Genomic DNA, 140,041 nt, shown 5'->3' with positions numbered 1-140,041 from the left:
CCGCCACCCCCGGCCCGCCCCCCTGGCTTCTGGGAGCCCCATCGCCGGGGGTGCAGGCACCCCCCGCGATCGGGCTCCCAGCCGCCACCCCCGGCCCGCCCCCCTGGCTTCTGGGAGCCCCATCGCCGGGGGTGCAGGCACCCCCCGCGATCGGGCTCCCAGCCGCCACCCCCGGCCCGCCCCCCTGGCTTCTGGGAGCCCCATCGCCGGGGGTGCAGGCACCCCCCGCGATCGGGCTCCCAGCCGCCACCCCCGGCCCGCCCCCCTGGCTTCTGGGAGCCCCATCGCCGGGGGTGCAGGCACCCCCCGCGATCGGGCTCCCAGCCGCCACCCCCGGCCCGCCCCCCTGGCTTCTGGGAGCCCCATCGCCGGGGGTGCAGGCACCCCCCGCGATCGGGCTCCCAGCCGCCACCCCCGGCCCGCCCCCCTGGCTTCTGGGAGCCCCATCGCCGGGGGTGCAGGCACCCCCCGCGATCGGGCTCCCAGCCGCCACCCCCGGCCCGCCCCCCTGGCTTCTGGGAGCCCCATCGCCGGGGGTGCAGGCACCCCCCGCGATCGGGCTCCCAGCCGCCACCCCCGGCCCGCCCCCCTGGCTTCTGGGAGCCCCATCGCCGGGGGTGCAGGCACCCCCCGCGATCGGGCTCCCAGCCGCCACCCCCGGCCCGCCCCCCTGGCTTCTGGGAGCCCCATCGCCGGGGGTGCAGGCACCCCCCGCGATCGGGCTCCCAGCCGCCACCCCCGGCCCGCCCCCCTGGCTTCTGGGAGCCCCATCGCCGGGGGTGCAGGCACCCCCCGCGATCGGGCTCCCAGCCGCCACCCCCGGCCCGCCCCCCTGGCTTCTGGGAGCCCCATCGCCGGGGGTGCAGGCACCCCCCGCGATCGGGCTCCCAGCCGCCACCCCCGGCCCGCCCCCCTGGCTTCTGGGAGCCTTGTGGACCCCCAGCCTCTTTCTCATATTCTGAGTAATATCATCTCCCCATCGGAAAATTTTCAACCCCTTCTCAGACGATTGTACACCCCCAGTGTGCACACCCTCAGAGGGAGTAACCCCCTCTTTATTAGGAGTCACATCAGCCTCTTCCTCCCTTAATATTCAGAACAGTATCCCACCGTTGTTTCTACTTCCAGTGAAACTGATTGTCATATCCTCCTCTCCCAAGCAGAAGTTGGAAACTCTGTCACGGGGGGTGTACACCGTTGTGATATAGAAATTAACATCGTCCTCTCCCGGGTTTACATCAGGAGCAAGTCTATTAATCATTAATATTAATAATTATATTAATATTAATAATAATTATTGATATTAATGATCACAATAAAGAGAGTAAAAATGAATACTGGTTTAAAAGGTTAACCATTTGTATTCATAATTATTAGTAATATCACTATTAATAATAATATGATATTAGCAATTAATGTGACTTAAATCAATACCCAGTGATGCTGGGAATACAATAATGATTAGTATTAGGAACTAATAATATTATTTGATGGCATTAATATTAATAATTAATTGAAAGCAGGCATAATCATGTATTGAAAATCATTATCCATAATTAATAATGGTATCTTATGAATTTTTAGTATCATTGATAATGATTAAAATCGATCATTGATGATTAATAATCATATTATTATTCCTCATTCCACAGGAAGTGTAAACCTACTTGTGATGCTGTTCTTAATAACCAGGGTCGGAAAGCAGGACTTTAGTTTTAATATCGCAGTAGGTGTACACTCAGCACGTGACACTGATCCTAATATGAACGGGGGTAGAGTATCACATGACTCCAATTATAGCAATGGATGGATAGCTACGTGGTAATATTGCTCCTAATATTCCCGGAAGAAGCCTTTGCTATTTGTCCGAATATGGCACTGAGGGGACAGTTTCTCTGAGATATAGTTCCTAGTATACGGAGTTGGAGAGGATGATAATAATTCACAGGATGTGTGCTCCCGCCCAGTGATATTGTAATTACTATCCTGGGAGGGAGAGGATGATATTGCACTCTGTACAGCAGGAGGCGTACACCCAGTCTGGGATATTGTTCTTAATATCCATGGAGGGGACAGGCTGATATTACTCGCAATGTGGCACAGGCTGGACATTCACCCTGTTTCATCCTGCTCAATATTCCAAGGCCGAGAGACAGATATTAATCTCAGTATCACAGACACTGGACAACCACTTGTGATACTCTTCCAAATATCCAGATCAGGTTGCCAGGAGTCACCCCCGGACGGCCCCCCTGACTTCTGGGAGCCCCATCGCGAGGGGGTCAGGCACCCCCCGCGATCGGGCTCCCAGCCGCCAACCCAGGCCGGCCCCCCTGGCTTCTGGGAGCCCCATCGCCGGGGGGTCAGGCACGCCCCCCGATCGGGCTCCCAGCCGCCACCCCCGGCCCGCCCCCCTGGCATCTGGGAGCCCCATCGCCGGGGGGTCAGGCACCCCCCGCGATCGGGCTCCCAGCCGCCACCCCCGGCCCGCCCCCCTGGCTTCTGGGAGCCCCATCGCCGGGGGGTCAGGCACGCCCCCCGATCGGGCTCCCAGCCGCCACCCCCGGCCCGCCCCCCTGGCTTCTGGGAGCCCCATCGCCGGGGGTGCAGGCACCCCCCGCGATCGGGCTCCCAGCCGCCACCCCCGGCCCGCCCCCCTGGCTTCTGGGAGCCCCATCGCCGGGGGTGCAGGCACCCCCCGCGATCGGGCTCCCAGCCGCCACCCCCGGCCCGCCCCCCTGGCTTCTGGGAGCCCCATCGCCGGGGGTGCAGGCACCCCCCGCGATCGGGCTCCCAGCCGCCACCCCCGGCCCGCCCCCCTGGCTTCTGGGAGCCCCATCGCCGGGGGTGCAGGCACCCCCCGCGATCGGGCTCCCAGCCGCCACCCCCGGCCCGCCCCCCTGGCTTCTGGGAGCCTTGTGGACCCCCAGCCTCTTTCTCATATTCTGAGTAATATCATCTCCCCATCGGAAAATTTTCAACCCCTTCTCAGACGATTGTACACCCCCAGTGTGCACACCCTCAGAGGGAGTAACCCCCTCTTTATTAGGAGTCACATCAGCCTCTTCCTCCCTTAATATTCAGAACAGTATCCCACCGTTGTTTCTACTTCCAGTGAAACTGATTGTCATATCCTCCTCTCCCAAGCAGAAGTTGGAAACTCTGTCACGGGGGGTGTACACCGTTGTGATATAGAAATTAACATCGTCCTCTCCCGGGTTTACATCAGGAGCAAGTCTATTAATCATTAATATTAATAATTATATTAATATTAATAATAATTATTGATATTAATGATCACAATAAAGAGAGTAAAAATGAATACTGGTTTAAAAGGTTAACCATTTGTATTCATAATTATTAGTAATATCACTATTAATAATAATATTATGATATTAGCAATTAATGTGACTTAAATCAATACCCAGTGATGCTGGGAATACAATAATGATTAGTATTAGGAACTAATAATATTATTTGATGGCATTAATATTAATAATTAATTGAAAGCAGGCATAATCATGTATTGAAAATCATTATCCATAATTAATAATGGTATCTTATGAATTTTTAGTATCATTGATAATGATTAAAATCGATCATTGATGATTAATAATCATATTATTATTCCTCATTCCACAGGAAGTGTAAACCTACTTGTGATGCTGTTCTTAATAACCAGGGTCGGAAAGCAGGACTTTAGTTTTAATATCGCAGTAGGTGTACACTCAGCACGTGACACTGATCCTAATATGAACGGGGGTAGAGTATCACATGACTCCAATTATAGCAATGGATGGATAGCTACGTGGTAATATTGCTCCTAATATTCCCGGAAGAAGCCTTTGCTATTTGTCCGAATATGGCACTGAGGGGACAGTTTCTCTGAGATATAGTTCCTAGTATACGGAGTTGGAGAGGATGATAATAATTCACAGGATGTGTGCTCCCGCCCAGTGATATTGTAATTACTATCCTGGGAGGGAGAGGATGATATTGCACTCTGTACAGCAGGAGGCGTACACCCAGTCTGGGATATTGTTCTTAATATCCATGGAGGGGACAGGCTGATATTACTCGCAATGTGGCACAGGCTGGACATTCACCCTGTTTCATCCTGCTCAATATTCCAAGGCCGAGAGACAGATATTAATCTCAGTATCACAGACACTGGACAACCACTTGTGATACTCTTCCAAATATCCAGATCAGGTTGCCAGGAGTCACCCCCGGACGGCCCCCCTGACTTCTGGGAGCCCCATCGCGAGGGGGTCAGGCACCCCCCGCGATCGGGCTCCCAGCCGCCAACCCAGGCCGGCCCCCCTGGCTTCTGGGAGCCCCATCGCCGGGGGGTCAGGCACGCCCCCCGATCGGGCTCCCAGCCGCCACCCCCGGCCCGCCCCCCTGGCATCTGGGAGCCCCATCGCCGGGGGGTCAGGCACCCCCCGCGATCGGGCTCCCAGCCGCCACCCCCGGCCCGCCCCCCTGGCTTCTGGGAGCCCCATCGCCGGGGGGTCAGGCACGCCCCCCGATCGGGCTCCCAGCCGCCACCCCCGGCCCGCCCCCCTGGCTTCTGGGAGCCCCATCGCCGGGGGTGCAGGCACCCCCCGCGATCGGGCTCCCAGCCGCCACCCCCGGCCCGCCCCCCTGGCTTCTGGGAGCCCCATCGCCGGGGGTGCAGGCACCCCCCGCGATCGGGCTCCCAGCCGCCACCCCCGGCCCGCCCCCCTGGCTTCTGGGAGCCCCATCGCCGGGGGTGCAGGCACCCCCCGCGATCGGGCTCCCAGCCGCCACCCCCGGCCCGCCCCCCTGGCTTCTGGGAGCCCCATCGCCGGGGGTGCAGGCACCCCCCGCGATCGGGCTCCCAGCCGCCACCCCCGGCCCGCCCCCCTGGCTTCTGGGAGCCCCATCGCCGGGGGTGCAGGCACCCCCCGCGATCGGGCTCCCAGCCGCCACCCCCGGCCCGCCCCCCTGGCTTCTGGGAGCCCCATCGCCGGGGGTGCAGGCACCCCCCGCGATCGGGCTCCCAGCCGCCACCCCCGGCCCGCCCCCCTGGCTTCTGGGAGCCCCATCGCCGGGGGTGCAGGCACCCCCCGCGATCGGGCTCCCAGCCGCCACCCCCGGCCCGCCCCCCTGGCTTCTGGGAGCCCCATCGCCGGGGGTGCAGGCACCCCCCGCGATCGGGCTCCCAGCCGCCACCCCCGGCCCGCCCCCCTGGCTTCTGGGAGCCCCATCGCCGGGGGTGCAGGCACCCCCCGCGATCGGGCTCCCAGCCGCCACCCCCGGCCCGCCCCCCTGGCTTCTGGGAGCCCCATCGCCGGGGGTGCAGGCACCCCCCGCGATCGGGCTCCCAGCCGCCACCCCCGGCCCGCCCCCCTGGCTTCTGGGAGCCCCATCGCCGGGGGTGCAGGCACCCCCCGCGATCGGGCTCCCAGCCGCCACCCCCGGCCCGCCCCCCTGGCTTCTGGGAGCCCCATCGCCGGGGGTGCAGGCACCCCCCGCGATCGGGCTCCCAGCCGCCACCCCCGGCCCGCCCCCCTGGCTTCTGGGAGCCCCATCGCCGGGGGTGCAGGCACCCCCCGCGATCGGGCTCCCAGCCGCCACCCCCGGCCCGCCCCCCTGGCTTCTGGGAGCCCCATCGCCGGGGGTGCAGGCACCCCCCGCGATCGGGCTCCCAGCCGCCACCCCCGGCCCGCCCCCCTGGCTTCTGGGAGCCCCATCGCCGGGGGTGCAGGCACCCCCCGCGATCGGGCTCCCAGCCGCCACCCCCGGCCCGCCCCCCTGGCTTCTGGGAGCCCCATCGCCGGGGGTGCAGGCACCCCCCGCGATCGGGCTCCCAGCCGCCACCCCCGGCCCGCCCCCCTGGCTTCTGGGAGCCCCATCGCCGGGGGTGCAGGCACCCCCCGCGATCGGGCTCCCAGCCGCCACCCCCGGCCCGCCCCCCTGGCTTCTGGGAGCCCCATCGCCGGGGGTGCAGGCACCCCCCGCGATCGGGCTCCCAGCCGCCACCCCCGGCCCGCCCCCCTGGCTTCTGGGAGCCCCATCGCCGGGGGTGCAGGCACCCCCCGCGATCGGGCTCCCAGCCGCCACCCCCGGCCCGCCCCCCTGGCTTCTGGGAGCCCCATCGCCGGGGGTGCAGGCACCCCCCGCGATCGGGCTCCCAGCCGCCACCCCCGGCCCGCCCCCCTGGCTTCTGGGAGCCCCATCGCCGGGGGTGCAGGCACCCCCCGCGATCGGGCTCCCAGCCGCCACCCCCGGCCCGCCCCCCTGGCTTCTGGGAGCCCCATCGCCGGGGGTGCAGGCACCCCCCGCGATCGGGCTCCCAGCCGCCACCCCCGGCCCGCCCCCCTGGCTTCTGGGAGCCCCATCGCCGGGGGTGCAGGCACCCCCCGCGATCGGGCTCCCAGCCGCCACCCCCGGCCCGCCCCCCTGGCTTCTGGGAGCCCCATCGCCGGGGGTGCAGGCACCCCCCGCGATCGGGCTCCCAGCCGCCACCCCCGGCCCGCCCCCCTGGCTTCTGGGAGCCCCATCGCCGGGGGTGCAGGCACCCCCCGCGATCGGGCTCCCAGCCGCCACCCCCGGCCCGCCCCCCTGGCTTCTGGGAGCCCCATCGCCGGGGGTGCAGGCACCCCCCGCGATCGGGCTCCCAGCCGCCACCCCCGGCCCGCCCCCCTGGCTTCTGGGAGCCCCATCGCCGGGGGTGCAGGCACCCCCCGCGATCGGGCTCCCAGCCGCCACCCCCGGCCCGCCCCCCTGGCTTCTGGGAGCCCCATCGCCGGGGGTGCAGGCACCCCCCGCGATCGGGCTCCCAGCCGCCACCCCCGGCCCGCCCCCCTGGCTTCTGGGAGCCCCATCGCCGGGGGTGCAGGCACCCCCCGCGATCGGGCTCCCAGCCGCCACCCCCGGCCCGCCCCCCTGGCTTCTGGGAGCCCCATCGCCGGGGGTGCAGGCACCCCCCGCGATCGGGCTCCCAGCCGCCACCCCCGGCCCGCCCCCCTGGCTTCTGGGAGCCCCATCGCCGGGGGTGCAGGCACCCCCCGCGATCGGGCTCCCAGCCGCCACCCCCGGCCCGCCCCCCTGGCTTCTGGGAGCCCCATCGCCGGGGGTGCAGGCACCCCCCGCGATCGGGCTCCCAGCCGCCACCCCCGGCCCGCCCCCCTGGCTTCTGGGAGCCCCATCGCCGGGGGTGCAGGCACCCCCCGCGATCGGGCTCCCAGCCGCCACCCCCGGCCCGCCCCCCTGGCTTCTGGGAGCCCCATCGCCGGGGGTGCAGGCACCCCCCGCGATCGGGCTCCCAGCCGCCACCCCCGGCCCGCCCCCCTGGCTTCTGGGAGCCCCATCGCCGGGGGTGCAGGCACCCCCCGCGATCGGGCTCCCAGCCGCCACCCCCGGCCCGCCCCCCTGGCTTCTGGGAGCCCCATCGCCGGGGGTGCAGGCACCCCCCGCGATCGGGCTCCCAGCCGCCACCCCCGGCCCGCCCCCCTGGCTTCTGGGAGCCCCATCGCCGGGGGTGCAGGCACCCCCCGCGATCGGGCTCCCAGCCGCCACCCCCGGCCCGCCCCCCTGGCTTCTGGGAGCCCCATCGCCGGGGGTGCAGGCACCCCCCGCGATCGGGCTCCCAGCCGCCACCCCCGGCCCGCCCCCCTGGCTTCTGGGAGCCCCATCGCCGGGGGTGCAGGCACCCCCCGCGATCGGGCTCCCAGCCGCCACCCCCGGCCCGCCCCCCTGGCTTCTGGGAGCCCCATCGCCGGGGGTGCAGGCACCCCCCGCGATCGGGCTCCCAGCCGCCACCCCCGGCCCGCCCCCCTGGCTTCTGGGAGCCCCATCGCCGGGGGTGCAGGCACCCCCCGCGATCGGGCTCCCAGCCGCCACCCCCGGCCCGCCCCCCTGGCTTCTGGGAGCCCCATCGCCGGGGGTGCAGGCACCCCCCGCGATCGGGCTCCCAGCCGCCACCCCCGGCCCGCCCCCCTGGCTTCTGGGAGCCCCATCGCCGGGGGTGCAGGCACCCCCCGCGATCGGGCTCCCAGCCGCCACCCCCGGCCCGCCCCCCTGGCTTCTGGGAGCCCCATCGCCGGGGGTGCAGGCACCCCCCGCGATCGGGCTCCCAGCCGCCACCCCCGGCCCGCCCCCCTGGCTTCTGGGAGCCCCATCGCCGGGGGTGCAGGCACCCCCCGCGATCGGGCTCCCAGCCGCCACCCCCGGCCCGCCCCCCTGGCTTCTGGGAGCCCCATCGCCGGGGGTGCAGGCACCCCCCGCGATCGGGCTCCCAGCCGCCACCCCCGGCCCGCCCCCCTGGCTTCTGGGAGCCCCATCGCCGGGGGTGCAGGCACCCCCCGCGATCGGGCTCCCAGCCGCCACCCCCGGCCCGCCCCCCTGGCTTCTGGGAGCCCCATCGCCGGGGGTGCAGGCACCCCCCGCGATCGGGCTCCCAGCCGCCACCCCCGGCCCGCCCCCCTGGCTTCTGGGAGCCCCATCGCCGGGGGTGCAGGCACCCCCCGCGATCGGGCTCCCAGCCGCCACCCCCGGCCCGCCCCCCTGGCTTCTGGGAGCCCCATCGCCGGGGGTGCAGGCACCCCCCGCGATCGGGCTCCCAGCCGCCACCCCCGGCCCGCCCCCCTGGCTTCTGGGAGCCCCATCGCCGGGGGTGCAGGCACCCCCCGCGATCGGGCTCCCAGCCGCCACCCCCGGCCCGCCCCCCTGGCTTCTGGGAGCCCCATCGCCGGGGGTGCAGGCACCCCCCGCGATCGGGCTCCCAGCCGCCACCCCCGGCCCGCCCCCCTGGCTTCTGGGAGCCCCATCGCCGGGGGTGCAGGCACCCCCCGCGATCGGGCTCCCAGCCGCCACCCCCGGCCCGCCCCCCTGGCTTCTGGGAGCCCCATCGCCGGGGGTGCAGGCACCCCCCGCGATCGGGCTCCCAGCCGCCACCCCCGGCCCGCCCCCCTGGCTTCTGGGAGCCCCATCGCCGGGGGTGCAGGCACCCCCCGCGATCGGGCTCCCAGCCGCCACCCCCGGCCCGCCCCCCTGGCTTCTGGGAGCCCCATCGCCGGGGGTGCAGGCACCCCCCGCGATCGGGCTCCCAGCCGCCACCCCCGGCCCGCCCCCCTGGCTTCTGGGAGCCCCATCGCCGGGGGTGCAGGCACCCCCCGCGATCGGGCTCCCAGCCGCCACCCCCGGCCCGCCCCCCTGGCTTCTGGGAGCCCCATCGCCGGGGGTGCAGGCACCCCCCGCGATCGGGCTCCCAGCCGCCACCCCCGGCCCGCCCCCCTGGCTTCTGGGAGCCCCATCGCCGGGGGTGCAGGCACCCCCCGCGATCGGGCTCCCAGCCGCCACCCCCGGCCCGCCCCCCTGGCTTCTGGGAGCCCCATCGCCGGGGGTGCAGGCACCCCCCGCGATCGGGCTCCCAGCCGCCACCCCCGGCCCGCCCCCCTGGCTTCTGGGAGCCCCATCGCCGGGGGTGCAGGCACCCCCCGCGATCGGGCTCCCAGCCGCCACCCCCGGCCCGCCCCCCTGGCTTCTGGGAGCCCCATCGCCGGGGGTGCAGGCACCCCCCGCGATCGGGCTCCCAGCCGCCACCCCCGGCCCGCCCCCCTGGCTTCTGGGAGCCCCATCGCCGGGGGTGCAGGCACCCCCCGCGATCGGGCTCCCAGCCGCCACCCCCGGCCCGCCCCCCTGGCTTCTGGGAGCCCCATCGCCGGGGGTGCAGGCACCCCCCGCGATCGGGCTCCCAGCCGCCACCCCCGGCCCGCCCCCCTGGCTTCTGGGAGCCCCATCGCCGGGGGTGCAGGCACCCCCCGCGATCGGGCTCCCAGCCGCCACCCCCGGCCCGCCCCCCTGGCTTCTGGGAGCCCCATCGCCGGGGGTGCAGGCACCCCCCGCGATCGGGCTCCCAGCCGCCACCCCCGGCCCGCCCCCCTGGCTTCTGGGAGCCCCATCGCCGGGGGTGCAGGCACCCCCCGCGATCGGGCTCCCAGCCGCCACCCCCGGCCCGCCCCCCTGGCTTCTGGGAGCCCCATCGCCGGGGGTGCAGGCACCCCCCGCGATCGGGCTCCCAGCCGCCACCCCCGGCCCGCCCCCCTGGCTTCTGGGAGCCCCATCGCCGGGGGTGCAGGCACCCCCCGCGATCGGGCTCCCAGCCGCCACCCCCGGCCCGCCCCCCTGGCTTCTGGGAGCCCCATCGCCGGGGGTGCAGGCACCCCCCGCGATCGGGCTCCCAGCCGCCACCCCCGGCCCGCCCCCCTGGCTTCTGGGAGCCCCATCGCCGGGGGTGCAGGCACCCCCCGCGATCGGGCTCCCAGCCGCCACCCCCGGCCCGCCCCCCTGGCTTCTGGGAGCCTTGTGGACCCCCAGCCTCTTTCTCATATTCTGAGTAATATCATCTCCCCATCGGAAAATTTTCAACCCCTTCTCAGACGATTGTACACCCCCAGTGTGCACACCCTCAGAGGGAGTAACCCCCTCTTTATTAGGAGTCACATCAGCCTCTTCCTCCCTTAATATTCAGAACAGTATCCCACCGTTGTTTCTACTTCCAGTGAAACTGATTGTCATATCCTCCTCTCCCAAGCAGAAGTTGGAAACTCTGTCACGGGGGGTGTACACCGTTGTGATATAGAAATTAACATCGTCCTCTCCCGGGTTTACATCAGGAGCAAGTCTATTAATCATTAATATTAATAATTATATTAATATTAATAATAATTATTGATATTAATGATCACAATAAAGAGAGTAAAAATGAATACTGGTTTAAAAGGTTAACCATTTGTATTCATAATTATTAGTAATATCACTATTAATAATAATATTATGATATTAGCAATTAATGTGACTTAAATCAATACCCAGTGATGCTGGGAATACAATAATGATTAGTATTAGGAACTAATAATATTATTTGATGGCATTAATATTAATAATTAATTGAAAGCAGGCATAATCATGTATTGAAAATCATTATCCATAATTAATAATGGTATCTTATGAATTTTTAGTATCATTGATAATTATTAAAATCGATCATTGATGATTAATAATCATATTATTATTCCTCATTCCACAGGAAGTGTAAACCTACTTGTGATGCTGTTCTTAATAACCAGGGTCGGAAAGCAGGACTTTAGTTTTAATATCGCAGTAGGTGTACACTCAGCACGTGACACTGATCCTAATATGAACGGGGGTAGAGTATCACATGACTCCAATTATAGCAATGGATGGATAGCTACGTGGTAATATTGCTCCTAATATTCCCGGAAGAAGCCTTTGCTATTTGTCCGAATATGGCACTGAGGGGACAGTTTCTCTGAGATATAGTTCCTAGTATACGGAGTTGGAGAGGATGATAATAATTCACAGGATGTGTGCTCCCGCCCAGTGATATTGTAATTACTATCCTGGGAGGGAGAGGATGATATTGCACTCTGTACAGCAGGAGGCGTACACCCAGTCTGGGATATTGTTCTTAATATCCATGGAGGGGACAGGCTGATATTACTCGCAATGTGGCACAGGCTGGACATTCACCCTGTTTCATCCTGCTCAATATTCCAAGGCCGAGAGACAGATATTAATCTCAGTATCACAGACACTGGACAACCACTTGTGATACTCTTCCAAATATCCAGATCAGGTTGCCAGGAGTCACCCCCGGACGGCCCCCCTGACTTCTGGGAGCCCCATCGCGAGGGGGTCAGGCACCCCCCGCGATCGGGCTCCCAGCCGCCAACCCAGGCCGGCCCCCCTGGCTTCTGGGAGCCCCATCGCCGGGGGGTCAGGCACGCCCCCCGATCGGGCTCCCAGCCGCCACCCCCGGCCCGCCCCCCTGGCATCTGGGAGCCCCATCGCCGGGGGGTCAGGCACCCCCCGCGATCGGGCTCCCAGCCGCCACCCCCGGCCCGCCCCCCTGGCTTCTGGGAGCCCCATCGCCGGGGGGTCAGGCACGCCCCCCGATCGGGCTCCCAGCCGCCACCCCCGGCCCGCCCCCCTGGCTTCTGGGAGCCCCATCGCCGGGGGTGCAGGCACGCCCCCCGATCGGGCTCCCAGCCGCCACCCCCGGCCCGCCCCCCTGGCTTCTGGGAGCCCCATCGCCGGGGGTGCAGGCACCCCCCGCGATCGGGCTCCCAGCCGCCACCCCCGGCCCGCCCCCCTGGCTTCTGGGAGCCCCATCGCCGGGGGTGCAGGCACCCCCCGCGATCGGGCTCCCAGCCGCCACCCCCGGCCCGCCCCCCTGGCTTCTGGGAGCCCCATCGCCGGGGGTGCAGGCACCCCCCGCGATCGGGCTCCCAGCCGCCACCCCCGGCCCGCCCCCCTGGCTTCTGGGAGCCCCATCGCCGGGGGTGCAGGCACCCCCCGCGATCGGGCTCCCAGCCGCCACCCCCGGCCCGCCCCCCTGGCTTCTGGGAGCCCCATCGCCGGGGGTGCAGGCACCCCCCGCGATCGGGCTCCCAGCCGCCACCCCCGGCCCGCCCCCCTGGCTTCTGGGAGCCCCATCGCCGGGGGTGCAGGCACCCCCCGCGATCGGGCTCCCAGCCGCCACCCCCGGCCCGCCCCCCTGGCTTCTGGGAGCCCCATCGCCGGGGGTGCAGGCACCCCCCGCGATCGGGCTCCCAGCCGCCACCCCCGGCCCGCCCCCCTGGCTTCTGGGAGCCCCATCGCCGGGGGTGCAGGCACCCCCCGCGATCGGGCTCCCAGCCGCCACCCCCGGCCCGCCCCCCTGGCTTCTGGGAGCCCCATCGCCGGGGGTGCAGGCACCCCCCGCGATCGGGCTCCCAGCCGCCACCCCCGGCCCGCCCCCCTGGCTTCTGGGAGCCCCATCGCCGGGGGTGCAGGCACCCCCCGCGATCGGGCTCCCAGCCGCCACCCCCGGCCCGCCCCCCTGGCTTCTGGGAGCCCCATCGCCGGGGGTGCAGGCACCCCCCGCGATCGGGCTCCCAGCCGCCACCCCCGGCCCGCCCCCCTGGCTTCTGGGAGCCCCATCGCCGGGGGTGCAGGCACCCCCCGCGATCGGGCTCCCAGCCGCCACCCCCGGCCCGCCCCCCTGGCTTCTGGGAGCCCCATCGCCGGGGGTGCAGGCACCCCCCGCGATCGGGCTCCCAGCCGCCACCCCCGGCCCGCCCCCCTGGCTTCTGGGAGCCCCATCGCCGGGGGTGCAGGCACCCCCCGCGATCGGGCTCCCAGCCGCCACCCCCGGCCCGCCCCCCTGGCTTCTGGGAGCCCCATCGCCGGGGGTGCAGGCACCCCCCGCGATCGGGCTCCCAGCCGCCACCCCCGGCCCGCCCCCCTGGCTTCTGGGAGCCCCATCGCCGGGGGTGCAGGCACCCCCCGCGATCGGGCTCCCAGCCGCCACCCCCGGCCCGCCCCCCTGGCTTCTGGGAGCCCCATCGCCGGGGGTGCAGGCACCCCCCGCGATCGGGCTCCCAGCCGCCACCCCCGGCCCGCCCCCCTGGCTTCTGGGAGCCCCATCGCCGGGGGTGCAGGCACCCCCCGCGATCGGGCTCCCAGCCGCCACCCCCGGCCCGCCCCCCTGGCTTCTGGGAGCCCCATCGCCGGGGGTGCAGGCACCCCCCGCGATCGGGCTCCCAGCCGCCACCCCCGGCCCGCCCCCCTGGCTTCTGGGAGCCCCATCGCCGGGGGTGCAGGCACCCCCCGCGATCGGGCTCCCAGCCGCCACCCCCGGCCCGCCCCCCTGGCTTCTGGGAGCCCCATCGCCGGGGGTGCAGGCACCCCCCGCGATCGGGCTCCCAGCCGCCACCCCCGGCCCGCCCCCCTGGCTTCTGGGAGCCCCATCGCCGGGGGTGCAGGCACCCCCCGCGATCGGGCTCCCAGCCGCCACCCCCGGCCCGCCCCCCTGGCTTCTGGGAGCCCCATCGCCGGGGGTGCAGGCACCCCCCGCGATCGGGCTCCCAGCCGCCACCCCCGGCCCGCCCCCCTGGCTTCTGGGAGCCCCATCGCCGGGGGTGCAGGCACCCCCCGCGATCGGGCTCCCAGCCGCCACCCCCGGCCCGCCCCCCTGGCTTCTGGGAGCCCCATCGCCGGGGGTGCAGGCACCCCCCGCGATCGGGCTCCCAGCCGCCACCCCCGGCCCGCCCCCCTGGCTTCTGGGAGCCCCATCGCCGGGGGTGCAGGCACCCCCCGCGATCGGGCTCCCAGCCGCCACCCCCGGCCCGCCCCCCTGGCTTCTGGGAGCCCCATCGCCGGGGGTGCAGGCACCCCCCGCGATCGGGCTCCCAGCCGCCACCCCCGGCCCGCCCCCCTGGCTTCTGGGAGCCCCATCGCCGGGGGTGCAGGCACCCCCCGCGATCGGGCTCCCAGCCGCCACCCCCGGCCCGCCCCCCTGGCTTCTGGGAGCCCCATCGCCGGGGGTGCAGGCACCCCCCGCGATCGGGCTCCCAGCCGCCACCCCCGGCCCGCCCCCCTGGCTTCTGGGAGCCCCATCGCCGGGGGTGCAGGCACCCCCCGCGATCGGGCTCCCAGCCGCCACCCCCGGCCCGCCCCCCTGGCTTCTGGGAGCCCCATCGCCGGGGGTGCAGGCACCCCCCGCGATCGGGCTCCCAGCCGCCACCCCCGGCCCGCCCCCCTGGCTTCTGGGAGCCCCATCGCCGGGGGTGCAGGCACCCCCCGCGATCGGGCTCCCAGCCGCCACCCCCGGCCCGCCCCCCTGGCTTCTGGGAGCCCCATCGCCGGGGGTGCAGGCACCCCCCGCGATCGGGCTCCCAGCCGCCACCCCCGGCCCGCCCCCCTGGCTTCTGGGAGCCCCATCGCCGGGGGTGCAGGCACCCCCCGCGATCGGGCTCCCAGCCGCCACCCCCGGCCCGCCCCCCTGGCTTCTGGGAGCCCCATCGCCGGGGGTGCAGGCACCCCCCGCGATCGGGCTCCCAGCCGCCACCCCCGGCCCGCCCCCCTGGCTTCTGGGAGCCCCATCGCCGGGGGTGCAGGCACCCCCCGCGATCGGGCTCCCAGCCGCCACCCCCGGCCCGCCCCCCTGGCTTCTGGGAGCCCCATCGCCGGGGGTGCAGGCACCCCCCGCGATCGGGCTCCCAGCCGCCACCCCCGGCCCGCCCCCCTGGCTTCTGGGAGCCCCATCGCCGGGGGTGCAGGCACCCCCCGCGATCGGGCTCCCAGCCGCCACCCCCGGCCCGCCCCCCTGGCTTCTGGGAGCCCCATCGCCGGGGGTGCAGGCACCCCCCGCGATCGGGCTCCCAGCCGCCACCCCCGGCCCGCCCCCCTGGCTTCTGGGAGCCCCATCGCCGGGGGTGCAGGCACCCCCCGCGATCGGGCTCCCAGCCGCCACCCCCGGCCCGCCCCCCTGGCTTCTGGGAGCCCCATCGCCGGGGGTGCAGGCACCCCCCGCGATCGGGCTCCCAGCCGCCACCCCCGGCCCGCCCCCCTGGCTTCTGGGAGCCCCATCGCCGGGGGTGCAGGCACCCCCCGCGATCGGGCTCCCAGCCGCCACCCCCGGCCCGCCCCCCTGGCTTCTGGGAGCCCCATCGCCGGGGGTGCAGGCACCCCCCGCGATCGGGCTCCCAGCCGCCACCCCCGGCCCGCCCCCCTGGCTTCTGGGAGCCCCATCGCCGGGGGTGCAGGCACCCCCCGCGATCGGGCTCCCAGCCGCCACCCCCGGCCCGCCCCCCTGGCTTCTGGGAGCCCCATCGCCGGGGGTGCAGGCACCCCCCGCGATCGGGCTCCCAGCCGCCACCCCCGGCCCGCCCCCCTGGCTTCTGGGAGCCCCATCGCCGGGGGTGCAGGCACCCCCCGCGATCGGGCTCCCAGCCGCCACCCCCGGCCCGCCCCCCTGGCTTCTGGGAGCCCCATCGCCGGGGGTGCAGGCACCCCCCGCGATCGGGCTCCCAGCCGCCACCCCCGGCCCGCCCCCCTGGCTTCTGGGAGCCCCATCGCCGGGGGTGCAGGCACCCCCCGCGATCGGGCTCCCAGCCGCCACCCCCGGCCCGCCCCCCTGGCTTCTGGGAGCCCCATCGCCGGGGGTGCAGGCACCCCCCGCGATCGGGCTCCCAGCCGCCACCCCCGGCCCGCCCCCCTGGCTTCTGGGAGCCCCATCGCCGGGGGTGCAGGCACCCCCCGCGATCGGGCTCCCAGCCGCCACCCCCGGCCCGCCCCCCTGGCTTCTGGGAGCCCCATCGCCGGGGGTGCAGGCACCCCCCGCGATCGGGCTCCCAGCCGCCACCCCCGGCCCGCCCCCCTGGCTTCTGGGAGCCCCATCGCCGGGGGTGCAGGCACCCCCCGCGATCGGGCTCCCAGCCGCCACCCCCGGCCCGCCCCCCTGGCTTCTGGGAGCCCCATCGCCGGGGGTGCAGGCACCCCCCGCGATCGGGCTCCCAGCCGCCACCCCCGGCCCGCCCCCCTGGCTTCTGGGAGCCCCATCGCCGGGGGTGCAGGCACCCCCCGCGATCGGGCTCCCAGCCGCCACCCCCGGCCCGCCCCCCTGGCTTCTGGGAGCCCCATCGCCGGGGGTGCAGGCACCCCCCGCGATCGGGCTCCCAGCCGCCACCCCCGGCCCGCCCCCCTGGCTTCTGGGAGCCCCATCGCCGGGGGTGCAGGCACCCCCCGCGATCGGGCTCCCAGCCGCCACCCCCGGCCCGCCCCCCTGGCTTCTGGGAGCCCCATCGCCGGGGGTGCAGGCACCCCCCGCGATCGGGCTCCCAGCCGCCACCCCCGGCCCGCCCCCCTGGCTTCTGGGAGCCCCATCGCCGGGGGTGCAGGCACCCCCCGCGATCGGGCTCCCAGCCGCCACCCCCGGCCCGCCCCCCTGGCTTCTGGGAGCCCCATCGCCGGGGGTGCAGGCACCCCCCGCGATCGGGCTCCCAGCCGCCACCCCCGGCCCGCCCCCCTGGCTTCTGGGAGCCCCATCGCCGGGGGTGCAGGCACCCCCCGCGATCGGGCTCCCAGCCGCCACCCCCGGCCCGCCCCCCTGGCTTCTGGGAGCCCCATCGCCGGGGGTGCAGGCACCCCCCGCGATCGGGCTCCCAGCCGCCACCCCCGGCCCGCCCCCCTGGCTTCTGGGAGCCCCATCGCCGGGGGTGCAGGCACCCCCCGCGATCGGGCTCCCAGCCGCCACCCCCGGCCCGCCCCCCTGGCTTCTGGGAGCCCCATCGCCGGGGGTGCAGGCACCCCCCGCGATCGGGCTCCCAGCCGCCACCCCCGGCCCGCCCCCCTGGCTTCTGGGAGCCCCATCGCCGGGGGTGCAGGCACCCCCCGCGATCGGGCTCCCAGCCGCCACCCCCGGCCCGCCCCCCTGGCTTCTGGGAGCCCCATCGCCGGGGGTGCAGGCACCCCCCGCGATCGGGCTCCCAGCCGCCACCCCCGGCCCGCCCCCCTGGCTTCTGGGAGCCCCATCGCCGGGGGTGCAGGCACCCCCCGCGATCGGGCTCCCAGCCGCCACCCCCGGCCCGCCCCCCTGGCTTCTGGGAGCCCCATCGCCGGGGGTGCAGGCACCCCCCGCGATCGGGCTCCCAGCCGCCACCCCCGGCCCGCCCCCCTGGCTTCTGGGAGCCCCATCGCCGGGGGTGCAGGCACCCCCCGCGATCGGGCTCCCAGCCGCCACCCCCGGCCCGCCCCCCTGGCTTCTGGGAGCCCCATCGCCGGGGGTGCAGGCACCCCCCGCGATCGGGCTCCCAGCCGCCACCCCCGGCCCGCCCCCCTGGCTTCTGGGAGCCCCATCGCCGGGGGTGCAGGCACCCCCCGCGATCGGGCTCCCAGCCGCCACCCCCGGCCCGCCCCCCTGGCTTCTGGGAGCCCCATCGCCGGGGGTGCAGGCACCCCCCGCGATCGGGCTCCCAGCCGCCACCCCCGGCCCGCCCCCCTGGCTTCTGGGAGCCCCATCGCCGGGGGTGCAGGCACCCCCCGCGATCGGGCTCCCAGCCGCCACCCCCGGCCCGCCCCCCTGGCTTCTGGGAGCCCCATCGCCGGGGGTGCAGGCACCCCCCGCGATCGGGCTCCCAGCCGCCACCCCCGGCCCGCCCCCCTGGCTTCTGGGAGCCCCATCGCCGGGGGTGCAGGCACCCCCCGCGATCGGGCTCCCAGCCGCCACCCCCGGCCCGCCCCCCTGGCTTCTGGGAGCCCCATCGCCGGGGGTGCAGGCACCCCCCGCGATCGGGCTCCCAGCCGCCACCCCCGGCCCGCCCCCCTGGCTTCTGGGAGCCCCATCGCCGGGGGTGCAGGCACCCCCCGCGATCGGGCTCCCAGCCGCCACCCCCGGCCCGCCCCCCTGGCTTCTGGGAGCCCCATCGCCGGGGGTGCAGGCACCCCCCGCGATCGGGCTCCCAGCCGCCACCCCCGGCCCGCCCCCCTGGCTTCTGGGAGCCCCATCGCCGGGGGTGCAGGCACCCCCCGCGATCGGGCTCCCAGCCGCCACCCCCGGCCCGCCCCCCTGGCTTCTGGGAGCCTTGTGGACCCCCAGCCTCTTTCTCATATTCTGAGTAATATCATCTCCCCATCGGAAAATTTTCAACCCCTTCTCAGACGATTGTACACCCCCAGTGTGCACACCCTCAGAGGGAGTAACCCCCTCTTTATTAGGAGTCACATCAGCCTCTTCCTCCCTTAATATTCAGAACAGTATCCCACCGTTGTTTCTACTTCCAGTGAAACTGATTGTCATATCCTCCTCTCCCAAGCAGAAGTTGGAAACTCTGTCACGGGGGGTGTACACCGTTGTGATATAGAAATTAACATCGTCCTCTCCCGGGTTTACATCAGGAGCAAGTCTATTAATCATTAATATTAATAATTATATTAATATTAATAATAATTATTGATATTAATGATCACAATAAAGAGAGTAAAAATGAATACTGGTTTAAAAGGTTAACCATTTGTATTCATAATTATTAGTAATATCACTATTAATAATAATATGATATTAGCAATTAATGTGACTTAAATCAATACCCAGTGATGCTGGGAATACAATAATGATTAGTATTAGGAACTAATAATATTATTTGATGGCATTAATATTAATAATTAATTGAAAGCAGGCATAATCATGTATTGAAAATCATTATCCATAATTAATAATGGTATCTTATGAATTTTTAGTATCATTGATAATGATTAAAATCGATCATTGATGATTAATAATCATATTATTATTCCTCATTCCACAGGAAGTGTAAACCTACTTGTGATGCTGTTCTTAATAACCAGGGTCGGAAAGCAGGACTTTAGTTTTAATATCGCAGTAGGTGTACACTCAGCACGTGACACTGATCCTAATATGAACGGGGGTAGAGTATCACATGACTCCAATTATAGCAATGGATGGATAGCTACGTGGTAATATTGCTCCTAATATTCCCGGAAGAAGCCTTTGCTATTTGTCCGAATATGGCACTGAGGGGACAGTTTCTCTGAGATATAGTTCCTAGTATACGGAGTTGGAGAGGATGATAATAATTCACAGGATGTGTGCTCCCGCCCAGTGATATTGTAATTACTATCCTGGGAGGGAGAGGATGATATTGCACTCTGTACAGCAGGAGGCGTACACCCAGTCTGGGATATTGTTCTTAATATCCATGGAGGGGACAGGCTGATATTACTCGCAATGTGGCACAGGCTGGACATTCACCCTGTTTCATCCTGCTCAATATTCCAAGGCCGAGAGACAGATATTAATCTCAGTATCACAGACACTGGACAACCACTTGTGATACTCTTCCAAATATCCAGATCAGGTTGCCAGGAGTCACCCCCGGACGGCCCCCCTGACTTCTGGGAGCCCCATCGCGAGGGGGTCAGGCACCCCCCGCGATCGGGCTCCCAGCCGCCAACCCAGGCCGGCCCCCCTGGCTTCTGGGAGCCCCATCGCCGGGGGGTCAGGCACGCCCCCCGATCGGGCTCCCAGCCGCCACCCCCGGCCCGCCCCCCTGGCATCTGGGAGCCCCATCGCCGGGGGGTCAGGCACCCCCCGCGATCGGGCTCCCAGCCGCCACCCCCGGCCCGCCCCCCTGGCTTCTGGGAGCCCCATCGCCGGGGGGTCAGGCACGCCCCCCGATCGGGCTCCCAGCCGCCACCCCCGGCCCGCCCCCCTGGCATCTGGGAGCCCCATCGCCGGGGGGTCAGGCGCCCCCCGATCGGGCTCCCAGCCGCCACCCCCGGCCCGCCCCCCTGGCTTCTGGGAGCCCCATCGCCGGGGGGTCAGGCACCCCCCGCGATCGGGCTCCCAGCCGCCACCCCCGGCCCGCCCCCCTGGCTTCTGGGAGCCCCATCGCCGGGGGTGCAGGCACGCCCCCCGATCGGGCTCCCAGCCGCCACCCCCGGCCCGCCCCCCTGGCTTCTGGGAGCCCCATCGCCGGGGGTGCAGGCACCCCCCGCGATCGGGCTCCCAGCCGCCACCCCCGGCCCGCCCCCCTGGCTTCTGGGAGCCCCATCGCCGGGGGTGCAGGCACCCCCCGCGATCGGGCTCCCAGCCGCCACCCCCGGCCCGCCCCCCTGGCTTCTGGGAGCCCCATCGCCGGGGGTGCAGGCACCCCCCGCGATCGGGCTCCCAGCCGCCACCCCCGGCCCGCCCCCCTGGCTTCTGGGAGCCCCATCGCCGGGGGTGCAGGCACCCCCCGCGATCGGGCTCCCAGCCGCCACCCCCGGCCCGCCCCCCTGGCTTCTGGGAGCCCCATCGCCGGGGGTGCAGGCACCCCCCGCGATCGGGCTCCCAGCCGCCACCCCCGGCCCGCCCCCCTGGCTTCTGGGAGCCCCATCGCCGGGGGTGCAGGCACCCCCCGCGATCGGGCTCCCAGCCGCCACCCCCGGCCCGCCCCCCTGGCTTCTGGGAGCCCCATCGCCGGGGGTGCAGGCACCCCCCGCGATCGGGCTCCCAGCCGCCACCCCCGGCCCGCCCCCCTGGCTTCTGGGAGCCCCATCGCCGGGGGTGCAGGCACCCCCCGCGATCGGGCTCCCAGCCGCCACCCCCGGCCCGCCCCCCTGGCTTCTGGGAGCCCCATCGCCGGGGGTGCAGGCACCCCCCGCGATCGGGCTCCCAGCCGCCACCCCCGGCCCGCCCCCCTGGCTTCTGGGAGCCCCATCGCCGGGGGTGCAGGCACCCCCCGCGATCGGGCTCCCAGCCGCCACCCCCGGCCCGCCCCCCTGGCTTCTGGGAGCCCCATCGCCGGGGGTGCAGGCACCCCCCGCGATCGGGCTCCCAGCCGCCACCCCCGGCCCGCCCCCCTGGCTTCTGGGAGCCCCATCGCCGGGGGTGCAGGCACCCCCCGCGATCGGGCTCCCAGCCGCCACCCCCGGCCCGCCCCCCTGGCTTCTGGGAGCCCCATCGCCGGGGGTGCAGGCACCCCCCGCGATCGGGCTCCCAGCCGCCACCCCCGGCCCGCCCCCCTGGCTTCTGGGAGCCCCATCGCCGGGGGTGCAGGCACCCCCCGCGATCGGGCTCCCAGCCGCCACCCCCGGCCCGCCCCCCTGGCTTCTGGGAGCCCCATCGCCGGGGGTGCAGGCACCCCCCGCGATCGGGCTCCCAGCCGCCACCCCCGGCCCGCCCCCCTGGCTTCTGGGAGCCCCATCGCCGGGGGTGCAGGCACCCCCCGCGATCGGGCTCCCAGCCGCCACCCCCGGCCCGCCCCCCTGGCTTCTGGGAGCCCCATCGCCGGGGGTGCAGGCACCCCCCGCGATCGGGCTCCCAGCCGCCACCCCCGGCCCGCCCCCCTGGCTTCTGGGAGCCCCATCGCCGGGGGTGCAGGCACCCCCCGCGATCGGGCTCCCAGCCGCCACCCCCGGCCCGCCCCCCTGGCTTCTGGGAGCCCCATCGCCGGGGGTGCAGGCACCCCCCGCGATCGGGCTCCCAGCCGCCACCCCCGGCCCGCCCCCCTGGCTTCTGGGAGCCCCATCGCCGGGGGTGCAGGCACCCCCCGCGATCGGGCTCCCAGCCGCCACCCCCGGCCCGCCCCCCTGGCTTCTGGGAGCCCCATCGCCGGGGGTGCAGGCACCCCCCGCGATCGGGCTCCCAGCCGCCACCCCCGGCCCGCCCCCCTGGCTTCTGGGAGCCCCATCGCCGGGGGTGCAGGCACCCCCCGCGATCGGGCTCCCAGCCGCCACCCCCGGCCCGCCCCCTGGCTTCTGGGAGCCCCATCGCCGGGGGTGCAGGCACCCCCCGCGATCGGGCTCCCAGCCGCCACCCCCGGCCCGCCCCCCTGGCTTCTGGGAGCCCCATCGCCGGGGGTGCAGGCACCCCCCGCGATCGGGCTCCCAGCCGCCACCCCCGGCCCGCCCCCCTGGCTTCTGGGAGCCCCATCGCCGGGGGTGCAGGCACCCCCCGCGATCGGGCTCCCAGCCGCCACCCCCGGCCCGCCCCCCTGGCTTCTGGGAGCCCCATCGCCGGGGGTGCAGGCACCCCCCGCGATCGGGCTCCCAGCCGCCACCCCCGGCCCGCCCCCCTGGCTTCTGGGAGCCCCATCGCCGGGGGTGCAGGCACCCCCCGCGATCGGGCTCCCAGCCGCCACCCCCGGCCCGCCCCCCTGGCTTCTGGGAGCCCCATCGCCGGGGGTGCAGGCACCCCCCGCGATCGGGCTCCCAGCCGCCACCCCCGGCCCGCCCCCCTGGCTTCTGGGAGCCCCATCGCCGGGGGTGCAGGCACCCCCCGCGATCGGGCTCCCAGCCGCCACCCCCGGCCCGCCCCCCTGGCTTCTGGGAGCCCCATCGCCGGGGGTGCAGGCACCCCCCGCGATCGGGCTCCCAGCCGCCACCCCCGGCCCGCCCCCCTGGCTTCTGGGAGCCCCATCGCCGGGGGTGCAGGCACCCCCCGCGATCGGGCTCCCAGCCGCCACCCCCGGCCCGCCCCCCTGGCTTCTGGGAGCCCCATCGCCGGGGGTGCAGGCACCCCCCGCGATCGGGCTCCCAGCCGCCACCCCCGGCCCGCCCCCCTGGCTTCTGGGAGCCCCATCGCCGGGGGTGCAGGCACCCCCCGCGATCGGGCTCCCAGCCGCCACCCCCGGCCCGCCCCCCTGGCTTCTGGGAGCCCCATCGCCGGGGGTGCAGGCACCCCCCGCGATCGGGCTCCCAGCCGCCACCCCCGGCCCGCCCCCCTGGCTTCTGGGAGCCCCATCGCCGGGGGTGCAGGCACCCCCCGCGATCGGGCTCCCAGCCGCCACCCCCGGCCCGCCCCCCTGGCTTCTGGGAGCCCCATCGCCGGGGGTGCAGGCACCCCCCGCGATCGGGCTCCCAGCCGCCACCCCCGGCCCGCCCCCCTGGCTTCTGGGAGCCCCATCGCCGGGGGTGCAGGCACCCCCCGCGATCGGGCTCCCAGCCGCCACCCCCGGCCCGCCCCCCTGGCTTCTGGGAGCCCCATCGCCGGGGGTGCAGGCACCCCCCGCGATCGGGCTCCCAGCCGCCACCCCCGGCCCGCCCCCCTGGCTTCTGGGAGCCCCATCGCCGGGGGTGCAGGCACCCCCCGCGATCGGGCTCCCAGCCGCCACCCCCGGCCCGCCCCCCTGGCTTCTGGGAGCCCCATCGCCGGGGGTGCAGGCACCCCCCGCGATCGGGCTCCCAGCCGCCACCCCCGGCCCGCCCCCCTGGCTTCTGGGAGCCCCATCGCCGGGGGTGCAGGCACCCCCCGCGATCGGGCTCCCAGCCGCCACCCCCGGCCCGCCCCCCTGGCTTCTGGGAGCCCCATCGCCGGGGGTGCAGGCACCCCCCGCGATCGGGCTCCCAGCCGCCACCCCCGGCCCGCCCCCCTGGCTTCTGGGAGCCCCATCGCCGGGGGTGCAGGCACCCCCCGCGATCGGGCTCCCAGCCGCCACCCCCGGCCCGCCCCCCTGGCTTCTGGGAGCCCCATCGCCGGGGGTGCAGGCACCCCCCGCGATCGGGCTCCCAGCCGCCACCCCCGGCCCGCCCCCCTGGCTTCTGGGAGCCCCATCGCCGGGGGTGCAGGCACCCCCCGCGATCGGGCTCCCAGCCGCCACCCCCGGCCCGCCCCCCTGGCTTCTGGGAGCCCCATCGCCGGGGGTGCAGGCACCCCCCGCGATCGGGCTCCCAGCCGCCACCCCCGGCCCGCCCCCCTGGCTTCTGGGAGCCCCATCGCCGGGGGTGCAGGCACCCCCCGCGATCGGGCTCCCAGCCGCCACCCCCGGCCCGCCCCCCTGGCTTCTGGGAGCCCCATCGCCGGGGGTGCAGGCACCCCCCGCGATCGGGCTCCCAGCCGCCACCCCCGGCCCGCCCCCCTGGCTTCTGGGAGCCTTGTGGACCCCCAGCCTCTTTCTCATATTCTGAGTAATATCATCTCCCCATCGGAAAATTTTCAACCCCTTCTCAGACGATTGTACACCCCCAGTGTGCACACCCTCAGAGGGAGTAACCCCCTCTTTATTAGGAGTCACATCAGCCTCTTCCTCCCTTAATATTCAGAACAGTATCCCACCGTTGTTTCTACTTCCAGTGAAACTGATTGTCATATCCTCCTCTCCCAAGCAGAAGTTGGAAACTCTGTCACGGGGGGTGTACACCGTTGTGATATAGAAATTAACATCGTCCTCTCCCGGGTTTACATCAGGAGCAAGTCTATTAATCATTAATATTAATAATTATATTAATATTAATAATAATTATTGATATTAATGATCACAATAAAGAGAGTAAAAATGAATACTGGTTTAAAAGGTTAACCATTTGTATTCATAATTATTAGTAATATCACTATTAATAATAATATTATGATATTAGCAATTAATGTGACTTAAATCAATACCCAGTGATGCTGGGAATACAATAATGATTAGTATTAGGAACTAATAATATTATTTGATGGCATTAATATTAATAATTAATTGAAAGCAGGCATAATCATGTATTGAAAATCATTATCCATAATTAATAATGGTATCTTATGAATTTTTAGTATCATTGATAATTATTAAAATCGATCATTGATGATTAATAATCATATTATTATTCCTCATTCCACAGGAAGTGTAAACCTACTTGTGATGCTGTTCTTAATAACCAGGGTCGGAAAGCAGGACTTTAGTTTTAATATCGCAGTAGGTGTACACTCAGCACGTGACACTGATCCTAATATGAACGGGGGTAGAGTATCACATGACTCCAATTATAGCAATGGATGGATAGCTACGTGGTAATATTGCTCCTAATATTCCCGGAAGAAGCCTTTGCTATTTGTCCGAATATGGCACTGAGGGGACAGTTTCTCTGAGATATAGTTCCTAGTATACGGAGTTGGAGAGGATGATAATAATTCACAGGATGTGTGCTCCCGCCCAGTGATATTGTAATTACTATCCTGGGAGGGAGAGGATGATATTGCACTCTGTACAGCAGGAGGCGTACACCCAGTCTGGGATATTGTTCTTAATATCCATGGAGGGGACAGGCTGATATTACTCGCAATGTGGCACAGGCTGGACATTCACCCTGTTTCATCCTGCTCAATATTCCAAGGCCGAGAGACAGATATTAATCTCAGTATCACAGACACTGGACAACCACTTGTGATACTCTTCCAAATATCCAGATCAGGTTGCCAGGAGTCACCCCCGGACGGCCCCCCTGACTTCTGGGAGCCCCATCGCGAGGGGGTCAGGCACCCCCCGCGATCGGGCTCCCAGCCGCCAACCCAGGCCGGCCCCCCTGGCTTCTGGGAGCCCCATCGCCGGGGGGTCAGGCACGCCCCCCGATCGGGCTCCCAGCCGCCACCCCCGGCCCGCCCCCCTGGCATCTGGGAGCCCCATCGCCGGGGGGTCAGGCACCCCCCGCGATCGGGCTCCCAGCCGCCACCCCCGGCCCGCCCCCCTGGCTTCTGGGAGCCCCATCGCCGGGGGGTCAGGCACGCCCCCCGATCGGGCTCCCAGCCGCCACCCCCGGCCCGCCCCCCTGGCTTCTGGGAGCCCCATCGCCGGGGGTGCAGGCACGCCCCCCGATCGGGCTCCCAGCCGCCACCCCCGGCCCGCCCCCCTGGCTTCTGGGAGCCCCATCGCCGGGGGTGCAGGCACCCCCCGCGATCGGGCTCCCAGCCGCCACCCCCGGCCCGCCCCCCTGGCTTCTGGGAGCCCCATCGCCGGGGGTGCAGGCACCCCCCGCGATCGGGCTCCCAGCCGCCACCCCCGGCCCGCCCCCCTGGCTTCTGGGAGCCCCATCGCCGGGGGTGCAGGCACCCCCCGCGATCGGGCTCCCAGCCGCCACCCCCGGCCCGCCCCCCTGGCTTCTGGGAGCCCCATCGCCGGGGGTGCAGGCACCCCCCGCGATCGGGCTCCCAGCCGCCACCCCCGGCCCGCCCCCCTGGCTTCTGGGAGCCCCATCGCCGGGGGTGCAGGCACCCCCCGCGATCGGGCTCCCAGCCGCCACCCCCGGCCCGCCCCCCTGGCTTCTGGGAGCCCCATCGCCGGGGGTGCAGGCACCCCCCGCGATCGGGCTCCCAGCCGCCACCCCCGGCCCGCCCCCCTGGCTTCTGGGAGCCCCATCGCCGGGGGTGCAGGCACCCCCCGCGATCGGGCTCCCAGCCGCCACCCCCGGCCCGCCCCCCTGGCTTCTGGGAGCCCCATCGCCGGGGGTGCAGGCACCCCCCGCGATCGGGCTCCCAGCCGCCACCCCCGGCCCGCCCCCCTGGCTTCTGGGAGCCCCATCGCCGGGGGTGCAGGCACCCCCCGCGATCGGGCTCCCAGCCGCCACCCCCGGCCCGCCCCCCTGGCTTCTGGGAGCCCCATCGCCGGGGGTGCAGGCACCCCCCGCGATCGGGCTCCCAGCCGCCACCCCCGGCCCGCCCCCCTGGCTTCTGGGAGCCCCATCGCCGGGGGTGCAGGCACCCCCCGCGATCGGGCTCCCAGCCGCCACCCCCGGCCCGCCCCCCTGGCTTCTGGGAGCCCCATCGCCGGGGGTGCAGGCACCCCCCGCGATCGGGCTCCCAGCCGCCACCCCCGGCCCGCCCCCCTGGCTTCTGGGAGCCCCATCGCCGGGGGTGCAGGCACCCCCCGCGATCGGGCTCCCAGCCGCCACCCCCGGCCCGCCCCCCTGGCTTCTGGGAGCCCCATCGCCGGGGGTGCAGGCACCCCCCGCGATCGGGCTCCCAGCCGCCACCCCCGGCCCGCCCCCCTGGCTTCTGGGAGCCCCATCGCCGGGGGTGCAGGCACCCCCCGCGATCGGGCTCCCAGCCGCCACCCCCGGCCCGCCCCCCTGGCTTCTGGGAGCCCCATCGCCGGGGGTGCAGGCACCCCCCGCGATCGGGCTCCCAGCCGCCACCCCCGGCCCGCCCCCCTGGCTTCTGGGAGCCCCATCGCCGGGGGTGCAGGCACCCCCCGCGATCGGGCTCCCAGCCGCCACCCCCGGCCCGCCCCCCTGGCTTCTGGGAGCCCCATCGCCGGGGGTGCAGGCACCCCCCGCGATCGGGCTCCCAGCCGCCACCCCCGGCCCGCCCCCCTGGCTTCTGGGAGCCCCATCGCCGGGGGTGCAGGCACCCCCCGCGATCGGGCTCCCAGCCGCCACCCCCGGCCCGCCCCCCTGGCTTCTGGGAGCCCCATCGCCGGGGGTGCAGGCACCCCCCGCGATCGGGCTCCCAGCCGCCACCCCCGGCCCGCCCCCCTGGCTTCTGGGAGCCCCATCGCCGGGGGTGCAGGCACCCCCCGCGATCGGGCTCCCAGCCGCCACCCCCGGCCCGCCCCCCTGGCTTCTGGGAGCCCCATCGCCGGGGGTGCAGGCACCCCCCGCGATCGGGCTCCCAGCCGCCACCCCCGGCCCGCCCCCCTGGCTTCTGGGAGCCCCATCGCCGGGGGTGCAGGCACCCCCCGCGATCGGGCTCCCAGCCGCCACCCCCGGCCCGCCCCCCTGGCTTCTGGGAGCCCCATCGCCGGGGGTGCAGGCACCCCCCGCGATCGGGCTCCCAGCCGCCACCCCCGGCCCGCCCCCCTGGCTTCTGGGAGCCCCATCGCCGGGGGTGCAGGCACCCCCCGCGATCGGGCTCCCAGCCGCCACCCCCGGCCCGCCCCCCTGGCTTCTGGGAGCCCCATCGCCGGGGGTGCAGGCACCCCCCGCGATCGGGCTCCCAGCCGCCACCCCCGGCCCGCCCCCCTGGCTTCTGGGAGCCCCATCGCCGGGGGTGCAGGCACCCCCCGCGATCGGGCTCCCAGCCGCCACCCCCGGCCCGCCCCCCTGGCTTCTGGGAGCCCCATCGCCGGGGGTGCAGGCACCCCCCGCGATCGGGCTCCCAGCCGCCACCCCCGGCCCGCCCCCCTGGCTTCTGGGAGCCCCATCGCCGGGGGTGCAGGCACCCCCCGCGATCGGGCTCCCAGCCGCCACCCCCGGCCCGCCCCCCTGGCTTCTGGGAGCCCCATCGCCGGGGGTGCAGGCACCCCCCGCGATCGGGCTCCCAGCCGCCACCCCCGGCCCGCCCCCCTGGCTTCTGGGAGCCCCATCGCCGGGGGTGCAGGCACCCCCCGCGATCGGGCTCCCAGCCGCCACCCCCGGCCCGCCCCCCTGGCTTCTGGGAGCCCCATCGCCGGGGGTGCAGGCACCCCCCGCGATCGGGCTCCCAGCCGCCACCCCCGGCCCGCCCCCCGGGCTTCTGGGAGCCCCATCGCCGGGGGTGCAGGCACCCCCCGCGATCGGGCTCCCAGCCGCCACCCCCGGCCCGCCCCCCGGGCTTCTGGGAGCCCCATCGCCGGGGGTGCAGGCACCCCCCGCGATCGGGCTCCCAGCCGCCACCCCCGGCCCGCCCCCCGGGCTTCTGGGAGCCCCATCGCCGGGGGTGCAGGCACCCCCCGCGATCGGGCTCCCAGCCGCCACCCCCGGCCCGCCCCCCGGGCTTCTGGGAGCCCCATCGCCGGGGGTGCAGGCACCCCCCGCGATCGGGCTCCCAGCCGCCACCCCCGGCCCGCCCCCCGGGCTTCTGGGAGCCCCATCGCCGGGGGTGCAGGCACCCCCCGCGATCGGGCTCCCAGCCGCCACCCCCGGCCCGCCCCCCGGGCTTCTGGGAGCCCCATCGCCGGGGGTGCAGGCACCCCCCGCGATCGGGCTCCCAGCCGCCACCCCCGGCCCGCCCCCCGGGCTTCTGGGAGCCCCATCGCCGGGGGTGCAGGCACCCCCCGCGATCGGGCTCCCAGCCGCCACCCCCGGCCCGCCCCCCGGGCTTCTGGGAGCCCCATCGCCGGGGGTGCAGGCACCCCCCGCGATCGGGCTCCCAGCCGCCACCCCCGGCCCGCCCCCCGGGCTTCTGGGAGCCCCATCGCCGGGGGTGCAGGCACCCCCCGCGATCGGGCTCCCAGCCGCCACCCCCGGCCCGCCCCCCGGGCTTCTGGGAGCCCCATCGCCGGGGGTGCAGGCACCCCCCGCGATCGGGCTCCCAGCCGCCACCCCCGGCCCGCCCCCCGGGCTTCTGGGAGCCCCATCGCCGGGGGTGCAGGCACCCCCCGCGATCGGGCTCCCAGCCGCCACCCCCGGCCCGCCCCCCGGGCTTCTGGGAGCCCCATCGCCGGGGGTGCAGGCACCCCCCGCGATCGGGCTCCCAGCCGCCACCCCCGGCCCGCCCCCCGGGCTTCTGGGAGCCCCATCGCCGGGGGTGCAGGCACCCCCCGCGATCGGGCTCCCAGCCGCCACCCCCGGCCCGCCCCCCGGGCTTCTGGGAGCCCCATCGCCGGGGGTGCAGGCACCCCCCGCGATCGGGCTCCCAGCCGCCACCCCCGGCCCGCCCCCCGGGCTTCTGGGAGCCCCATCGCCGGGGGTGCAGGCACCCCCCGCGATCGGGCTCCCAGCCGCCACCCCCGGCCCGCCCCCCGGGCTTCTGGGAGCCCCATCGCCGGGGGTGCAGGCACCCCCCGCGATCGGGCTCCCAGCCGCCACCCCCGGCCCGCCCCCCGGGCTTCTGGGAGCCCCATCGCCGGGGGTGCAGGCACCCCCCGCGATCGGGCTCCCAGCCGCCACCCCCGGCCCGCCCCCCGGGCTTCTGGGAGCCCCATCGCCGGGGGTGCAGGCACCCCCCGCGATCGGGCTCCCAGCCGCCACCCCCGGCCCGCCCCCCGGGCTTCTGGGAGCCCCATCGCCGGGGGTGCAGGCACCCCCCGCGATCGGGCTCCCAGCCGCCACCCCCGGCCCGCCCCCCGGGCTTCTGGGAGCCCCATCGCCGGGGGTGCAGGCACCCCCCGCGATCGGGCTCCCAGCCGCCACCCCCGGCCCGCCCCCCGGGCTTCTGGGAGCCCCATCGCCGGGGGTGCAGGCACCCCCCGCGATCGGGCTCCCAGCCGCCACCCCCGGCCCGCCCCCCGGGCTTCTGGGAGCCCCATCGCCGGGGGTGCAGGCACCCCCCGCGATCGGGCTCCCAGCCGCCACCCCCGGCCCGCCCCCCGGGCTTCTGGGAGCCCCATCGCCGGGGGTGCAGGCACCCCCCGCGATCGGGCTCCCAGCCGCCACCCCCGGCCCGCCCCCCGGGCTTCTGGGAGCCCCATCGCCGGGGGTGCAGGCACCCCCCGCGATCGGGCTCCCAGCCGCCACCCCCGGCCCGCCCCCCGGGCTTCTGGGAGCCCCATCGCCGGGGGTGCAGGCACCCCCCGCGATCGGGCTCCCAGCCGCCACCCCCGGCCCGCCCCCCGGGCTTCTGGGAGCCCCATCGCCGGGGGTGCAGGCACCCCCCGCGATCGGGCTCCCAGCCGCCACCCCCGGCCCGCCCCCCGGGCTTCTGGGAGCCCCATCGCCGGGGGTGCAGGCACCCCCCGCGATCGGGCTCCCAGCCGCCACCCCCGGCCCGCCCCCCGGGCTTCTGGGAGCCCCATCGCCGGGGGTGCAGGCACCCCCCGCGATCGGGCTCCCAGCCGCCACCCCCGGCCCGCCCCCCGGGCTTCTGGGAGCCCCATCGCCGGGGGTGCAGGCACCCCCCGCGATCGGGCTCCCAGCCGCCACCCCCGGCCCGCCCCCCGGGCTTCTGGGAGCCCCATCGCCGGGGGTGCAGGCACCCCCCGCGATCGGGCTCCCAGCCGCCACCCCCGGCCCGCCCCCCGGGCTTCTGGGAGCCTTGTGGACCCCCAGCCTCTTTCTCATATTCTGAGTAATATCATCTCCCCATCGGAAAATTTTCAACCCCTTCTCAGACGATTGTACACCCCCAGTGTGCACACCCTCAGAGGGAGTAACCCCCTCTTTATTAGGAGTCACATCAGCCTCTTCCTCCCTTAATATTCAGAACAGTATCCCACCGTTGTTTCTACTTCCAGTGAAACTGATTGTCATATCCTCCTCTCCCAAGCAGAAGTTGGAAACTCTGTCACGGGGGGTGTACACCGTTGTGATATAGAAATTAACATCGTCCTCTCCCGGGTTTACATCAGGAGCAAGTCTATTAATCATTAATATTAATAATTATATTAATATTAATAATAATTATTGATATTAATGATCACAATAAAGAGAGTAAAAATGAATACTGGTTTAAAAGGTTAACCATTTGTATTCATAATTATTAGTAATATCACTATTAATAATAATATTATGATATTAGCAATTAATGTGACTTAAATCAATACCCAGTGATGCTGGGAATACAATAATGATTAGTATTAGGAACTAATAATATTATTTGATGGCATTAATATTAATAATTAATTGAAAGCAGGCATAATCATGTATTGAAAATCATTATCCATAATTAATAATGGTATCTTATGAATTTTTAGTATCATTGATAATTATTAAAATCGATCATTGATGATTAATAATCATATTATTATTCCTCATTCCACAGGAAGTGTAAACCTACTTGTGATGCTGTTCTTAATAACCAGGGTCGGAAAGCAGGACTTTAGTTTTAATATCGCAGTAGGTGTACACTCAGCACGTGACACTGATCCTAATATGAACGGGGGTAGAGTATCACATGACTCCAATTATAGCAATGGATGGATAGCTACGTGGTAATATTGCTCCTAATATTCCCGGAAGAAGCCTTTGCTATTTGTCCGAATATGGCACTGAGGGGACAGTTTCTCTGAGATATAGTTCCTAGTATACGGAGTTGGAGAGGATGATAATAATTCACAGGATGTGTGCTCCCGCCCAGTGATATTGTAATTACTATCCTGGGAGGGAGAGGATGATATTGCACTCTGTACAGCAGGAGGCGTACACCCAGTCTGGGATATTGTTCTTAATATCCATGGAGGGGACAGGCTGATATTACTCGCAATGTGGCACAGGGTGGACATTCACCCTGTTTCATCCTGCTCAATATTCCAAGGCCGAGAGACAGATATTAATCTCAGTATCACAGACACTGGACAACCACTTGTGATACTCTTCCAAATATCCAGATCAGGTTGCCAGGAGTCACCCCCGGACGGCCCCCCTGACTTCTGGGAGCCCCATCGCGAGGGGGTCAGGCACCCCCCGCGATCGGGCTCCCAGCCACCAACCCAGGCCGGCCCCCCTGGCTTCTGGGAGCCCCATCGCCGGGGGGTCAGGCACGCCCCCCGATCGGGCTCCCAGCCGCCATCCCCGGCCCGCCCCCCTGGCATCTGGGAGCCCCATCGCCGGGGGGTCAGGCACCCCCCGCGATCGGGCTCCCAGCCGCCACCCCCGGCCCGCCCCCCTGGCTTCTGGGAGCCCCATCGCCGGGGGGTCAGGCACGCCCCCCGATCGGGCTCCCAGCCGCCACCCCCGGCCCGCCCCCCTGGCTTCTGGGAGCCCCATCGCCGGGGGTGCAGGCACGCCCCCCGATCGGGCTCCCAGCCGCCACCCCCGGCCCGCCCCCTGGCTTCTGGGAGCCCCATCGCCGGGGGTGCAGGCACCCCCCGCGATCGGGCTCCCAGCCGCCACCCCCGGCCCGCCCCCCTGGCTTCTGGGAGCCCCATCGCCGGGGGTGCAGGCACCCCCCGCGATCGGGCTCCCAGCCGCCACCCCCGGCCCGCCCCCCTGGCTTCTGGGAGCCCCATCGCCGGGGGTGCAGGCACCCCCCGCGATCGGGCTCCCAGCCGCCACCCCCGGCCCGCCCCCCTGGCTTCTGGGAGCCCCATCGCCGGGGGTGCAGGCACCCCCCGCGATCGGGCTCCCAGCCGCCACCCCCGGCCCGCCCCCCTGGCTTCTGGGAGCCCCATCGCCGGGGGTGCAGGCACCCCCCGCGATCGGGCTCCCAGCCGCCACCCCCGGCCCGCCCCCCTGGCTTCTGGGAGCCCCATCGCCGGGGGTGCAGGCACCCCCCGCGATCGGGCTCCCAGCCGCCACCCCCGGCCCGCCCCCCTGGCTTCTGGGAGCCCCATCGCCGGGGGTGCAGGCACCCCCCGCGATCGGGCTCCCAGCCGCCACCCCCGGCCCGCCCCCCTGGCTTCTGGGAGCCCCATCGCCGGGGGTGCAGGCACCCCCCGCGATCGGGCTCCCAGCCGCCACCCCCGGCCCGCCCCCCTGGCTTCTGGGAGCCCCATCGCCGGGGGTGCAGGCACCCCCCGCGATCGGGCTCCCAGCCGCCACCCCCGGCCCGCCCCCCTGGCTTCTGGGAGCCCCATCGCCGGGGGTGCAGGCACCCCCCGCGATCGGGCTCCCAGCCGCCACCCCCGGCCCGCCCCCCTGGCTTCTGGGAGCCCCATCGCCGGGGGTGCAGGCACCCCCCGCGATCGGGCTCCCAGCCGCCACCCCCGGCCCGCCCCCCTGGCTTCTGGGAGCCCCATCGCCGGGGGTGCAGGCACCCCCCGCGATCGGGCTCCCAGCCGCCACCCCCGGCCCGCCCCCCTGGCTTCTGGGAGCCCCATCGCCGGGGGTGCAGGCACCCCCCGCGATCGGGCTCCCAGCCGCCACCCCCGGCCCGCCCCCCTGGCTTCTGGGAGCCCCATCGCCGGGGGTGCAGGCACCCCCCGCGATCGGGCTCCCAGCCGCCACCCCCGGCCCGCCCCCCTGGCTTCTGGGAGCCCCATCGCCGGGGGTGCAGGCACCCCCCGCGATCGGGCTCCCAGCCGCCACCCCCGGCCCGCCCCCCTGGCTTCTGGGAGCCCCATCGCCGGGGGTGCAGGCACCCCCCGCGATCGGGCTCCCAGCCGCCACCCCCGGCCCGCCCCCCTGGCTTCTGGGAGCCCCATCGCCGGGGGTGCAGGCACCCCCCGCGATCGGGCTCCCAGCCGCCACCCCCGGCCCGCCCCCCTGGCTTCTGGGAGCCCCATCGCCGGGGGTGCAGGCACCCCCCGCGATCGGGCTCCCAGCCGCCACCCCCGGCCCGCCCCCCTGGCTTCTGGGAGCCCCATCGCCGGGGGTGCAGGCACCCCCCGCGATCGGGCTCCCAGCCGCCACCCCCGGCCCGCCCCCCTGGCTTCTGGGAGCCCCATCGCCGGGGGTGCAGGCACCCCCCGCGATCGGGCTCCCAGCCGCCACCCCCGGCCCGCCCCCCTGGCTTCTGGGAGCCCCATCGCCGGGGGTGCAGGCACCCCCCGCGATCGGGCTCCCAGCCGCCACCCCCGGCCCGCCCCCCTGGCTTCTGGGAGCCCCATCGCCGGGGGTGCAGGCACCCCCCGCGATCGGGCTCCCAGCCGCCACCCCCGGCCCGCCCCCCTGGCTTCTGGGAGCCCCATCGCCGGGGGTGCAGGCACCCCCCGCGATCGGGCTCCCAGCCGCCACCCCCGGCCCGCCCCCCTGGCTTCTGGGAGCCCCATCGCCGGGGGTGCAGGCACCCCCCGCGATCGGGCTCCCAGCCGCCACCCCCGGCCCGCCCCCCTGGCTTCTGGGAGCCCCATCGCCGGGGGTGCAGGCACCCCCCGCGATCGGGCTCCCAGCCGCCACCCCCGGCCCGCCCCCTGGCTTCTGGGAGCCCCATCGCCGGGGGTGCAGGCACCCCCCGCGATCGGGCTCCCAGCCGCCACCCCCGGCCCGCCCCCCTGGCTTCTGGGAGCCCCATCGCCGGGGGTGCAGGCACCCCCCGCGATCGGGCTCCCAGCCGCCACCCCCGGCCCGCCCCCCTGGCTTCTGGGAGCCCCATCGCCGGGGGTGCAGGCACCCCCCGCGATCGGGCTCCCAGCCGCCACCCCCGGCCCGCCCCCCTGGCTTCTGGGAGCCCCATCGCCGGGGGTGCAGGCACCCCCCGCGATCGGGCTCCCAGCCGCCACCCCCGGCCCGCCCCCCTGGCTTCTGGGAGCCCCATCGCCGGGGGTGCAGGCACCCCCCGCGATCGGGCTCCCAGCCGCCACCCCCGGCCCGCCCCCCTGGCTTCTGGGAGCCCCATCGCCGGGGGTGCAGGCACCCCCCGCGATCGGGCTCCCAGCCGCCACCCCCGGCCCGCCCCCCTGGCTTCTGGGAGCCCCATCGCCGGGGGTGCAGGCACCCCCCGCGATCGGGCTCCCAGCCGCCACCCCCGGCCCGCCCCCCTGGCTTCTGGGAGCCCCATCGCCGGGGGTGCAGGCACCCCCCGCGATCGGGCTCCCAGCCGCCACCCCCGGCCCGCCCCCCTGGCTTCTGGGAGCCCCATCGCCGGGGGTGCAGGCACCCCCCGCGATCGGGCTCCCAGCCGCCACCCCCGGCCCGCCCCCCTGGCTTCTGGGAGCCCCATCGCCGGGGGTGCAGGCACCCCCCGCGATCGGGCTCCCAGCCGCCACCCCCGGCCCGCCCCCCTGGCTTCTGGGAGCCCCATCGCCGGGGGTGCAGGCACCCCCCGCGATCGGGCTCCCAGCCGCCACCCCCGGCCCGCCCCCCTGGCTTCTGGGAGCCCCATCGCCGGGGGTGCAGGCACCCCCCGCGATCGGGCTCCCAGCCGCCACCCCCGGCCCGCCCCCCTGGCTTCTGGGAGCCCCATCGCCGGGGGTGCAGGCACCCCCCGCGATCGGGCTCCCAGCCGCCACCCCCGGCCCGCCCCCCTGGCTTCTGGGAGCCCCATCGCCGGGGGTGCAGGCACCCCCCGCGATCGGGCTCCCAGCCGCCACCCCCGGCCCGCCCCCCTGGCTTCTGGGAGCCCCATCGCCGGGGGTGCAGGCACCCCCCGCGATCGGGCTCCCAGCCGCCACCCCCGGCCCGCCCCCCTGGCTTCTGGGAGCCCCATCGCCGGGGGTGCAGGCACCCCCCGCGATCGGGCTCCCAGCCGCCACCCCCGGCCCGCCCCCCTGGCTTCTGGGAGCCCCATCGCCGGGGGTGCAGGCACCCCCCGCGATCGGGCTCCCAGCCGCCACCCCCGGCCCGCCCCCCTGGCTTCTGGGAGCCCCATCGCCGGGGGTGCAGGCACCCCCCGCGATCGGGCTCCCAGCCGCCACCCCCGGCCCGCCCCCCTGGCTTCTGGGAGCCCCATCGCCGGGGGTGCAGGCACCCCCCGCGATCGGGCTCCCAGCCGCCACCCCCGGCCCGCCCCCCTGGCTTCTGGGAGCCCCATCGCCGGGGGTGCAGGCACCCCCCGCGATCGGGCTCCCAGCCGCCACCCCCGGCCCGCCCCCCTGGCTTCTGGGAGCCCCATCGCCGGGGGTGCAGGCACCCCCCGCGATCGGGCTCCCAGCCGCCACCCCCGGCCCGCCCCCCTGGCTTCTGGGAGCCCCATCGCCGGGGGTGCAGGCACCCCCCGCGATCGGGCTCCCAGCCGCCACCCCCGGCCCGCCCCCCTGGCTTCTGGGAGCCCCATCGCCGGGGGTGCAGGCACCCCCCGCGATCGGGCTCCCAGCCGCCACCCCCGGCCCGCCCCCCTGGCTTCTGGGAGCCCCATCGCCGGGGGTGCAGGCACCCCCCGCGATCGGGCTCCCAGCCGCCACCCCCGGCCCGCCCCCCTGGCTTCTGGGAGCCCCATCGCCGGGGGTGCAGGCACCCCCCGCGATCGGGCTCCCAGCCGCCACCCCCGGCCCGCCCCCCTGGCTTCTGGGAGCCCCATCGCCGGGGGTGCAGGCACCCCCCGCGATCGGGCTCCCAGCCGCCACCCCCGGCCCGCCCCCCTGGCTTCTGGGAGCCCCATCGCCGGGGGTGCAGGCACCCCCCGCGATCGGGCTCCCAGCCGCCACCCCCGGCCCGCCCCCCTGGCTTCTGGGAGCCCCATCGCCGGGGGTGCAGGCACCCCCCGCGATCGGGCTCCCAGCCGCCACCCCCGGCCCGCCCCCCTGGCTTCTGGGAGCCCCATCGCCGGGGGTGCAGGCACCCCCCGCGATCGGGCTCCCAGCCGCCACCCCCGGCCCGCCCCCCTGGCTTCTGGGAGCCCCATCGCCGGGGGTGCAGGCACCCCCCGCGATCGGGCTCCCAGCCGCCACCCCCGGCCCGCCCCCCTGGCTTCTGGGAGCCCCATCGCCGGGGGTGCAGGCACCCCCCGCGATCGGGCTCCCAGCCGCCACCCCCGGCCCGCCCCCCTGGCTTCTGGGAGCCCCATCGCCGGGGGTGCAGGCACCCCCCGCGATCGGGCTCCCAGCCGCCACCCCCGGCCCGCCCCCCTGGCTTCTGGGAGCCCCATCGCCGGGGGTGCAGGCACCCCCCGCGATCGGGCTCCCAGCCGCCACCCCCGGCCCGCCCCCCTGGCTTCTGGGAGCCCCATCGCCGGGGGTGCAGGCACCCCCCGCGATCGGGCTCCCAGCCGCCACCCCCGGCCCGCCCCCCTGGCTTCTGGGAGCCCCATCGCCGGGGGTGCAGGCACCCCCCGCGATCGGGCTCCCAGCCGCCACCCCCGGCCCGCCCCCCTGGCTTCTGGGAGCCCCATCGCCGGGGGTGCAGGCACCCCCCGCGATCGGGCTCCCAGCCGCCACCCCCGGCCCGCCCCCCTGGCTTCTGGGAGCCCCATCGCCGGGGGTGCAGGCACCCCCCGCGATCGGGCTCCCAGCCGCCACCCCCGGCCCGCCCCCCTGGCTTCTGGGAGCCCCATCGCCGGGGGTGCAGGCACCCCCCGCGATCGGGCTCCCAGCCGCCACCCCCGGCCCGCCCCCCTGGCTTCTGGGAGCCCCATCGCCGGGGGTGCAGGCACCCCCCGCGATCGGGCTCCCAGCCGCCACCCCCGGCCCGCCCCCTGGCTTCTGGGAGCCCCATCGCCGGGGGTGCAGGCACCCCGCGATCGGGCTCCCAGCCGCCACCCCCGGCCCGCCCCCCTGGCTTCTGGGAGCCCCATCGCCGGGGGTGCAGGCACCCCCCGCGATCGGGCTCCCAGCCGCCACCCCCGGCCCGCCCCCCTGGCTTCTGGGAGCCCCATCGCCGGGGGTGCAGGCACCCCGCGCGATCGGGCTCCCAGCCGCCACCCCCGGCCCGCCCCCCTGGCTTCTGGGAGCCCCATCGCCGGGGGTGCAGGCACCCCCCGCGATCGGGCTCCCAGCCGCCACCCCCGGCCCGCCCCCCTGGCTTCTGGGAGCCCCATCGCCGGGGGTGCAGGCACCCCGCGCGATCGGGCTCCCAGCCGCCACCCCCGGCCCGCCCCCCTGGCTTCTGGGAGCCCCATCGCCGGGGGTGCAGGCACCCCCCGCGATCGGGCTCCCAGCCGCCACCCCCGGCCCGCCCCCTGGCTTCTGGGAGCCCCATCGCCGGGGGTGCAGGCACCCCCCGCGATCGGGCTCCCAGCCGCCACCCCCGGCCCGCCCCCCGGGCTTCTGGGAGCCCCATCGCCGGGGGTGCAGGCACCCCCCGCGATCGGGCTCCCAGCCGCCACCCCCGGCCCGCCCCCCTGGCTTCTGGGAGCCCCATCGCCGGGGGTGCAGGCACCCCGCGCGATCGGGCTCCCAGCCGCCACCCCCGGCCCGCCCCCGGGCTTCTGGGAGCCCCATCGCCGGGGGTGCAGGCACCCCCCGCGATCGGGCTCCCAGCCGCCACCCCCGGCCCGCCCCCTGGCTTCTGGGAGCCCCATCGCCGGGGGTGCAGGCACCCCGCGCGATCGGGCTCCCAGCCGCCACCCCCGGCCCGCCCCCCGGGCTTCTGGGAGCCCCATCGCCGGGGGTGCAGGCACCCCCCGCGATCGGGCTCCCAGCCGCCACCCCCGGCCCGCCCCCCTGGCTTCTGGGAGCCCCATCGCCGGGGGTGCAGGCACCCCGCGCGATCGGGCTCCCAGCCGCCACCCCCGGCCCGCCCCCCGGGCTTCTGGGAGCCCCATCGCCGGGGGTGCAGGCACCCCCCGCGATCGGGCTCCCAGCCGCCACCCCCGGCCCGCCCCCCTGGCTTCTGGGAGCCCCATCGCCGGGGGTGCAGGCACCCCGCGCGATCGGGCTCCCAGCCGCCACCCCCGGCCCGCCCCCCGGGCTTCTGGGAGCCCCATCGCCGGGGGTGCAGGCACCCCCCGCGATCGGGCTCCCAGCCGCCACCCCCGGCCCGCCCCCCTGGCTTCTGGGAGCCCCATCGCCGGGGGTGCAGGCACCCCGCGCGATCGGGCTCCCAGCCGCCACCCCCGGCCCGCCCCCCGGGCTTCTGGGAGCCCCATCGCCGGGGGTGCAGGCACCCCCCGCGATCGGGCTCCCAGCCGCCACCCCCGGCCCGCCCCCCTGGCTTCTGGGAGCCCCATCGCCGGGGGTGCAGGCACCCCGCGCGATCGGGCTCCCAGCCGCCACCCCCGGCCCGCCCCCCGGGCTTCTGGGAGCCCCATCGCCGGGGGTGCAGGCACCCCCCGCGATCGGGCTCCCAGCCGCCACCCCCGGCCCGCCCCCTGGCTTCTGGGAGCCCCATCGCCGGGGGTGCAGGCACCCCGCGCGATCGGGCTCCCAGCCGCCACCCCCGGCCCGCCCCCCTGGCTTCTGGGAGCCCCATCGCCGGGGGTGCAGGCACCCCCCGCGATCGGGCTCCCAGCCGCCACCCCCGGCCCGCCCCCCTGGCTTCTGGGAGCCCCATCGCCGGGGGTGCAGGCACCCCGCGCGATCGGGCTCCCAGCCGCCACCCCCGGCCCGCCCCCCTGGCTTCTGGGAGCCCCATCGCCGGGGGTGCAGGCACCCCCCGCGATCGGGCTCCCAGCCGCCACCCCCGGCCCGCCCCCCTGGCTTCTGGGAGCCCCATCGCCGGGGGTGCAGGCACCCCGCGCGATCGGGCTCCCAGCCGCCACCCCCGGCCCGCCCCCCTGGCTTCTGGGAGCCCCATCGCCGGGGGTGCAGGCACCCCCCGCGATCGGGCTCCCAGCCGCCACCCCCGGCCCGCCCCCCTGGCTTCTGGGAGCCCCATCGCCGGGGGTGCAGGCACCCCGCGCGATCGGGCTCCCAGCCGCCACCCCCGGCCCGCCCCCCTGGCTTCTGGGAGCCCCATCGCCGGGGGTGCAGGCACCCCCCGCGATCGGGCTCCCAGCCGCCACCCCCGGCCCGCCCCCCTGGCTTCTGGGAGCCCCATCGCCGGGGGTGCAGGCACCCCGCGCGATCGGGCTCCCAGCCGCCACCCCCGGCCCGCCCCCCTGGCTTCTGGGAGCCCCATCGCCGGGGGTGCAGGCACCCCCCGCGATCGGGCTCCCAGCCGCCACCCCCGGCCCGCCCCCCTGGCTTCTGGGAGCCCCATCGCCGGGGGTGCAGGCACCCCGCGCGATCGGGCTCCCAGCCGCCACCCCCGGCCCGCCCCCCTGGCTTCTGGGAGCCCCATCGCCGGGGGTGCAGGCACCCCCCGCGATCGGGCTCCCAGCCGCCACCCCCGGCCCGCCCCCCTGGCTTCTGGGAGCCCCATCGCCGGGGGTGCAGGCACCCCGCGCGATCGGGCTCCCAGCCGCCACCCCCGGCCCGCCCCCCTGGCTTCTGGGAGCCCCATCGCCGGGGGTGCAGGCACCCCCCGCGATCGGGCTCCCAGCCGCCACCCCCGGCCCGCCCCCCTGGCTTCTGGGAGCCCCATCGCCGGGGGTGCAGGCACCCCGCGCGATCGGGCTCCCAGCCGCCACCCCCGGCCCGCCCCCCTGGCTTCTGGGAGCCCCATCGCCGGGGGTGCAGGCACCCCGCGCGATCGGGCTCCCAGCCGCCACCCCCGGCCCGCCCCCCTGGCTTCTGGGAGCCCCATCGCCGGGGGTGCAGGCACCCCGCGCGATCGGGCTCCCAGCCGCCACCCCCGGCCCGCCCCCCTGGCTTCTGGGAGCCCCATCGCCGGGGGTGCAGGCACCCCGCGCGATCGGGCTCCCAGCCGCCACCCCCGGCCCGCCCCCCTGGCTTCTGGGAGCCCCATCGCCGGGGGTGCAGGCACCCCGCGCGATCGGGCTCCCAGCCGCCACCCCCGGCCCGCCCCCCTGGCTTCTGGGAGCCCCATCGCCGGGGGTGCAGGCACCCCGCGCGATCGGGCTCCCAGCCGCCACCCCCGGCCCGCCCCCCTGGCTTCTGGGAGCCCCATCGCCGGGGGTGCAGGCACCCCGCGCGATCGGGCTCCCAGCCGCCACCCCCGGCCCGCCCCCCTGGCTTCTGGGAGCCCCATCGCCGGGGGTGCAGGCACCCCGCGCGATCGGGCTCCCAGCCGCCACCCCCGGCCCGCCCCCCTGGCTTCTGGGAGCCCCATCGCCGGGGGTGCAGGCACCCCGCGCGATCGGGCTCCCAGCCGCCACCCCCGGCCCGCCCCCCTGGCTTCTGGGAGCCCCATCGCCGGGGGTGCAGGCACCCCGCGCGATCGGGCTCCCAGCCGCCACCCCCGGCCCGCCCCCCTGGCTTCTGGGAGCCCCATCGCCGGGGGTGCAGGCACCCCGCGCGATCGGGCTCCCAGCCGCCACCCCCGGCCCGCCCCCCTGGCTTCTGGGAGCCCCATCGCCGGGGGTGCAGGCACCCCGCGCGATCGGGCTCCCAGCCGCCACCCCCGGCCCGCCCCCCTGGCTTCTGGGAGCCCCATCGCCGGGGGTGCAGGCACCCCGCGCGATCGGGCTCCCAGCCGCCACCCCCGGCCCGCCCCCCTGGCTTCTGGGAGCCCCATCGCCGGGGGTGCAGGCACCCCCCGCGATCGGGCTCCCAGCCGCCACCCCCGGCCCGCCCCCCTGGCTTCTGGGAGCCCCATCGCCGGGGGTGCAGGCACCCCGCGCGATCGGGCTCCCAGCCGCCACCCCCGGCCCGCCCCCCTGGCTTCTGGGAGCCCCATCGCCGGGGGTGCAGGCACCCCGCGCGATCGGGCTCCCAGCCGCCACCCCCGGCCCGCCCCCCTGGCTTCTGGGAGCCCCATCGCCGGGGGTGCAGGCACCCCCCGCGATCGGGCTCCCAGCCGCCACCCCCGGCCCGCCCCCCTGGCTTCTGGGAGCCCCATCGCCGGGGGTGCAGGCACCCCCCGCGATCGGGCTCCCAGCCGCCACCCCCGGCCCGCCCCCCTGGCTTCTGGGAGCCCCATCGCCGGGGGTGCAGGCACCCCGCGCGATCGGGCTCCCAGCCGCCACCCCCGGCCCGCCCCCCTGGCTTCTGGGAGCCCCATCGCCGGGGGTGCAGGCACCCCCCGCGATCGGGCTCCCAGCCGCCACCCCCGGCCCGCCCCCCTGGCTTCTGGGAGCCCCATCGCCGGGGGTGCAGGCACCCCGCGCGATCGGGCTCCCAGCCGCCACCCCCGGCCCGCCCCCCTGGCTTCTGGGAGCCCCATCGCCGGGGGTGCAGGCACCCCGCGCGATCGGGCTCCCAGCCGCCACCCCCGGCCCGCCCCCCTGGCTTCTGGGAGCCCCATCGCCGGGGGTGCAGGCACCCCGCGCGATCGGGCTCCCAGCCGCCACCCCCGGCCCGCCCCCCTGGCTTCTGGGAGCCCCATCGCCGGGGGTGCAGGCACCCCGCGCGATCGGGCTCCCAGCCGCCACCCCCGGCCCGCCCCCCTGGCTTCTGGGAGCCCCATCGCCGGGGGTGCAGGCACCCCGCGCGATCGGGCTCCCAGCCGCCACCCCCGGCCCGCCCCCCTGGCTTCTGGGAGCCCCATCGCCGGGGGTGCAGGCACCCCGCGCGATCGGGCTCCCAGCCGCCACCCCCGGCCCGCCCCCCTGGCTTCTGGGAGCCCCATCGCCGGGGGTGCAGGCACCCCGCGCGATCGGGCTCCCAGCCGCCACCCCCGGCCCGCCCCCCTGGCTTCTGGGAGCCCCATCGCCGGGGGTGCAGGCACCCCGCGCGATCGGGCTCCCAGCCGCCACCCCCGGCCCGCCCCCCTGGCTTCTGGGAGCCCCATCGCCGGGGGTGCAGGCACCCCGCGCGATCGGGCTCCCAGCCGCCACCCCCGGCCCGCCCCCCTGGCTTCTGGGAGCCCCATCGCCGGGGGTGCAGGCACCCCGCGCGATCGGGCTCCCAGCCGCCACCCCCGGCCCGCCCCCCTGGCTTCTGGGAGCCCCATCGCCGGGGGTGCAGGCACCCCGCGCGATCGGGCTCCCAGCCGCCACCCCCGGCCCGCCCCCCTGGCTTCTGGGAGCCCCATCGCCGGGGGTGCAGGCACCCCGCGCGATCGGGCTCCCAGCCGCCACCCCCGGCCCGCCCCCCTGGCTTCTGGGAGCCCCATCGCCGGGGGTGCAGGCACCCCGCGCGATCGGGCTCCCAGCCGCCACCCCCGGCCCGCCCCCCTGGCTTCTGGGAGCCCCATCGCCGGGGGTGCAGGCACCCCCCGCGATCGGGCTCCCAGCCGCCACCCCCGGCCCGCCCCCCTGGCTTCTGGGAGCCCCATCGCCGGGGGTGCAGGCACCCCGCGCGATCGGGCTCCCAGCCGCCACCCCCGGCCCGCCCCCCTGGCTTCTGGGAGCCCCATCGCCGGGGGTGCAGGCACCCCCCGCGATCGGGCTCCCAGCCGCCACCCCCGGCCCGCCCCCCTGGCTTCTGGGAGCCCCATCGCCGGGGGTGCAGGCACCCCCCGCGATCGGGCTCCCAGCCGCCACCCCCGGCCCGCCCCCCTGGCTTCTGGGAGCCCCATCGCCGGGGGTGCAGGCACCCCGCGCGATCGGGCTCCCAGCCGCCACCCCCGGCCCGCCCCCTGGCTTCTGGGAGCCCCATCGCCGGGGGTGCAGGCACCCCCCGCGATCGGGCTCCCAGCCGCCACCCCCGGCCCGCCCCCCTGGCTTCTGGGAGCCCCATCGCCGGGGGTGCAGGCACCCCCCGCGATCGGGCTCCCAGCCGCCACCCCCGGCCCGCCCCCCTGGCTTCTGGGAGCCCCATCGCCGGGGGTGCAGGCACCCCGCGCGATCGGGCTCCCAGCCGCCACCCCCGGCCCGCCCCCCGGGCTTCTGGGAGCCCCATCGCCGGGGGTGCAGGCACCCCCCGCGATCGGGCTCCCAGCCGCCACCCCCGGCCCGCCCCCCTGGCTTCTGGGAGCCCCATCGCCGGGGGTGCAGGCACCCCGCGCGATCGGGCTCCCAGCCGCCACCCCCGGCCCGCCCCCCGGGCTTCTGGGAGCCCCATCGCCGGGGGTGCAGGCACCCCCCGCGATCGGGCTCCCAGCCGCCACCCCCGGCCCGCCCCCCTGGCTTCTGGGAGCCCCATCGCCGGGGGTGCAGGCACCCCGCGCGATCGGGCTCCCAGCCGCCACCCCCGGCCCGCCCCCCGGGCTTCTGGGAGCCCCATCGCCGGGGGTGCAGGCACCCCCCGCGATCGGGCTCCCAGCCGCCACCCCCGGCCCGCCCCCCTGGCTTCTGGGAGCCCCATCGCCGGGGGTGCAGGCACCCCGCGCGATCGGGCTCCCAGCCGCCACCCCCGGCCCGCCCCCCGGGCTTCTGGGAGCCCCATCGCCGGGGGTGCAGGCACCCCCCGCGATCGGGCTCCCAGCCGCCACCCCCGGCCCGCCCCCCTGGCTTCTGGGAGCCCCATCGCCGGGGGTGCAGGCACCCCGCGCGATCGGGCTCCCAGCCGCCACCCCCGGCCCGCCCCCCGGGCTTCTGGGAGCCCCATCGCCGGGGGTGCAGGCACCCCCCGCGATCGGGCTCCCAGCCGCCACCCCCGGCCCGCCCCCCTGGCTTCTGGGAGCCCCATCGCCGGGGGTGCAGGCACCCCGCGCGATCGGGCTCCCAGCCGCCACCCCCGGCCCGCCCCCCGGGCTTCTGGGAGCCCCATCGCCGGGGGTGCAGGCACCCCCCGCGATCGGGCTCCCAGCCGCCACCCCCGGCCCGCCCCCCTGGCTTCTGGGAGCCCCATCGCCGGGGGTGCAGGCACCCCGCGCGATCGGGCTCCCAGCCGCCACCCCCGGCCCGCCCCCCGGGCTTCTGGGAGCCCCATCGCCGGGGGTGCAGGCACCCCCCGCGATCGGGCTCCCAGCCGCCACCCCCGGCCCGCCCCCCTGGCTTCTGGGAGCCCCATCGCCGGGGGTGCAGGCACCCCGCGCGATCGGGCTCCCAGCCGCCACCCCCGGCCCGCCCCCCGGGCTTCTGGGAGCCCCATCGCCGGGGGTGCAGGCACCCCCCGCGATCGGGCTCCCAGCCGCCACCCCCGGCCCGCCCCCCTGGCTTCTGGGAGCCCCATCGCCGGGGGTGCAGGCACCCCGCGCGATCGGGCTCCCAGCCGCCACCCCCGGCCCGCCCCCCTGGCTTCTGGGAGCCCCATCGCCGGGGGTGCAGGCACCCCCCGCGATCGGGCTCCCAGCCGCCACCCCCGGCCCGCCCCCCTGGCTTCTGGGAGCCCCATCGCCGGGGGTGCAGGCACCCCGCGCGATCGGGCTCCCAGCCGCCACCCCCGGCCCGCCCCCCTGGCTTCTGGGAGCCCCATCGCCGGGGGTGCAGGCACCCCCCGCGATCGGGCTCCCAGCCGCCACCCCCGGCCCGCCCCCCTGGCTTCTGGGAGCCCCATCGCCGGGGGTGCAGGCACCCCGCGCGATCGGGCTCCCAGCCGCCACCCCCGGCCCGCCCCCCTGGCTTCTGGGAGCCCCATCGCCGGGGGTGCAGGCACCCCCCGCGATCGGGCTCCCAGCCGCCACCCCCGGCCCGCCCCCCTGGCTTCTGGGAGCCCCATCGCCGGGGGTGCAGGCACCCCGCGCGATCGGGCTCCCAGCCGCCACCCCCGGCCCGCCCCCCTGGCTTCTGGGAGCCCCATCGCCGGGGGTGCAGGCACCCCCCGCGATCGGGCTCCCAGCCGCCACCCCCGGCCCGCCCCCCTGGCTTCTGGGAGCCCCATCGCCGGGGGTGCAGGCACCCCGCGCGATCGGGCTCCCAGCCGCCACCCCCGGCCCGCCCCCCTGGCTTCTGGGAGCCCCATCGCCGGGGGTGCAGGCACCCCCCGCGATCGGGCTCCCAGCCGCCACCCCCGGCCCGCCCCCCTGGCTTCTGGGAGCCCCATCGCCGGGGGTGCAGGCACCCCGCGCGATCGGGCTCCCAGCCGCCACCCCCGGCCCGCCCCCCTGGCTTCTGGGAGCCCCATCGCCGGGGGTGCAGGCACCCCCCGCGATCGGGCTCCCAGCCGCCACCCCCGGCCCGCCCCCCTGGCTTCTGGGAGCCCCATCGCCGGGGGTGCAGGCACCCCGCGCGATCGGGCTCCCAGCCGCCACCCCCGGCCCGCCCCCCTGGCTTCTGGGAGCCCCATCGCCGGGGGTGCAGGCACCCCCCGCGATCGGGCTCCCAGCCGCCACCCCCGGCCCGCCCCCCTGGCTTCTGGGAGCCCCATCGCCGGGGGTGCAGGCACCCCGCGCGATCGGGCTCCCAGCCGCCACCCCCGGCCCGCCCCCCTGGCTTCTGGGAGCCCCATCGCCGGGGGTGCAGGCACCCCCCGCGATCGGGCTCCCAGCCGCCACCCCCGGCCCGCCCCCCTGGCTTCTGGGAGCCCCATCGCCGGGGGTGCAGGCACCCCGCGCGATCGGGCTCCCAGCCGCCACCCCCGGCCCGCCCCCCTGGCTTCTGGGAGCCCCATCGCCGGGGGTGCAGGCACCCCGCGCGATCGGGCTCCCAGCCGCCACCCCCGGCCCGCCCCCCTGGCTTCTGGGAGCCCCATCGCCGGGGGTGCAGGCACCCCGCGCGATCGGGCTCCCAGCCGCCACCCCCGGCCCGCCCCCCTGGCTTCTGGGAGCCCCATCGCCGGGGGTGCAGGCACCCCGCGCGATCGGGCTCCCAGCCGCCACCCCCGGCCCGCCCCCCTGGCTTCTGGGAGCCCCATCGCCGGGGGTGCAGGCACCCCGCGCGATCGGGCTCCCAGCCGCCACCCCCGGCCCGCCCCCCTGGCTTCTGGGAGCCCCATCGCCGGGGGTGCAGGCACCCCGCGCGATCGGGCTCCCAGCCGCCACCCCCGGCCCGCCCCCCTGGCTTCTGGGAGCCCCATCGCCGGGGGTGCAGGCACCCCGCGCGATCGGGCTCCCAGCCGCCACCCCCGGCCCGCCCCCCTGGCTTCTGGGAGCCCCATCGCCGGGGGTGCAGGCACCCCGCGCGATCGGGCTCCCAGCCGCCACCCCCGGCCCGCCCCCCTGGCTTCTGGGAGCCCCATCGCCGGGGGTGCAGGCACCCCGCGCGATCGGGCTCCCAGCCGCCACCCCCGGCCCGCCCCCCTGGCTTCTGGGAGCCCCATCGCCGGGGGTGCAGGCACCCCCCGCGATCGGGCTCCCAGCCGCCACCCCCGGCCCGCCCCCCTGGCTTCTGGGAGCCCCATCGCCGGGGGTGCAGGCACCCCGCGCGATCGGGCTCCCAGCCGCCACCCCCGGCCCGCCCCCCTGGCTTCTGGGAGCCCCATCGCCGGGGGTGCAGGCACCCCGCGCGATCGGGCTCCCAGCCGCCACCCCCGGCCCGCCCCCCTGGCTTCTGGGAGCCCCATCGCCGGGGGTGCAGGCACCCCCCGCGATCGGGCTCCCAGCCGCCACCCCCGGCCCGCCCCCCTGGCTTCTGGGAGCCCCATCGCCGGGGGTGCAGGCACCCCCCGCGATCGGGCTCCCAGCCGCCACCCCCGGCCCGCCCCCCTGGCTTCTGGGAGCCCCATCGCCGGGGGTGCAGGCACCCCGCGCGATCGGGCTCCCAGCCGCCACCCCCGGCCCGCCCCCCTGGCTTCTGGGAGCCCCATCGCCGGGGGTGCAGGCACCCCCCGCGATCGGGCTCCCAGCCGCCACCCCCGGCCCGCCCCCCTGGCTTCTGGGAGCCCCATCGCCGGGGGTGCAGGCACCCCGCGCGATCGGGCTCCCAGCCGCCACCCCCGGCCCGCCCCCCTGGCTTCTGGGAGCCCCATCGCCGGGGGTGCAGGCACCCCGCGCGATCGGGCTCCCAGCCGCCACCCCCGGCCCGCCCCCCTGGCTTCTGGGAGCCCCATCGCCGGGGGTGCAGGCACCCCGCGCGATCGGGCTCCCAGCCGCCACCCCCGGCCCGCCCCCCTGGCTTCTGGGAGCCCCATCGCCGGGGGTGCAGGCACCCCGCGCGATCGGGCTCCCAGCCGCCACCCCCGGCCCGCCCCCCTGGCTTCTGGGAGCCCCATCGCCGGGGGTGCAGGCACCCCGCGCGATCGGGCTCCCAGCCGCCACCCCCGGCCCGCCCCCCTGGCTTCTGGGAGCCCCATCGCCGGGGGTGCAGGCACCCCGCGCGATCGGGCTCCCAGCCGCCACCCCCGGCCCGCCCCCCTGGCTTCTGGGAGCCCCATCGCCGGGGGTGCAGGCACCCCGCGCGATCGGGCTCCCAGCCGCCACCCCCGGCCCGCCCCCCTGGCTTCTGGGAGCCCCATCGCCGGGGGTGCAGGCACCCCGCGCGATCGGGCTCCCAGCCGCCACCCCCGGCCCGCCCCCCTGGCTTCTGGGAGCCCCATCGCCGGGGGTGCAGGCACCCCGCGCGATCGGGCTCCCAGCCGCCACCCCCGGCCCGCCCCCCTGGCTTCTGGGAGCCCCATCGCCGGGGGTGCAGGCACCCCGCGCGATCGGGCTCCCAGCCGCCACCCCCGGCCCGCCCCCCTGGCTTCTGGGAGCCCCATCGCCGGGGGTGCAGGCACCCCGCGCGATCGGGCTCCCAGCCGCCACCCCCGGCCCGCCCCCCTGGCTTCTGGGAGCCCCATCGCCGGGGGTGCAGGCACCCCGCGCGATCGGGCTCCCAGCCGCCACCCCCGGCCCGCCCCCCTGGCTTCTGGGAGCCCCATCGCCGGGGGTGCAGGCACCCCGCGCGATCGGGCTCCCAGCCGCCACCCCCGGCCCGCCCCCCTGGCTTCTGGGAGCCCCATCGCCGGGGGTGCAGGCACCCCGCGCGATCGGGCTCCCAGCCGCCACCCCCGGCCCGCCCCCCTGGCTTCTGGGAGCCCCATCGCCGGGGGTGCAGGCACCCCGCGCGATCGGGCTCCCAGCCGCCACCCCCGGCCCGCCCCCCTGGCTTCTGGGAGCCCCATCGCCGGGGGTGCAGGCACCCCGCGCGATCGGGCTCCCAGCCGCCACCCCCGGCCCGCCCCCCTGGCTTCTGGGAGCCCCATCGCCGGGGGTGCAGGCACCCCGCGCGATCGGGCTCCCAGCCGCCACCCCCGGCCCGCCCCCCTGGCTTCTGGGAGCCCCATCGCCGGGGGTGCAGGCACCCCCCGCGATCGGGCTCCCAGCCGCCACCCCCGGCCCGCCCCCCTGGCTTCTGGGAGCCCCATCGCCGGGGGTGCAGGCACCCCGCGCGATCGGGCTCCCAGCCGCCACCCCCGGCCCGCCCCCCTGGCTTCTGGGAGCCCCATCGCCGGGGGTGCAGGCACCCCCCGCGATCGGGCTCCCAGCCGCCACCCCCGGCCCGCCCCCCTGGCTTCTGGGAGCCCCATCGCCGGGGGTGCAGGCACCCCGCGCGATCGGGCTCCCAGCCGCCACCCCCGGCCCGCCCCCCTGGCTTCTGGGAGCCCCATCGCCGGGGGTGCAGGCACCCCCCGCGATCGGGCTCCCAGCCGCCACCCCCGGCCCGCCCCCCTGGCTTCTGGGAGCCCCATCGCCGGGGGTGCAGGCACCCCCCGCGATCGGGCTCCCAGCCGCCACCCCCGGCCCGCCCCCCTGGCTTCTGGGAGCCCCATCGCCGGGGGTGCAGGCACCCCGCGCGATCGGGCTCCCAGCCGCCACCCCCGGCCCGCCCCCCTGGCTTCTGGGAGCCCCATCGCCGGGGGTGCAGGCACCCCCCGCGATCGGGCTCCCAGCCGCCACCCCCGGCCCGCCCCCCTGGCTTCTGGGAGCCCCATCGCCGGGGGTGCAGGCACCCCCCGCGATCGGGCTCCCAGCCGCCACCCCCGGCCCGCCCCCCTGGCTTCTGGGAGCCCCATCGCCGGGGGTGCAGGCACCCCGCGCGATCGGGCTCCCAGCCGCCACCCCCGGCCCGCCCCCCGGGCTTCTGGGAGCCCCATCGCCGGGGGTGCAGGCACCCCCCGCGATCGGGCTCCCAGCCGCCACCCCCGGCCCGCCCCCCTGGCTTCTGGGAGCCCCATCGCCGGGGGTGCAGGCACCCCGCGCGATCGGGCTCCCAGCCGCCACCCCCGGCCCGCCCCCCTGGCTTCTGGGAGCCCCATCGCCGGGGGTGCAGGCACCCCCCGCGATCGGGCTCCCAGCCGCCACCCCCGGCCTGCCCCCCTGGCTTCTGGGAGCCTTGTGGACCCCCAGCCTCTTTCTCATATTCTGAGTAATATCATCTCCCCATCGGAAAATTTTCAACCCCTTCTCAGACGATTGTACACCCCCAGTGTGCACACCCTCAGAGGGAGTAACCCCCTCTTTATTAGGAGTCACATCAGCCTCTTCCTCCCTTAATATTCAGAACAGTATCCCACCGTTGTTTCTACTTCCAGTGAAACTGATTGTCATATCCTCCTCTCCCAAGCAGAAGTTGGAAACTCTGTCACGGGGGGTGTACACCGTTGTGATATAGAAATTAACATCGTCCTCTCCCGGGTTTACATCAGGAGCAAGTCTATTAATCATTAATATTAATAATTATATTAATATTAATAATAATTATTGATATTAATGATCACAATAAAGAGAGTAAAAATGAATACTGGTTTAAAAGGTTAACCATTTGTATTCATAATTATTAGTAATATCACTATTAATAATAATATTATGATATTAGCAATTAATGTGACTTAAATCAATACCCAGTGATGCTGGGAATACAATAATGATTAGTATTAGGAACTAATAATATTATTTGATGGCATTAATATTAATAATTAATTGAAAGCAGGCATAATCATGTATTGAAAATCATTATCCATAATTAATAATGGTATCTTATGAATTTTTAGTATCATTGATAATTATTAAAATCGATCATTGATGATTAATAATCATATTATTATTCCTCATTCCACAGGAAGTGTAAACCTACTTGTGATGCTGTTCTTAATAACCAGGGTCGGAAAGCAGGACTTTAGTTTTAATATCGCAGTAGGTGTACACTCAGCACGTGACACTGATCCTAATATGAACGGGGGTAGAGTATCACATGACTCCAATTATAGCAATGGATGGATAGCTACGTGGTAATATTGCTCCTAATATTCCCGGAAGAAGCCTTTGCTATTTGTCCGAATATGGCACTGAGGGGACAGTTTCTCTGAGATATAGTTCCTAGTATACGGAGTTGGAGAGGATGATAATAATTCACAGGATGTGTGCTCCCGCCCAGTGATATTGTAATTACTATCCTGGGAGGGAGAGGATGATATTGCACTCTGTACAGCAGGAGGCGTACACCCAGTCTGGGATATTGTTCTTAATATCCATGGAGGGGACAGGCTGATATTACTCGCAATGTGGCACAGGGTGGACATTCACCCTGTTTCATCCTGCTCAATATTCCAAGGCCGAGAGACAGATATTAATCTCAGTATCACAGACACTGGACAACCACTTGTGATACTCTTCCAAATATCCAGATCAGGTTGCCAGGAGTCACCCCCGGACGGCCCCCCTGACTTCTGGGAGCCCCATCGCGAGGGGGTCAGGCACCCCCCGCGATCGGGCTCCCAGCCACCAACCCAGGCCGGCCCCCCTGGCTTCTGGGAGCCCCATCGCCGAGGGGTCAGGCACGCCCCCCGATCGGGCTCCCAGCCGCCACCCCCGGCCCGCCCCCCTGGCTTCTGGGAGCCCCATCGCCGGGGGTGCAGGCACCCCCCGCGATCGGGCTCCCAGCCGCCACCCCCGGCCCGCCCCCCTGGCTTCTGGGAGCCCCATCGCCGGGGGTGCAGGCACCCCCCGCGATCGGGCTCCCAGCCGCCACCCCCGGCCCGCCCCCCTGGCTCCCAGCCGCCACCCCCGGCCCGCCCCCCTGGCTTCTGGGAGCCCCATCGCCGGGGGTGCAGGCACCCCCCGCGATCGGGCTCCCAGCCGCCACCCCCGGCCCGCCCCCCTGGCTTCTGGGAGCCCCATCGCCGGGGGTGCAGGCACCCCCGGCGATCGGGCTCCCAGCCGCCACCCCCGGCCCGCCCCCCTGGCTTCTGGGAGCCCCATCGCCGGGGGTGCAGGCACCCCCCGCGATCGGGCTCCCAGCCGCCACCCCCGGCCCGCCCCCCTGGCTTCTGGGAGCCCCATCGCCGGGGGTGCAGGCACCCCCCGCGATCGGGCTCCCAGCCGCCACCCCCGGCCCGCCCCCCTGGCTTCTGGGAGCCCCATCGCCGGGGGTGCAGGCACCCCCCGCGATCGGGCTCCCAGCCGCCACCCCCGGCCCGCCCCCCTGGCTTCTGGGAGCCCCATCGCCGGGGGTGCAGGCACCCCCCGCGATCGGGCTCCCAGCCGCCACCCCCGGCCCGCCCCCCTGGCTTCTGGGAGCCCCATCGCCGGGGGTGCAGGCACCCCCCGCGATCGGGCTCCCAGCCGCCACCCCCGGCCCGCCCCCCTGGCTTCTGGGAGCCCCATCGCCGGGGGTGCAGGCACCCCCCGCGATCGGGCTCCCAGCCGCCACCCCCGGCCCGCCCCCCTGGCTTCTGGGAGCCCCATCGCCGGGGGTGCAGGCACCCCCCGCGATCGGGCTCCCAGCCGCCACCCCCGGCCCGCCCCCCTGGCTTCTGGGAGCCCCATCGCCGGGGGTGCAGGCACCCCCCGCGATCGGGCTCCCAGCCGCCACCCCCGGCCCGCCCCCCTGGCTTCTGGGAGCCCCATCGCCGGGGGTGCAGGCACCCCCCGCGATCGGGCTCCCAGCCGCCACCCCCGGCCCGCCCCCCTGGCTTCTGGGAGCCTTGTGGACCCCCAGCCTCTTTCTCATATTCTGAGTAATATCATCTCCCCATCGGAAAATTTTCAACCCCTTCTCAGACGATTGTACACCCCCAGTGTGCACACCCTCAGAGGGAGTAACCCCCTCTTTATTAGGAGTCACATCAGCCTCTTCCTCCCTTAATATTCAGAACAGTATCCCACCGTTGTTTCTACTTCCAGTGAAACTGATTGTCATATCCTCCTCTCCCAAGCAGAAGTTGGAAACTCTGTCACGGGGGGTGTACACCGTTGTGATATAGAAATTAACATCGTCCTCTCCCGGGTTTACATCAGGAGCAAGTCTATTAATCATTAATATTAATAATTATATTAATATTAATAATAATTATTGATATTAATGATCACAATAAAGAGAGTAAAAATGAATACTGGTTTAAAAGGTTAACCATTTGTATTCATAATTATTAGTAATATCACTATTAATAATAATATTATGATATTAGCAATTAATGTGACTTAAATCAATACCCAGTGATGCTGGGAATACAATAATGATTAGTATTAGGAACTAATAATATTATTTGATGGCATTAATATTAATAATTAATTGAAAGCAGGCATAATCATGTATTGAAAATCATTATCCATAATTAATAATGGTATCTTATGAATTTTTAGTATCATTGATAATTATTAAAATCGATCATTGATGATTAATAATCATATTATTATTCCTCATTCCACAGGAAGTGTAAACCTACTTGTGATGCTGTTCTTAATAACCAGGGTCGGAAAGCAGGACTTTAGTTTTAATATCGCAGTAGGTGTACACTCAGCACGTGACACTGATCCTAATATGAACGGGGGTAGAGTATCACATGACTCCAATTATAGCAATGGATGGATAGCTACGTGGTAATATTGCTCCTAATATTCCCGGAAGAAGCCTTTGCTATTTGTCCGAATATGGCACTGAGGGGACAGTTTCTCTGAGATATAGTTCCTAGTATACGGAGTTGGAGAGGATGATAATAATTCACAGGATGTGTGCTCCCGCCCAGTGATATTGTAATTACTATCCTGGGAGGGAGAGGATGATATTGCACTCTGTACAGCAGGAGGCGTACACCCAGTCTGGGATATTGTTCTTAATATCCATGGAGGGGACAGGCTGATATTACTCGCAATGTGGCACAGGGTGGACATTCACCCTGTTTCATCCTGCTCAATATTCCAAGGCCGAGAGACAGATATTAATCTCAGTATCACAGACACTGGACAACCACTTGTGATACTCTTCCAAATATCCAGATCAGGTTGCCAGGAGTCACCCCCGGACGGCCCCCCTGACTTCTGGGAGCCCCATCGCGAGGGGGTCAGGCACCCCCCGCGATCGGGCTCCCAGCCACCAACCCAGGCCGGCCCCCCTGGCTTCTGGGAGCCCCATCGCCGAGGGGTCAGGCACGCCCCCCGATCGGGCTCCCAGCCGCCACCCCCGGCCCGCCCCCCTGGCTTCTGGGAGCCCCATCGCCGGGGGTGCAGGCACCCCCCGCGATCGGGCTCCCAGCCGCCACCCCCGGCCCGCCCCCCTGGCTTCTGGGAGCCCCATCGCCGGGGGTGCAGGCACCCCCCGCGATCGGGCTCCCAGCCGCCACCCCCGGCCCGCCCCCCTGGCTCCCAGCCGCCACCCCCGGCCCGCCCCCCTGGCTTCTGGGAGCCCCATCGCCGGGGGTGCAGGCACCCCCCGCGATCGGGCTCCCAGCCGCCACCCCCGGCCCGCCCCCCTGGCTTCTGGGAGCCCCATCGCCGGGGGTGCAGGCACCCCCGGCGATCGGGCTCCCAGCCGCCACCCCCGGCCCGCCCCCCTGGCTTCTGGGAGCCCCATCGCCGGGGGTGCAGGCACCCCCCGCGATCGGGCTCCCAGCCGCCACCCCCGGCCCGCCCCCCTGGCTTCTGGGAGCCCCATCGCCGGGGGTGCAGGCACCCCCCGCGATCGGGCTCCCAGCCGCCACCCCCGGCCCGCCCCCCTGGCTTCTGGGAGCCCCATCGCCGGGGGTGCAGGCACCCCCCGCGATCGGGCTCCCAGCCGCCACCCCCGGCCCGCCCCCCTGGCTTCTGGGAGCCCCATCGCCGGGGGTGCAGGCACCCCCCGCGATCGGGCTCCCAGCCGCCACCCCCGGCCCGCCCCCCTGGCTTCTGGGAGCCCCATCGCCGGGGGTGCAGGCACCCCCCGCGATCGGGCTCCCAGCCGCCACCCCCGGCCCGCCCCCCTGGCTTCTGGGAGCCCCATCGCCGGGGGTGCAGGCACCCCCCGCGATCGGGCTCCCAGCCGCCACCCCCGGCCCGCCCCCCTGGCTTCTGGGAGCCCCATCGCCGGGGGTGCAGGCACCCCCCGCGATCGGGCTCCCAGCCGCCACCCCCGGCCCGCCCCCCTGGCTTCTGGGAGCCCCATCGCCGGGGGTGCAGGCACCCCCCGCGATCGGGCTCCCAGCCGCCACCCCCGGCCCGCCCCCCTGGCTTCTGGGAGCCCCATCGCCGGGGGTGCAGGCACCCCCCGCGATCGGGCTCCCAGCCGCCACCCCCGGCCCGCCCCCCTGGCTTCTGGGAGCCTTGTGGACCCCCAGCCTCTTTCTCATATTCTGAGTAATATCATCTCCCCATCGGAAAATTTTCAACCCCTTCTCAGACGATTGTACACCCCCAGTGTGCACACCCTCAGAGGGAGTAACCCCCTCTTTATTAGGAGTCACATCAGCCTCTTCCTCCCTTAATATTCAGAACAGTATCCCACCGTTGTTTCTACTTCCAGTGAAACTGATTGTCATATCCTCCTCTCCCAAGCAGAAGTTGGAAACTCTGTCACGGGGGGTGTACACCGTTGTGATATAGAAATTAACATCGTCCTCTCCCGGGTTTACATCAGGAGCAAGTCTATTAATCATTAATATTAATAATTATATTAATATTAATAATAATTATTGATATTAATGATCACAATAAAGAGAGTAAAAATGAATACTGGTTTAAAAGGTTAACCATTTGTATTCATAATTATTAGTAATATCACTATTAATAATAATATTATGATATTAGCAATTAATGTGACTTAAATCAATACCCAGTGATGCTGGGAATACAATAATGATTAGTATTAGGAACTAATAATATTATTTGATGGCATTAATATTAATAATTAATTGAAAGCAGGCATAATCATGTATTGAAAATCATTATCCATAATTAATAATGGTATCTTATGAATTTTTAGTATCATTGATAATTATTAAAATCGATCATTGATGATTAATAATCATATTATTATTCCTCATTCCACAGGAAGTGTAAACCTACTTGTGATGCTGTTCTTAATAACCAGGGTCGGAAAGCAGGACTTTAGTTTTAATATCGCAGTAGGTGTACACTCAGCACGTGACACTGATCCTAATATGAACGGGGGTAGAGTATCACATGACTCCAATTATAGCAATGGATGGATAGCTACGTGGTAATATTGCTCCTAATATTCCCGGAAGAAGCCTTTGCTATTTGTCCGAATATGGCACTGAGGGGACAGTTTCTCTGAGATATAGTTCCTAGTATACGGAGTTGGAGAGGATGATAATAATTCACAGGATGTGTGCTCCCGCCCAGTGATATTGTAATTACTATCCTGGGAGGGAGAGGATGATATTGCACTCTGTACAGCAGGAGGCGTACACCCAGTCTGGGATATTGTTCTTAATATCCATGGAGGGGACAGGCTGATATTACTCGCAATGTGGCACAGGCTGGACATTCACCCTGTTTCATCCTGCTCAATATTCCAAGGCCGAGAGACAGATATTAATCTCAGTATCACAGACACTGGACAACCACTTGTGATACTCTTCCAAATATCCAGATCAGGTTGCCAGGAGTCACCCCCGGACGGCCCCCCTGACTTCTGGGAGCCCCATCGCGAGGGGGTCAGGCACCCCCCGCGATCGGGCTCCCAGCCGCCAACCCAGGCCGGCCCCCCTGGCTTCTGGGAGCCCCATCGCCGGGGGGTCAGGCACGCCCCCCGATCGGGCTCCCAGCCGCCATCCCCGGCCCGCCCCCCTGGCATCTGGGAGCCCCATCGCCGGGGGGTCAGGCACCCCCCGCGATCGGGCTCCCAGCCGCCACCCCCGGCCCGCCCCCCTGGCTTCTGGGAGCCCCATCGCCGGGGGGTCAGGCACGCCCCCCGATCGGGCTCCCAGCCGCCACCCCCGGCCCGCCCCCCTGGCTTCTGGGAGCCCCATCGCCGGGGGTGCAGGCACGCCCCCCGATCGGGCTCCCAGCCGCCACCCCCGGCCCGCCCCCCGGGCTTCTGGGAGCCCCATCGCCGGGGGTGCAGGCACCCCCCGCGATCGGGCTCCCAGCCGCCACCCCCGGCCCGCCCCCCGGGCTTCTGGGAGCCCCATCGCCGGGGGTGCAGGCACCCCCCGCGATCGGGCTCCCAGCCGCCACCCCCGGCCCGCCCCCCGGGCTTCTGGGAGCCCCATCGCCGGGGGTGCAGGCACCCCCCGCGATCGGGCTCCCAGCCGCCACCCCCGGCCCGCCCCCCGGGCTTCTGGGAGCCCCATCGCCGGGGGTGCAGGCACCCCCCGCGATCGGGCTCCCAGCCGCCACCCCCGGCCCGCCCCCCGGGCTTCTGGGAGCCCCATCGCCGGGGGTGCAGGCACCCCCCGCGATCGGGCTCCCAGCCGCCACCCCCGGCCCGCCCCCCGGGCTTCTGGGAGCCCCATCGCCGGGGGTGCAGGCACCCCCCGCGATCGGGCTCCCAGCCGCCACCCCCGGCCCGCCCCCCGGGCTTCTGGGAGCCCCATCGCCGGGGGTGCAGGCACCCCCCGCGATCGGGCTCCCAGCCGCCACCCCCGGCCCGCCCCCCGGGCTTCTGGGAGCCCCATCGCCGGGGGTGCAGGCACCCCCCGCGATCGGGCTCCCAGCCGCCACCCCCGGCCCGCCCCCCGGGCTTCTGGGAGCCCCATCGCCGGGGGTGCAGGCACCCCCCGCGATCGGGCTCCCAGCCGCCACCCCCGGCCCGCCCCCCGGGCTTCTGGGAGCCCCATCGCCGGGGGTGCAGGCACCCCCCGCGATCGGGCTCCCAGCCGCCACCCCCGGCCCGCCCCCCGGGCTTCTGGGAGCCCCATCGCCGGGGGTGCAGGCACCCCCCGCGATCGGGCTCCCAGCCGCCACCCCCGGCCCGCCCCCCGGGCTTCTGGGAGCCCCATCGCCGGGGGTGCAGGCACCCCCCGCGATCGGGCTCCCAGCCGCCACCCCCGGCCCGCCCCCCGGGCTTCTGGGAGCCCCATCGCCGGGGGTGCAGGCACCCCCCGCGATCGGGCTCCCAGCCGCCACCCCCGGCCCGCCCCCCGGGCTTCTGGGAGCCCCATCGCCGGGGGTGCAGGCACCCCCCGCGATCGGGCTCCCAGCCGCCACCCCCGGCCCGCCCCCCGGGCTTCTGGGAGCCCCATCGCCGGGGGTGCAGGCACCCCCCGCGATCGGGCTCCCAGCCGCCACCCCCGGCCCGCCCCCCGGGCTTCTGGGAGCCCCATCGCCGGGGGTGCAGGCACCCCCCGCGATCGGGCTCCCAGCCGCCACCCCCGGCCCGCCCCCCGGGCTTCTGGGAGCCCCATCGCCGGGGGTGCAGGCACCCCCCGCGATCGGGCTCCCAGCCGCCACCCCCGGCCCGCCCCCCGGGCTTCTGGGAGCCCCATCGCCGGGGGTGCAGGCACCCCCCGCGATCGGGCTCCCAGCCGCCACCCCCGGCCCGCCCCCCGGGCTTCTGGGAGCCCCATCGCCGGGGGTGCAGGCACCCCCCGCGATCGGGCTCCCAGCCGCCACCCCCGGCCCGCCCCCCGGGCTTCTGGGAGCCCCATCGCCGGGGGTGCAGGCACCCCCCGCGATCGGGCTCCCAGCCGCCACCCCCGGCCCGCCCCCCGGGCTTCTGGGAGCCCCATCGCCGGGGGTGCAGGCACCCCCCGCGATCGGGCTCCCAGCCGCCACCCCCGGCCCGCCCCCCGGGCTTCTGGGAGCCCCATCGCCGGGGGTGCAGGCACCCCCCGCGATCGGGCTCCCAGCCGCCACCCCCGGCCCGCCCCCCGGGCTTCTGGGAGCCCCATCGCCGGGGGTGCAGGCACCCCCCGCGATCGGGCTCCCAGCCGCCACCCCCGGCCCGCCCCCCGGGCTTCTGGGAGCCCCATCGCCGGGGGTGCAGGCACCCCCCGCGATCGGGCTCCCAGCCGCCACCCCCGGCCCGCCCCCCGGGCTTCTGGGAGCCCCATCGCCGGGGGTGCAGGCACCCCCCGCGATCGGGCTCCCAGCCGCCACCCCCGGCCCGCCCCCCGGGCTTCTGGGAGCCCCATCGCCGGGGGTGCAGGCACCCCCCGCGATCGGGCTCCCAGCCGCCACCCCCGGCCCGCCCCCCGGGCTTCTGGGAGCCCCATCGCCGGGGGTGCAGGCACCCCCCGCGATCGGGCTCCCAGCCGCCACCCCCGGCCCGCCCCCCGGGCTTCTGGGAGCCCCATCGCCGGGGGTGCAGGCACCCCCCGCGATCGGGCTCCCAGCCGCCACCCCCGGCCCGCCCCCCGGGCTTCTGGGAGCCCCATCGCCGGGGGTGCAGGCACCCCCCGCGATCGGGCTCCCAGCCGCCACCCCCGGCCCGCCCCCCGGGCTTCTGGGAGCCCCATCGCCGGGGGTGCAGGCACCCCCCGCGATCGGGCTCCCAGCCGCCACCCCCGGCCCGCCCCCCGGGCTTCTGGGAGCCCCATCGCCGGGGGTGCAGGCACCCCCCGCGATCGGGCTCCCAGCCGCCACCCCCGGCCCGCCCCCCGGGCTTCTGGGAGCCCCATCGCCGGGGGTGCAGGCACCCCCCGCGATCGGGCTCCCAGCCGCCACCCCCGGCCCGCCCCCCGGGCTTCTGGGAGCCCCATCGCCGGGGGTGCAGGCACCCCCCGCGATCGGGCTCCCAGCCGCCACCCCCGGCCCGCCCCCCGGGCTTCTGGGAGCCCCATCGCCGGGGGTGCAGGCACCCCCCGCGATCGGGCTCCCAGCCGCCACCCCCGGCCCGCCCCCCGGGCTTCTGGGAGCCCCATCGCCGGGGGTGCAGGCACCCCCCGCGATCGGGCTCCCAGCCGCCACCCCCGGCCCGCCCCCCGGGCTTCTGGGAGCCCCATCGCCGGGGGTGCAGGCACCCCCCGCGATCGGGCTCCCAGCCGCCACCCCCGGCCCGCCCCCCGGGCTTCTGGGAGCCCCATCGCCGGGGGTGCAGGCACCCCCCGCGATCGGGCTCCCAGCCGCCACCCCCGGCCCGCCCCCCGGGCTTCTGGGAGCCCCATCGCCGGGGGTGCAGGCACCCCCCGCGATCGGGCTCCCAGCCGCCACCCCCGGCCCGCCCCCCGGGCTTCTGGGAGCCCCATCGCCGGGGGTGCAGGCACCCCCCGCGATCGGGCTCCCAGCCGCCACCCCCGGCCCGCCCCCCGGGCTTCTGGGAGCCCCATCGCCGGGGGTGCAGGCACCCCCCGCGATCGGGCTCCCAGCCGCCACCCCCGGCCCGCCCCCCGGGCTTCTGGGAGCCTTGTGGACCCCCAGCCTCTTTCTCATATTCTGAGTAATATCATCTCCCCATCGGAAAATTTTCAACCCCTTCTCAGACGATTGTACACCCCCAGTGTGCACACCCTCAGAGGGAGTAACCCCCTCTTTATTAGGAGTCACATCAGCCTCTTCCTCCCTTAATATTCAGAACAGTATCCCACCGTTGTTTCTACTTCCAGTGAAACTGATTGTCATATCCTCCTCTCCCAAGCAGAAGTTGGAAACTCTGTCACGGGGGGTGTACACCGTTGTGATATAGAAATTAACATCGTCCTCTCCCGGGTTTACATCAGGAGCAAGTCTATTAATCATTAATATTAATAATTATATTAATATTAATAATAATTATTGATATTAATGATCACAATAAAGAGAGTAAAAATGAATACTGGTTTAAAAGGTTAACCATTTGTATTCATAATTATTAGTAATATCACTATTAATAATAATATTATGATATTAGCAATTAATGTGACTTAAATCAATACCCAGTGATGCTGGGAATACAATAATGATTAGTATTAGGAACTAATAATATTATTTGATGGCATTAATATTAATAATTAATTGAAAGCAGACATAATCATGTATTGAAAATCATTATCCATAATTAATAATGGTATCTTATGAATTTTTAGTATCATTGATAATGATTAAAATCGATCATTGATGATTAATAATCATATTATTATTCCTCATTCCACAGGAAGTGTAAACCTACTTGTGATGCTGTTCTTAATAACCAGGGTCGGAAAGCAGGACTTTAGTTTTAATATCGCAGTAGGTGTACACTCAGCACGTGACACTGATCCTAATATGAACGGGGGTAGAGTATCACATGACTCCAATTATAGCAATGGATGGATAGCTACGTGGTAATATTGCTCCTAATATTCCCGGAAGAAGCCTTTGCTATTTGTCCGAATATGGCACTGAGGGGACAGTTTCTCTGAGATATAGTTCCTAGTATACGGAGTTGGAGAGGATGATAATAATTCACAGGATGTGTGCTCCCGCCCAGTGATATTGTAATTACTATCCTGGGAGGGAGAGGATGATATTGCACTCTGTACAGCAGGAGGCGTACACCCAGTCTGGGATATTGTTCTTAATATCCATGGAGGGGACAGGCTGATATTACTCGCAATGTGGCACAGGGTGGACATTCACCCTGTTTCATCCTGCTCAATATTCCAAGGCCGAGAGACAGATATTAATCTCAGTATCACAGACACTGGACAACCACTTGTGATACTCTTCCAAATATCCAGATCAGGTTGCCAGGAGTCACCCCCGGACGGCCCCCCTGACTTCTGGGAGCCCCATCGCGAGGGGGTCAGGCACCCCCCGCGATCGGGCTCCCAGCCGCCAACCCAGGCCGGCCCCCCCGGCTTCTGGGAGCCCCATCGCCGGGGGGTCAGGCACGCCCCCCGATCGGGCTCCCAGCCGCCATCCCCGGCCCGCCCCCCTGGCATCTGGGAGCCCCATCGCCGGGGGGTCAGGCACCCCCCGCGATCGGGCTCCCAGCCGCCACCCCCGGCCCGCCCCCCTGGCTTCTGGGAGCCCCATCGCCGGGGGGTCAGGCACGCCCCCCGATCGGGCTCCCAGCCGCCACCCCCGGCCCGCCCCCCTGGCTTCTGGGAGCCCCATCGCCGGGGGTGCAGGCACGCCCCCCGATCGGGCTCCCAGCCGCCACCCCCGGCCCGCCCCCCTGGCTTCTGGGAGCCCCATCGCCGGGGGTGCAGGCACCCCCCGCGATCGGGCTCCCAGCCGCCACCCCCGGCCCGCCCCCCTGGCTTCTGGGAGCCCCATCGCCGGGGGTGCAGGCACCCCCCGCGATCGGGCTCCCAGCCGCCACCCCCGGCCCGCCCCCTGGCTTCTGGGAGCCCCATCGCCGGGGGTGCAGGCACCCCCCGCGATCGGGCTCCCAGCCGCCACCCCCGGCCCGCCCCCCGGGCTTCTGGGAGCCCCGTCGCCGGGGGTGCAGGCACCCCCCGCGATCGGGCTCCCAGCCGCCACCCCCGGCCCGCCCCCCGGGCTTCTGGGAGCCCCTTCGCCGGGGGTGCAGGCACCCCCCGCGATCGGGCTCCCAGCCGCCACCCCCGGCCCGCCCCCCGGGCTTCTGGGAGCCCCATCGCCGGGGGTGCAGGCACCCCCCGCGATCGGGCTCCCAGCCGCCACCCCCGGCCCGCCCCCCGGGCTTCTGGGAGCCCCATCGCCGGGGGTGCAGGCACCCCCCGCGATCGGGCTCCCAGCCGCCACCCCCGGCCCGCCCCCCGGGCTTCTGGGAGCCCCATCGCCGGGGGTGCAGGCACCCCCCGCGATCGGGCTCCCAGCCGCCACCCCCGGCCCGCCCCCCGGGCTTCTGGGAGCCCCATCGCCGGGGGTGCAGGCACCCCCCGCGATCGGGCTCCCAGCCGCCACCCCCGGCCCGCCCCCCGGGCTTCTGGGAGCCCCATCGCCGGGGGTGCAGGCACCCCCCGCGATCGGGCTCCCAGCCGCCACCCCCGGCCCGCCCCCCTGGCTTCTGGGAGCCCCATCGCCGGGGGTGCAGGCACCCCCCGCGATCGGGCTCCCAGCCGCCACCCCCGGCCCGCCCCCCTGGCTTCTGGGAGCCTTGTGGACCCCCAGCCTCTTTCTCATATTCTGAGTAATATCATCTCCCCATCGGAAAATTTTCAACCCCTTCTCAGACGATTGTACACCCCCAGTGTGCACACCCTCAGAGGGAGTAACCCCCTCTTTATTAGGAGTCACATCAGCCTCTTCCTCCCTTAATATTCAGAACAGTATCCCACCGTTGTTTCTACTTCCAGTGAAACTGATTGTCATATCCTCCTCTCCCAAGCAGAAGTTGGAAACTCTGTCACGGGGCGTGTACACCGTTGTGATATAGAAATTAACATCGTCCTCTCCCGGGTTTACATCAGGAGCAAGTCTATTAATCATTAATATTAATAATTATATTAATATTAATAATAATTATTGATATTAATGATCACAATAAAGAGAGTAAAAATGAATACTGGTTTAAAAGGTTAACCATTTGTATTCATAATTATTAGTAATATCACTATTAATAATAATATTATGATATTAGCAATTAATGTGACTTAAATCAATACCCAGTGATGCTGGGAATACAATAATGATTAGTATTAGGAACTAATAATATTATTTGATGGCATTAATATTAATAATTAATTGAAAGCAGGCATAATCATGTATTGAAAATCATTATCCATAATTAATAATGGTATCTTATGAATTTTTAGTATCATTGATAATTATTAAAATCGATCATTGATGATTAATAATCATATTATTATTCCTCATTCCACAGGAAGTGTAAACCTACTTGTGATGCTGTTCTTAATAACCAGGGTCGGAAAGCAGGACTTTAGTTTTAATATCGCAGTAGGTGTACACTCAGCACGTGACACTGATCCTAATATGAACGGGGGTAGAGTATCACATGACTCCAATTATAGCAATGGATGGATAGCTACGTGGTAATATTGCTCCTAATATTCCCGGAAGAAGCCTTTGCTATTTGTCCGAATATGGCACTGAGGGGACAGTTTCTCTGAGATATAGTTCCTAGTATACGGAGTTGGAGAGGATGATAATAATTCACAGGATGTGTGCTCCCGCCCAGTGATATTGTAATTACTATCCTGGGAGGGAGAGGATGATATTGCACTCTGTACAGCAGGAGGCGTACACCCAGTCTGGGATATTGTTCTTAATATCCATGGAGGGGACAGGCTGATATTACTCGCAATGTGGCACAGGCTGGACATTCACCCTGTTTCATCCTGCTCAATATTCCAAGGCCGAGAGACAGATATTAATCTCAGTATCACAGACACTGGACAACCACTTGTGATACTCTTCCAAATATCCAGATCAGGTTGCCAGGAGTCACCCCCGGACGGCCCCCCTGACTTCTGGGAGCCCCATCGCGAGGGGGTCAGGCACCCCCCGCGATCGGGCTCCCAGCCGCCAACCCAGGCCGGCCCCCCCGGCTTCTGGGAGCCCCATCGCCGGGGGGTCAGGCACGCCCCCCGATCGGGCTCCCAGCCGCCATCCCCGGCCCGCCCCCCTGGCATCTGGGAGCCCCATCGCCGGGGGGTCAGGCACCCCCCGCGATCGGGCTCCCAGCCGCCACCCCCGGCCCGCCCCCCTGGCTTCTGGGAGCCCCATCGCCGGGGGGTCAGGCACGCCCCCCGATCGGGCTCCCAGCCGCCACCCCCGGCCCGCCCCCCTGGCTTCTGGGAGCCCCATCGCCGGGGGTGCAGGCACGCCCCCCGATCGGGCTCCCAGCCGCCACCCCCGGCCCGCCCCCCTGGCTTCTGGGAGCCCCATCGCCGGGGGTGCAGGCACCCCCCGCGATCGGGCTCCCAGCCGCCACCCCCGGCCCGCCCCCCTGGCTTCTGGGAGCCCCATCGCCGGGGGTGCAGGCACCCCCCGCGATCGGGCTCCCAGCCGCCACCCCCGGCCCGCCCCCCTGGCTTCTGGGAGCCCCATCGCCGGGGGTGCAGGCACCCCCCGCGATCGGGCTCCCAGCCGCCACCCCCGGCCCGCCCCCCTGGCTTCTGGGAGCCCCATCGCCGGGGGTGCAGGCACCCCCCGCGATCGGGCTCCCAGCCGCCACCCCCGGCCCGCCCCCCTGGCTTCTGGGAGCCCCATCGCCGGGGGTGCAGGCACCCCCCGCGATCGGGCTCCCAGCCGCCACCCCCGGCCCGCCCCCCTGGCTTCTGGGAGCCCCATCGCCGGGGGTGCAGGCACCCCCCGCGATCGGGCTCCCAGCCGCCACCCCCGGCCCGCCCCCCTGGCTTCTGGGAGCCCCATCGCCGGGGGTGCAGGCACCCCCCGCGATCGGGCTCCCAGCCGCCACCCCCGGCCCGCCCCCCTGGCTTCTGGGAGCCCCATCGCCGGGGGTGCAGGCACCCCCCGCGATCGGGCTCCCAGCCGCCACCCCCGGCCCGCCCCCCTGGCTTCTGGGAGCCCCATCGCCGGGGGTGCAGGCACCCCCCGCGATCGGGCTCCCAGCCGCCACCCCCGGCCCGCCCCCCTGGCTTCTGGGAGCCCCATCGCCGGGGGTGCAGGCACCCCCCGCGATCGGGCTCCCAGCCGCCACCCCCGGCCCGCCCCCCTGGCTTCTGGGAGCCCCATCGCCGGGGGTGCAGGCACCCCCCGCGATCGGGCTCCCAGCCGCCACCCCCGGCCCGCCCCCCTGGCTTCTGGGAGCCCCATCGCCGGGGGTGCAGGCACCCCCCGCGATCGGGCTCCCAGCCGCCACCCCCGGCCCGCCCCCCTGGCTTCTGGGAGCCCCATCGCCGGGGGTGCAGGCACCCCCCGCGATCGGGCTCCCAGCCGCCACCCCCGGCCCGCCCCCCTGGCTTCTGGGAGCCCCATCGCCGGGGGTGCAGGCACCCCCCGCGATCGGGCTCCCAGCCGCCACCCCCGGCCCGCCCCCCTGGCTTCTGGGAGCCCCATCGCCGGGGGTGCAGGCACCCCCCGCGATCGGGCTCCCAGCCGCCACCCCCGGCCCGCCCCCCTGGCTTCTGGGAGCCCCATCGCCGGGGGTGCAGGCACCCCCCGCGATCGGGCTCCCAGCCGCCACCCCCGGCCCGCCCCCCTGGCTTCTGGGAGCCCCATCGCCGGGGGTGCAGGCACCCCCCGCGATCGGGCTCCCAGCCGCCACCCCCGGCCCGCCCCCCTGGCTTCTGGGAGCCCCATCGCCGGGGGTGCAGGCACCCCCCGCGATCGGGCTCCCAGCCGCCACCCCCGGCCCGCCCCCCTGGCTTCTGGGAGCCCCATCGCCGGGGGTGCAGGCACCCCCCGCGATCGGGCTCCCAGCCGCCACCCCCGGCCCGCCCCCCTGGCTTCTGGGAGCCCCATCGCCGGGGGTGCAGGCACCCCCCGCGATCGGGCTCCCAGCCGCCACCCCCGGCCCGCCCCCCTGGCTTCTGGGAGCCCCATCGCCGGGGGTGCAGGCACCCCCCGCGATCGGGCTCCCAGCCGCCACCCCCGGCCCGCCCCCCTGGCTTCTGGGAGCCCCATCGCCGGGGGTGCAGGCACCCCCCGCGATCGGGCTCCCAGCCGCCACCCCCGGCCCGCCCCCCTGGCTTCTGGGAGCCCCATCGCCGGGGGTGCAGGCACCCCCCGCGATCGGGCTCCCAGCCGCCACCCCCGGCCCGCCCCCCTGGCTTCTGGGAGCCCCATCGCCGGGGGTGCAGGCACCCCCCGCGATCGGGCTCCCAGCCGCCACCCCCGGCCCGCCCCCCTGGCTTCTGGGAGCCCCATCGCCGGGGGTGCAGGCACCCCCCGCGATCGGGCTCCCAGCCGCCACCCCCGGCCCGCCCCCCTGGCTTCTGGGAGCCCCATCGCCGGGGGTGCAGGCACCCCCCGCGATCGGGCTCCCAGCCGCCACCCCCGGCCCGCCCCCCTGGCTTCTGGGAGCCCCATCGCCGGGGGTGCAGGCACCCCCCGCGATCGGGCTCCCAGCCGCCACCCCCGGCCCGCCCCCCTGGCTTCTGGGAGCCCCATCGCCGGGGGTGCAGGCACCCCCCGCGATCGGGCTCCCAGCCGCCACCCCCGGCCCGCCCCCCTGGCTTCTGGGAGCCCCATCGCCGGGGGTGCAGGCACCCCCCGCGATCGGGCTCCCAGCCGCCACCCCCGGCCCGCCCCCCTGGCTTCTGGGAGCCCCATCGCCGGGGGTGCAGGCACCCCCCGCGATCGGGCTCCCAGCCGCCACCCCCGGCCCGCCCCCCTGGCTTCTGGGAGCCCCATCGCCGGGGGTGCAGGCACCCCCCGCGATCGGGCTCCCAGCCGCCACCCCCGGCCCGCCCCCCTGGCTTCTGGGAGCCCCATCGCCGGGGGTGCAGGCACCCCCCGCGATCGGGCTCCCAGCCGCCACCCCCGGCCCGCCCCCCTGGCTTCTGGGAGCCCCATCGCCGGGGGTGCAGGCACCCCCCGCGATCGGGCTCCCAGCCGCCACCCCCGGCCCGCCCCCCTGGCTTCTGGGAGCCCCATCGCCGGGGGTGCAGGCACCCCCCGCGATCGGGCTCCCAGCCGCCACCCCCGGCCCGCCCCCCTGGCTTCTGGGAGCCCCATCGCCGGGGGTGCAGGCACCCCCCGCGATCGGGCTCCCAGCCGCCACCCCCGGCCCGCCCCCCTGGCTTCTGGGAGCCCCATCGCCGGGGGTGCAGGCACCCCCCGCGATCGGGCTCCCAGCCGCCACCCCCGGCCCGCCCCCCTGGCTTCTGGGAGCCCCATCGCCGGGGGTGCAGGCACCCCCCGCGATCGGGCTCCCAGCCGCCACCCCCGGCCCGCCCCCCTGGCTTCTGGGAGCCCCATCGCCGGGGGTGCAGGCACCCCCCGCGATCGGGCTCCCAGCCGCCACCCCCGGCCCGCCCCCCTGGCTTCTGGGAGCCCCATCGCCGGGGGTGCAGGCACCCCCCGCGATCGGGCTCCCAGCCGCCACCCCCGGCCCGCCCCCCTGGCTTCTGGGAGCCCCATCGCCGGGGGTGCAGGCACCCCCCGCGATCGGGCTCCCAGCCGCCACCCCCGGCCCGCCCCCCTGGCTTCTGGGAGCCCCATCGCCGGGGGTGCAGGCACCCCCCGCGATCGGGCTCCCAGCCGCCACCCCCGGCCCGCCCCCCTGGCTTCTGGGAGCCCCATCGCCGGGGGTGCAGGCACCCCCCGCGATCGGGCTCCCAGCCGCCACCCCCGGCCCGCCCCCCTGGCTTCTGGGAGCCCCATCGCCGGGGGTGCAGGCACCCCCCGCGATCGGGCTCCCAGCCGCCACCCCCGGCCCGCCCCCCTGGCTTCTGGGAGCCCCATCGCCGGGGGTGCAGGCACCCCCCGCGATCGGGCTCCCAGCCGCCACCCCCGGCCCGCCCCCCTGGCTTCTGGGAGCCCCATCGCCGGGGGTGCAGGCACCCCCCGCGATCGGGCTCCCAGCCGCCACCCCCGGCCCGCCCCCCTGGCTTCTGGGAGCCCCATCGCCGGGGGTGCAGGCACCCCCCGCGATCGGGCTCCCAGCCGCCACCCCCGGCCCGCCCCCCTGGCTTCTGGGAGCCCCATCGCCGGGGGTGCAGGCACCCCCCGCGATCGGGCTCCCAGCCGCCACCCCCGGCCCGCCCCCCTGGCTTCTGGGAGCCCCATCGCCGGGGGTGCAGGCACCCCCCGCGATCGGGCTCCCAGCCGCCACCCCCGGCCCGCCCCCCTGGCTTCTGGGAGCCCCATCGCCGGGGGTGCAGGCACCCCCCGCGATCGGGCTCCCAGCCGCCACCCCCGGCCCGCCCCCCTGGCTTCTGGGAGCCCCATCGCCGGGGGTGCAGGCACCCCCCGCGATCGGGCTCCCAGCCGCCACCCCCGGCCCGCCCCCCTGGCTTCTGGGAGCCCCATCGCCGGGGGTGCAGGCACCCCCCGCGATCGGGCTCCCAGCCGCCACCCCCGGCCCGCCCCCCGGGCTTCTGGGAGCCCCATCGCCGGGGGTGCAGGCACCCCCCGCGATCGGGCTCCCAGCCGCCACCCCCGGCCCGCCCCCCGGGCTTCTGGGAGCCCCATCGCCGGGGGTGCAGGCACCCCCCGCGATCGGGCTCCCAGCCGCCACCCCCGGCCCGCCCCCCGGGCTTCTGGGAGCCCCATCGCCGGGGGTGCAGGCACCCCCCGCGATCGGGCTCCCAGCCGCCACCCCCGGCCCGCCCCCCGGGCTTCTGGGAGCCCCATCGCCGGGGGTGCAGGCACCCCCCGCGATCGGGCTCCCAGCCGCCACCCCCGGCCCGCCCCCCGGGCTTCTGGGAGCCCCATCGCCGGGGGTGCAGGCACCCCCCGCGATCGGGCTCCCAGCCGCCACCCCCGGCCCGCCCCCCGGGCTTCTGGGAGCCCCATCGCCGGGGGTGCAGGCACCCCCCGCGATCGGGCTCCCAGCCGCCACCCCCGGCCCGCCCCCCGGGCTTCTGGGAGCCCCATCGCCGGGGGTGCAGGCACCCCCCGCGATCGGGCTCCCAGCCGCCACCCCCGGCCCGCCCCCCGGGCTTCTGGGAGCCCCATCGCCGGGGGTGCAGGCACCCCCCGCGATCGGGCTCCCAGCCGCCACCCCCGGCCCGCCCCCCGGGCTTCTGGGAGCCCCATCGCCGGGGGTGCAGGCACCCCCCGCGATCGGGCTCCCAGCCGCCACCCCCGGCCCGCCCCCCGGGCTTCTGGGAGCCCCATCGCCGGGGGTGCAGGCACCCCCCGCGATCGGGCTCCCAGCCGCCACCCCCGGCCCGCCCCCCGGGCTTCTGGGAGCCCCATCGCCGGGGGTGCAGGCACCCCCCGCGATCGGGCTCCCAGCCGCCACCCCCGGCCCGCCCCCCGGGCTTCTGGGAGCCTTGTGGACCCCCAGCCTCTTTCTCATATTCTGAGTAATATCATCTCCCCATCGGAAAATTTTCAACCCCTTCTCAGACGATTGTACACCCCCAGTGTGCACACCCTCAGAGGGAGTAACCCCCTCTTTATTAGGAGTCACATCAGCCTCTTCCTCCCTTAATATTCAGAACAGTATCCCACCGTTGTTTCTACTTCCAGTGAAACTGATTGTCATATCCTCCTCTCCCAAGCAGAAGTTGGAAACTCTGTCACGGGGGGTGTACACCGTTGTGATATAGAAATTAACATCGTCCTCTCCCGGGTTTACATCAGGAGCAAGTCTATTAATCATTAATATTAATAATTATATTAATATTAATAATAATTATTGATATTAATGATCACAATAAAGAGAGTAAAAATGAATACTGGTTTAAAAGGTTAACCATTTGTATTCATAATTATTAGTAATATCACTATTAATAATAATATTATGATATTAGCAATTAATGTGACTTAAATCAATACCCAGTGATGCTGGGAATACAATAATGATTAGTATTAGGAACTAATAATATTATTTGATGGCATTAATATTAATAATTAATTGAAAGCAGACATAATCATGTATTGAAAATCATTATCCATAATTAATAATGGTATCTTATGAATTTTTAGTATCATTGATAATGATTAAAATCGATCATTGATGATTAATAATCATATTATTATTCCTCATTCCACAGGAAGTGTAAACCTACTTGTGATGCTGTTCTTAATAACCAGGGTCGGAAAGCAGGACTTTAGTTTTAATATCGCAGTAGGTGTACACTCAGCACGTGACACTGATCCTAATATGAACGGGGGTAGAGTATCACATGACTCCAATTATAGCAATGGATGGATAGCTACGTGGTAATATTGCTCCTAATATTCCCGGAAGAAGCCTTTGCTATTTGTCCGAATATGGCACTGAGGGGACAGTTTCTCTGAGATATAGTTCCTAGTATACGGAGTTGGAGAGGATGATAATAATTCACAGGATGTGTGCTCCCGCCCAGTGATATTGTAATTACTATCCTGGGAGGGAGAGGATGATATTGCACTCTGTACAGCAGGAGGCGTACACCCAGTCTGGGATATTGTTCTTAATATCCATGGAGGGGACAGGCTGATATTACTCGCAATGTGGCACAGGGTGGACATTCACCCTGTTTCATCCTGCTCAATATTCCAAGGCCGAGAGACAGATATTAATCTCAGTATCACAGACACTGGACAACCACTTGTGATACTCTTCCAAATATCCAGATCAGGTTGCCAGGAGTCACCCCCGGACGGCCCCCCTGACTTCTGGGAGCCCCATCGCGAGGGGGTCAGGCACCCCCCGCGATCGGGCTCCCAGCCGCCAACCCAGGCCGGCCCCCCCGGCTTCTGGGAGCCCCATCGCCGGGGGGTCAGGCACGCCCCCCGATCGGGCTCCCAGCCGCCATCCCCGGCCCGCCCCCCTGGCATCTGGGAGCCCCATCGCCGGGGGGTCAGGCACCCCCCGCGATCGGGCTCCCAGCCGCCACCCCCGGCCCGCCCCCCTGGCTTCTGGGAGCCCCATCGCCGGGGGGTCAGGCACGCCCCCCGATCGGGCTCCCAGCCGCCACCCCCGGCCCGCCCCCCTGGCTTCTGGGAGCCCCATCGCCGGGGGTGCAGGCACGCCCCCCGATCGGGCTCCCAGCCGCCACCCCCGGCCCGCCCCCCTGGCTTCTGGGAGCCCCATCGCCGGGGGTGCAGGCACCCCCCGCGATCGGGCTCCCAGCCGCCACCCCCGGCCCGCCCCCCTGGCTTCTGGGAGCCCCATCGCCGGGGGTGCAGGCACCCCCCGCGATCGGGCTCCCAGCCGCCACCCCCGGCCCGCCCCCCTGGCTTCTGGGAGCCCCATCGCCGGGGGTGCAGGCACCCCCCGCGATCGGGCTCCCAGCCGCCACCCCCGGCCCGCCCCCCGGGCTTCTGGGAGCCCCGTCGCCGGGGGTGCAGGCACCCCCCGCGATCGGGCTCCCAGCCGCCACCCCCGGCCCGCCCCCCGGGCTTCTGGGAGCCCCTTCGCCGGGGGTGCAGGCACCCCCCGCGATCGGGCTCCCAGCCGCCACCCCCGGCCCGCCCCCCGGGCTTCTGGGAGCCCCATCGCCGGGGGTGCAGGCACCCCCCGCGATCGGGCTCCCAGCCGCCACCCCCGGCCCGCCCCCCGGGCTTCTGGGAGCCCCATCGCCGGGGGTGCAGGCACCCCCCGCGATCGGGCTCCCAGCCGCCACCCCCGGCCCGCCCCCCGGGCTTCTGGGAGCCCCATCGCCGGGGGTGCAGGCACCCCCCGCGATCGGGCTCCCAGCCGCCACCCCCGGCCCGCCCCCCGGGCTTCTGGGAGCCCCATCGCCGGGGGTGCAGGCACCCCCCGCGATCGGGCTCCCAGCCGCCACCCCCGGCCCGCCCCCCGGGCTTCTGGGAGCCCCATCGCCGGGGGTGCAGGCACCCCCCGCGATCGGGCTCCCAGCCGCCATCCCCGGCCCGCCCCCCTGGCTTCTGGGAGCCCCATCGCCGGGGGTGCAGGCACCCCCCGCGATCGGGCTCCCAGCCGCCACCCCCGGCCCGCCCCCCTGGCTTCTGGGAGCCTTGTGGACCCCCAGCCTCTTTCTCATATTCTGAGTAATATCATCTCCCCATCGGAAAATTTTCAACCCCTTCTCAGACGATTGTACACCCCCAGTGTGCACACCCTCAGAGGGAGTAACCCCCTCTTTATTAGGAGTCACATCAGCCTCTTCCTCCCTTAATATTCAGAACAGTATCCCACCGTTGTTTCTACTTCCAGTGAAACTGATTGTCATATCCTCCTCTCCCAAGCAGAAGTTGGAAACTCTGTCACGGGGCGTGTACACCGTTGTGATATAGAAATTAACATCGTCCTCTCCCGGGTTTACATCAGGAGCAAGTCTATTAATCATTAATATTAATAATTATATTAATATTAATAATAATTATTGATATTAATGATCACAATAAAGAGAGTAAAAATGAATACTGGTTTAAAAGGTTAACCATTTGTATTCATAATTATTAGTAATATCACTATTAATAATAATATTATGATATTAGCAATTAATGTGACTTAAATCAATACCCAGTGATGCTGGGAATACAATAATGATTAGTATTAGGAACTAATAATATTATTTGATGGCATTAATATTAATAATTAATTGAAAGCAGGCATAATCATGTATTGAAAATCATTATCCATAATTAATAATGGTATCTTATGAATTTTTAGTATCATTGATAATTATTAAAATCGATCATTGATGATTAATAATCATATTATTATTCCTCATTCCACAGGAAGTGTAAACCTACTTGTGATGCTGTTCTTAATAACCAGGGTCGGAAAGCAGGACTTTAGTTTTAATATCGCAGTAGGTGTACACTCAGCACGTGACACTGATCCTAATATGAACGGGGGTAGAGTATCACATGACTCCAATTATAGCAATGGATGGATAGCTACGTGGTAATATTGCTCCTAATATTCCCGGAAGAAGCCTTTGCTATTTGTCCGAATATGGCACTGAGGGGACAGTTTCTCTGAGATATAGTTCCTAGTATACGGAGTTGGAGAGGATGATAATAATTCACAGGATGTGTGCTCCCGCCCAGTGATATTGTAATTACTATCCTGGGAGGGAGAGGATGATATTGCACTCTGTACAGCAGGAGGCGTACACCCAGTCTGGGATATTGTTCTTAATATCCATGGAGGGGACAGGCTGATATTACTCGCAATGTGGCACAGGCTGGACATTCACCCTGTTTCATCCTGCTCAATATTCCAAGGCCGAGAGACAGATATTAATCTCAGTATCACAGACACTGGACAACCACTTGTGATACTCTTCCAAATATCCAGATCAGGTTGCCAGGAGTCACCCCCGGACGGCCCCCCTGACTTCTGGGAGCCCCATCGCGAGGGGGTCAGGCACCCCCCGCGATCGGGCTCCCAGCCGCCAACCCAGGCCGGCCCCCCCGGCTTCTGGGAGCCCCATCGCCGGGGGGTCAGGCACGCCCCCCGATCGGGCTCCCAGCCGCCATCCCCGGCCCGCCCCCCTGGCATCTGGGAGCCCCATCGCCGGGGGGTCAGGCACCCCCCGCGATCGGGCTCCCAGCCGCCACCCCCGGCCCGCCCCCCTGGCTTCTGGGAGCCCCATCGCCGGGGGGTCAGGCACGCCCCCCGATCGGGCTCCCAGCCGCCACCCCCGGCCCGCCCCCCTGGCTTCTGGGAGCCCCATCGCCGGGGGTGCAGGCACGCCCCCCGATCGGGCTCCCAGCCGCCACCCCCGGCCCGCCCCCCTGGCTTCTGGGAGCCCCATCGCCGGGGGTGCAGGCACCCCCCGCGATCGGGCTCCCAGCCGCCACCCCCGGCCCGCCCCCCTGGCTTCTGGGAGCCCCATCGCCGGGGGTGCAGGCACCCCCCGCGATCGGGCTCCCAGCCGCCACCCCCGGCCCGCCCCCCTGGCTTCTGGGAGCCCCATCGCCGGGGGTGCAGGCACCCCCCGCGATCGGGCTCCCAGCCGCCACCCCCGGCCCGCCCCCCTGGCTTCTGGGAGCCCCATCGCCGGGGGTGCAGGCACCCCCCGCGATCGGGCTCCCAGCCGCCACCCCCGGCCCGCCCCCCTGGCTTCTGGGAGCCCCATCGCCGGGGGTGCAGGCACCCCCCGCGATCGGGCTCCCAGCCGCCACCCCCGGCCCGCCCCCCTGGCTTCTGGGAGCCCCATCGCCGGGGGTGCAGGCACCCCCCGCGATCGGGCTCCCAGCCGCCACCCCCGGCCCGCCCCCCTGGCTTCTGGGAGCCCCATCGCCGGGGGTGCAGGCACCCCCCGCGATCGGGCTCCCAGCCGCCACCCCCGGCCCGCCCCCCTGGCTTCTGGGAGCCCCATCGCCGGGGGTGCAGGCACCCCCCGCGATCGGGCTCCCAGCCGCCACCCCCGGCCCGCCCCCCTGGCTTCTGGGAGCCCCATCGCCGGGGGTGCAGGCACCCCCCGCGATCGGGCTCCCAGCCGCCACCCCCGGCCCGCCCCCCTGGCTTCTGGGAGCCCCATCGCCGGGGGTGCAGGCACCCCCCGCGATCGGGCTCCCAGCCGCCACCCCCGGCCCGCCCCCCTGGCTTCTGGGAGCCCCATCGCCGGGGGTGCAGGCACCCCCCGCGATCGGGCTCCCAGCCGCCACCCCCGGCCCGCCCCCCTGGCTTCTGGGAGCCCCATCGCCGGGGGTGCAGGCACCCCCCGCGATCGGGCTCCCAGCCGCCACCCCCGGCCCGCCCCCCTGGCTTCTGGGAGCCCCATCGCCGGGGGTGCAGGCACCCCCCGCGATCGGGCTCCCAGCCGCCACCCCCGGCCCGCCCCCCTGGCTTCTGGGAGCCCCATCGCCGGGGGTGCAGGCACCCCCCGCGATCGGGCTCCCAGCCGCCACCCCCGGCCCGCCCCCCTGGCTTCTGGGAGCCCCATCGCCGGGGGTGCAGGCACCCCCCGCGATCGGGCTCCCAGCCGCCACCCCCGGCCCGCCCCCCTGGCTTCTGGGAGCCCCATCGCCGGGGGTGCAGGCACCCCCCGCGATCGGGCTCCCAGCCGCCACCCCCGGCCCGCCCCCCTGGCTTCTGGGAGCCCCATCGCCGGGGGTGCAGGCACCCCCCGCGATCGGGCTCCCAGCCGCCACCCCCGGCCCGCCCCCCTGGCTTCTGGGAGCCCCATCGCCGGGGGTGCAGGCACCCCCCGCGATCGGGCTCCCAGCCGCCACCCCCGGCCCGCCCCCCTGGCTTCTGGGAGCCCCATCGCCGGGGGTGCAGGCACCCCCCGCGATCGGGCTCCCAGCCGCCACCCCCGGCCCGCCCCCCTGGCTTCTGGGAGCCCCATCGCCGGGGGTGCAGGCACCCCCCGCGATCGGGCTCCCAGCCGCCACCCCCGGCCCGCCCCCCTGGCTTCTGGGAGCCCCATCGCCGGGGGTGCAGGCACCCCCCGCGATCGGGCTCCCAGCCGCCACCCCCGGCCCGCCCCCCTGGCTTCTGGGAGCCCCATCGCCGGGGGTGCAGGCACCCCCCGCGATCGGGCTCCCAGCCGCCACCCCCGGCCCGCCCCCCTGGCTTCTGGGAGCCCCATCGCCGGGGGTGCAGGCACCCCCCGCGATCGGGCTCCCAGCCGCCACCCCCGGCCCGCCCCCCTGGCTTCTGGGAGCCCCATCGCCGGGGGTGCAGGCACCCCCCGCGATCGGGCTCCCAGCCGCCACCCCCGGCCCGCCCCCCTGGCTTCTGGGAGCCCCATCGCCGGGGGTGCAGGCACCCCCCGCGATCGGGCTCCCAGCCGCCACCCCCGGCCCGCCCCCCTGGCTTCTGGGAGCCCCATCGCCGGGGGTGCAGGCACCCCCCGCGATCGGGCTCCCAGCCGCCACCCCCGGCCCGCCCCCCTGGCTTCTGGGAGCCCCATCGCCGGGGGTGCAGGCACCCCCCGCGATCGGGCTCCCAGCCGCCACCCCCGGCCCGCCCCCCTGGCTTCTGGGAGCCCCATCGCCGGGGGTGCAGGCACCCCCCGCGATCGGGCTCCCAGCCGCCACCCCCGGCCCGCCCCCCTGGCTTCTGGGAGCCCCATCGCCGGGGGTGCAGGCACCCCCCGCGATCGGGCTCCCAGCCGCCACCCCCGGCCCGCCCCCCTGGCTTCTGGGAGCCCCATCGCCGGGGGTGCAGGCACCCCCCGCGATCGGGCTCCCAGCCGCCACCCCCGGCCCGCCCCCCTGGCTTCTGGGAGCCCCATCGCCGGGGGTGCAGGCACCCCCCGCGATCGGGCTCCCAGCCGCCACCCCCGGCCCGCCCCCCTGGCTTCTGGGAGCCCCATCGCCGGGGGTGCAGGCACCCCCCGCGATCGGGCTCCCAGCCGCCACCCCCGGCCCGCCCCCCTGGCTTCTGGGAGCCCCATCGCCGGGGGTGCAGGCACCCCCCGCGATCGGGCTCCCAGCCGCCACCCCCGGCCCGCCCCCCTGGCTTCTGGGAGCCCCATCGCCGGGGGTGCAGGCACCCCCCGCGATCGGGCTCCCAGCCGCCACCCCCGGCCCGCCCCCCTGGCTTCTGGGAGCCCCATCGCCGGGGGTGCAGGCACCCCCCGCGATCGGGCTCCCAGCCGCCACCCCCGGCCCGCCCCCCTGGCTTCTGGGAGCCCCATCGCCGGGGGTGCAGGCACCCCCCGCGATCGGGCTCCCAGCCGCCACCCCCGGCCCGCCCCCCTGGCTTCTGGGAGCCCCATCGCCGGGGGTGCAGGCACCCCCCGCGATCGGGCTCCCAGCCGCCACCCCCGGCCCGCCCCCCTGGCTTCTGGGAGCCCCATCGCCGGGGGTGCAGGCACCCCCCGCGATCGGGCTCCCAGCCGCCACCCCCGGCCCGCCCCCCTGGCTTCTGGGAGCCCCATCGCCGGGGGTGCAGGCACCCCCCGCGATCGGGCTCCCAGCCGCCACCCCCGGCCCGCCCCCCTGGCTTCTGGGAGCCCCATCGCCGGGGGTGCAGGCACCCCCCGCGATCGGGCTCCCAGCCGCCACCCCCGGCCCGCCCCCCTGGCTTCTGGGAGCCCCATCGCCGGGGGTGCAGGCACCCCCCGCGATCGGGCTCCCAGCCGCCACCCCCGGCCCGCCCCCCTGGCTTCTGGGAGCCCCATCGCCGGGGGTGCAGGCACCCCCCGCGATCGGGCTCCCAGCCGCCACCCCCGGCCCGCCCCCCTGGCTTCTGGGAGCCCCATCGCCGGGGGTGCAGGCACCCCCCGCGATCGGGCTCCCAGCCGCCACCCCCGGCCCGCCCCCCTGGCTTCTGGGAGCCCCATCGCCGGGGGTGCAGGCACCCCCCGCGATCGGGCTCCCAGCCGCCACCCCCGGCCCGCCCCCCTGGCTTCTGGGAGCCCCATCGCCGGGGGTGCAGGCACCCCCCGCGATCGGGCTCCCAGCCGCCACCCCCGGCCCGCCCCCCTGGCTTCTGGGAGCCCCATCGCCGGGGGTGCAGGCACCCCCCGCGATCGGGCTCCCAGCCGCCACCCCCGGCCCGCCCCCCTGGCTTCTGGGAGCCCCATCGCCGGGGGTGCAGGCACCCCCCGCGATCGGGCTCCCAGCCGCCACCCCCGGCCCGCCCCCCTGGCTTCTGGGAGCCCCATCGCCGGGGGTGCAGGCACCCCCCGCGATCGGGCTCCCAGCCGCCACCCCCGGCCCGCCCCCCTGGCTTCTGGGAGCCCCATCGCCGGGGGTGCAGGCACCCCCCGCGATCGGGCTCCCAGCCGCCACCCCCGGCCCGCCCCCCTGGCTTCTGGGAGCCCCATCGCCGGGGGTGCAGGCACCCCCCGCGATCGGGCTCCCAGCCGCCACCCCCGGCCCGCCCCCCTGGCTTCTGGGAGCCCCATCGCCGGGGGTGCAGGCACCCCCCGCGATCGGGCTCCCAGCCGCCACCCCCGGCCCGCCCCCCTGGCTTCTGGGAGCCCCATCGCCGGGGGTGCAGGCACCCCCCGCGATCGGGCTCCCAGCCGCCACCCCCGGCCCGCCCCCCTGGCTTCTGGGAGCCCCATCGCCGGGGGTGCAGGCACCCCCCGCGATCGGGCTCCCAGCCGCCACCCCCGGCCCGCCCCCCTGGCTTCTGGGAGCCCCATCGCCGGGGGTGCAGGCACCCCCCGCGATCGGGCTCCCAGCCGCCACCCCCGGCCCGCCCCCCTGGCTTCTGGGAGCCCCATCGCCGGGGGTGCAGGCACCCCCCGCGATCGGGCTCCCAGCCGCCACCCCCGGCCCGCCCCCCTGGCTTCTGGGAGCCCCATCGCCGGGGGTGCAGGCACCCCCCGCGATCGGGCTCCCAGCCGCCACCCCCGGCCCGCCCCCCTGGCTTCTGGGAGCCCCATCGCCGGGGGTGCAGGCACCCCCCGCGATCGGGCTCCCAGCCGCCACCCCCGGCCCGCCCCCCTGGCTTCTGGGAGCCCCATCGCCGGGGGTGCAGGCACCCCCCGCGATCGGGCTCCCAGCCGCCACCCCCGGCCCGCCCCCCTGGCTTCTGGGAGCCCCATCGCCGGGGGTGCAGGCACCCCCCGCGATCGGGCTCCCAGCCGCCACCCCCGGCCCGCCCCCCTGGCTTCTGGGAGCCCCATCGCCGGGGGTGCAGGCACCCCCCGCGATCGGGCTCCCAGCCGCCACCCCCGGCCCGCCCCCCTGGCTTCTGGGAGCCCCATCGCCGGGGGTGCAGGCACCCCCCGCGATCGGGCTCCCAGCCGCCACCCCCGGCCCGCCCCCCTGGCTTCTGGGAGCCCCATCGCCGGGGGTGCAGGCACCCCCCGCGATCGGGCTCCCAGCCGCCACCCCCGGCCCGCCCCCCTGGCTTCTGGGAGCCCCATCGCCGGGGGTGCAGGCACCCCCCGCGATCGGGCTCCCAGCCGCCACCCCCGGCCCGCCCCCCTGGCTTCTGGGAGCCCCATCGCCGGGGGTGCAGGCACCCCCCGCGATCGGGCTCCCAGCCGCCACCCCCGGCCCGCCCCCCTGGCTTCTGGGAGCCCCATCGCCGGGGGTGCAGGCACCCCCCGCGATCGGGCTCCCAGCCGCCACCCCCGGCCCGCCCCCCTGGCTTCTGGGAGCCCCATCGCCGGGGGTGCAGGCACCCCCCGCGATCGGGCTCCCAGCCGCCACCCCCGGCCCGCCCCCCTGGCTTCTGGGAGCCCCATCGCCGGGGGTGCAGGCACCCCCCGCGATCGGGCTCCCAGCCGCCACCCCCGGCCCGCCCCCCTGGCTTCTGGGAGCCCCATCGCCGGGGGTGCAGGCACCCCCCGCGATCGGGCTCCCAGCCGCCACCCCCGGCCCGCCCCCCTGGCTTCTGGGAGCCCCATCGCCGGGGGTGCAGGCACCCCCCGCGATCGGGCTCCCAGCCGCCACCCCCGGCCCGCCCCCCTGGCTTCTGGGAGCCCCATCGCCGGGGGTGCAGGCACCCCCCGCGATCGGGCTCCCAGCCGCCACCCCCGGCCCGCCCCCCTGGCTTCTGGGAGCCTTGTGGACCCCCAGCCTCTTTCTCATATTCTGAGTAATATCATCTCCCCATCGGAAAATTTTCAACCCCTTCTCAGACGATTGTACACCCCCAGTGTGCACACCCTCAGAGGGAGTAACCCCCTCTTTATTAGGAGTCACATCAGCCTCTTCCTCCCTTAATATTCAGAACAGTATCCCACCGTTGTTTCTACTTCCAGTGAAACTGATTGTCATATCCTCCTCTCCCAAGCAGAAGTTGGAAACTCTGTCACGGGGGGTGTACACCGTTGTGATATAGAAATTAACATCGTCCTCTCCCGGGTTTACATCAGGAGCAAGTCTATTAATCATTAATATTAATAATTATATTAATATTAATAATAATTATTGATATTAATGATCACAATAAAGAGAGTAAAAATGAATACTGGTTTAAAAGGTTAACCATTTGTATTCATAATTATTAGTAATATCACTATTAATAATAATATTATGATATTAGCAATTAATGTGACTTAAATCAATACCCAGTGATGCTGGGAATACAATAATGATTAGTATTAGGAACTAATAATATTATTTGATGGCATTAATATTAATAATTAATTGAAAGCAGGCATAATCATGTATTGAAAATCATTATCCATAATTAATAATGGTATCTTATGAATTTTTAGTATCATTGATAATTATTAAAATCGATCATTGATGATTAATAATCATATTATTATTCCTCATTCCACAGGAAGTGTAAACCTACTTGTGATGCTGTTCTTAATAACCAGGGTCGGAAAGCAGGACTTTAGTTTTAATATCGCAGTAGGTGTACACTCAGCACGTGACACTGATCCTAATATGAACGGGGGTAGAGTATCACATGACTCCAATTATAGCAATGGATGGATAGCTACGTGGTAATATTGCTCCTAATATTCCCGGAAGAAGCCTTTGCTATTTGTCCGAATATGGCACTGAGGGGACAGTTTCTCTGAGATATAGTTCCTAGTATACGGAGTTGGAGAGGATGATAATAATTCACAGGATGTGTGCTCCCGCCCAGTGATATTGTAATTACTATCCTGGGAGGGAGAGGATGATATTGCACTCTGTACAGCAGGAGGCGTACACCCAGTCTGGGATATTGTTCTTAATATCCATGGAGGGGACAGGCTGATATTACTCGCAATGTGGCACAGGCTGGACATTCACCCTGTTTCATCCTGCTCAATATTCCAAGGCCGAGAGACAGATATTAATCTCAGTATCACAGACACTGGACAACCACTTGTGATACTCTTCCAAATATCCAGATCAGGTTGCCAGGAGTCACCCCCGGACGGCCCCCCTGACTTCTGGGAGCCCCATCGCGAGGGGGTCAGGCACCCCCCGCGATCGGGCTCCCAGCCGCCAACCCAGGCCGGTCCCCCTGGCTTCTGGGAGCCCCATCGCCGGGGGGTCAGGCACGCCCCCCGATCGGGCTCCCAGCCGCCACCCCCGGCCCGCCCCCCTGGCATCTGGGAGCCCCATCGCCGGGGGGTCAGGCACCCCCCGCGATCGGGCTCCCAGCCGCCACCCCCGGCCCGCCCCCCTGGCTTCTGGGAGCCCCATCGCCGGGGGGTCAGGCACGCCCCCCGATCGGGCTCCCAGCCGCCACCCCCGGCCCGCCCCCCTGGCTTCTGGGAGCCCCATCGCCGGGGGTGCAGGCACGCCCCCCGATCGGGCTCCCAGCCGCCACCCCCGGCCCGCCCCCCTGGCTTCTGGGAGCCCCATCGCCGGGGGTGCAGGCACGCCCCCCGATCGGGCTCCCAGCCGCCACCCCCGGCCCGCCCCCCTGGCTTCTGGGAGCCCCATCGCCGGGGGTGCAGGCACCCCCCGCGATCGGGCTCCCAGCCGCCACCCCCGGCCCGCCCCCCTGGCTTCTGGGAGCCCCATCGCCGGGGGTGCAGGCACCCCCCGCGATCGGGCTCCCAGCCGCCACCCCCGGCCCGCCCCCCTGGCTTCTGGGAGCCCCATCGCCGGGGGTGCAGGCACCCCCCGCGATCGGGCTCCCAGCCGCCACCCCCGGCCCGCCCCCCTGGCTTCTGGGAGCCCCATCGCCGGGGGTGCAGGCACCCCCCGCGATCGGGCTCCCAGCCGCCACCCCCGGCCCGCCCCCCTGGCTTCTGGGAGCCCCATCGCCGGGGGTGCAGGCACCCCCCGCGATCGGGCTCCCAGCCGCCACCCCCGGCCCGCCCCCCTGGCTTCTGGGAGCCCCATCGCCGGGGGTGCAGGCACCCCCCGCGATCGGGCTCCCAGCCGCCACCCCCGGCCCGCCCCCCTGGCTTCTGGGAGCCCCATCGCCGGGGGTGCAGGCACCCCCCGCGATCGGGCTCCCAGCCGCCACCCCCGGCCCGCCCCCCTGGCTTCTGGGAGCCCCATCGCCGGGGGTGCAGGCACCCCCCGCGATCGGGCTCCCAGCCGCCACCCCCGGCCCGCCCCCCTGGCTTCTGGGAGCCCCATCGCCGGGGGTGCAGGCACCCCCCGCGATCGGGCTCCCAGCCGCCACCCCCGGCCCGCCCCCCTGGCTTCTGGGAGCCCCATCGCCGGGGGTGCAGGCACCCCCCGCGATCGGGCTCCCAGCCGCCACCCCCGGCCCGCCCCCCTGGCTTCTGGGAGCCCCATCGCCGGGGGTGCAGGCACCCCCCGCGATCGGGCTCCCAGCCGCCACCCCCGGCCCGCCCCCCTGGCTTCTGGGAGCCCCATCGCCGGGGGTGCAGGCACCCCCCGCGATCGGGCTCCCAGCCGCCACCCCCGGCCCGCCCCCCTGGCTTCTGGGAGCCCCATCGCCGGGGGTGCAGGCACCCCCCGCGATCGGGCTCCCAGCCGCCACCCCCGGCCCGCCCCCCTGGCTTCTGGGAGCCCCATCGCCGGGGGTGCAGGCACCCCCCGCGATCGGGCTCCCAGCCGCCACCCCCGGCCCGCCCCCCTGGCTTCTGGGAGCCCCATCGCCGGGGGTGCAGGCACCCCCCGCGATCGGGCTCCCAGCCGCCACCCCCGGCCCGCCCCCCTGGCTTCTGGGAGCCCCATCGCCGGGGGTGCAGGCACCCCCCGCGATCGGGCTCCCAGCCGCCACCCCCGGCCCGCCCCCCTGGCTTCTGGGAGCCCCATCGCCGGGGGTGCAGGCACCCCCCGCGATCGGGCTCCCAGCCGCCACCCCCGGCCCGCCCCCCTGGCTTCTGGGAGCCCCATCGCCGGGGGTGCAGGCACCCCCCGCGATCGGGCTCCCAGCCGCCACCCCCGGCCCGCCCCCCTGGCTTCTGGGAGCCCCATCGCCGGGGGTGCAGGCACCCCCCGCGATCGGGCTCCCAGCCGCCACCCCCGGCCCGCCCCCCTGGCTTCTGGGAGCCCCATCGCCGGGGGTGCAGGCACCCCCCGCGATCGGGCTCCCAGCCGCCACCCCCGGCCCGCCCCCCTGGCTTCTGGGAGCCCCATCGCCGGGGGTGCAGGCACCCCCCGCGATCGGGCTCCCAGCCGCCACCCCCGGCCCGCCCCCCTGGCTTCTGGGAGCCCCATCGCCGGGGGTGCAGGCACCCCCCGCGATCGGGCTCCCAGCCGCCACCCCCGGCCCGCCCCCCTGGCTTCTGGGAGCCCCATCGCCGGGGGTGCAGGCACCCCCCGCGATCGGGCTCCCAGCCGCCACCCCCGGCCCGCCCCCCTGGCTTCTGGGAGCCCCATCGCCGGGGGTGCAGGCACCCCCCGCGATCGGGCTCCCAGCCGCCACCCCCGGCCCGCCCCCCTGGCTTCTGGGAGCCCCATCGCCGGGGGTGCAGGCACCCCCCGCGATCGGGCTCCCAGCCGCCACCCCCGGCCCGCCCCCCTGGCTTCTGGGAGCCCCATCGCCGGGGGTGCAGGCACCCCCCGCGATCGGGCTCCCAGCCGCCACCCCCGGCCCGCCCCCCTGGCTTCTGGGAGCCCCATCGCCGGGGGTGCAGGCACCCCCCGCGATCGGGCTCCCAGCCGCCACCCCCGGCCCGCCCCCCTGGCTTCTGGGAGCCCCATCGCCGGGGGTGCAGGCACCCCCCGCGATCGGGCTCCCAGCCGCCACCCCCGGCCCGCCCCCCTGGCTTCTGGGAGCCCCATCGCCGGGGGTGCAGGCACCCCCCGCGATCGGGCTCCCAGCCGCCACCCCCGGCCCGCCCCCCTGGCTTCTGGGAGCCCCATCGCCGGGGGTGCAGGCACCCCCCGCGATCGGGCTCCCAGCCGCCACCCCCGGCCCGCCCCCCTGGCTTCTGGGAGCCCCATCGCCGGGGGTGCAGGCACCCCCCGCGATCGGGCTCCCAGCCGCCACCCCCGGCCCGCCCCCCTGGCTTCTGGGAGCCCCATCGCCGGGGGTGCAGGCACCCCCCGCGATCGGGCTCCCAGCCGCCACCCCCGGCCCGCCCCCCTGGCTTCTGGGAGCCCCATCGCCGGGGGTGCAGGCACCCCCCGCGATCGGGCTCCCAGCCGCCACCCCCGGCCCGCCCCCCTGGCTTCTGGGAGCCCCATCGCCGGGGGTGCAGGCACCCCCCGCGATCGGGCTCCCAGCCGCCACCCCCGGCCCGCCCCCCTGGCTTCTGGGAGCCCCATCGCCGGGGGTGCAGGCACCCCCCGCGATCGGGCTCCCAGCCGCCACCCCCGGCCCGCCCCCCTGGCTTCTGGGAGCCCCATCGCCGGGGGTGCAGGCACCCCCCGCGATCGGGCTCCCAGCCGCCACCCCCGGCCCGCCCCCCTGGCTTCTGGGAGCCCCATCGCCGGGGGTGCAGGCACCCCCCGCGATCGGGCTCCCAGCCGCCACCCCCGGCCCGCCCCCCTGGCTTCTGGGAGCCCCATCGCCGGGGGTGCAGGCACCCCCCGCGATCGGGCTCCCAGCCGCCACCCCCGGCCCGCCCCCCTGGCTTCTGGGAGCCCCATCGCCGGGGGTGCAGGCACCCCCCGCGATCGGGCTCCCAGCCGCCACCCCCGGCCCGCCCCCCTGGCTTCTGGGAGCCCCATCGCCGGGGGTGCAGGCACCCCCCGCGATCGGGCTCCCAGCCGCCACCCCCGGCCCGCCCCCCTGGCTTCTGGGAGCCCCATCGCCGGGGGTGCAGGCACCCCCCGCGATCGGGCTCCCAGCCGCCACCCCCGGCCCGCCCCCCTGGCTTCTGGGAGCCCCATCGCCGGGGGTGCAGGCACCCCCCGCGATCGGGCTCCCAGCCGCCACCCCCGGCCCGCCCCCCTGGCTTCTGGGAGCCCCATCGCCGGGGGTGCAGGCACCCCCCGCGATCGGGCTCCCAGCCGCCACCCCCGGCCCGCCCCCCTGGCTTCTGGGAGCCCCATCGCCGGGGGTGCAGGCACCCCCCGCGATCGGGCTCCCAGCCGCCACCCCCGGCCCGCCCCCCTGGCTTCTGGGAGCCCCATCGCCGGGGGTGCAGGCACCCCCCGCGATCGGGCTCCCAGCCGCCACCCCCGGCCCGCCCCCCTGGCTTCTGGGAGCCCCATCGCCGGGGGTGCAGGCACCCCCCGCGATCGGGCTCCCAGCCGCCACCCCCGGCCCGCCCCCCTGGCTTCTGGGAGCCCCATCGCCGGGGGTGCAGGCACCCCCCGCGATCGGGCTCCCAGCCGCCACCCCCGGCCCGCCCCCCTGGCTTCTGGGAGCCCCATCGCCGGGGGTGCAGGCACCCCCCGCGATCGGGCTCCCAGCCGCCACCCCCGGCCCGCCCCCCTGGCTTCTGGGAGCCCCATCGCCGGGGGTGCAGGCACCCCCCGCGATCGGGCTCCCAGCCGCCACCCCCGGCCCGCCCCCCTGGCTTCTGGGAGCCCCATCGCCGGGGGTGCAGGCACCCCCCGCGATCGGGCTCCCAGCCGCCACCCCCGGCCCGCCCCCCTGGCTTCTGGGAGCCCCATCGCCGGGGGTGCAGGCACCCCCCGCGATCGGGCTCCCAGCCGCCACCCCCGGCCCGCCCCCCTGGCTTCTGGGAGCCCCATCGCCGGGGGTGCAGGCACCCCCCGCGATCGGGCTCCCAGCCGCCACCCCCGGCCCGCCCCCCTGGCTTCTGGGAGCCCCATCGCCGGGGGTGCAGGCACCCCCCGCGATCGGGCTCCCAGCCGCCACCCCCGGCCCGCCCCCCTGGCTTCTGGGAGCCCCATCGCCGGGGGTGCAGGCACCCCCCGCGATCGGGCTCCCAGCCGCCACCCCCGGCCCGCCCCCCTGGCTTCTGGGAGCCCCATCGCCGGGGGTGCAGGCACCCCCCGCGATCGGGCTCCCAGCCGCCACCCCCGGCCCGCCCCCCTGGCTTCTGGGAGCCCCATCGCCGGGGGTGCAGGCACCCCCCGCGATCGGGCTCCCAGCCGCCACCCCCGGCCCGCCCCCCTGGCTTCTGGGAGCCCCATCGCCGGGGGTGCAGGCACCCCCCGCGATCGGGCTCCCAGCCGCCACCCCCGGCCCGCCCCCCTGGCTTCTGGGAGCCCCATCGCCGGGGGTGCAGGCACCCCCCGCGATCGGGCTCCCAGCCGCCACCCCCGGCCCGCCCCCCTGGCTTCTGGGAGCCCCATCGCCGGGGGTGCAGGCACCCCCCGCGATCGGGCTCCCAGCCGCCACCCCCGGCCCGCCCCCCTGGCTTCTGGGAGCCCCATCGCCGGGGGTGCAGGCACCCCCCGCGATCGGGCTCCCAGCCGCCACCCCCGGCCCGCCCCCCTGGCTTCTGGGAGCCCCATCGCCGGGGGTGCAGGCACCCCCCGCGATCGGGCTCCCAGCCGCCACCCCCGGCCCGCCCCCCTGGCTTCTGGGAGCCCCATCGCCGGGGGTGCAGGCACCCCCCGCGATCGGGCTCCCAGCCGCCACCCCCGGCCCGCCCCCCTGGCTTCTGGGAGCCCCATCGCCGGGGGTGCAGGCACCCCCCGCGATCGGGCTCCCAGCCGCCACCCCCGGCCCGCCCCCCTGGCTTCTGGGAGCCCCATCGCCGGGGGTGCAGGCACCCCCCGCGATCGGGCTCCCAGCCGCCACCCCCGGCCCGCCCCCCTGGCTTCTGGGAGCCCCATCGCCGGGGGTGCAGGCACCCCCCGCGATCGGGCTCCCAGCCGCCACCCCCGGCCCGCCCCCCTGGCTTCTGGGAGCCCCATCGCCGGGGGTGCAGGCACCCCCCGCGATCGGGCTCCCAGCCGCCACCCCCGGCCCGCCCCCCTGGCTTCTGGGAGCCCCATCGCCGGGGGTGCAGGCACCCCCCGCGATCGGGCTCCCAGCCGCCACCCCCGGCCCGCCCCCCTGGCTTCTGGGAGCCCCATCGCCGGGGGTGCAGGCACCCCCCGCGATCGGGCTCCCAGCCGCCACCCCCGGCCCGCCCCCCTGGCTTCTGGGAGCCCCATCGCCGGGGGTGCAGGCACCCCCCGCGATCGGGCTCCCAGCCGCCACCCCCGGCCCGCCCCCCTGGCTTCTGGGAGCCCCATCGCCGGGGGTGCAGGCACCCCCCGCGATCGGGCTCCCAGCCGCCACCCCCGGCCCGCCCCCCTGGCTTCTGGGAGCCCCATCGCCGGGGGTGCAGGCACCCCCCGCGATCGGGCTCCCAGCCGCCACCCCCGGCCCGCCCCCCTGGCTTCTGGGAGCCCCATCGCCGGGGGTGCAGGCACCCCCCGCGATCGGGCTCCCAGCCGCCACCCCCGGCCCGCCCCCCTGGCTTCTGGGAGCCCCATCGCCGGGGGTGCAGGCACCCCCCGCGATCGGGCTCCCAGCCGCCACCCCCGGCCCGCCCCCCTGGCTTCTGGGAGCCCCATCGCCGGGGGTGCAGGCACCCCCCGCGATCGGGCTCCCAGCCGCCACCCCCGGCCCGCCCCCCTGGCTTCTGGGAGCCCCATCGCCGGGGGTGCAGGCACCCCCCGCGATCGGGCTCCCAGCCGCCACCCCCGGCCCGCCCCCCTGGCTTCTGGGAGCCCCATCGCCGGGGGTGCAGGCACCCCCCGCGATCGGGCTCCCAGCCGCCACCCCCGGCCCGCCCCCCTGGCTTCTGGGAGCCCCATCGCCGGGGGTGCAGGCACCCCCCGCGATCGGGCTCCCAGCCGCCACCCCCGGCCCGCCCCCCTGGCTTCTGGGAGCCCCATCGCCGGGGGTGCAGGCACCCCCCGCGATCGGGCTCCCAGCCGCCACCCCCGGCCCGCCCCCCTGGCTTCTGGGAGCCCCATCGCCGGGGGTGCAGGCACCCCCCGCGATCGGGCTCCCAGCCGCCACCCCCGGCCCGCCCCCCTGGCTTCTGGGAGCCCCATCGCCGGGGGTGCAGGCACCCCCCGCGATCGGGCTCCCAGCCGCCACCCCCGGCCCGCCCCCCTGGCTTCTGGGAGCCCCATCGCCGGGGGTGCAGGCACCCCCCGCGATCGGGCTCCCAGCCGCCACCCCCGGCCCGCCCCCCTGGCTTCTGGGAGCCCCATCGCCGGGGGTGCAGGCACCCCCCGCGATCGGGCTCCCAGCCGCCACCCCCGGCCCGCCCCCCTGGCTTCTGGGAGCCCCATCGCCGGGGGTGCAGGCACCCCCCGCGATCGGGCTCCCAGCCGCCACCCCCGGCCCGCCCCCCTGGCTTCTGGGAGCCCCATCGCCGGGGGTGCAGGCACCCCCCGCGATCGGGCTCCCAGCCGCCACCCCCGGCCCGCCCCCCTGGCTTCTGGGAGCCCCATCGCCGGGGGTGCAGGCACCCCCCGCGATCGGGCTCCCAGCCGCCACCCCCGGCCCGCCCCCCTGGCTTCTGGGAGCCCCATCGCCGGGGGTGCAGGCACCCCCCGCGATCGGGCTCCCAGCCGCCACCCCCGGCCCGCCCCCCTGGCTTCTGGGAGCCCCATCGCCGGGGGTGCAGGCACCCCCCGCGATCGGGCTCCCAGCCGCCACCCCCGGCCCGCCCCCCTGGCTTCTGGGAGCCCCATCGCCGGGGGTGCAGGCACCCCCCGCGATCGGGCTCCCAGCCGCCACCCCCGGCCCGCCCCCCTGGCTTCTGGGAGCCCCATCGCCGGGGGTGCAGGCACCCCCCGCGATCGGGCTCCCAGCCGCCACCCCCGGCCCGCCCCCCTGGCTTCTGGGAGCCCCATCGCCGGGGGTGCAGGCACCCCCCGCGATCGGGCTCCCAGCCGCCACCCCCGGCCCGCCCCCCTGGCTTCTGGGAGCCCCATCGCCGGGGGTGCAGGCACCCCCCGCGATCGGGCTCCCAGCCGCCACCCCCGGCCCGCCCCCCTGGCTTCTGGGAGCCTTGTGGACCCCCAGCCTCTTTCTCATATTCTGAGTAATATCATCTCCCCATCGGAAAATTTTCAACCCCTTCTCAGACGATTGTACACCCCCAGTGTGCACACCCTCAGAGGGAGTAACCCCCTCTTTATTAGGAGTCACATCAGCCTCTTCCTCCCTTAATATTCAGAACAGTATCCCACCGTTGTTTCTACTTCCAGTGAAACTGATTGTCATATCCTCCTCTCCCAAGCAGAAGTTGGAAACTCTGTCACGGGGGGTGTACACCGTTGTGATATAGAAATTAACATCGTCCTCTCCCGGGTTTACATCAGGAGCAAGTCTATTAATCATTAATATTAATAATTATATTAATATTAATAATAATTATTGATATTAATGATCACAATAAAGAGAGTAAAAATGAATACTGGTTTAAAAGGTTAACCATTTGTATTCATAATTATTAGTAATATCACTATTAATAATAATATTATGATATTAGCAATTAATGTGACTTAAATCAATACCCAGTGATGCTGGGAATACAATAATGATTAGTATTAGGAACTAATAATATTATTTGATGGCATTAATATTAATAATTAATTGAAAGCAGGCATAATCATGTATTGAAAATCATTATCCATAATTAATAATGGTATCTTATGAATTTTTAGTATCATTGATAATTATTAAAATCGATCATTGATGATTAATAATCATATTATTATTCCTCATTCCACAGGAAGTGTAAACCTACTTGTGATGCTGTTCTTAATAACCAGGGTCGGAAAGCAGGACTTTAGTTTTAATATCGCAGTAGGTGTACACTCAGCACGTGACACTGATCCTAATATGAACGGGGGTAGAGTATCACATGACTCCAATTATAGCAATGGATGGATAGCTACGTGGTAATATTGCTCCTAATATTCCCGGAAGAAGCCTTTGCTATTTGTCCGAATATGGCACTGAGGGGACAGTTTCTCTGAGATATAGTTCCTAGTATACGGAGTTGGAGAGGATGATAATAATTCACAGGATGTGTGCTCCCGCCCAGTGATATTGTAATTACTATCCTGGGAGGGAGAGGATGATATTGCACTCTGTACAGCAGGAGGCGTACACCCAGTCTGGGATATTGTTCTTAATATCCATGGAGGGGACAGGCTGATATTACTCGCAATGTGGCACAGGCTGGACATTCACCCTGTTTCATCCTGCTCAATATTCCAAGGCCGAGAGACAGATATTAATCTCAGTATCACAGACACTGGACAACCACTTGTGATACTCTTCCAAATATCCAGATCAGGTTGCCAGGAGTCACCCCCGGACGGCCCCCCTGACTTCTGGGAGCCCCATCGCGAGGGGGTCAGGCACCCCCCGCGATCGGGCTCCCAGCCGCCAACCCAGGCCGGTCCCCCTGGCTTCTGGGAGCCCCATCGCCGGGGGGTCAGGCACGCCCCCCGATCGGGCTCCCAGCCGCCATCCCCGGCCCGCCCCCCTGGCATCTGGGAGCCCCATCGCCGGGGGGTCAGGCACCCCCCGCGATCGGGCTCCCAGCCGCCACCCCCGGCCCGCCCCCCTGGCTTCTGGGAGCCCCATCGCCGGGGGGTCAGGCACGCCCCCCGATCGGGCTCCCAGCCGCCACCCCCGGCCCGCCCCCCTGGCTTCTGGGAGCCCCATCGCCGGGGGTGCAGGCACGCCCCCCGATCGGGCTCCCAGCCGCCACCCCCGGCCCGCCCCCCTGGCTTCTGGGAGCCCCATCGCCGGGGGTGCAGGCACCCCCCGCGATCGGGCTCCCAGCCGCCACCCCCGGCCCGCCCCCCTGGCTTCTGGGAGCCCCATCGCCGGGGGTGCAGGCACCCCCCGCGATCGGGCTCCCAGCCGCCACCCCCGGCCCGCCCCCCTGGCTTCTGGGAGCCCCATCGCCGGGGGTGCAGGCACCCCCCGCGATCGGGCTCCCAGCCGCCACCCCCGGCCCGCCCCCCTGGCTTCTGGGAGCCCCATCGCCGGGGGTGCAGGCACCCCCCGCGATCGGGCTCCCAGCCGCCACCCCCGGCCCGCCCCCCTGGCTTCTGGGAGCCCCATCGCCGGGGGTGCAGGCACCCCCCGCGATCGGGCTCCCAGCCGCCACCCCCGGCCCGCCCCCCTGGCTTCTGGGAGCCCCATCGCCGGGGGTGCAGGCACCCCCCGCGATCGGGCTCCCAGCCGCCACCCCCGGCCCGCCCCCCTGGCTTCTGGGAGCCCCATCGCCGGGGGTGCAGGCACCCCCCGCGATCGGGCTCCCAGCCGCCACCCCCGGCCCGCCCCCCTGGCTTCTGGGAGCCCCATCGCCGGGGGTGCAGGCACCCCCCGCGATCGGGCTCCCAGCCGCCACCCCCGGCCCGCCCCCCTGGCTTCTGGGAGCCCCATCGCCGGGGGTGCAGGCACCCCCCGCGATCGGGCTCCCAGCCGCCACCCCCGGCCCGCCCCCCTGGCTTCTGGGAGCCCCATCGCCGGGGGTGCAGGCACCCCCCGCGATCGGGCTCCCAGCCGCCACCCCCGGCCCGCCCCCCTGGCTTCTGGGAGCCCCATCGCCGGGGGTGCAGGCACCCCCCGCGATCGGGCTCCCAGCCGCCACCCCCGGCCCGCCCCCCTGGCTTCTGGGAGCCCCATCGCCGGGGGTGCAGGCACCCCCCGCGATCGGGCTCCCAGCCGCCACCCCCGGCCCGCCCCCCTGGCTTCTGGGAGCCCCATCGCCGGGGGTGCAGGCACCCCCCGCGATCGGGCTCCCAGCCGCCACCCCCGGCCCGCCCCCCTGGCTTCTGGGAGCCCCATCGCCGGGGGTGCAGGCACCCCCCGCGATCGGGCTCCCAGCCGCCACCCCCGGCCCGCCCCCCTGGCTTCTGGGAGCCCCATCGCCGGGGGTGCAGGCACCCCCCGCGATCGGGCTCCCAGCCGCCACCCCCGGCCCGCCCCCCTGGCTTCTGGGAGCCCCATCGCCGGGGGTGCAGGCACCCCCCGCGATCGGGCTCCCAGCCGCCACCCCCGGCCCGCCCCCCTGGCTTCTGGGAGCCCCATCGCCGGGGGTGCAGGCACCCCCCGCGATCGGGCTCCCAGCCGCCACCCCCGGCCCGCCCCCCTGGCTTCTGGGAGCCCCATCGCCGGGGGTGCAGGCACCCCCCGCGATCGGGCTCCCAGCCGCCACCCCCGGCCCGCCCCCCTGGCTTCTGGGAGCCCCATCGCCGGGGGTGCAGGCACCCCCCGCGATCGGGCTCCCAGCCGCCACCCCCGGCCCGCCCCCCTGGCTTCTGGGAGCCCCATCGCCGGGGGTGCAGGCACCCCCCGCGATCGGGCTCCCAGCCGCCACCCCCGGCCCGCCCCCCTGGCTTCTGGGAGCCCCATCGCCGGGGGTGCAGGCACCCCCCGCGATCGGGCTCCCAGCCGCCACCCCCGGCCCGCCCCCCTGGCTTCTGGGAGCCCCATCGCCGGGGGTGCAGGCACCCCCCGCGATCGGGCTCCCAGCCGCCACCCCCGGCCCGCCCCCCTGGCTTCTGGGAGCCCCATCGCCGGGGGTGCAGGCACCCCCCGCGATCGGGCTCCCAGCCGCCACCCCCGGCCCGCCCCCCTGGCTTCTGGGAGCCCCATCGCCGGGGGTGCAGGCACCCCCCGCGATCGGGCTCCCAGCCGCCACCCCCGGCCCGCCCCCCTGGCTTCTGGGAGCCCCATCGCCGGGGGTGCAGGCACCCCCCGCGATCGGGCTCCCAGCCGCCACCCCCGGCCCGCCCCCCTGGCTTCTGGGAGCCCCATCGCCGGGGGTGCAGGCACCCCCCGCGATCGGGCTCCCAGCCGCCACCCCCGGCCCGCCCCCCTGGCTTCTGGGAGCCCCATCGCCGGGGGTGCAGGCACCCCCCGCGATCGGGCTCCCAGCCGCCACCCCCGGCCCGCCCCCCTGGCTTCTGGGAGCCCCATCGCCGGGGGTGCAGGCACCCCCCGCGATCGGGCTCCCAGCCGCCACCCCCGGCCCGCCCCCCTGGCTTCTGGGAGCCCCATCGCCGGGGGTGCAGGCACCCCCCGCGATCGGGCTCCCAGCCGCCACCCCCGGCCCGCCCCCCTGGCTTCTGGGAGCCCCATCGCCGGGGGTGCAGGCACCCCCCGCGATCGGGCTCCCAGCCGCCACCCCCGGCCCGCCCCCCTGGCTTCTGGGAGCCCCATCGCCGGGGGTGCAGGCACCCCCCGCGATCGGGCTCCCAGCCGCCACCCCCGGCCCGCCCCCCTGGCTTCTGGGAGCCCCATCGCCGGGGGTGCAGGCACCCCCCGCGATCGGGCTCCCAGCCGCCACCCCCGGCCCGCCCCCCTGGCTTCTGGGAGCCCCATCGCCGGGGGTGCAGGCACCCCCCGCGATCGGGCTCCCAGCCGCCACCCCCGGCCCGCCCCCCTGGCTTCTGGGAGCCCCATCGCCGGGGGTGCAGGCACCCCCCGCGATCGGGCTCCCAGCCGCCACCCCCGGCCCGCCCCCCTGGCTTCTGGGAGCCCCATCGCCGGGGGTGCAGGCACCCCCCGCGATCGGGCTCCCAGCCGCCACCCCCGGCCCGCCCCCCTGGCTTCTGGGAGCCCCATCGCCGGGGGTGCAGGCACCCCCCGCGATCGGGCTCCCAGCCGCCACCCCCGGCCCGCCCCCCTGGCTTCTGGGAGCCCCATCGCCGGGGGTGCAGGCACCCCCCGCGATCGGGCTCCCAGCCGCCACCCCCGGCCCGCCCCCCTGGCTTCTGGGAGCCCCATCGCCGGGGGTGCAGGCACCCCCCGCGATCGGGCTCCCAGCCGCCACCCCCGGCCCGCCCCCCTGGCTTCTGGGAGCCCCATCGCCGGGGGTGCAGGCACCCCCCGCGATCGGGCTCCCAGCCGCCACCCCCGGCCCGCCCCCCTGGCTTCTGGGAGCCCCATCGCCGGGGGTGCAGGCACCCCCCGCGATCGGGCTCCCAGCCGCCACCCCCGGCCCGCCCCCCTGGCTTCTGGGAGCCCCATCGCCGGGGGTGCAGGCACCCCCCGCGATCGGGCTCCCAGCCGCCACCCCCGGCCCGCCCCCCTGGCTTCTGGGAGCCCCATCGCCGGGGGTGCAGGCACCCCCCGCGATCGGGCTCCCAGCCGCCACCCCCGGCCCGCCCCCCTGGCTTCTGGGAGCCCCATCGCCGGGGGTGCAGGCACCCCCCGCGATCGGGCTCCCAGCCGCCACCCCCGGCCCGCCCCCCTGGCTTCTGGGAGCCCCATCGCCGGGGGTGCAGGCACCCCCCGCGATCGGGCTCCCAGCCGCCACCCCCGGCCCGCCCCCCTGGCTTCTGGGAGCCCCATCGCCGGGGGTGCAGGCACCCCCCGCGATCGGGCTCCCAGCCGCCACCCCCGGCCCGCCCCCCTGGCTTCTGGGAGCCCCATCGCCGGGGGTGCAGGCACCCCCCGCGATCGGGCTCCCAGCCGCCACCCCCGGCCCGCCCCCCTGGCTTCTGGGAGCCCCATCGCCGGGGGTGCAGGCACCCCCCGCGATCGGGCTCCCAGCCGCCACCCCCGGCCCGCCCCCCTGGCTTCTGGGAGCCCCATCGCCGGGGGTGCAGGCACCCCCCGCGATCGGGCTCCCAGCCGCCACCCCCGGCCCGCCCCCCTGGCTTCTGGGAGCCCCATCGCCGGGGGTGCAGGCACCCCCCGCGATCGGGCTCCCAGCCGCCACCCCCGGCCCGCCCCCCTGGCTTCTGGGAGCCCCATCGCCGGGGGTGCAGGCACCCCCCGCGATCGGGCTCCCAGCCGCCACCCCCGGCCCGCCCCCCTGGCTTCTGGGAGCCCCATCGCCGGGGGTGCAGGCACCCCCCGCGATCGGGCTCCCAGCCGCCACCCCCGGCCCGCCCCCCTGGCTTCTGGGAGCCCCATCGCCGGGGGTGCAGGCACCCCCCGCGATCGGGCTCCCAGCCGCCACCCCCGGCCCGCCCCCCTGGCTTCTGGGAGCCCCATCGCCGGGGGTGCAGGCACCCCCCGCGATCGGGCTCCCAGCCGCCACCCCCGGCCCGCCCCCCTGGCTTCTGGGAGCCCCATCGCCGGGGGTGCAGGCACCCCCCGCGATCGGGCTCCCAGCCGCCACCCCCGGCCCGCCCCCCTGGCTTCTGGGAGCCCCATCGCCGGGGGTGCAGGCACCCCCCGCGATCGGGCTCCCAGCCGCCACCCCCGGCCCGCCCCCCTGGCTTCTGGGAGCCCCATCGCCGGGGGTGCAGGCACCCCCCGCGATCGGGCTCCCAGCCGCCACCCCCGGCCCGCCCCCCTGGCTTCTGGGAGCCCCATCGCCGGGGGTGCAGGCACCCCCCGCGATCGGGCTCCCAGCCGCCACCCCCGGCCCGCCCCCCTGGCTTCTGGGAGCCCCATCGCCGGGGGTGCAGGCACCCCCCGCGATCGGGCTCCCAGCCGCCACCCCCGGCCCGCCCCCCTGGCTTCTGGGAGCCCCATCGCCGGGGGTGCAGGCACCCCCCGCGATCGGGCTCCCAGCCGCCACCCCCGGCCCGCCCCCCTGGCTTCTGGGAGCCCCATCGCCGGGGGTGCAGGCACCCCCCGCGATCGGGCTCCCAGCCGCCACCCCCGGCCCGCCCCCCTGGCTTCTGGGAGCCCCATCGCCGGGGGTGCAGGCACCCCCCGCGATCGGGCTCCCAGCCGCCACCCCCGGCCCGCCCCCCTGGCTTCTGGGAGCCCCATCGCCGGGGGTGCAGGCACCCCCCGCGATCGGGCTCCCAGCCGCCACCCCCGGCCCGCCCCCCTGGCTTCTGGGAGCCCCATCGCCGGGGGTGCAGGCACCCCCCGCGATCGGGCTCCCAGCCGCCACCCCCGGCCCGCCCCCCTGGCTTCTGGGAGCCCCATCGCCGGGGGTGCAGGCACCCCCCGCGATCGGGCTCCCAGCCGCCACCCCCGGCCCGCCCCCCTGGCTTCTGGGAGCCCCATCGCCGGGGGTGCAGGCACCCCCCGCGATCGGGCTCCCAGCCGCCACCCCCGGCCCGCCCCCCTGGCTTCTGGGAGCCCCATCGCCGGGGGTGCAGGCACCCCCCGCGATCGGGCTCCCAGCCGCCACCCCCGGCCCGCCCCCCTGGCTTCTGGGAGCCCCATCGCCGGGGGTGCAGGCACCCCCCGCGATCGGGCTCCCAGCCGCCACCCCCGGCCCGCCCCCCTGGCTTCTGGGAGCCCCATCGCCGGGGGTGCAGGCACCCCCCGCGATCGGGCTCCCAGCCGCCACCCCCGGCCCGCCCCCCTGGCTTCTGGGAGCCCCATCGCCGGGGGTGCAGGCACCCCCCGCGATCGGGCTCCCAGCCGCCACCCCCGGCCCGCCCCCCTGGCTTCTGGGAGCCCCATCGCCGGGGGTGCAGGCACCCCCCGCGATCGGGCTCCCAGCCGCCACCCCCGGCCCGCCCCCCTGGCTTCTGGGAGCCCCATCGCCGGGGGTGCAGGCACCCCCCGCGATCGGGCTCCCAGCCGCCACCCCCGGCCCGCCCCCCTGGCTTCTGGGAGCCCCATCGCCGGGGGTGCAGGCACCCCCCGCGATCGGGCTCCCAGCCGCCACCCCCGGCCCGCCCCCCTGGCTTCTGGGAGCCCCATCGCCGGGGGTGCAGGCACCCCCCGCGATCGGGCTCCCAGCCGCCACCCCCGGCCCGCCCCCCTGGCTTCTGGGAGCCCCATCGCCGGGGGTGCAGGCACCCCCCGCGATCGGGCTCCCAGCCGCCACCCCCGGCCCGCCCCCCTGGCTTCTGGGAGCCCCATCGCCGGGGGTGCAGGCACCCCCCGCGATCGGGCTCCCAGCCGCCACCCCCGGCCCGCCCCCCTGGCTTCTGGGAGCCCCATCGCCGGGGGTGCAGGCACCCCCCGCGATCGGGCTCCCAGCCGCCACCCCCGGCCCGCCCCCCTGGCTTCTGGGAGCCCCATCGCCGGGGGTGCAGGCACCCCCCGCGATCGGGCTCCCAGCCGCCACCCCCGGCCCGCCCCCCTGGCTTCTGGGAGCCCCATCGCCGGGGGTGCAGGCACCCCCCGCGATCGGGCTCCCAGCCGCCACCCCCGGCCCGCCCCCCTGGCTTCTGGGAGCCCCATCGCCGGGGGTGCAGGCACCCCGCGCGATCGGGCTCCCAGCCGCCACCCCCGGCCCGCCCCCCTGGCTTCTGGGAGCCCCATCGCCGGGGGTGCAGGCACCCCGCGCGATCGGGCTCCCAGCCGCCACCCCCGGCCCGCCCCCCTGGCTTCTGGGAGCCCCATCGCCGGGGGTGCAGGCACCCCGCGCGATCGGGCTCCCAGCCGCCACCCCCGGCCCGCCCCCCTGGCTTCTGGGAGCCCCATCGCCGGGGGTGCAGGCACCCCGCGCGATCGGGCTCCCAGCCGCCACCCCCGGCCCGCCCCCCTGGCTTCTGGGAGCCCCATCGCCGGGGGTGCAGGCACCCCGCGCGATCGGGCTCCCAGCCGCCACCCCCGGCCCGCCCCCCTGGCTTCTGGGAGCCCCATCGCCGGGGGTGCAGGCACCCCGCGCGATCGGGCTCCCAGCCGCCACCCCCGGCCCGCCCCCCTGGCTTCTGGGAGCCCCATCGCCGGGGGTGCAGGCACCCCGCGCGATCGGGCTCCCAGCCGCCACCCCCGGCCCGCCCCCCTGGCTTCTGGGAGCCCCATCGCCGGGGGTGCAGGCACCCCGCGCGATCGGGCTCCCAGCCGCCACCCCCGGCCCGCCCCCCTGGCTTCTGGGAGCCCCATCGCCGGGGGTGCAGGCACCCCGCGCGATCGGGCTCCCAGCCGCCACCCCCGGCCCGCCCCCCTGGCTTCTGGGAGCCCCATCGCCGGGGGTGCAGGCACCCCGCGCGATCGGGCTCCCAGCCGCCACCCCCGGCCCGCCCCCCTGGCTTCTGGGAGCCCCATCGCCGGGGGTGCAGGCACCCCGCGCGATCGGGCTCCCAGCCGCCACCCCCGGCCCGCCCCCCTGGCTTCTGGGAGCCCCATCGCCGGGGGTGCAGGCACCCCGCGCGATCGGGCTCCCAGCCGCCACCCCCGGCCCGCCCCCCTGGCTTCTGGGAGCCCCATCGCCGGGGGTGCAGGCACCCCGCGCGATCGGGCTCCCAGCCGCCACCCCCGGCCCGCCCCCCTGGCTTCTGGGAGCCCCATCGCCGGGGGTGCAGGCACCCCGCGCGATCGGGCTCCCAGCCGCCACCCCCGGCCCGCCCCCCTGGCTTCTGGGAGCCCCATCGCCGGGGGTGCAGGCACCCCGCGCGATCGGGCTCCCAGCCGCCACCCCCGGCCCGCCCCCCTGGCTTCTGGGAGCCCCATCGCCGGGGGTGCAGGCACCCCGCGCGATCGGGCTCCCAGCCGCCACCCCCGGCCCGCCCCCCTGGCTTCTGGGAGCCCCATCGCCGGGGGTGCAGGCACCCCGCGCGATCGGGCTCCCAGCCGCCACCCCCGGCCCGCCCCCCTGGCTTCTGGGAGCCCCATCGCCGGGGGTGCAGGCACCCCGCGCGATCGGGCTCCCAGCCGCCACCCCCGGCCCGCCCCCCTGGCTTCTGGGAGCCCCATCGCCGGGGGTGCAGGCACCCCGCGCGATCGGGCTCCCAGCCGCCACCCCCGGCCCGCCCCCCTGGCTTCTGGGAGCCCCATCGCCGGGGGTGCAGGCACCCCGCGCGATCGGGCTCCCAGCCGCCACCCCCGGCCCGCCCCCCTGGCTTCTGGGAGCCCCATCGCCGGGGGTGCAGGCACCCCGCGCGATCGGGCTCCCAGCCGCCACCCCCGGCCCGCCCCCCTGGCTTCTGGGAGCCCCATCGCCGGGGGTGCAGGCACCCCGCGCGATCGGGCTCCCAGCCGCCACCCCCGGCCCGCCCCCCTGGCTTCTGGGAGCCCCATCGCCGGGGGTGCAGGCACCCCGCGCGATCGGGCTCCCAGCCGCCACCCCCGGCCCGCCCCCCTGGCTTCTGGGAGCCCCATCGCCGGGGGTGCAGGCACCCCGCGCGATCGGGCTCCCAGCCGCCACCCCCGGCCCGCCCCCCTGGCTTCTGGGAGCCCCATCGCCGGGGGTGCAGGCACCCCGCGCGATCGGGCTCCCAGCCGCCACCCCCGGCCCGCCCCCCTGGCTTCTGGGAGCCCCATCGCCGGGGGTGCAGGCACCCCGCGCGATCGGGCTCCCAGCCGCCACCCCCGGCCCGCCCCCCTGGCTTCTGGGAGCCCCATCGCCGGGGGTGCAGGCACCCCGCGCGATCGGGCTCCCAGCCGCCACCCCCGGCCCGCCCCCCTGGCTTCTGGGAGCCCCATCGCCGGGGGTGCAGGCACCCCGCGCGATCGGGCTCCCAGCCGCCACCCCCGGCCCGCCCCCCTGGCTTCTGGGAGCCCCATCGCCGGGGGTGCAGGCACCCCGCGCGATCGGGCTCCCAGCCGCCACCCCCGGCCCGCCCCCCTGGCTTCTGGGAGCCCCATCGCCGGGGGTGCAGGCACCCCGCGCGATCGGGCTCCCAGCCGCCACCCCCGGCCCGCCCCCCTGGCTTCTGGGAGCCCCATCGCCGGGGGTGCAGGCACCCCGCGCGATCGGGCTCCCAGCCGCCACCCCCGGCCCGCCCCCCTGGCTTCTGGGAGCCCCATCGCCGGGGGTGCAGGCACCCCGCGCGATCGGGCTCCCAGCCGCCACCCCCGGCCCGCCCCCCTGGCTTCTGGGAGCCCCATCGCCGGGGGTGCAGGCACCCCGCGCGATCGGGCTCCCAGCCGCCACCCCCGGCCCGCCCCCCTGGCTTCTGGGAGCCCCATCGCCGGGGGTGCAGGCACCCCGCGCGATCGGGCTCCCAGCCGCCACCCCCGGCCCGCCCCCCTGGCTTCTGGGAGCCCCATCGCCGGGGGTGCAGGCACCCCGCGCGATCGGGCTCCCAGCCGCCACCCCCGGCCCGCCCCCCTGGCTTCTGGGAGCCCCATCGCCGGGGGTGCAGGCACCCCGCGCGATCGGGCTCCCAGCCGCCACCCCCGGCCCGCCCCCCTGGCTTCTGGGAGCCCCATCGCCGGGGGTGCAGGCACCCCGCGCGATCGGGCTCCCAGCCGCCACCCCCGGCCCGCCCCCCTGGCTTCTGGGAGCCCCATCGCCGGGGGTGCAGGCACCCCGCGCGATCGGGCTCCCAGCCGCCACCCCCGGCCCGCCCCCCTGGCTTCTGGGAGCCCCATCGCCGGGGGTGCAGGCACCCCGCGCGATCGGGCTCCCAGCCGCCACCCCCGGCCCGCCCCCCTGGCTTCTGGGAGCCCCATCGCCGGGGGTGCAGGCACCCCGCGCGATCGGGCTCCCAGCCGCCACCCCCGGCCCGCCCCCCTGGCTTCTGGGAGCCCCATCGCCGGGGGTGCAGGCACCCCGCGCGATCGGGCTCCCAGCCGCCACCCCCGGCCCGCCCCCCTGGCTTCTGGGAGCCCCATCGCCGGGGGTGCAGGCACCCCGCGCGATCGGGCTCCCAGCCGCCACCCCCGGCCCGCCCCCCTGGCTTCTGGGAGCCCCATCGCCGGGGGTGCAGGCACCCCGCGCGATCGGGCTCCCAGCCGCCACCCCCGGCCCGCCCCCCTGGCTTCTGGGAGCCCCATCGCCGGGGGTGCAGGCACCCCGCGCGATCGGGCTCCCAGCCGCCACCCCCGGCCCGCCCCCCTGGCTTCTGGGAGCCCCATCGCCGGGGGTGCAGGCACCCCGCGCGATCGGGCTCCCAGCCGCCACCCCCGGCCCGCCCCCCTGGCTTCTGGGAGCCCCATCGCCGGGGGTGCAGGCACCCCGCGCGATCGGGCTCCCAGCCGCCACCCCCGGCCCGCCCCCCTGGCTTCTGGGAGCCCCATCGCCGGGGGTGCAGGCACCCCGCGCGATCGGGCTCCCAGCCGCCACCCCCGGCCCGCCCCCCTGGCTTCTGGGAGCCCCATCGCCGGGGGTGCAGGCACCCCGCGCGATCGGGCTCCCAGCCGCCACCCCCGGCCCGCCCCCCTGGCTTCTGGGAGCCCCATCGCCGGGGGTGCAGGCACCCCGCGCGATCGGGCTCCCAGCCGCCACCCCCGGCCCGCCCCCCTGGCTTCTGGGAGCCCCATCGCCGGGGGTGCAGGCACCCCGCGCGATCGGGCTCCCAGCCGCCACCCCCGGCCCGCCCCCCTGGCTTCTGGGAGCCCCATCGCCGGGGGTGCAGGCACCCCGCGCGATCGGGCTCCCAGCCGCCACCCCCGGCCCGCCCCCCTGGCTTCTGGGAGCCCCATCGCCGGGGGTGCAGGCACCCCGCGCGATCGGGCTCCCAGCCGCCACCCCCGGCCCGCCCCCCTGGCTTCTGGGAGCCCCATCGCCGGGGGTGCAGGCACCCCGCGCGATCGGGCTCCCAGCCGCCACCCCCGGCCCGCCCCCCTGGCTTCTGGGAGCCCCATCGCCGGGGGTGCAGGCACCCCGCGCGATCGGGCTCCCAGCCGCCACCCCCGGCCCGCCCCCCTGGCTTCTGGGAGCCCCATCGCCGGGGGTGCAGGCACCCCGCGCGATCGGGCTCCCAGCCGCCACCCCCGGCCCGCCCCCCTGGCTTCTGGGAGCCCCATCGCCGGGGGTGCAGGCACCCCGCGCGATCGGGCTCCCAGCCGCCACCCCCGGCCCGCCCCCCTGGCTTCTGGGAGCCCCATCGCCGGGGGTGCAGGCACCCCCCGCGATCGGGCTCCCAGCCGCCACCCCCGGCCCGCCCCCCTGGCTTCTGGGAGCCCCATCGCCGGGGGTGCAGGCACCCCGCGCGATCGGGCTCCCAGCCGCCACCCCCGGCCCGCCCCCCTGGCTTCTGGGAGCCCCATCGCCGGGGGTGCAGGCACCCCCCGCGATCGGGCTCCCAGCCGCCACCCCCGGCCCGCCCCCCTGGCTTCTGGGAGCCCCATCGCCGGGGGTGCAGGCACCCCCCGCGATCGGGCTCCCAGCCGCCACCCCCGGCCCGCCCCCCTGGCTTCTGGGAGCCCCATCGCCGGGGGTGCAGGCACCCCGCGCGATCGGGCTCCCAGCCGCCACCCCCGGCCCGCCCCCCTGGCTTCTGGGAGCCCCATCGCCGGGGGTGCAGGCACCCCGCGCGATCGGGCTCCCAGCCGCCACCCCCGGCCCGCCCCCCTGGCTTCTGGGAGCCCCATCGCCGGGGGTGCAGGCACCCCGCGCGATCGGGCTCCCAGCCGCCACCCCCGGCCCGCCCCCCTGGCTTCTGGGAGCCCCATCGCCGGGGGTGCAGGCACCCCGCGCGATCGGGCTCCCAGCCGCCACCCCCGGCCCGCCCCCCTGGCTTCTGGGAGCCCCATCGCCGGGGGTGCAGGCACCCCCCGCGATCGGGCTCCCAGCCGCCACCCCCGGCCTGCCCCCCTGGCTTCTGGGAGCCTTGTGGACCCCCAGCCTCTTTCTCATATTCTGAGTAATATCATCTCCCCATCGGAAAATTTTCAACCCCTTCTCAGACGATTGTACACCCCCAGTGTGCACACCCTCAGAGGGAGTAACCCCCTCTTTATTAGGAGTCACATCAGCCTCTTCCTCCCTTAATATTCAGAACAGTATCCCACCGTTGTTTCTACTTCCAGTGAAACTGATTGTCATATCCTCCTCTCCCAAGCAGAAGTTGGAAACTCTGTCACGGGGGGTGTACACCGTTGTGATATAGAAATTAACATCGTCCTCTCCCGGGTTTACATCAGGAGCAAGTCTATTAATCATTAATATTAATAATTATATTAATATTAATAATAATTATTGATATTAATGATCACAATAAAGAGAGTAAAAATGAATACTGGTTTAAAAGGTTAACCATTTGTATTCATAATTATTAGTAATATCACTATTAATAATAATATTATGATATTAGCAATTAATGTGACTTAAATCAATACCCAGTGATGCTGGGAATACAATAATGATTAGTATTAGGAACTAATAATATTATTTGATGGCATTAATATTAATAATTAATTGAAAGCAGGCATAATCATGTATTGAAAATCATTATCCATAATTAATAATGGTATCTTATGAATTTTTAGTATCATTGATAATTATTAAAATCGATCATTGATGATTAATAATCATATTATTATTCCTCATTCCACAGGAAGTGTAAACCTACTTGTGATGCTGTTCTTAATAACCAGGGTCGGAAAGCAGGACTTTAGTTTTAATATCGCAGTAGGTGTACACTCAGCACGTGACACTGATCCTAATATGAACGGGGGTAGAGTATCACATGACTCCAATTATAGCAATGGATGGATAGCTACGTGGTAATATTGCTCCTAATATTCCCGGAAGAAGCCTTTGCTATTTGTCCGAATATGGCACTGAGGGGACAGTTTCTCTGAGATATAGTTCCTAGTATACGGAGTTGGAGAGGATGATAATAATTCACAGGATGTGTGCTCCCGCCCAGTGATATTGTAATTACTATCCTGGGAGGGAGAGGATGATATTGCACTCTGTACAGCAGGAGGCGTACACCCAGTCTGGGATATTGTTCTTAATATCCATGGAGGGGACAGGCTGATATTACTCGCAATGTGGCACAGGGTGGACATTCACCCTGTTTCATCCTGCTCAATATTCCAAGGCCGAGAGACAGATATTAATCTCAGTATCACAGACACTGGACAACCACTTGTGATACTCTTCCAAATATCCAGATCAGGTTGCCAGGAGTCACCCCCGGACGGCCCCCCTGACTTCTGGGAGCCCCATCGCGAGGGGGTCAGGCACCCCCCGCGATCGGGCTCCCAGCCACCAACCCAGGCCGGCCCCCCTGGCTTCTGGGAGCCCCATCGCCGAGGGGTCAGGCACGCCCCCCGATCGGGCTCCCAGCCGCCACCCCCGGCCCGCCCCCCTGGCTTCTGGGAGCCCCATCGCCGGGGGTGCAGGCACCCCCCGCGATCGGGCTCCCAGCCGCCACCCCCGGCCCGCCCCCCTGGCTTCTGGGAGCCCCATCGCCGGGGGTGCAGGCACCCCCCGCGATCGGGCTCCCAGCCGCCACCCCCGGCCCGCCCCCCTGGCTCCCAGCCGCCACCCCCGGCCCGCCCCCCTGGCTTCTGGGAGCCCCATCGCCGGGGGTGCAGGCACCCCCCGCGATCGGGCTCCCAGCCGCCACCCCCGGCCCGCCCCCCTGGCTTCTGGGAGCCCCATCGCCGGGGGTGCAGGCACCCCCCGCGATCGGGCTCCCAGCCGCCACCCCCGGCCCGCCCCCCTGGCTTCTGGGAGCCCCATCGCCGGGGGTGCAGGCACCCCCCGCGATCGGGCTCCCAGCCGCCACCCCCGGCCCGCCCCCCTGGCTTCTGGGAGCCCCATCGCCGGGGGTGCAGGCACCCCCCGCGATCGGGCTCCCAGCCGCCACCCCCGGCCCGCCCCCCTGGCTTCTGGGAGCCCCATCGCCGGGGGTGCAGGCACCCCCCGCGATCGGGCTCCCAGCCGCCACCCCCGGCCCGCCCCCCTGGCTTCTGGGAGCCCCATCGCCGGGGGTGCAGGCACCCCCCGCGATCGGGCTCCCAGCCGCCACCCCCGGCCCGCCCCCCTGGCTTCTGGGAGCCCCATCGCCGGGGGTGCAGGCACCCCCCGCGATCGGGCTCCCAGCCGCCACCCCCGGCCCGCCCCCCTGGCTTCTGGGAGCCCCATCGCCGGGGGTGCAGGCACCCCCCGCGATCGGGCTCCCAGCCGCCACCCCCGGCCCGCCCCCCTGGCTTCTGGGAGCCCCATCGCCGGGGGTGCAGGCACCCCCCGCGATCGGGCTCCCAGCCGCCACCCCCGGCCCGCCCCCCTGGCTTCTGGGAGCCCCATCGCCGGGGGTGCAGGCACCCCCCGCGATCGGGCTCCCAGCCGCCACCCCCGGCCCGCCCCCCTGGCTTCTGGGAGCCCCATCGCCGGGGGTGCAGGCACCCCCCGCGATCGGGCTCCCAGCCGCCACCCCCGGCCCGCCCCCCTGGCTTCTGGGAGCCCCATCGCCGGGGGTGCAGGCACCCCCCGCGATCGGGCTCCCAGCCGCCACCCCCGGCCCGCCCCCCTGGCTTCTGGGAGCCTTGTGGACCCCCAGCCTCTTTCTCATATTCTGAGTAATATCATCTCCCCATCGGAAAATTTTCAACCCCTTCTCAGACGATTGTACACCCCCAGTGTGCACACCCTCAGAGGGAGTAACCCCCTCTTTATTAGGAGTCACATCAGCCTCTTCCTCCCTTAATATTCAGAACAGTATCCCACCGTTGTTTCTACTTCCAGTGAAACTGATTGTCATATCCTCCTCTCCCAAGCAGAAGTTGGAAACTCTGTCACGGGGGGTGTACACCGTTGTGATATAGAAATTAACATCGTCCTCTCCCGGGTTTACATCAGGAGCAAGTCTATTAATCATTAATATTAATAATTATATTAATATTAATAATAATTATTGATATTAATGATCACAATAAAGAGAGTAAAAATGAATACTGGTTTAAAAGGTTAACCATTTGTATTCATAATTATTAGTAATATCACTATTAATAATAATATTATGATATTAGCAATTAATGTGACTTAAATCAATACCCAGTGATGCTGGGAATACAATAATGATTAGTATTAGGAACTAATAATATTATTTGATGGCATTAATATTAATAATTAATTGAAAGCAGGCATAATCATGTATTGAAAATCATTATCCATAATTAATAATGGTATCTTATGAATTTTTAGTATCATTGATAATTATTAAAATCGATCATTGATGATTAATAATCATATTATTATTCCTCATTCCACAGGAAGTGTAAACCTACTTGTGATGCTGTTCTTAATAACCAGGGTCGGAAAGCAGGACTTTAGTTTTAATATCGCAGTAGGTGTACACTCAGCACGTGACACTGATCCTAATATGAACGGGGGTAGAGTATCACATGACTCCAATTATAGCAATGGATGGATAGCTACGTGGTAATATTGCTCCTAATATTCCCGGAAGAAGCCTTTGCTATTTGTCCGAATATGGCACTGAGGGGACAGTTTCTCTGAGATATAGTTCCTAGTATACGGAGTTGGAGAGGATGATAATAATTCACAGGATGTGTGCTCCCGCCCAGTGATATTGTAATTACTATCCTGGGAGGGAGAGGATGATATTGCACTCTGTACAGCAGGAGGCGTACACCCAGTCTGGGATATTGTTCTTAATATCCATGGAGGGGACAGGCTGATATTACTCGCAATGTGGCACAGGCTGGACATTCACCCTGTTTCATCCTGCTCAATATTCCAAGGCCGAGAGACAGATATTAATCTCAGTATCACAGACACTGGACAACCACTTGTGATACTCTTCCAAATATCCAGATCAGGTTGCCAGGAGTCACCCCCGGACGGCCCCCCTGACTTCTGGGAGCCCCATCGCGAGGGGGTCAGGCACCCCCCGCGATCGGGCTCCCAGCCGCCAACCCAGGCCGGCCCCCCTGGCTTCTGGGAGCCCCATCGCCGGGGGGTCAGGCACGCCCCCCGATCGGGCTCCCAGCCGCCATCCCCGGCCCGCCCCCCTGGCATCTGGGAGCCCCATCGCCGGGGGGTCAGGCACCCCCCGCGATCGGGCTCCCAGCCGCCACCCCCGGCCCGCCCCCCTGGCTTCTGGGAGCCCCATCGCCGGGGGGTCAGGCACGCCCCGCGATCGGGCTCCCAGCCGCCACCCCCGGCCCGCCCCCCTGGCATCTGGGAGCCCCATCGCCGGGGGGTCAGGCACCCCCCGCGATCGGGCTCCCAGCCGCCACCCCCGGCCCGCCCCCCTGGCTTCTGGGAGCCCCATCGCCGGGGGGTCAGGCACGCCCCGCGATCGGGCTCCCAGCCGCCACCCCCGGCCCGCCCCCCTGGCTTCTGGGAGCCCCATCGCCGGGGGGTCAGGCACGCCCCGCGATCGGGCTCCCAGCCGCCACCCCCGGCCCGCCCCCCTGGCTTCTGGGAGCCCCATCGCCGGGGGTGCAGGCACGCCCCCCGATCGGGCTCCCAGCCGCCACCCCCGGCCCGCCCCCCTGGCTTCTGGGAGCCCCATCGCCGGGGGTGCAGGCACCCCCCGCGATCGGGCTCCCAGCCGCCACCCCCGGCCCGCCCCCCTGGCTTCTGGGAGCCCCATCGCCGGGGGTGCAGGCACCCCCCGCGATCGGGCTCCCAGCCGCCACCCCCGGCCCGCCCCCCTGGCTTCTGGGAGCCCCATCGCCGGGGGTGCAGGCACCCCCCGCGATCGGGCTCCCAGCCGCCACCCCCGGCCCGCCCCCCTGGCTTCTGGGAGCCCCATCGCCGGGGGTGCAGGCACCCCCCGCGATCGGGCTCCCAGCCGCCACCCCCGGCCCGCCCCCCGGGCTTCTGGGAGCCCCATCGCCGGGGGTGCAGGCACCCCCCGCGATCGGGCTCCCAGCCGCCACCCCCGGCCCGCCCCCCGGGCTTCTGGGAGCCCCATCGCCGGGGGTGCAGGCACCCCCCGCGATCGGGCTCCCAGCCGCCACCCCCGGCCCGCCCCCCGGGCTTCTGGGAGCCCCATCGCCGGGGGTGCAGGCACCCCCCGCGATCGGGCTCCCAGCCGCCACCCCCGGCCCGCCCCCCGGGCTTCTGGGAGCCCCATCGCCGGGGGTGCAGGCACCCCCCGCGATCGGGCTCCCAGCCGCCACCCCCGGCCCGCCCCCCGGGCTTCTGGGAGCCCCATCGCCGGGGGTGCAGGCACCCCCCGCGATCGGGCTCCCAGCCGCCACCCCCGGCCCGCCCCCCGGGCTTCTGGGAGCCCCATCGCCGGGGGTGCAGGCACCCCCCGCGATCGGGCTCCCAGCCGCCACCCCCGGCCCGCCCCCCGGGCTTCTGGGAGCCCCATCGCCGGGGGTGCAGGCACCCCCCGCGATCGGGCTCCCAGCCGCCACCCCCGGCCCGCCCCCCGGGCTTCTGGGAGCCCCATCGCCGGGGGTGCAGGCACCCCCCGCGATCGGGCTCCCAGCCGCCACCCCCGGCCCGCCCCCCGGGCTTCTGGGAGCCCCATCGCCGGGGGTGCAGGCACCCCCCGCGATCGGGCTCCCAGCCGCCACCCCCGGCCCGCCCCCCGGGCTTCTGGGAGCCCCATCGCCGGGGGTGCAGGCACCCCCCGCGATCGGGCTCCCAGCCGCCACCCCCGGCCCGCCCCCCGGGCTTCTGGGAGCCCCATCGCCGGGGGTGCAGGCACCCCCCGCGATCGGGCTCCCAGCCGCCACCCCCGGCCCGCCCCCCGGGCTTCTGGGAGCCCCATCGCCGGGGGTGCAGGCACCCCCCGCGATCGGGCTCCCAGCCGCCACCCCCGGCCCGCCCCCCGGGCTTCTGGGAGCCCCATCGCCGGGGGTGCAGGCACCCCCCGCGATCGGGCTCCCAGCCGCCACCCCCGGCCCGCCCCCCGGGCTTCTGGGAGCCCCATCGCCGGGGGTGCAGGCACCCCCCGCGATCGGGCTCCCAGCCGCCACCCCCGGCCCGCCCCCCGGGCTTCTGGGAGCCCCATCGCCGGGGGTGCAGGCACCCCCCGCGATCGGGCTCCCAGCCGCCACCCCCGGCCCGCCCCCCGGGCTTCTGGGAGCCCCATCGCCGGGGGTGCAGGCACCCCCCGCGATCGGGCTCCCAGCCGCCACCCCCGGCCCGCCCCCCGGGCTTCTGGGAGCCCCATCGCCGGGGGTGCAGGCACCCCCCGCGATCGGGCTCCCAGCCGCCACCCCCGGCCCGCCCCCCGGGCTTCTGGGAGCCCCATCGCCGGGGGTGCAGGCACCCCCCGCGATCGGGCTCCCAGCCGCCACCCCCGGCCCGCCCCCCGGGCTTCTGGGAGCCCCATCGCCGGGGGTGCAGGCACCCCCCGCGATCGGGCTCCCAGCCGCCACCCCCGGCCCGCCCCCCGGGCTTCTGGGAGCCCCATCGCCGGGGGTGCAGGCACCCCCCGCGATCGGGCTCCCAGCCGCCACCCCCGGCCCGCCCCCCGGGCTTCTGGGAGCCCCATCGCCGGGGGTGCAGGCACCCCCCGCGATCGGGCTCCCAGCCGCCACCCCCGGCCCGCCCCCCGGGCTTCTGGGAGCCCCATCGCCGGGGGTGCAGGCACCCCCCGCGATCGGGCTCCCAGCCGCCACCCCCGGCCCGCCCCCCGGGCTTCTGGGAGCCCCATCGCCGGGGGTGCAGGCACCCCCCGCGATCGGGCTCCCAGCCGCCACCCCCGGCCCGCCCCCCGGGCTTCTGGGAGCCCCATCGCCGGGGGTGCAGGCACCCCCCGCGATCGGGCTCCCAGCCGCCACCCCCGGCCCGCCCCCCGGGCTTCTGGGAGCCCCATCGCCGGGGGTGCAGGCACCCCCCGCGATCGGGCTCCCAGCCGCCACCCCCGGCCCGCCCCCCGGGCTTCTGGGAGCCCCATCGCCGGGGGTGCAGGCACCCCCCGCGATCGGGCTCCCAGCCGCCACCCCCGGCCCGCCCCCCGGGCTTCTGGGAGCCCCATCGCCGGGGGTGCAGGCACCCCCCGCGATCGGGCTCCCAGCCGCCACCCCCGGCCCGCCCCCCGGGCTTCTGGGAGCCCCATCGCCGGGGGTGCAGGCACCCCCCGCGATCGGGCTCCCAGCCGCCACCCCCGGCCCGCCCCCCGGGCTTCTGGGAGCCCCATCGCCGGGGGTGCAGGCACCCCCCGCGATCGGGCTCCCAGCCGCCACCCCCGGCCCGCCCCCCGGGCTTCTGGGAGCCCCATCGCCGGGGGTGCAGGCACCCCCCGCGATCGGGCTCCCAGCCGCCACCCCCGGCCCGCCCCCCGGGCTTCTGGGAGCCCCATCGCCGGGGGTGCAGGCACCCCCCGCGATCGGGCTCCCAGCCGCCACCCCCGGCCCGCCCCCCGGGCTTCTGGGAGCCCCATCGCCGGGGGTGCAGGCACCCCCCGCGATCGGGCTCCCAGCCGCCACCCCCGGCCCGCCCCCCGGGCTTCTGGGAGCCCCATCGCCGGGGGTGCAGGCACCCCCCGCGATCGGGCTCCCAGCCGCCACCCCCGGCCCGCCCCCCGGGCTTCTGGGAGCCCCATCGCCGGGGGTGCAGGCACCCCCCGCGATCGGGCTCCCAGCCGCCACCCCCGGCCCGCCCCCCGGGCTTCTGGGAGCCCCATCGCCGGGGGTGCAGGCACCCCCCGCGATCGGGCTCCCAGCCGCCACCCCCGGCCCGCCCCCCGGGCTTCTGGGAGCCCCATCGCCGGGGGTGCAGGCACCCCCCGCGATCGGGCTCCCAGCCGCCACCCCCGGCCCGCCCCCCGGGCTTCTGGGAGCCCCATCGCCGGGGGTGCAGGCACCCCCCGCGATCGGGCTCCCAGCCGCCACCCCCGGCCCGCCCCCCGGGCTTCTGGGAGCCCCATCGCCGGGGGTGCAGGCACCCCCCGCGATCGGGCTCCCAGCCGCCACCCCCGGCCCGCCCCCCGGGCTTCTGGGAGCCCCATCGCCGGGGGTGCAGGCACCCCCCGCGATCGGGCTCCCAGCCGCCACCCCCGGCCCGCCCCCCGGGCTTCTGGGAGCCCCATCGCCGGGGGTGCAGGCACCCCCCGCGATCGGGCTCCCAGCCGCCACCCCCGGCCCGCCCCCCGGGCTTCTGGGAGCCCCATCGCCGGGGGTGCAGGCACCCCCCGCGATCGGGCTCCCAGCCGCCACCCCCGGCCCGCCCCCCGGGCTTCTGGGAGCCCCATCGCCGGGGGTGCAGGCACCCCCCGCGATCGGGCTCCCAGCCGCCACCCCCGGCCCGCCCCCCGGGCTTCTGGGAGCCCCATCGCCGGGGGTGCAGGCACCCCCCGCGATCGGGCTCCCAGCCGCCACCCCCGGCCCGCCCCCCGGGCTTCTGGGAGCCCCATCGCCGGGGGTGCAGGCACCCCCCGCGATCGGGCTCCCAGCCGCCACCCCCGGCCCGCCCCCCGGGCTTCTGGGAGCCCCATCGCCGGGGGTGCCGGCACCCCCCGCGATCGGGCTCCCAGCCGCCACCCCCGGCCCGCCCCCCGGGCTTCTGGGAGCCCCATCGCCGGGGGTGCCGGCACCCCCCGCGATCGGGCTCCCAGCCGCCACCCCCGGCCCGCCCCCCGGGCTTCTGGGAGCCCCATCGCCGGGGGTGCCGGCACCCCCCGCGATCGGGCTCCCAGCCGCCACCCCCGGCCCGCCCCCCGGGCTTCTGGGAGCCCCATCGCCGGGGGTGCCGGCACCCCCCGCGATCGGGCTCCCAGCCGCCACCCCCGGCCCGCCCCCCGGGCTTCTGGGAGCCCCATCGCCGGGGGTGCCGGCACCCCCCGCGATCGGGCTCCCAGCCGCCACCCCCGGCCCGCCCCCCGGGCTTCTGGGAGCCCCATCGCCGGGGGTGCCGGCACCCCCCGCGATCGGGCTCCCAGCCGCCACCCCCGGCCCGCCCCCCGGGCTTCTGGGAGCCCCATCGCCGGGGGTGCCGGCACCCCCCGCGATCGGGCTCCCAGCCGCCACCCCCGGCCCGCCCCCCGGGCTTCTGGGAGCCCCATCGCCGGGGGTGCCGGCACCCCCCGCGATCGGGCTCCCAGCCGCCACCCCCGGCCCGCCCCCCGGGCTTCTGGGAGCCCCATCGCCGGGGGTGCCGGCACCCCCCGCGATCGGGCTCCCAGCCGCCACCCCCGGCCCGCCCCCCGGGCTTCTGGGAGCCCCATCGCCGGGGGTGCCGGCACCCCCCGCGATCGGGCTCCCAGCCGCCACCCCCGGCCCGCCCCCCGGGCTTCTGGGAGCCCCATCGCCGGGGGTGCCGGCACCCCCCGCGATCGGGCTCCCAGCCGCCACCCCCGGCCCGCCCCCCGGGCTTCTGGGAGCCCCATCGCCGGGGGTGCCGGCACCCCCCGCGATCGGGCTCCCAGCCGCCACCCCCGGCCCGCCCCCCGGGCTTCTGGGAGCCCCATCGCCGGGGGTGCCGGCACCCCCCGCGATCGGGCTCCCAGCCGCCACCCCCGGCCCGCCCCCCGGGCTTCTGGGAGCCCCATCGCCGGGGGTGCCGGCACCCCCCGCGATCGGGCTCCCAGCCGCCACCCCCGGCCCGCCCCCCGGGCTTCTGGGAGCCCCATCGCCGGGGGTGCCGGCACCCCCCGCGATCGGGCTCCCAGCCGCCACCCCCGGCCCGCCCCCCGGGCTTCTGGGAGCCCCATCGCCGGGGGTGCCGGCACCCCCCGCGATCGGGCTCCCAGCCGCCACCCCCGGCCCGCCCCCCGGGCTTCTGGGAGCCCCATCGCCGGGGGTGCCGGCACCCCCCGCGATCGGGCTCCCAGCCGCCACCCCCGGCCCGCCCCCCGGGCTTCTGGGAGCCCCATCGCCGGGGGTGCCGGCACCCCCCGCGATCGGGCTCCCAGCCGCCACCCCCGGCCCGCCCCCCGGGCTTCTGGGAGCCCCATCGCCGGGGGTGCCGGCACCCCCCGCGATCGGGCTCCCAGCCGCCACCCCCGGCCCGCCCCCCGGGCTTCTGGGAGCCCCATCGCCGGGGGTGCCGGCACCCCCCGCGATCGGGCTCCCAGCCGCCACCCCCGGCCCGCCCCCCGGGCTTCTGGGAGCCCCATCGCCGGGGGTGCCGGCACCCCCCGCGATCGGGCTCCCAGCCGCCACCCCCGGCCCGCCCCCCGGGCTTCTGGGAGCCCCATCGCCGGGGGTGCCGGCACCCCCCGCGATCGGGCTCCCAGCCGCCACCCCCGGCCCGCCCCCCGGGCTTCTGGGAGCCCCATCGCCGGGGGTGCCGGCACCCCCCGCGATCGGGCTCCCAGCCGCCACCCCCGGCCCGCCCCCCGGGCTTCTGGGAGCCCCATCGCCGGGGGTGCCGGCACCCCCCGCGATCGGGCTCCCAGCCGCCACCCCCGGCCCGCCCCCCGGGCTTCTGGGAGCCCCATCGCCGGGGGTGCCGGCACCCCCCGCGATCGGGCTCCCAGCCGCCACCCCCGGCCCGCCCCCCGGGCTTCTGGGAGCCCCATCGCCGGGGGTGCCGGCACCCCCCGCGATCGGGCTCCCAGCCGCCACCCCCGGCCCGCCCCCCGGGCTTCTGGGAGCCCCATCGCCGGGGGTGCCGGCACCCCCCGCGATCGGGCTCCCAGCCGCCACCCCCGGCCCGCCCCCCGGGCTTCTGGGAGCCCCATCGCCGGGGGTGCCGGCACCCCCCGCGATCGGGCTCCCAGCCGCCACCCCCGGCCCGCCCCCCGGGCTTCTGGGAGCCCCATCGCCGGGGGTGCCGGCACCCCCCGCGATCGGGCTCCCAGCCGCCACCCCCGGCCCGCCCCCCGGGCTTCTGGGAGCCCCATCGCCGGGGGTGCCGGCACCCCCCGCGATCGGGCTCCCAGCCGCCACCCCCGGCCCGCCCCCCGGGCTTCTGGGAGCCCCATCGCCGGGGGTGCCGGCACCCCCCGCGATCGGGCTCCCAGCCGCCACCCCCGGCCCGCCCCCCGGGCTTCTGGGAGCCCCATCGCCGGGGGTGCCGGCACCCCCCGCGATCGGGCTCCCAGCCGCCACCCCCGGCCCGCCCCCCGGGCTTCTGGGAGCCCCATCGCCGGGGGTGCCGGCACCCCCCGCGATCGGGCTCCCAGCCGCCACCCCCGGCCCGCCCCCCGGGCTTCTGGGAGCCCCATCGCCGGGGGTGCCGGCACCCCCCGCGATCGGGCTCCCAGCCGCCACCCCCGGCCCGCCCCCCGGGCTTCTGGGAGCCCCATCGCCGGGGGTGCCGGCACCCCCCGCGATCGGGCTCCCAGCCGCCACCCCCGGCCCGCCCCCCGGGCTTCTGGGAGCCCCATCGCCGGGGGTGCCGGCACCCCCCGCGATCGGGCTCCCAGCCGCCACCCCCGGCCCGCCCCCCGGGCTTCTGGGAGCCCCATCGCCGGGGGTGCCGGCACCCCCCGCGATCGGGCTCCCAGCCGCCACCCCCGGCCCGCCCCCCGGGCTTCTGGGAGCCCCATCGCCGGGGGTGCCGGCACCCCCCGCGATCGGGCTCCCAGCCGCCACCCCCGGCCCGCCCCCCGGGCTTCTGGGAGCCCCATCGCCGGGGGTGCCGGCACCCCCCGCGATCGGGCTCCCAGCCGCCACCCCCGGCCCGCCCCCCGGGCTTCTGGGAGCCCCATCGCCGGGGGTGCCGGCACCCCCCGCGATCGGGCTCCCAGCCGCCACCCCCGGCCCGCCCCCCGGGCTTCTGGGAGCCCCATCGCCGGGGGTGCCGGCACCCCCCGCGATCGGGCTCCCAGCCGCCACCCCCGGCCCGCCCCCGGGCTTCTGGGAGCCCCATCGCCGGGGGTGCCGGCACCCCCCGCGATCGGGCTCCCAGCCGCCACCCCCGGCCCGCCCCCCGGGCTTCTGGGAGCCCCATCGCCGGGGGTGCCGGCACCCCCCGCGATCGGGCTCCCAGCCGCCACCCCCGGCCCGCCCCCCGGGCTTCTGGGAGCCCCATCGCCGGGGGTGCCGGCACCCCCCGCGATCGGGCTCCCAGCCGCCACCCCCGGCCCGCCCCCCGGGCTTCTGGGAGCCCCATCGCCGGGGGTGCCGGCACCCCCCGCGATCGGGCTCCCAGCCGCCACCCCCGGCCCGCCCCCCGGGCTTCTGGGAGCCCCATCGCCGGGGGTGCCGGCACCCCCCGCGATCGGGCTCCCAGCCGCCACCCCCGGCCCGCCCCCCGGGCTTCTGGGAGCCCCATCGCCGGGGGTGCCGGCACCCCCCGCGATCGGGCTCCCAGCCGCCACCCCCGGCCCGCCCCCCGGGCTTCTGGGAGCCCCATCGCCGGGGGTGCCGGCACCCCCCGCGATCGGGCTCCCAGCCGCCACCCCCGGCCCGCCCCCCGGGCTTCTGGGAGCCCCATCGCCGGGGGTGCCGGCACCCCCCGCGATCGGGCTCCCAGCCGCCACCCCCGGCCCGCCCCCCGGGCTTCTGGGAGCCCCATCGCCGGGGGTGCCGGCACCCCCCGCGATCGGGCTCCCAGCCGCCACCCCCGGCCCGCCCCCCGGGCTTCTGGGAGCCCCATCGCCGGGGGTGCCGGCACCCCCCGCGATCGGGCTCCCAGCCGCCACCCCCGGCCCGCCCCCCGGGCTTCTGGGAGCCCCATCGCCGGGGGTGCCGGCACCCCCCGCGATCGGGCTCCCAGCCGCCACCCCCGGCCCGCCCCCCGGGCTTCTGGGAGCCCCATCGCCGGGGGTGCCGGCACCCCCCGCGATCGGGCTCCCAGCCGCCACCCCCGGCCCGCCCCCCGGGCTTCTGGGAGCCCCATCGCCGGGGGTGCCGGCACCCCCCGCGATCGGGCTCCCAGCCGCCACCCCCGGCCCGCCCCCGGGCTTCTGGGAGCCCCATCGCCGGGGGTGCCGGCACCCCCCGCGATCGGGCTCCCAGCCGCCACCCCCGGCCCGCCCCCCGGGCTTCTGGGAGCCCCATCGCCGGGGGTGCCGGCACCCCCCGCGATCGGGCTCCCAGCCGCCACCCCCGGCCCGCCCCCCGGGCTTCTGGGAGCCCCATCGCCGGGGGTGCCGGCACCCCCCGCGATCGGGCTCCCAGCCGCCACCCCCGGCCCGCCCCCCGGGCTTCTGGGAGCCCCATCGCCGGGGGTGCCGGCACCCCCCGCGATCGGGCTCCCAGCCGCCACCCCCGGCCCGCCCCCCGGGCTTCTGGGAGCCCCATCGCCGGGGGTGCCGGCACCCCCCGCGATCGGGCTCCCAGCCGCCACCCCCGGCCCGCCCCCCGGGCTTCTGGGAGCCCCATCGCCGGGGGTGCCGGCACCCCCCGCGATCGGGCTCCCAGCCGCCACCCCCGGCCCGCCCCCCGGGCTTCTGGGAGCCCCATCGCCGGGGGTGCCGGCACCCCCCGCGATCGGGCTCCCAGCCGCCACCCCCGGCCCGCCCCCCGGGCTTCTGGGAGCCCCATCGCCGGGGGTGCCGGCACCCCCCGCGATCGGGCTCCCAGCCGCCACCCCCGGCCCGCCCCCCGGGCTTCTGGGAGCCCCATCGCCGGGGGTGCCGGCACCCCCCGCGATCGGGCTCCCAGCCGCCACCCCCGGCCCGCCCCCCGGGCTTCTGGGAGCCCCATCGCCGGGGGTGCCGGCACCCCCCGCGATCGGGCTCCCAGCCGCCACCCCCGGCCCGCCCCCCGGGCTTCTGGGAGCCCCATCGCCGGGGGTGCCGGCACCCCCCGCGATCGGGCTCCCAGCCGCCACCCCCGGCCCGCCCCCCGGGCTTCTGGGAGCCCCATCGCCGGGGGTGCCGGCACCCCCCGCGATCGGGCTCCCAGCCGCCACCCCCGGCCCGCCCCCCGGGCTTCTGGGAGCCCCATCGCCGGGGGTGCCGGCACCCCCCGCGATCGGGCTCCCAGCCGCCACCCCCGGCCCGCCCCCCGGGCTTCTGGGAGCCCCATCGCCGGGGGTGCCGGCACCCCCCGCGATCGGGCTCCCAGCCGCCACCCCCGGCCCGCCCCCCGGGCTTCTGGGAGCCCCATCGCCGGGGGTGCCGGCACCCCCCGCGATCGGGCTCCCAGCCGCCACCCCCGGCCCGCCCCCCGGGCTTCTGGGAGCCCCATCGCCGGGGGTGCCGGCACCCCCCGCGATCGGGCTCCCAGCCGCCACCCCCGGCCCGCCCCCCGGGCTTCTGGGAGCCCCATCGCCGGGGGTGCCGGCACCCCCCGCGATCGGGCTCCCAGCCGCCACCCCCGGCCCGCCCCCCGGGCTTCTGGGAGCCCCATCGCCGGGGGTGCCGGCACCCCCCGCGATCGGGCTCCCAGCCGCCACCCCCGGCCCGCCCCCCGGGCTTCTGGGAGCCCCATCGCCGGGGGTGCCGGCACCCCCCGCGATCGGGCTCCCAGCCGCCACCCCCGGCCCGCCCCCCGGGCTTCTGGGAGCCCCATCGCCGGGGGTGCCGGCACCCCCCGCGATCGGGCTCCCAGCCGCCACCCCCGGCCCGCCCCCCGGGCTTCTGGGAGCCCCATCGCCGGGGGTGCCGGCACCCCCCGCGATCGGGCTCCCAGCCGCCACCCCCGGCCCGCCCCCCGGGCTTCTGGGAGCCCCATCGCCGGGGGTGCCGGCACCCCCCGCGATCGGGCTCCCAGCCGCCACCCCCGGCCCGCCCCCCGGGCTTCTGGGAGCCCCATCGCCGGGGGTGCCGGCACCCCCCGCGATCGGGCTCCCAGCCGCCACCCCCGGCCCGCCCCCCGGGCTTCTGGGAGCCCCATCGCCGGGGGTGCCGGCACCCCCCGCGATCGGGCTCCCAGCCGCCACCCCCGGCCCGCCCCCCGGGCTTCTGGGAGCCCCATCGCCGGGGGTGCCGGCACCCCCCGCGATCGGGCTCCCAGCCGCCACCCCCGGCCCGCCCCCCGGGCTTCTGGGAGCCCCATCGCCGGGGGTGCCGGCACCCCCCGCGATCGGGCTCCCAGCCGCCACCCCCGGCCCGCCCCCCGGGCTTCTGGGAGCCCCATCGCCGGGGGTGCCGGCACCCCCCGCGATCGGGCTCCCAGCCGCCACCCCCGGCCCGCCCCCCGGGCTTCTGGGAGCCCCATCGCCGGGGGTGCCGGCACCCCCCGCGATCGGGCTCCCAGCCGCCACCCCCGGCCCGCCCCCCGGGCTTCTGGGAGCCCCATCGCCGGGGGTGCCGGCACCCCCCGCGATCGGGCTCCCAGCCGCCACCCCCGGCCCGCCCCCCGGGCTTCTGGGAGCCCCATCGCCGGGGGTGCCGGCACCCCCCGCGATCGGGCTCCCAGCCGCCACCCCCGGCCCGCCCCCCGGGCTTCTGGGAGCCCCATCGCCGGGGGTGCCGGCACCCCCCGCGATCGGGCTCCCAGCCGCCACCCCCGGCCCGCCCCCCGGGCTTCTGGGAGCCCCATCGCCGGGGGTGCCGGCACCCCCCGCGATCGGGCTCCCAGCCGCCACCCCCGGCCCGCCCCCCGGGCTTCTGGGAGCCCCATCGCCGGGGGTGCCGGCACCCCCCGCGATCGGGCTCCCAGCCGCCACCCCCGGCCCGCCCCCCGGGCTTCTGGGAGCCCCATCGCCGGGGGTGCCGGCACCCCCCGCGATCGGGCTCCCAGCCGCCACCCCCGGCCCGCCCCCCGGGCTTCTGGGAGCCCCATCGCCGGGGGTGCCGGCACCCCCCGCGATCGGGCTCCCAGCCGCCACCCCCGGCCCGCCCCCCGGGCTTCTGGGAGCCCCATCGCCGGGGGTGCCGGCACCCCCCGCGATCGGGCTCCCAGCCGCCACCCCCGGCCCGCCCCCCGGGCTTCTGGGAGCCCCATCGCCGGGGGTGCCGGCACCCCCCGCGATCGGGCTCCCAGCCGCCACCCCCGGCCCGCCCCCCGGGCTTCTGGGAGCCCCATCGCCGGGGGTGCCGGCACCCCCCGCGATCGGGCTCCCAGCCGCCACCCCCGGCCCGCCCCCCGGGCTTCTGGGAGCCCCATCGCCGGGGGTGCCGGCACCCCCCGCGATCGGGCTCCCAGCCGCCACCCCCGGCCCGCCCCCCGGGCTTCTGGGAGCCCCATCGCCGGGGGTGCCGGCACCCCCCGCGATCGGGCTCCCAGCCGCCACCCCCGGCCCGCCCCCCGGGCTTCTGGGAGCCCCATCGCCGGGGGTGCCGGCACCCCCCGCGATCGGGCTCCCAGCCGCCACCCCCGGCCCGCCCCCCGGGCTTCTGGGAGCCCCATCGCCGGGGGTGCCGGCACCCCCCGCGATCGGGCTCCCAGCCGCCACCCCCGGCCCGCCCCCCGGGCTTCTGGGAGCCCCATCGCCGGGGGTGCCGGCACCCCCCGCGATCGGGCTCCCAGCCGCCACCCCCGGCCCGCCCCCCGGGCTTCTGGGAGCCCCATCGCCGGGGGTGCCGGCACCCCCCGCGATCGGGCTCCCAGCCGCCACCCCCGGCCCGCCCCCCGGGCTTCTGGGAGCCCCATCGCCGGGGGTGCCGGCACCCCCCGCGATCGGGCTCCCAGCCGCCACCCCCGGCCCGCCCCCCGGGCTTCTGGGAGCCCCATCGCCGGGGGTGCCGGCACCCCCCGCGATCGGGCTCCCAGCCGCCACCCCCGGCCCGCCCCCCGGGCTTCTGGGAGCCCCATCGCCGGGGGTGCCGGCACCCCCCGCGATCGGGCTCCCAGCCGCCACCCCCGGCCCGCCCCCCGGGCTTCTGGGAGCCCCATCGCCGGGGGTGCCGGCACCCCCCGCGATCGGGCTCCCAGCCGCCACCCCCGGCCCGCCCCCCGGGCTTCTGGGAGCCCCATCGCCGGGGGTGCCGGCACCCCCCGCGATCGGGCTCCCAGCCGCCACCCCCGGCCCGCCCCCCGGGCTTCTGGGAGCCCCATCGCCGGGGGTGCCGGCACCCCCCGCGATCGGGCTCCCAGCCGCCACCCCCGGCCCGCCCCCCGGGCTTCTGGGAGCCCCATCGCCGGGGGTGCCGGCACCCCCCGCGATCGGGCTCCCAGCCGCCACCCCCGGCCCGCCCCCCGGGCTTCTGGGAGCCCCATCGCCGGGGGTGCCGGCACCCCCCGCGATCGGGCTCCCAGCCGCCACCCCCGGCCCGCCCCCCGGGCTTCTGGGAGCCCCATCGCCGGGGGTGCCGGCACCCCCCGCGATCGGGCTCCCAGCCGCCACCCCCGGCCCGCCCCCCGGGCTTCTGGGAGCCCCATCGCCGGGGGTGCCGGCACCCCCCGCGATCGGGCTCCCAGCCGCCACCCCCGGCCCGCCCCCCGGGCTTCTGGGAGCCCCATCGCCGGGGGTGCCGGCACCCCCCGCGATCGGGCTCCCAGCCGCCACCCCCGGCCCGCCCCCCGGGCTTCTGGGAGCCCCATCGCCGGGGGTGCCGGCACCCCCCGCGATCGGGCTCCCAGCCGCCACCCCCGGCCCGCCCCCCGGGCTTCTGGGAGCCCCATCGCCGGGGGTGCCGGCACCCCCCGCGATCGGGCTCCCAGCCGCCACCCCCGGCCCGCCCCCCGGGCTTCTGGGAGCCCCATCGCCGGGGGTGCCGGCACCCCCCGCGATCGGGCTCCCAGCCGCCACCCCCGGCCCGCCCCCCGGGCTTCTGGGAGCCCCATCGCCGGGGGTGCCGGCACCCCCCGCGATCGGGCTCCCAGCCGCCACCCCCGGCCCGCCCCCCGGGCTTCTGGGAGCCCCATCGCCGGGGGTGCCGGCACCCCCCGCGATCGGGCTCCCAGCCGCCACCCCCGGCCCGCCCCCCGGGCTTCTGGGAGCCCCATCGCCGGGGGTGCCGGCACCCCCCGCGATCGGGCTCCCAGCCGCCACCCCCGGCCCGCCCCCCGGGCTTCTGGGAGCCCCATCGCCGGGGGTGCCGGCACCCCCCGCGATCGGGCTCCCAGCCGCCACCCCCGGCCCGCCCCCCGGGCTTCTGGGAGCCCCATCGCCGGGGGTGCCGGCACCCCCCGCGATCGGGCTCCCAGCCGCCACCCCCGGCCCGCCCCCCGGGCTTCTGGGAGCCCCATCGCCGGGGGTGCCGGCACCCCCCGCGATCGGGCTCCCAGCCGCCACCCCCGGCCCGCCCCCCGGGCTTCTGGGAGCCCCATCGCCGGGGGTGCCGGCACCCCCCGCGATCGGGCTCCCAGCCGCCACCCCCGGCCCGCCCCCCGGGCTTCTGGGAGCCCCATCGCCGGGGGTGCCGGCACCCCCCGCGATCGGGCTCCCAGCCGCCACCCCCGGCCCGCCCCCCGGGCTTCTGGGAGCCCCATCGCCGGGGGTGCCGGCACCCCGCGCGATCGGGCTCCCAGCCGCCACCCCCGGCCCGCCCCCCGGGCTTCTGGGAGCCCCATCGCCGGGGGTGCCGGCACCCCGCGCGATCGGGCTCCCAGCCGCCACCCCCGGCCCGCCCCCCGGGCTTCTGGGAGCCCCATCGCCGGGGGTGCAGGCACCCCGCGCGATCGGGCTCCCAGCCGCCACCCCCGGCCCGCCCCCCGGGCTTCTGGGAGCCCCATCGCCGGGGGTGCAGGCACCCCGCGCGATCGGGCTCCCAGCCGCCACCCCCGGCCCGCCCCCCGGGCTTCTGGGAGCCCCATCGCCGGGGGTGCAGGCACCCCGCGCGATCGGGCTCCCAGCCGCCACCCCCGGCCCGCCCCCCGGGCTTCTGGGAGCCCCATCGCCGGGGGTGCAGGCACCCCGCGCGATCGGGCTCCCAGCCGCCACCCCCGGCCCGCCCCCCGGGCTTCTGGGAGCCCCATCGCCGGGGGTGCAGGCACCCCGCGCGATCGGGCTCCCAGCCGCCACCCCCGGCCCGCCCCCCGGGCTTCTGGGAGCCCCATCGCCGGGGGTGCAGGCACCCCGCGCGATCGGGCTCCCAGCCGCCACCCCCGGCCCGCCCCCCGGGCTTCTGGGAGCCCCATCGCCGGGGGTGCAGGCACCCCGCGCGATCGGGCTCCCAGCCGCCACCCCCGGCCCGCCCCCCGGGCTTCTGGGAGCCCCATCGCCGGGGGTGCAGGCACCCCGCGCGATCGGGCTCCCAGCCGCCACCCCCGGCCCGCCCCCCGGGCTTCTGGGAGCCCCATCGCCGGGGGTGCAGGCACCCCGCGCGATCGGGCTCCCAGCCGCCACCCCCGGCCCGCCCCCCGGGCTTCTGGGAGCCCCATCGCCGGGGGTGCAGGCACCCCGCGCGATCGGGCTCCCAGCCGCCACCCCCGGCCCGCCCCCCGGGCTTCTGGGAGCCCCATCGCCGGGGGTGCAGGCACCCCGCGCGATCGGGCTCCCAGCCGCCACCCCCGGCCCGCCCCCCGGGCTTCTGGGAGCCCCATCGCCGGGGGTGCAGGCACCCCGCGCGATCGGGCTCCCAGCCGCCACCCCCGGCCCGCCCCCCGGGCTTCTGGGAGCCCCATCGCCGGGGGTGCAGGCACCCCGCGCGATCGGGCTCCCAGCCGCCACCCCCGGCCCGCCCCCCGGGCTTCTGGGAGCCCCATCGCCGGGGGTGCAGGCACCCCGCGCGATCGGGCTCCCAGCCGCCACCCCCGGCCCGCCCCCCGGGCTTCTGGGAGCCCCATCGCCGGGGGTGCAGGCACCCCGCGCGATCGGGCTCCCAGCCGCCACCCCCGGCCCGCCCCCCGGGCTTCTGGGAGCCCCATCGCCGGGGGTGCAGGCACCCCGCGCGATCGGGCTCCCAGCCGCCACCCCCGGCCCGCCCCCCGGGCTTCTGGGAGCCCCATCGCCGGGGGTGCAGGCACCCCGCGCGATCGGGCTCCCAGCCGCCACCCCCGGCCCGCCCCCCGGGCTTCTGGGAGCCCCATCGCCGGGGGTGCAGGCACCCCGCGCGATCGGGCTCCCAGCCGCCACCCCCGGCCCGCCCCCCGGGCTTCTGGGAGCCCCATCGCCGGGGGTGCAGGCACCCCGCGCGATCGGGCTCCCAGCCGCCACCCCCGGCCCGCCCCCCGGGCTTCTGGGAGCCCCATCGCCGGGGGTGCAGGCACCCCGCGCGATCGGGCTCCCAGCCGCCACCCCCGGCCCGCCCCCCGGGCTTCTGGGAGCCCCATCGCCGGGGGTGCAGGCACCCCGCGCGATCGGGCTCCCAGCCGCCACCCCCGGCCCGCCCCCCGGGCTTCTGGGAGCCCCATCGCCGGGGGTGCAGGCACCCCGCGCGATCGGGCTCCCAGCCGCCACCCCCGGCCCGCCCCCCGGGCTTCTGGGAGCCCCATCGCCGGGGGTGCAGGCACCCCGCGCGATCGGGCTCCCAGCCGCCACCCCCGGCCCGCCCCCCGGGCTTCTGGGAGCCCCATCGCCGGGGGTGCAGGCACCCCGCGCGATCGGGCTCCCAGCCGCCACCCCCGGCCCGCCCCCCGGGCTTCTGGGAGCCCCATCGCCGGGGGTGCAGGCACCCCGCGCGATCGGGCTCCCAGCCGCCACCCCCGGCCCGCCCCCCGGGCTTCTGGGAGCCCCATCGCCGGGGGTGCAGGCACCCCGCGCGATCGGGCTCCCAGCCGCCACCCCCGGCCCGCCCCCCGGGCTTCTGGGAGCCCCATCGCCGGGGGTGCAGGCACCCCGCGCGATCGGGCTCCCAGCCGCCACCCCCGGCCCGCCCCCCGGGCTTCTGGGAGCCCCATCGCCGGGGGTGCAGGCACCCCGCGCGATCGGGCTCCCAGCCGCCACCCCCGGCCCGCCCCCCGGGCTTCTGGGAGCCCCATCGCCGGGGGTGCAGGCACCCCGCGCGATCGGGCTCCCAGCCGCCACCCCCGGCCCGCCCCCCGGGCTTCTGGGAGCCCCATCGCCGGGGGTGCAGGCACCCCGCGCGATCGGGCTCCCAGCCGCCACCCCCGGCCCGCCCCCCGGGCTTCTGGGAGCCCCATCGCCGGGGGTGCAGGCACCCCGCGCGATCGGGCTCCCAGCCGCCACCCCCGGCCCGCCCCCCGGGCTTCTGGGAGCCCCATCGCCGGGGGTGCAGGCACCCCGCGCGATCGGGCTCCCAGCCGCCACCCCGGCCCGCCCCCCGGGCTTCTGGGAGCCCCATCGCCGGGGGTGCAGGCACCCCCCGCGATCGGGCTCCCAGCCGCCACCCCCGGCCCGCCCCCCTGGCTTCTGGGAGCCTTGTGGACCCCCAGCCTCTTTCTCATATTCTGAGTAATATCATCTCCCCATCGGAAAATTTTCAACCCCTTCTCAGACGATTGTACACCCCCAGTGTGCACACCCTCAGAGGGAGTAACCCCCTCTTTATTAGGAGTCACATCAGCCTCTTCCTCCCTTAATATTCAGAACAGTATCCCACCGTTGTTTCTACTTCCAGTGAAACTGATTGTCATATCCTCCTCTCCCAAGCAGAAGTTGGAAACTCTGTCACGGGGGGTGTACACCGTTGTGATATAGAAATTAACATCGTCCTCTCCCGGGTTTACATCAGGAGCAAGTCTATTAATCATTAATATTAATAATTATATTAATATTAATAATAATTATTGATATTAATGATCACAATAAAGAGAGTAAAAATGAATACTGGTTTAAAAGGTTAACCATTTGTATTCATAATTATTAGTAATATCACTATTAATAATAATATTATGATATTAGCAATTAATGTGACTTAAATCAATACCCAGTGATGCTGGGAATACAATAATGATTAGTATTAGGAACTAATAATATTATTTGATGGCATTAATATTAATAATTAATTGAAAGCAGGCATAATCATGTATTGAAAATCATTATCCATAATTAATAATGGTATCTTATGAATTTTTAGTATCATTGATAATTATTAAAATCGATCATTGATGATTAATAATCATATTATTATTCCTCATTCCACGGGAAGTGTAAACCTACTTGTGATGCTGTTCTTAATAACCAGGGTCGGAAAGCAGGACTTTAGTTTTAATATCGCAGTAGGTGTACACTCAGCACGTGACACTGATCCTAATATGAACGGGGGTAGAGTATCACATGACTCCAATTATAGCAATGGATGGATAGCTACGTGGTAATATTGCTCCTAATATTCCCGGAAGAAGCCTTTGCTATTTGTCCGAATATGGCACTGAGGGGACAGTTTCTCTGAGATATAGTTCCTAGTATACGGAGTTGGAGAGGATGATAATAATTCACAGGATGTGTGCTCCCGCCCAGTGATATTGTAATTACTATCCTGGGAGGGAGAGGATGATATTGCACTCTGTACAGCAGGAGGCGTACACCCAGTCTGGGATATTGTTCTTAATATCCATGGAGGGGACAGGCTGATATTACTCGCAATGTGGCACAGGGTGGACATTCACCCTGTTTCATCCTGCTCAATATTCCAAGGCCGAGAGACAGATATTAATCTCAGTATCACAGACACTGGACAACCACTTGTGATACTCTTCCAAATATCCAGATCAGGTTGCCAGGAGTCACCCCCGGACGGCCCCCCTGACTTCTGGGAGCCCCATCGCGAGGGGGTCAGGCACCCCCCGCGATCGGGCTCCCAGCCGCCAACCCAGGCCGGCCCCCCTGGCTTCTGGGAGCCCCATCGCCGGGGGGTCAGGCACCCCCCGCGATCGGGCTCCCAGCCGCCACCCCCGGCCCGCCCCCCTGGCTTCTGGGAGCCCCATCGCCGGGGGGTCAGGCACGCCCCCCGATCGGGCTCCCAGCCGCCACCCCCGGCCCGCCCCCCTGGCTTCTGGGAGCCCCATCTCCGGGGGTGCAGGCACGCCCCCCGATCGGGCTCCCAGCCGCCACCCCCGGCCCGCCCCCCTGGCTTCTGTGAGCCCCATCGCCGGGGGTGCAGGCACGCCCCCCGATCGGGCTCCCAGCCGCCACCCCCGGCCCGCCCCCCTGGCTTCTGGGAGCCCCATCGCCGGGGGTGCAGGCACGCCCCCCGATCGGGCTCCCAGCCGCCACCCCCGGCCCGCCCCCCTGGCTTCTGGGAGCCCCATCGCCGGGGGTGCAGGCACCCCCGGCGATCGGGCTCCCAGCCGCCACCCCCGGCCCGCCCCCCTGGCTTCTGGGAGCCCCATCGCCGGGGGGTCAGGCACGCCCCCCGATCGGGCTCCCAGCCGCCATCCCCGGCCCGCCCCCCTGGCTTCTGGGAGCCCCATCGCCGGGGGGGCCGGCACCCCCCGCGATCGGGGCCCCAGCCGCCACGCCCGGCCCGCCCCCCTGGCTTCTGGGAGCCCCATCGCCGGGGGGGCCGGCACCCCCCGCGATCGGGCCCCCAGCCGCCACGCCCGGCCCGCCCCCCTGGCTTCTGGGAGCCCCATCGCCGGGGGGGCCGGCAACCCCGCGATCGGGCCGCCAGCCGCCACGCCCGGCCCGCCCCCCTGGCTTCTGGGAGCCCCATCGCCGGGGGGGCCGGCACCCCCCGCGATCGGGCCGCCAGCCGCCACGCCCGGCCCGCCCCCCTGGCTTCTGGGAGCCCCATCGCCGGGGGGGCCGGCACCCCCCGCGATCGGGCCGCCAGCCGCCACGCCCGGCCCGCCCCCCTGGCTTCTGGGAGCCCCATCGCCGGGGGGGCCGGCACCCCCCGCGATCGGGCCGCCAGCCGCCACGCCCGGCCCGCCCCCCTGGCTTCTGGGAGCCCCATCGCCGGGGGTGCCGGCACCCCCCGCGATCGGGCTCCCAGCCGCCACCCCCGGCCCGCCCCCCTGGCTTCTGGGAGCCCCATCGCCGGGGGTGCCGGCACCCCCCGCGATCGGGCTCCCAGCCGCCACCCCCGGCCCGCCCCCCTGGCTTCTGGGAGCCCCATCGCCGGGGGTGCCGGCGCCCCCGGCGATCGGGCTCCCAGCCGCCACCCCCGGCCCGCCCCCCTGGCTTCTGGGAGCCCCATCGCCGGGGGTGCCGGCGCCCCCGGCGATCCGGCTCCCAGCCGCCACCCGCGGCCCGCCCGCCTGGCTTCTGGGAGCCCCATCGCCGGGGGTGCCGGCGCCCCCGGCGATCCGGCTCCCAGCCGCCACCCGCGGCCCGCCGCCTGGCTTCTGGGAGCCCCATCGCCGGCGGTGCCGGCGCCCCCGGCGATCCGGCTCCCAGCCACCACCCCCGGCCCGCGCCCCTGGCTTCTGGGAGCCCCATCGCCGGCGGTGCCGGCGCCCCTGGCGGTCGGGCTCCCAGCCGCCACCCCGGCCCGCCCCCCTGGCTTCTGGGAGCCCCATCGCCCCGAAATGTCTACTAAAAATACAAAAAGAGAGAAAATGCCAGGTATGGTTGTGGGCACCTGTAGTCCCAGCTACTCAAGAGGCTGAGGCAGGAAAATCACTTGAACTCGGGAGGTGGAGCTTGCAGTGAACCAAGATCGCACCACTGCTCTCCAGCCTGAACAACAGAGCAAGGCTCCATTTCAAAATAAATAAATAAATAAATAAATAAATAAATAAATAAATAAATAATTAAAATAAGCGTCCCAGTCTATGGCACTTTGTCATAGCAGCCTGAATGAACTAAGACAGCTCAGTACGAATCAAACAGAAGGCCAGGTCACAGGAACCTAAAGGAAGTCCTCCTAAAAGCAGAATGACATCAGGGAAGGAGGAACAATGGCAGGGGGGGCAAAATAGGACCTCAGGGCTGTTCTAGGACACCCACGTCCCAGGCTGTGAGGCTACCTGTGGAGCTTGGCATCCTGCCAACCCAGATCAGTGGCACAGGTGCCTACCGGGAGCTGTGCAGCAGACCCCGTCTTTCTCAAGGAGCCTTCTCGGGACCAGTCTTCCGGACTGGCAGTGGACAAGAGCTTTACAAATGTCCTCACAATTGCATCCATGGGCAAGAAATTCCACTTCTAGAATCATTCTTAAAGAAGAAGAAAATGTTTAAATAAATAAATAAAACAATAAAATTAGGCTCATTCTTGGAATGTTGCCAGGATATAGCTTACAAGATAGGAAAACAAGCTCAAATTATAGGAGTGTATTTAATAAAAGAAAAAAAGAAAGAAAAGATTAGAACAGTCAGAAGATGGTCATATTCTAGAAGAGCTGCAGGAATAAGGGAATTAAAAACAATATGCTCCCAAACCCTTTAGAGAAGGTATGCTTGGGCTCCAGACATTTGGCCTGGTTTTTTGGACAAAAGTGGTGAATTGGTCCTCTCTCCCTCTCTCTCTCCCTCTCTCTCTTTCTCCCTCTCTATGTCCTTCCCTCCATCCCTCTATCCATCCCTTTCTCTCTCTCTCCCTCTCTCTGTCTCTCCCTCCCTCCCTTTCTCCCTCTCTATCTCCCCCTTTCTCTCTCTCTCTCTCTCCCACTCTCCCCTGCCCCCTTTCTCCCTGCCTGCTTCTCTGTCTCCTCCCTGCATCCCATACACATCATGGTAGAAAGGCCCCTTAGGATCATCCCACATCCTCTGTGGCCATCCACACCTGCCAACCTGCCCTCTGATCTGTATACTGTCCTGGTTTATTCTGCCCACCTGAAAAAGCTCGGCCATGCAGGTAGAAGATGCTGCTGTTCTATTTCCATGATGCCAAATGCCTAGAAATTAAGGGGAAAACGCATTCACCAAAAAAATGGGATTTTATGTTGAATCTTAGCATTTACTTCTGTTATCCTCCTTTTTTTTCTTTTGTTTAGGTCTGTGTCCTGGGAAGCTCTGGGATGAACATGACTCCTGAGCACAGACGCCGCCCTCACAGAGGTTCGTGTATGCTCGGCTTCATCCTCGGAACGTTACACTCACACTTGACTCGCCCACTTTACGTGTCTTTTTTTTTTTTTTTTTTTGGCCTGACTTTTAGAAAACCAATCTGAGAATAAAGTTTAAAAAGAGAGTTTCTGAACCCTTAACTGAGGTCAAAATCTTGGAGTGAAAGCCAAAGATGCAGTGTCCAAGGAGTCAGGGGAATGGGGGCATCTTCGAACCCATAATCAGTCAGCAGTGGGGAGAAAACAAGGGCTTCTATGTGCGGCTCCCTGATGAGCACTCGGAAAGCAAATGCGTTTCAGTCCAGAAGAAGGTCAAGTGAGGAAATGAGCTAAATGGGGCTTATTCCTTGCTCAGCCCTGAGACTAGGCTGGAGGCCCCAGGCAGGAGAGGGAGGGCCAGGCCCCATAAGCCTCTCCCCACGGAAAATGATGATGGGCCAGGAAGCTGCAGAGTGAGTCGACCTTCTTGCCCTCTCTGCAGAGGCCTGGCCCTTGTGAGTGAACCCCCTCACTCCCTCTTATTATTTAGTCTTGCTACTGTTGACATATTAAAGTTGGTGATCATTTGGAACATGAGTGCTAAACTGAATTTTGTTAATTCTAATAATTTATCAGAGCATTTTTATATTTCTAGGAAACAGAATTATACATTATCCTCAGAATTATTTTATCTTTCTTGTTAATAATAACAGTCCTTCAGTCGCCCTGCCTTCCCACTGGGTGTGAGTGCATCTCTGCTAATGTGGGGCATGAGAATGGATGCCAGAGGCAGAGCAAGCAGCTCAGAGGCCATAGCAGCTATTTATTTTTTTGTTTATTTATTTATTTATTTTGAGATGGAGTCTCACTCTGTTGCCCAGGCTGGAGTGCAATGGCGCGATCTCAGCTCACTGCAACCACCACTTCCTGGGTTCAAGTGATTCTCCCGCCTCAGCTTCCAGAGTAGCTGGGATTACAGGCACCCACCACCATGCCGGGCTAATTTTTGGTACTCTTAGTAGAGACGGAGTTTCACCATGTTGGCAAGGTTGGTCTTGAACCCCTGGCCTCGGGTGATTCACCCACCTTGGCCTCCTAAAGTGCTAAGATTACAGGCATGAGCCACCATGCCCGGCCCATTGTGGCATCTTAATCACAGAGTGAAGAAGGCCTGGACCCAGCGTGAAGATGATGAAAAGGGGGAAGAGCAGCTCTCTCACCTATAGTGCTGCCAGGCGCTTCCAACTTTCAACATAAGGGACACTAAATAGCTTTCCCAACGAAAACAACTGAGATGTTGGGTAAGACCTACAAAAATGCATCTTTGTAAGTGCATTACTGGGCTGGCATTGAAGGATGGAATCCACAGCAGTCGATAAGGAATTGGCGGGAACCAAAGTGGAATTTATTTTTCTGTTTAGACAGTTGCACAGAGGATGGGGCATCAGAAACAAAACCGGATGTCTCTCCAAAATGAGGTCAGAAATCTGACATCTTAGACTTAAAATAAAAGCCCACCTCAGAGCAGGAGCAGCAAGGAGAGCAGCTGTCCCTGCATTGGTGCTGGGTGGAGGGAAAACCACTGACCCTGAGAACCGATGAGAAACAGTCCTCCAGGAGTTCATGCTGGAAGACCTCGAGAGCATGGGTCAAATCGACGTGGCACCAGGCGGCTGCTAACTTCACCTCTACCCCATGTGAGTGAACATCTTTGCTGAAACAATGCAACCCTGTCCTCAAAATATCTCCCCACTTAAAATTCCAAGAAAGATAAGTCCTCGTGCAAAAAGTTACAAAACATAAGTAAACAAAGTACTGTGGATACATCCAATAATTCAAGAAACAAATTGAGCAGAGCCACAAAAATCCAAAATGTGGAAAAGATCAACTGCTGGCAAAGTATCCACTGCTGTTGCTCCCGTTAAGAGACTGTATTTCATAAAAAGCTAGACACGCCCCTCTGTGGCCTCACACTTGCCTTCTCAGGCATGTCTGCCCCAGAAATGCCTTTGCACTGCCTTCTCCAAGAGACACATACGGGGCAAGAATATTTAGGCAGTGATTGTAGACATAGAAAACACTTGAAAGCCACCCAAATACATCTCTATCAAGGAAAAAAGCTGGCATAGTCACATTGTGGAATATGATACAGCTGTGAAAATGAACTGCCGTTAGAAGCATCAGCAATGAAAAATTACAGTGAACAAAGGAAATTACTGAAAAATACACTGCTATTCCACATACAGTTCACAAACTATAACATATGACATGGCTGAATAATATACAGAGAAATGATATAACTTATGAAAAGCAAGACAAACATTAACACATTAGTCCTATGTCTGGGTGAAGAAGGGAGACCCAGGTGATGAAAGAAGGGCGCATTGTAGCCTTTCAAGACACTCGATGCTAATGCATGATGACAACAGCGCAATTATTAATCTATCAGATTATGCATTCAGTTTTGTTTGTTTGTTTGCTTTTGAGGCGGAGTTTTGCTCATGTAGCCCAGGCTAGAGTGTAATGGCACGATCTCGGCTCGCTGCAACTTCTATCTCCTGGGTTCAAACAACTCTCCCACCTCAGACTCCCGAGTAGCTGGGATCACAGGTGCCTGCCATGATGCTCAGCTAACTTTTTGTATTTTTTTAGTAGAGACGGGTTTCACCACATTGGCCAGGCTGGTCTTAAACACCTGACCTCAAATGATCCACCCGCCTCAGCCTCCGAAAGTGCTGGGCTTACAGACATGAGCCACCGTGCCCAGCCAAATTTTATAGACTCTTAGGTGTCATATATTTCATAATTAAACATAAAAAACTAAATGTTTACTGTACTTTGTAAATGAAAGAGCAATAAAAATTGTTGCAAACTTTTAAACATCAAACCTGTTGTATAGCTCATAGTGACCCTCCTATTAAGCTGTGGTAAGCTCCAATTGGTATTTCATTGTTATTTTATAAAAACTAGGTGAACAGATGAAAAACAGAATTCAGTTTTAAAACAAGATATTAAGATAATGTTACTGGTTGAAAGTGTCCAGGTTGTTGGTGCCTTGAACCAAGAATTGGACGCAATGCAAAAATGGAGCAAGGAAAGAATGAAGCAGCAAAGCAGACATTTACGGAAAATGAAAGCACGCTCCACAGGGTGAGAGCGCCTGAGCACAGGGGGCCCGTTACTGAAGTTTCTAGGGCTTAAATCCCCTCTCGAGGTTTCCATTGGTTACTTGGTGTGTACCCTACGTAAATGAAGAGGATGAAGTAAAATTACAAAGTCATGTACTCGGTGTAAGCCCTGTGTAAATGGAGAGGATATTTCTTGTCATACCGCAAGAGTTTCCATTTGATTTCGTTCTCGGAAGTCAAGGTGAATCGGCCTTATGTTCCTGCCTCCAGACCCTTTTCTCCTGCCTCCGTGGAATGGATGGCAGGACATGGAAAATGGTTTTGTCCAAATGACATGTCCCAGGGCACTGGCAGCTGAGGACAAGAGGGAACCAGTTGGTGTCACTGAGGAACGCTCACCCGTGTCTCCACACCGCACAGAACAAAGTGAGTGTCCTTGTCCTGAACCCTCTGAAGTGAGTATCTCGCCTCAGGGCTTTCATGAAACCCTTTTTAGGAGAGGCTCCTTCTCTCTCCTTCTGCAGCCACAAGGCAGCAGGGATAGCCCCTCTCTCGCTGAAGTTCTTCTTAAAAAAACAAAGAGAATAAAATACTAGAATTAATGTAATGAATAATAAAATAATGAAAATGAAAGTATGTTTCACAGAAGCAGCTCTGGAATTTCATGTATTGGTGGCCTTAAAAGCAGAAAATGGGCCTATAGGCCTGGCGGGGTGGCTCATGCCTGTAATCCCAGCACTTTGGGAGTCTGAGGCAGGTGGATCACGAGGTCAGGAGATCGAGACCATCCTGGCTAACACATTGAAACACCGTCTCTACTAAAAATACAAAAAATTAGCCATACATGGTGATGGGGCCCTGTAGTCCCAGCTACTCGGGAGGCTGAGGCAGGAGAATGGCGTGAACCCGGGAGGCCGAGCTTGTAGTGAGCCGATATCGCTTCACTGCACTCCAGCCTGGGCAACAGAACAAGACTCTGTCTAAAAAAAAAAAGAAAAAAAAAAAAGAAAAAAGGAAATGGGCCTATAGAGCTCCATTTAATGGCAAAAAATTAAGGAAAGAATAAAAAGACTCTGCTAATAATGGTGACGTGAGCTGCTCATATTGTCATTTTCTCTGAGACCTAATATTGGGGAGGAGGTGGGACCACCTGCCACCAGGCTCCAGGTGATTTTCGGGCTGTTCCCCCAAATCACTGCAGCCTCTTCCCTGCTGGTCCCTTGATTCTGCTGCTGTGCCGGGCGTCCTGAGTGGCAGGAGGCACCTCGGCAGCTTCCAGTGGGATAGGCCTGTGGCATTCTGAGCCTGAATGCCGTGATCACTAGGAAGTAAGGAGACACAAGCAGGAAGGGTTCAGGGATGGAGCGGCCGCTTCTCAGGGATCAGTCTCGGGCCCGAGCTGAGAAGAATCCCCTTTCAGGACGATGGCTCCAGGCTGAGGTCAACGCTGTTTCTGTGCGTTATGATGACTGACCTGCATCCACAGGGAAGCGTATCCGGGTTCCTTTTTCCCAGGCAATGTTGGGAATACCTTGAAATGGGCACTGGTGGATTTCAATTCCAGCCTTCCAGAAGCCACTCCAAATGGAAATGGAGCTAACGGATGCAGGTGGAGTAAGTAAACAACTTTAGGTCCCAAACAACAATTTTCACATACAATATAGTGTACAGGGAAAAATAAAGCCTTGGGACCCCAACTCACAGCCAAAACGGAAAAAAATCATTAAGTTGGAAGCTGAATCATGCAAGAAACTGCCTTTCCTTTTGTTCCTAAGCAGATAGTTACAGATAGCTACATCTCCACAGGAAGCTGGTCTATGTTCACCTTATCTTATATAAAGGCTTATGTAGAGGACTGATTTACCGCATGTGAGATGAAGACGTAACTGATCCTTCCCCATCTGCTCTCTTTCTCTTGCAACCTGAGGAAGACCACAGGTTCCCTCTCTCCCCTCCTGCCCACCATTTTCCTCCAGCCCACCCTTCCCCTCCAGCCCACCCTTCCCTCCTGCCCACTCTTTTCCTCCAGCCCAGCCTTCCTCTCCAGCCCAGCCTTCTCCTCCAGCCCGCCTGGAAGAGGAAGAGGTCTGCAGCTTACATCAGAATCTCGAAGTTGACACCCAAAAAAGGTAAAAGATCCTGCGGGATGCTGGCATATACAACTAATGAGATAACGCTCTGGGTGTACATCCTAGCATACAGGAAGAGCATTCTTGTTCATGGCGGTGGTTTCAAATATTTCAGTGAGTTTTCCCTTGAATGCCTCAGTTGGGAGCCACTTCAGTTCAGCGCAGGAGGCAAGGGAGCTTCAAGGACTGGTAGTTATGAATTCAAGCTTATACACAGTGACAGATCACAGGTCTGTGGAAGATACTGGTCAATCAATATACAGAGGTAGCATTCCATAACTGAAGCATAGGGCATATCTGACTTCATCTGACAAGGCTAAAATCATGATTATTTTTCTAACTGGGAAATTTATGTAACTTATTTGCCAATAAACAACCATCTCTCTCTCCCCATTTTCTGACATAACGCTAGTCGTTAGAGAAATGTTCCGATGATGTTCATGAAAGAACAAACCAATGTCTTCCGCTTTAATACCACCTATTTCACACATATGACTCTTGCTGCTTCCATGTGACACTAAAAATATCGGGAGTGCCAGGAAGTCTCTTTAATCATCGTTCTCCAACGTGCTCAGGAGATGAAGTCATTCTGTGAAGTGGACTTCAGTTGACACCACTGAGAAAATGTCCTAGAGAAAGTAAAACTTGTAGTGGCCTCATACTTTACAGAAATAATCCAACTTCTTTCTTTCATTTCTTTCCGGTTTTTGGACATTAATTGTAATTGGTTCAGGGCGACCTGTTTCTGCATCAAAGTCTTGGGAAGCTTCCATCTGTTTTTATATTATATTATATTATATTATATTATATTATATTATATTATATTATTTAGAAATAGAGTCTCACTGTGTCACTCAGGCCAAAGTGTAGTGGTATGATCACGGCTCACTGCAGTCTCAACCTCCCAGGCTCGAGCCAATCCTCAGGCCTCCACCACCTGAGTAGCTGGGACTGCAGGTGTGCCACCATGTCCTGCTAACGTTTTATTTTTATTTTTTTATTTTTTGTAGAGACAGGATCTCGTTATGTGGCCAAAGCGGGTCTCAAACTCCTGGTCTCAAGCAATCCTTGTGTCAGCCTCCTAAAGTGCTGAGATTATAGACATGAGCCATGGCACGCAGCTGATTTATTAGTTTATTTTCTCAGAACTCTGTGCAACCTGATTCTTAATACATAAGGAAAGAGAAGCCAGTCAAAAGTGGAAGTACTTGCACACAATGAAAGTGTCATTTGGCACTTACACAAGAGAGGCGGATTATAAAAATGAAAGATCTACATGTCGCAATTGGCTGTGGGCTTGGACTCCAGCACTTTTTATTTTTATTTTTTTAGGAGATAGTGTCTCACTCTCTTACTCAAGCTGGAGTGCAGTGATATAATCATAGCTCACTGTTATCTCAAACTCCTGAGTTCAAGTGATCCTCCTGCCTCGACCTCCCAAGTACCTGGGACTACAGATGTGCCATCGCTCCAGGTAATTTTTTTTTTTTTGGAATTTTTGTAGAGACGAGGTCTCCCTGTGTTGCCCAGGCTAGTCTCAAACATGTGACCTCAAGCAATCGTTCCCCCTTGGCCTCTAAAGCACTGGGGTTATAGGTGTGAGTCACTGTACCCGGCCAAGAAACCAACCCCACCTGTTTTCTATATAAAGTTTAGCATCTAGATACGAGGCAAAATAAGTTTTCAAGATCAAGGAGTCTGAAGGGAAGCTGCTGGGAGGGGAATGGGCTCAAGGCAGCGTTTTCTGGTCTACAGTTTTGCTTATTCTTGGACTTTCCAAAGTCCTGAAAGAAGCAGAAGGAAAGTAAGAAGAGAGGAAGAGGCAGGAGGAAATTAGGAGGGCTGCACCTCTGCGGTTGCAGATTAGCCCAAGCCGGCTCAGTGGCTGGGAAGGAAGGGAGGAAACCCCCAAGGCCGCAGGTGGAGTCAGAGTCCTGGGTCCAGCAGAGACTGGACAGGAGGAGGGTGCCGGGAGCCAAAGACCTTCCTGCTAGCACTGCAACCTCTTAAACTGCTTAGGCTTTTATCTAAATTTGATATGTCCGCATTTTGTAGACCTCCAAACCAAGTCACTCAGGGTAACCCAGACAGGAAGGGGAGGATGATAGGAGAAGGTGCCCCACCTGATGATGCCCTTCTGGCTTTTATCCATTCCTGGGAATGACTCTTTCTCCAACTCGGGGGATACCCCTATGGGAGAATACAGTGGCGTGGACCAGCAGTGGAGAATTCCAAGTCCAAAAAACGATTGGCATTTTCAAGGAAAGTAAGAAATCATCCTGCATATATGAAATATTGGGAAAAAGGTTGTTACTAATAATTCTCAAGCGACCACTCTGGTGAGACTGGGTTTCTCTGGGGATGTGTGGAGCAGGGTGTGTGTACCGTGTGAGCACATCCCACCCTTCAGACTCCTTCAGCTCCTGTCTACTGTAGCAGTCAGAGGGCAACTCCTGTCCTCATCTCCTCTGAGTGACCCACTCACTCATTCACTCACTCATTCATTCACTCGTTAACTCATTCACTCACTCACTCATTCACTCATTCACTCCTTCACTCGCTCACTCACTCATTCACTCACCCTTTTACTCACTTGCTCATTCATTTACTCATTCACTCACTCATTCACTGACCCATTCACTCACTCACTCACTCATTCACTCACCCATTCATTCACTCATTCATTCCCTCATTCACTCACTCAGTCATTCCCTAACTCACCCTTTCACTCACTCACCCATTCACTCATTCACTCACTCATTCACTCACTTATTCACTCACTCACTCATTTCCTCATTCATTCACTCAATCATTCACTCACTCAAATCATTCACTCATTCACTCACTCATTCACCTCTTCACTCACTCATTCACTCATCCTTTACTCACACACTCACTCATTTATTGACTCATTCACTCACTCACTTGTTCATTCACTCACTCAATTCTTCACTCCCTCATTCACTTGTTCGCTCACTGACTCATTCACTCACTCTTTCCCTCACCCATTCACTCACTCACCCACTCATCTGTTCACTCACTCATTCACCCACTCACCCATTCACTAAGTCACTCATTCATTCACTCACTCACTCATTCATTCACTCACTCATCACTCATTTATTCCCTCGGTCACTCACTCATTCACTCACTTATTCACTTGCTTATTCACTCACTCATTCACTAAGACGCTCATTCATTCACTTACTCACTTATTCACTCACCCATTCACTCACTCACTCATTCACTCATTGACTCCCTTGGCAATTCATTCACTCACTCACGGTCACTCATTCAGTCATTTACCCACTCACTCACTCATTTCTCCTTCCCTCATCCACTCACTCACTCATTCACTGACTGACACTCACTCACCCATTCACTCATTTACTCACTCATTTACTCCTTCACTCACTCACTCACTCACTCACTCACTCACTCACTCACTCCCTCCTTCATTCATTCATTCAGCAGCACCCATGACAGGTTCACTCTGTCCTGGGCTCTGCTGTTGCCCTGGGACTGCAGCAGGGAATAGTCAAAGATCTCTGAATCCACGGCATTCAGAGTTCAGCCAGGGGACCTTTCGAGAAGCCCAGCAGATAGGTGAAATGCCCCATGTGTGACACTGACGAGGATGTTTTAAGAGCAGCAGGGAGGGAACAGGAGTGTGCGTGGAGCCCAAAATTTCTAAGAGGGTGATCTGGGGAGGCCTCACCGTGCAGGAGACCTTGCAGGACAGACCTGTGGAAAGTGGGCAGAGTCGGTAGGGAGAGGAGGGCCTGGGTTGAGGAAAGAGCAGGCTAGGCCTGAGGTTGTCGGGTGCCTGCATGGGCCTCTGGGCAGCACCAGGATCTGAAAGGACCAGAGGACAGGCCAGTGTGGCTTGTGTGGGGTCTGTGACTCCGAGTCAGCAAAGAAGATGCCTGAATTACATCCTGATAGGTGCACCCTGACTTTGAAGCTGAGGACACCCGAGACATGGAGGTGGGGTGGAGGTTGGGGCAGAGCAGGGGATGAGGAGGGAGCCTGTTCCAGTCCAGGTCAAAGGTGGTGGCCTGGCCCTAGTGGCTCCAGATGCAATGAAGAGCCAATGGGGACTTTCCTGAGGGACTTAGATGCCAGGGTGGAAGAGCACTGCAAGGCTTCAGCCTGAGCCCCTGGGAGGATGGAGTCACCAGGAGCTGAGGTAAGGAAGACCGAGCGATGGGGGGTTGTGTGGGGGGTGCAGAGGCCTGAGCTCAGTTTGGCCCCTGCAGATTTGAGATGCCCACTCCATGCACAGGCCGAGACAGCAGAGAAGGGGAAGAGACTGCAGCTCAGGTAGCCCTGGGATGTGCAGCCCCACATGCTGGGGCACTGGGTCATGGTGTCCTCATGGCTGGGAGCTGCTTCCCTCCTGGGATGCCAGAACTCCTTTAGGGCACATCGGCAACTCCTGCGCTCACCACTGAGGGGAAGTGGGAAGGGCAGCTGTCCCTATGCATGTTCTCCTTCACCTTGTCCTAGGCAGGTCCCAGGCAGCACCACCCTCCCAAGTGGCTCCCCTTGGCCGCTGTCTCTAGTGTTCACAGCCAGACCCTAGAAGAGGGCTGGACTCAGCGGCTCACTTCTGATGAATAGAACCAGGCAAAAGAGATGGTGGTCTCTCCTGAGATTGGATTGGGAGGAGCTGAGGTTCTGTCCACTGGAACTCTCCCCCTGGCTCTTGGTAGGTGCTAGTTCTGGCAAAGCCAGTCACCCGCCCAGGGCAGAGGGCAACCTGAAGCTGATGCCACAGAGAGACTGGGGCCTTCAGTCCAACAGCCTGCAAGCAACAGAATCCTGCCAGCAACACAGAAGTGAGCATGGAAGCAGCTCCTCCCCTGATGAGCCTGAGCCTTCAGAAGACACAGCAGCCCTAGGCAGACACCTGCTGCAGCCCTGGAGAGCCCCTGGGGCAGAGGGCCCAGTGAAGCCTGCCTGAACTCCTGGCCCAAGGAGTAATCATTCCTGGGGTATAAGTGTGTGCTGGTGTGGGCCTTTGGAGTAATCTGTCAAGGGACAATAAAGAACAAGCACACACCTCAGGTCCTACTGGGTGGAAGCTGTACGGTCAGCACGGCATGTAATATCTTCCTCTTGAATTAGAAGATTCATTGCTAAGGCCAAAGTTAAAAAAAAAAATTAAAAACCTCTAGTTGTGGCAACATTGAAATACATGACTTTCAAAAAAAAAAAAAAAAAAAAAAAAAAGCCATAGCTATTCTTTTCCATCTTTGCTACAGGTATATATTAATATATGTTAATTCCCTGACTGACTGAGCAAGGGGCCAAACTCATAAGAACAGATGTGTGAGGACCGTCAGTGACCACCCTGACCCCAGCCCTTATACACAGACAAACTTTTGAACATAATCCGTAACCTTGGGGGTCTTGACACTCTAAATTTTATTGTTTTTCATTAGCTATTTCTATTCCCTAAACAATACCTGTTCATCGCAGAGAAAAATGGCATTGCCTATACTAAGCAAAAGAAAGGAAATAAAATGCTCAGAAACATTTACAGATGTATGCAGACTCACACACACACACACACACACACGCACGCACTCACACACAGGCTCGCACTGCGTCTAGGCCTGCCTTTTCACTTATTTGTATGTCCTGAACATATTTCCATGTCAGTAGACACATATCTTTGTAGCGGTAACAGCAACTAAATATTATTGCAGCGCATATTTTTACCATCATTTATTTAACTCACCATGTTTGAACTGTTAGGTTGTATCTATCATTTTCTGTATTACAGACAATTTGATGACAAATGACCAATCCCCTAATGTTCAATATAAAAATATCAATTGTATAAGGAGATAACGGGTATTTGGCTAAAATAAAATTCAGTGTGGCCCACCTTCTCCACATGTAACATGCTCTAAAAAGGCATGAATAATTAAATTAGCCCTTCTATTCTCCAGCACAGATCCTGAGCCCAGCTGTGGGTGCAGGTGCTTAGAGCCTCGGTCTCCTCTTCTGCCCGCCAGAAGGCAAAGGCCACTCAACTGCCACCTTAAGACAGCCAGGATTCGCCTCTCCCTTTTAATTAATAGAATAATGCTCAGGTTCACTGCATGAGAGCAGCGCTCTCTGACTTTGCATTCATCAGGATAACCTAGGTGGTTTGTTTAAAACTACACATTTCCTGGCTGAGCTCCCAGAAACTGGACTTCAGTGGTTTAATGGGGGTGTGCATAGGACAGGTGATTCTGAGGACCACGAGGGGTTAGGAATTTCGCCGTTAATTCTGGCCAAGGGAGAGATTAGACCATCCAGCATTGTCTGCAGCATATATTTTTTTTCCTCTTTTGCAATGAATATTTGATGCTCAGCGGGATGAGCCCCAGGATGAGGCACACATCCAAGAAAAATCCATGCCTCTCCATCTTTTCCCCAGGATTGCCCTTTGGTGAGACTCTCCTTTGCGATTGCTTCACTTTCCCGGGTTCATAGAACAAACCTCTTCTTAGTCTCTTTTGTTGTTTCCTATCTGTTCAACAAACACCCACTGCGCAGGACCATCCTCCGGAAAGCCCTCGAGTGGGGCCGTTTGGGAGCCCTTCTTCGTGGGGTGAGCACTGAAGGAACCGGGATCCCATAAGCCCGTGCTTTTGTAGGGGCTGCTCCCTGTCCCATCGCAGGTAACTGGCACCAGGCTGTTAAGCTGTGGATGGGCAACTGGCACAGCGCTTTGGATGTGCGTATTTCAGCACGTGGAGTTGGCCGGTGAAGTCAGCCGAGGTCGGCACAGCGTACAGCAGCGCGCCTGTCCATAGGGAGGAAGG

Source organism: Macaca mulatta, chromosome 6, assembly GCF_049350105.2.
Source record: "Macaca mulatta isolate MMU2019108-1 chromosome 6, T2T-MMU8v2.0, whole genome shotgun sequence".
NCBI classification, from domain to species: Eukaryota; Metazoa; Chordata; class Mammalia; order Primates; family Cercopithecidae; genus Macaca; species Macaca mulatta.
The sequence above is the reverse complement of the archived record's forward strand: the minus strand, read 5'-3'. Positions refer to the sequence as shown.